This window comes from Gopherus flavomarginatus, chromosome 1, assembly GCF_025201925.1.
Source record: "Gopherus flavomarginatus isolate rGopFla2 chromosome 1, rGopFla2.mat.asm, whole genome shotgun sequence".
NCBI lineage: Eukaryota > Metazoa > Chordata > Testudines > Testudinidae > Gopherus > Gopherus flavomarginatus.
In genome coordinates, this window is record NC_066617.1 from 252,841,065 (window position 1) to 252,985,243 (window position 144,179).

Here is a 144,179-nt window from a genome sequence, read left to right on the forward strand (position 1 = left end):
GTGAGAATAACCTTCCCTGTGAAATACCTTATACTCACCTGATGTATCAAGAGCTAGGGTGAAGCTGTAAACCCAGCACTAAGACTGGAAGTACAGACTCTGTCTCCAGGGCATGAGGTATACACATGCAGGGCCGGTGCAAAGATGTTTCATGCCCTGAGGCGCCCCCCCACAGCAGCTCCCCACCCCCCCTTCCACCCTGAGGCACCCCCCTGCCCCAGCTCACCCCTGCTCCGCCTCCACTCCGAGCACGCCGTGGCTGCTTCACTTCTCCTGCCTACCAGGCTTGTGGGGCCAATCAGCTTAGGAGAAGTGAAGCAGCCACGGCATGCTCGGGGAGGAGGCGGGGCAGGGGTGAGCTGGGGTGGGGAGTTCCCCTGCGTGCTGCTTCCCCCCTTACTTTCTGCAGGCGGCCCTCCCCGAGCCCCCATGCCTAAATGCCGGCGGCGACCGGGGCGGCCGAAGATCCGGCAGCTGTGGTTGCTGCCAAAGAAAATGCTGCCCCCCCAAATCCTAGCGCCCTAGGCGACCACCTAGTTCGCCTAATAGGTTGCACTGGCCCTGTACACATGGACACAAGATTCATACACAGTCAAAACCAGAAACACACACACTATCCATCTTTGTATGAAATAAATTCATTTCAAAAGCTGATGAGTGAATCCCATTTAACAGCCTTTTTACTATTATGTTTTTTTCACTCCTATCTCTGTGTCTTTTTCTGTTCCAATCTTCAAAGCCTAATTAAGGTTAGGCGAGAGTCTTACATTCTCTCATTTTATCTGCTGGAAAAGGAACGCTTTTAGCAAAGAGCAAAAGTGCTACAGTGACCTCTGGTGATGAAAACCAGGCAATGCACTCACATAGTGGTTTGGTTTCAACCACGGAGAAAATGCTGACACCTTCAAGTTCTCCAAATGGGTCTAAATAGGAACAACAGTAACCTTTGTGAGGAATGAATGACTTTCGGGCTGGATTTTTTATTTCCTATCTTCTCACTCTCCCCAATCTGGAACTTTTTAAAAATGATCAAGAGTAGGTGTTGTGAGAGAGGGGAGGAGTTTATATAACTGGATGTAGCACACTACAAAAGATTTTTTTTTCAAAGTGTTCTGCTACATTCCAGTAGGTTATGCTAAACTAAGTAACGTCCTATTACGTTATGTGATTCTGCTTTGGTAGATGGCATGATGTAGCAGCCTCTCACACCATACTCTCAATGTTTTGAAGAGAAGAAACTTTTCACTAGACTGTCTGCCTGTTACAGAGTCAGGCATCTAGGTACTATTGTGCCTTCATGACCAAGAATCCAGGCAATCTCTTTTATCTGCTGAAAAGTCCAATTCAGCAGCGAGGGACTTGTGCTCAGATCCTTAATGGTAGTTAGGCACCTAACTAATCGGTGGGAATAAGGTGCCTAAATACTTCTGAGGAACTGGGCCTTAATGCCTAATTATACTTACTAAAACCAAGGCATTTAGAGACTGATCTTGCACCATTTAAGTTAATGGTAGTTTTAACATTGATTGCAGTAGGAGCAGGAGCAGGGCCTATGTGTCTTAGCCCTCGTCCAGACTAACCCGCGGCATCGGCGGGTTAAAATCGATTGCTCGGGGATCGATATATCGCGTCTAGTCTGGACGCGGTGTATCGATCCCCGAGCGCGCTTACATCGATTCCGGAACTCCATCAATCCGAACGGAGTTCCGGAATCGACGCGGAGAGCCGCGGACATCGATGCCGCCCCGTCCAGACTGGTGAGTACCTCGATTTTAGAAATTCGACTTCAGCTACGTTATTCTCGTAGCTGAAGTTGCGTATCTAAAATCGATTTTAATTCCTAGTCTGGACGTGGCCTTACTGAATCACCACCACAGTATCTGAGCACTCTCCCTTTAAAATCAATTGCAATGGCAAAGTCCTTAGTGGACTTCATGGATTCTAGGTAAAACTCTGGGAGTTTCATTTTAGTTAGTTTTGTTTGTCACAGATGTTTTTTTGGGAGAGGAGGAGGGTGGAGGCATCTGTGTGAAACTCACACAGGCAGGGTGATCAGATCACAGCAGCCACATTTCTCACCATGTTCTTCAGGAAATGGTAAACCTATTCAAATCTTGTTCTGAAGATGCCACATAATGATAATGGGAGGAGAGATCACCCCATTCCCCAATGTCACAGCTATTTTATACAGCATATGACATGTTAATATTGTGGGAGGACATTTAATTTGAATTGATTGCTTTTGTTTTTGTAATGGGACATCTGTAATATTGCATATAAGATTTTGCATTCATTTTCCTTGCTTGTTTTTTAAAAATAAGGAAAAGAAAAGACTAAAAGCCTCTCCAGGATGCTCTGGGGTTCACTTGTGACTCTGCCTGAGTGTGTTCAGATTCTTTCTATATGAAATCTGTCCAACCACATCCAGAGTTAGAACCTAACTTCTCTACTTGAGGCCAGCTTTTAATTGAACCCTGACAGTTATGCTTGTTTTTAAAAGATACCCTTGGAACTTGCGTTTGTGGGGCCACATTCATTCTTGCTAGTGCAATTTGTACATCTTTTTTTCATTCCTGATCTACTGCATTTCAGGAGGGATTTGGCTGTGGGAGGGAAGGTGGTAACACTTACTCATGGATTCTGTCAGGAGATAGAAGTTTTGCTGGAGGCTCTAGAGGATACCCCATATGGCGGCTGCCTAGACCATGTGCAGAGTTGATATATCCCCTCTTAACCCATGCTGGCTTGCTGGGCACGCATCAATAGTGGGGAGGTTTGGGGCACCTTGCAAATCCGCTCCTAGTAGAGGCTAAAACTCAAACACCAGCAAAACCTCATATGACAGTGGTGGGTCAGGGTGTTGTGGGGGAGGGCTGATCCACTCCTTGTGCTCATTGTTTGAGCAATAGCTGAAAGAAGAAGATTATAAATTGAATGCATGAAACCTTTTTCCATCCCGTTCATAGTGTCTGCATGATTTTCCATGGCTGTCACATTCCAGCAGGCCACATCTTTCTGTTTTCTGAGATGTGATCATCATCAGAGCTCTACCCAGGAGTTATCATTAAGATCCTTCCCTAATGTAACAAAATGATGTAGAACAAAAACTTGCTATATTAATCTTTTGATTCTAACCTTGAAGCAGTTTGAAGCATCAAAAGGCTTACCTATTACAGTAAAAAACACAGTTCGGAATAATTGTTTTTTTACCTCACATTAGTTTTCATAGACGGCCAACTACATTTGTTCAATTCAAATTCTTAAAGCTATTGCACTGGTTTTTCCACAGGTATAACGCAACTGATACCAGTACAGTCATTCCTGATTTAGATTGTAATAGCCGAAATCACAATGAAGCTGATTATCTGACAAATCCTGGAACTTAGCCCCTGGAAGAGATAGCTGTCCATTAAAGGCTAGAACCTGCCTCAAGGTACAAACTATCTGGAAAAAGCTGGCCTTGGATAGAAATTAGGATCAGTGTTATCACTTTAACCTTCTAAACTACCTTAAAAATGAGTATTGGATTCATTTATCTATGTATACAGCACACGTCTATAAATCCTTTCCTTCTGGGAGGCAACCATATAGAATGGTAGGAAATGCCCATTATTGAACAGCCTATAGTTCATTTGTGAGGTTTGGTGGCAAGAAAAGGTGTGTGGACATAGGAACCGACTCCGTGGGTGCTCTGGGGCTCAAGCACCCACCAAAAAAAAAAGGAGGTGCTCAGCGCCTGCAGGGCCAGATGAATCTTTTGTAAACCCCGACACTTGGACTGTGGCCCCATCCCCCACTCTCTCCATGCTCTGCCCTGAGGCCTTGCCCCACTCAGTCTCTTCCCCCTCAAGGCTCCACCCGGCGTTCACATGGGAGGGAGGGAGAGGAGAGGAGCACTCACCGACTAGCCAAAACAAAAGTCAGTGCCTGTGCACATGGGGGCTAATTCTTCCTCTTGTCTACTCTTCTTCCACCTCCCTTTTGAAACCTCTTCCATACCACGACAGCTCTACCCAGCAGACCTCTATGTCCCCAGCAAAACACACACAAACTTTTGTAGGTGGGACCAAGACAGTTCTCCTTCTCCAGCCCTTGTTCTAAGAATTTGCATTCATTCAGGTGTTTATGCAGTGCATTCTTTCCTCAGGAGGTACGAGATGCAATGTTGTTAGGGCTGGGTTTGCAAAAATAATGAAAATTGCAGTTAAGGAGCATACCTGCCCCACCTTTTTTCCATTATATGTGCTGTGAAAGACAGTTGTGTAAGAAAGTAATTGGGGCACATCTAGATATGAGGAAATATACATAATCCTCCAACTGCTGTAATAGTATACTGGCTTGGTTTCCTCTGAATAGAGTGAGGCTGTTTTATTTGACAAAGGGCATATTTCCATGTCACCTAACTTCCTTTTACACTAAGTAGAAACATCAGTTGAGGTTGAGATTTTCCCAGCACTGCAGGGGATTTAGACAGACAATATTCCTGAACTCTAGGACAACCTGGAATCTTGAGATCCACAAACAAGCAATGAATGTATTTGCTTTCCAAAATAATATTTTAAAATAGACTATCACAGTGACAAGTTCGTTCAGGGTGTGTACTTGTGTTACTGTCTAATATTACCATGTCTAGGATGATGGAAGACACTCAGACTGCATTCATGTGTTTTCCTAGGTGGAGACAGGACCGGCTCTAGGCACCAACATTCCAAGCATGTGCTCGGGGCGCCACTTTCCAAGGAGCGGCACTCTGGCTCCTTTTTTTTTTTTCACTTGAGGCACAAAAAGCCGGAAGCTGGCCCTGAGCGGAGGTGGGGGACTCGGGGAGGGCTGCAGGAAGTAACCCTGGGGAGGGCGGAGGAACCGGTCCCCCTCAGCTCACCTTCGCTCCACTGCTGCCTGCTCCCCGAAGCGCGCTGCCGCTCCACTTCTCCCCCCTCCCTCCCAGGCTTGCCACATGAATCAGCTGCTTTGCAGCAAGCCTGGGAGGGAGGAGGGAGAAGCAGAGCGGCGGCGGCGTGCTCAGGGGAGCAGGCGGAGTGGAGGTGAGGTGTGTCAGTGGTGGGTGCAGAGAGGGCCGCAGGAAGTAACCCGAGGAAGCAGAGGGACCACTCTGCCCCCAGCTCACCTCCACCTCCTCCCCCAAGCGCTCCACTGCTCCACTTCTCCCAACTCCCTCCCAGGCAAGGGAGGGGTAAGAGGGGAAATGCGGTGTGCCCAGGGGAGAAGGCAGGGCCAGGGATTTGGGGAAGGGGTTGAAATGGGGCGGTGTTGGGGCGGGGATGGGGGGGGGCGGGCATGGGAAATTTTTTTTGCTTGAGGCGGCAAAAAACTTGGAGCTGGCCCTGGGCAGATGGGAAGCATTATCACACCTTGTTCTACATATTTTTTTAATTAACTTCCCTGCTTCTTGTTTCTCCAATTATGGGACAGATTTATACAGAAGCTTCAGTCCAGCCTGGCTTTTCTGTGGAAAACATTTACACCTGCAAAAAGGGCATCTGTATTTTGGTCTGTGCAATTAGTTGTGGGATCAAAGCCACCTACCATCTATAATATGTCTTTTAAATGCTTGATAGGGGGATTAAATTCAGAATTTTGCCATCTAAATTGTAAAATTTGGGTCTATACTAAATTGTATGTTCCAAAATGCAAGTGCACATTTTCTGGGTACTAAGTGAGTATGCATACACCCACACTCTCACACAAAAGAGATGGCAGCCCTTAACAACTTGACTGTATGTAAGAATACTAACTAGGAGTAATTACAAATCAGGATACACAAAATATAACAATTTGTGAAATTCATGATTAGAAGACCATACAAAAGAATTATATATCCTGTACATACAAACTGCATTGAAATAACTAAAACTAATATGCCAGTAGCATCAAACCCAATCTATTGAGACTACACAGGTGGAGGGGGTAAGATATGAGAGTGAACAACAACTTCCAAAAAGGTTCCAATGAGGCTAGTGTGAGGGATAGCTCAGTGGTTTGAGCATTGGCTTGCTAAACCCAGCATTGTGAGGGCCATTTGGGGATTGGTCCTGCTTTGAGCAGGGGATTGGACTAGATGATCTCCTGAGGTCCAACCCTAATAACAAAAAAGATCATTAGTGACCTCTCCTGAAAAACTTTGCCAAATCTTCTAGGCAATCTAACCTATTTTCAGTCTTGAGTGTCCACAGCTGGATACAAAGCCCATTGAGGTCAATGGGGGAATCTTTCTATTGACTTCAAAGACCTTTGGATCAAGTCCACATATTGCTAAACATTATTACCCATCATGTCACTTTCCTTGTGATGTCACTATCTCCAGTTTGGCAATAATCAATCTTTACCTCTTTTGTACAACTTTCCTTTTATCTGTGCACTGTAGAGGTCCTACAGTTGGAGTGTGCCTGGAAGCCTTTGCCCCTCTCTTCCATGTAAATTTAACATTTTGTCCTACAGACAAAATCTGCCACTTCTCATACTAAGCATTTGCTCTATTTATTGTCTTTCACTTTACTCTTTGGGAGAATTCTATTTAACAATTAAAAACTTTTACCTTGACTTTGTTTGAAATAGCTCTGGCAGGTACACTCAGGAGGTGGGTTTCAATCCAGCTCCCACTGAGATCAATGGCAAAACTCTTATTGCTGTTCTCTGGGAGCAGATTCAGGTCCTAATCTGCAATGGTGGCCGTAAGAAACCATCCACCTCAAAATTATTATTTATATATTTGGTTTTGTAGCTGCTGGGTGTCCCATTGTGCTAGACACTGAACAAACACATAGGAAGAGAGAGCTTCTGTCCTGAAGAGCTTACAGTCTAAATAGGCAAGACTGACCAAATATGGGAGAAATTAAGTATTATCCCCATTTTACAGATGGGAAAGTGAGGTACAGAGAGACTAAATTACTTACCCAAGATCACACAGAAATAGAGGGGTAGAGCTGGAAAGAGAATCCAGATCTCCTGAGTCCCAGGGCAGTGCTCTGACTACAAGAGCAACTCCCTTATCTTGACTCCCATTCAGAGAAGCACGTAAGGGTGTGCTTGAATGTAAGCACCTTCTAGTTAATCCCATGTTGAGGAATTTTCCTGAAAAGGGATGTGTTTATAAATATGATCATTATATTTTTCTTAAAATCTGCTTGCTGCTGAAGGGTATGGTTGTGTTTATTTTAAATAAAATGTGGTTTACAGGGTGCTTATGCACAGGGAAGCACGCTGTGGCTCACCGGCCTAGGAACATTCTGGAGAAGGCCACGGGGAGGGGTGTGAGCTAGGCATGTGAACTGGAGCACTATGAGCATGTGATAAACAAACCCATATATGGGTTTGTTTAACTCGGATTGGTTAAAGGTTCATGTTATGTAAGTTGTTATATAACTTGTTATATAAGCACCACATGCTATAAAGTAGCTAGGGGAGGGGCTCCTTGCTGGAGGGACTCTGCCTGATTCTTTGTACCAGGGGCTCTCTTTGTGCACATGTTGAATAAAGCTTTATTGGATTGAATTGGATCGAAGTCCCATGATTTCTACCCAGCATCAGACTCACTGGGAACCACCAAATCCCAACAGCTTCTTGGTGCAGCGAGCAGGGTTTGAAATATCCTTCAGGATCACGACCTACAATCAAATTAGAGGGTGAGATTGTTCATTTTTTATTTGGTTATGTGTCTCTGACCTAACTGGTGACTCTCATACCTTTTGCAGTAAGCAAGTCTAGGTGCTGGGGAATTCAGGGGATTTGTTGCAGTCTTAAGGCATTGTACTTAGTGTGGGGGCTGGCTAAGTTGTAAGTTCCTCTGACTAAGTGCTGTTGAAGTGGGAAATCAAAGAGGCTGTAAGGACCAACAGTTAGTGTAGGGGCAGGTATAGCCATAAGTACCTCTAGCTGATGTGTTGGCAGGCCCAGATCTCCTAATTGGACATTGTAATTGTGCAGACCAAATAAATTGGAAAAAGGATTAATCTGCTGATTGAGCATTGCAGTCTGGTGTGTTTTATTGGAATAAATTGTTGTTAGTCTGTAAACAGAATTGTAGTTATAAATTTGGAAAGATGAAGGGATATAATGATCCACAATATAAAGAGTATATGGTTAGTGCTTTTATAACTATTCTAGTTGTAAAAGCAGCAAAGAATCCTGTGGCACCTTATAGACTAACAGACGTTTTGGAGCATGAGCTTTTGTGGGTGAATACCCACTTCTTCAGATGCATGTGGTGGAAATTTCCAGGGGCAGGTATATATATGCTAGCAAGCAAGCTAGAGATAATGAGGTCAGTTCAATCAGGGAGGATGAGGCCCTGTTCTAGCAGTTGAGGTGTGAAAACCAAGAGAGGAGAAACTGGTTCTGTAGTTGGCAAGCCATTCACAGTCTTTGTTCAATCCTGAGCTGATGGTGTCAAATTTGCAGATGAACTGAAGCTCAGCAGTTTCTCTTTGAAGTCTGGTCCTGAAGTTTTTTTGTTGCAGGATGGCCACCTTAAGGTCTGCAATAGCGTGGCCAGGGAGGTTGAAGTGTTCTCCTACAGGTTTTTGTATATTGCTATTCCTAATGTCTGATTTGTGTCCATTTATCCTTTTCCGTAGAGACTGTCGAGTTTGGCCGATGTACATAGCAGAGGGGCATTGCTGGCATATGATGGCGTATATTACATTGGTGGATGTGCAGGTGAATGAACCAGTGATGATGTGGCTGATCTGGTTAGGTCCTGTGATGGTGTCGCTGGTGTAGATATGTGGGCAGAGTTGGCATCGAGGTTTGTTGCATGGATTGGTTCCTGAGCTAGAGTTATTATGGTGCGGTGTGCAGTTACTGGTGAGAATATGTTTCAGGTTGGCAGGTTGTCTGTGGGCAAGGACTGGCCTGCCACCTAAGGCCTGTGAAAGTGTGGGATCATTGTCCAGGATGGGTTGTAGATCCTTGATGATGCATTGGAGGGGTTTTAGCTGGGGGCTGTATGTGATGGCCAGTGGAGTCCTGTTGGTTTCTTTCTTGGGTTTGTCTTGCAGTAGGAGGCTTCTGGGTACACGTCTGGCTCTGTTGATCTGTTTCCTTATTTCCTCGTGCGGGTATTGTAGTTTTGAGAATGCTTGGTGGAGATTTTGTAGGTGTTGGTCTCTGTCTGAGGGGTTAGAGCAGATGCCGTTGTACCTCAGTGCTTGGCTGTAGACAATGGATCGTATGATGTGTCCAGAATGGAAGCTGGAGGCATGAAGGTAGGCATAGCGGTCGGTAGGTTTTCGATATAGGGTGGTGTTAATGTGACCATCACTTATTTGCACCATGGTGTCAAGAAAGTGGACCTCCCATGTAGATTGGTCCAGGCTGAGGTTGATGGTGGGGTGGAAGCTGTTGAAATCGTGGTGGAATTTTTCCAGAGTCTCCTTCCCATGGGTCCAGATGATGAAGATGTCATCAATGTAGCATAGGTAGAGAAGGGGCGTGAGTGGACGAGAGCTGAGGAAGCGTTGTTCCAGGTCTGCCATAAAGATATTGGCATATTGTGGGGCCATGCGGGTGCCCATAGCAGTGCCACTGATCTGGAGATATATATTGTCATCAAATTTGAAATAGTTGTGTGTAAGTATAAAGGCACAGAGCTCAGCAGCCAGTTGTGCTGTGGCATCGTCAGGGATAGTGTTTCTGACAGCTTGTATTCCATCTGTGTGTGGGATGTTTGTGTAGTGAGCCTCTACATCCATGGTGGCTAGGATGGTGTTTTCTGGGAGGTGACCAATGCATTGTAGTTTCCTCAGGAAATCAGTGGTGTCATGGAGATAGCTGGGAGTGCTGGTGGCATAGGGTCTGAGTAGAGAGTCCATATATCCAGACAGTCCTTCAGTAAGAGTGCCAATGCCCGAGATGATGGGGCGTCCAGGATTTCCGGGTTTGTGGATCTTGGGTAGTAGATAGAATAACCCTGGTCGGGGCTCTAGGGGTATGTTGATTTCTTCTGGTGTTAGTGTAGGGAGTGTCCTGAGTAGATGCTGTAGTTTCTTAGTGTATTCCTCAGTGGGATCTGAGGGAAGTGGCCTGTAGAATTTGGTATTGGAGAGTTGTCTGGCGGCCTCCTTTTGGTAGTCAGACCTGTTCACCATCAACCTCAGCCTAGACCAATCTACACGGGAGATCCACTTTCTTGACACCACGGTGCAAATAAGTGATGGTCACATTAACACCACCTTATATCGAAAACCTACCGACCGCTATGCCTATCTCCATGCCTCCAGCTTCCATCCTGGACACATCACACGATCCATTGTCTACAGCCAAGCACTGAGGTACAACCGCATCTGGGGAAAGGTACAAGAGTGGATGATAGAGGGAGGCTTATATGCTTTTGATGATCACATAGTGTTTTCAGCCTTGGACATTAGCAATGGCTTTTGGTCTGTTCCTGTGCACCCTGACAGTCAATTTTGGTTTGCATTTACTGTTAAAGGAAAGCAATATACCTTTACTCACCTAAGCCAGGGTTTTCATAACTCACCTACTTTGTTTCATAGAGCCTTAGCTGATGTGCTGGCAAAGCTGCCAGACATGGCTTCTTGTGTTGTACAGTATGCTGATGATATTCTTATCTCCTCCCCAGATTGCCAAACGCACGCGAAAGACTTAGAAGTGATCCTGCAACACTTGACAGACAGTGGGGTAAAATGTAATGCTAAAAAGGCTCAGATTGCAAAGGAGGAAGTATCATACCTGGAGTATCTAATATCCAAGGGGTACAAACGTTTAACTGTTGACCGCATTGAGGCTATTAATGCATGTCCATGACCGATTACGGTCAGGGGAGTGAGGAAAGTTTTGGGGCTATTCAATTTCTGCCGAACTCAAATCCCAAATTATTCAAAAATTGTCCAGCCCCTTAATAATCTCCTAAAGGGTGCTGGTGGACCACATGATGCAATTGAATGGACATTTGAATGTGAACAGGCATTTACCACATTGAAACAGAGGCTGAGTACTGCCCCAGGGCTGGGACTTCCTAATCCATTAATGCCTTTTACATTGTACACACATGTCAGTGAGGGACATATGGCAGCAGTGTTAACGCAAAAACATGGGAATAAACAGCGCCCAGTAGCATACTACTCTTCTAAACTAGATGCTGTCGCTCAAGCAATGCCACCATGCCTCCAGGCAGTGGAAGGAGCTTCTATGGCCCTAAATCAGGCCTTACCACTTATTGGTGCACAGGATGTAAATATTGTTGTGCCTCACGCTGTCCTTGCTATTTTATCAGGAAAGAAATCTTCGGCAGTCCATGTGGCAAGATGGACTCGATGGGAAACAAGTTTGCTAATGCCTTCAGTACATCTGCAACGAGCATCATCGCTAAACCTTGCCACTCTCATTCCTAGCCCAGATTAGGGACACTCACATCATGGTTGCCTTAAGGTAGAGCCCATGGACCTTCCATTGGTAAAAGAAACTAAAATACCTGATGCCCCTTGCCTATACGTGGATGGTTCTTCCTTCTATGTCAACGGCAAGCGACACACAGGATGGGCTGTTTGTACTCAAGATAGGCAGCTGGTGGCGCATGGCAGTTTACCTGGAGCATCGGCCCAAGTAGCAGAACTACAGGCATTAATTGCAGCATGTGAAGCTGTGGAAGGTCATGCTATAAACATATATACTGATTCTAGATACGCGTTTGGGGTTGTACATGATTACCTTAACTTGTGGGTAAATCGACGATTCCTGACAAGTACAGGATCCCCAATACAAAATGGGGGGATAGTGCAGAAACTTCATGCAGCCATGCAGAAACCTACTGAAGTAGCAGTAATAAAAGTGAGGGCCCATACAAAAGGGATAGATCCTCATAGCAAGGGGAACCGAAGGGCAGATGAACTAGCTAAACAAGCAGCAGTGGAAAGTAAAGAGACCCAATTAATTGCTGCAACACAGCCTCTCATAAAAACCCCAAACTTTTTTGAATTACAGGACATTCAACACACTGCACCGAGGGCAGAGAAGTGGTTATGGATGGATAATGGGGGCAAACTGTGTGATGATAACACTTAAAAAGGTCCAAGGAACACATTAGTGTTACCAAATGTGCTAATGGGAACTATGATACAAGTGTATCACATATTGGGACAGGATGGAGCACGGAGGGTGATTCACCGTATGTCAAACACCTGGTGGCACCCTAAGCTTAATGCAAACGTGCATGATTATGTGAGAAGGTGTGTAACGTGTGCTCAGTGTAATTCTGCTCCCACAGTAAAAGTGAGAATGTGACATCAGCCAAGACCAACACAGCCCTTCGAGCAGTTACAAATAGATTTCATTGGTCCCCTGCCAAGGTGCAGAGGGAAAGAATATGTTCTGGTGATCATAGATCACTTTACTAAATGGGTAGAAGCTTTCCCAGTGGCCAAGGCCACTGCAGCTGATGTAGCTAAAATATTGATGACTGAAATAATTCCCCGATAGGGACTTCCATGCTTCATTGATAGTGACCAAGGTACTCATTTCACAGGAAAGGTGATGAAAACGGTATGTAGGGCACTAGGAATCAAACAGAAATTCCACTGTCCCTACCATCCCCAAAGTTCGGGATTAGCAGAAAGAGCTATCTGAACCATTAAAAACAAATTAACCAAACAGATGTTTTCTGTTACAGGGAATGACTGGGTCACCAACCTGCAAGTGGTTCTCATGTCTATGAGAGCCAGTCCTACTGATCCACATTCCTTATCTCCTTTTGAAATGCTGACAGGGTGGGTGATGAGGATGCCAGGAAATCTGTGCATTGGAGGGGGGGAATTGTATGTCATGGGTGACCAGCTTGTTGAATATTGCAAATGGTTATTGCAGTGTGTCTCACAGGACCCCCGAACGGAACCAGACTCAAAGGCCGGCGAAGAGGACATATGTGAGGTGCAGCCTGGTGATCAGGTGCTGGTGAAAGCCTATAGGAAACGAACATTTGAACCAGTCTGGACTGGGCCTCACACGGTTCTCTTAGTAACTCCTTCAGCAGCCCGAGTCACTGGAATTCCAGTTTGGGTGCACCTGTCACGTGTAAAAGTATACAAGGGAGAGACCCAATATGGGGCACAATAATCCTTATTTACTCTATGGACTCCTGGAAAGCCATTCTTAATATTGTTAAGTGTTTGCATTTGATATTCCCAGTTTAAAATTAATGTAGGAATTTTGTAGTCTTGTCATAAACAGATAGCTAAGGGTTAATGTTCTTTTACCTGTAAAGGGTTAACAAAGGGAACCAAACACCTGACCAGAGGACCAATCAGGAAACAAGACTTTTTCAAATCTGGGTGGAGGGAAGTTTTGGGTGTGAGTTCTTTGTTCTTTGTCTTGATTCGTTGACCCTCTCGGCTCTGAGAGTGATTTTTCTATCTCCAGGCTTTCTAATCTTCTGTTTCCAAGTTGTAAGTACAAGGATAGTAAGACAATAGGTTTATATTGTTTTTTTTCGTATTTACATGTGTGTAGTTGCTGGAATGTGTTAAACTGTATTCTGTTTGGATAAGGCTGTTTATTCATTTTTTCTTTTAAGCAATTGACCCTGTATATTGTCACTTTGATACAGAGACCAATTTTATGTCTTTTTCTTTCTTTTTATATAAAGCTTTCTTTTTAAGACCTGTTGGATTTTTTTTTTTTTTAGTGGGGGCTCAAGGGGATTGAGTCTGCAGCTCACCAGGGAACTGGTGGGAGGAAGAAGACAGGGGGGAAGAGAGAATCTCTTTGTGTTAGATTTACTAAGCCTGACTTTGCATACCCTCTGGGTGAGGGGAGAGAGAGATTGATCTCTCGGTACTTGTATTTCAAGGACTTGAAGCAGGGAATATCCTAGAGTACCCAGGGTGAAGAAATCTGGGAGGAGGTAAAGAGGGGGAAGGGAAGTGGGTTATTTCCCTTTGTGGTGAGACTCAGGGCATCTGAGTCTTGGGGTTCCCCAGGGAAAGTTTTGGGGAGACCAGAGCGAACCAGACACTGGAATTCTGGCTGGTGGCAGTGATATCAGATCCAAGCTGGTAATTAAGTTTGGAGGTTTCATGCTAGCTTCTCATGTTCTGAACTCTAAGGTTCGGATCTGAGTAGGAGAGTTATGACATGAGTGACAGTGGTGTGGAAAGATAGAATCCAGAAGCCAGTAGGAATATTATTTTCTTTTCCTCTGCTAGGGCTTTTAAGCAGACAGAAAGGCTTTGGTTTTAAAAAGAGCCAGAGAGAATTTTTTTTTCTGTTCTCTAGTTGCAGTTTGGCTTGCATATTAAGCAAGGAACTATTAAGGTTGACAGAGGGTCTTTTGTTAAACTATAGCACTCCCATTGAGAGTCAAGTACCCAGCACAACACACATGCAAGTAAAGTGGTTTTTCTGGTTTACTTTACATTTAAAAGATTAGCTAGAGGAAGAAAAAAAAGGCACTGTTGCTAGGCAAACCCCAGGAGACAACACAGAGCCAGCAGTTCAGACAATAAACACCGGAGGGCACCCCAACACAAGAAAACAGGAACCATGATTTCCAAGGCAACACTGGATGCAGAGGAACAAATCAAAGAGGTAGACCACAGGCGAGATATGGAAAAAAGAACTACAAGAGATGGAGCTGAGAGAAAGAGAAAGAGAGGCAGTCTACAAAAGAGAACAAGAAGACAGAGAGGCAGCCTACAAAAGAGAGCAAGCAGCTAAAGATGCAGACCACCAAAGACAGCTGGAACTCCAGAGGGAAACCTACCAGCAGGCCCTGGAATTAGAAAAGGCTAAGCAACAGAACACAGTCAATCCTAACAACTCTACGCCAATGATTGTTCCACATCATAGGAAATTTCCCACCTACAAGGCAGGTGATGACGCTGAGGCCTTAGAAAATTTTGAAAGGGCCTGTCCTGGATATAGCATTCCTGAAGACCAGTACATGGTAGAGCTGAGGTCACAGCTCAGTGGACCCTTAGCAGAGGTGGCGACTGAAATGCCAAAGGACAGAATGAACGATTATAAACTGTTTCAAACCAAGGCCAGATTCAGAATGGGGATAACCCCGGATCATGCCCGTCGGCGTTTCAGAACCCAAAAGTGAAAACCAGATGTGTCATTTCCCAGACACGCCTACTACGTTGGGAAAAATTCCTGGATATCAGGAAACAATGTTAAATCCTTGGACGAACTGCACCTCCTCATACAAATGGAGCAGTTCTTGGATGGTGTTCCTGAGGACATAACACGGTACATACAAGATGGAAAACCCAAAAATCTCACCGAGGAGGGGGAGATTGGAGCCAAATGGATGGAAGTGGCAGAAAGCAAGAAAGCTACTGTCAAAGTGAATGAATACCCCAGGGGGCACACCGACAATAAACCCTACAACCGAGGGCAACCCAAGATCCCTCCTACAACCCAAGGAAAGCCACAGACACCCTATTCTTCCACCTCACCAGTCTCCAGTAACTCACCTCGACCCAGTGACCAGTCAGCTGGAAGATGCTTTAAGTGTAATGAACTGGGACATATAAAGGCCAACTGCCCAAAGAACCCCAACCGAGTGCAGTTCATTACACCACCCTCACACCAAAGATCCCCAGGCCCAGATGCCTCTCAAATACCCTTGGAGTGAAGGGAAATTTTGAGAGTGGGCGGAAAGAAGGTTACTGCATGGAGAGACATGGGGGCACAAGTGTCAGCTATTCACCAATCCTTCGTAGACCCCAAATTCATCAACCCAAAGGCCCAAGTGACAATTTACCCCTTCATGTCACAAGCTGTAGACTTGTCTACAGCTGAACTGCCTGTCCAGTACAAAAGCTGGTCAGGAATGTGGACTTTTGCAGTCTATGACAATTATTCCATCCCCATGCTACTGGGGGAAGACTTGGTCAACCAGGTGAAGCGGGCCAATGGTTAAACGCAGCCAAACCAGGCAAGCTTCCAGACCCATTCCTGTTCCTGAGCCATCCACAGAGGACCCGTCTGTGTTACAAGAGACCCAGACAGAGGTAGTGGACCCGGATCCCATGCCAACAATGGAAACAGCCACAGTGCTTCCAGTCCCAGACCAGGAACTGGAAAAGCAGCCAGCACCAGAACCGGTGCCAGCACTGACGACAGTGCTTGCAAATCCATCTTCAACCCCAACACCAGAGGGCACCAGCGAGCCTGAACTGGCAGAAGCAGCAGACAACCACACCCAAGAGGCTCAGCCAGAGCCTGAAATAACCCCTGATGCACCAGCGGAGAGCGGTTCACCAGCAATGGAAACAACCCCATCACCTACATCACTTCCAGAGGGACCAAGCCCAAGTCCCCAGTCTAAGGAAGAACTGGTGTCTCCAGCTTCAAGGGACCAGTTCCAGACGGAGCAGGAAGCAGATGACAGCCTTCAGAAAGCTTGGGCGGTGGCAAGGAGCACCCCACCGCCTCTCAGCTCTTCTAATAGATCCCTGTTTGTTGTAGAACAAGGACTTTTATACAAGGAGACTCTTTCTGGGGGACACCAGGAAGACTGGCACCCGCAAAAACAGTTGGTGGTTTCAGCTAAGTACCGGGAAAAGCTCTTAAGCTTAGCCCATGATCATCCCAGTGGCCATGCTGGGGTGAACAGAACCAAAGACCAGTTGGGGAAGTCCTTCCACTGGGAGGGGATGGGCAAGGATGTTGCCAAGTATGTCCGGTCTTGTGAGGTATGCCAAAGGGTGGGAAAGCCCCAAGACCAGGTCAAGGCCCCTCTCCAGCCACTCCCCATAATTGAGGTCCCATTTCAGCGAGTAGCTGTGAATATTCTGGGTCCTTTCCCAAAAAAGACACCCAGAGGAAAGCAGTACGTACTGACTTTCATGAACTTTGCTACCCGATGGCCGGAAGCAGTAGCTCTAGGCAACACCAGGGCTAAAGCTGTGTGCCAGGCACTAACAGACATTTTTGCCAGGGTAGGTTGGCCCTCTGACATCCTTACAGATTCAGGATCTAATTTCCTGGCAGGGACCATGAAGGAACTATGGGAAACTCATGGGGTGAACCACTTGGTTGCCACCCCGTACCAACATCAAACCAATGGCCTAGTGGAAAGGATTAATGGAACTTTGGGGGCCATGATACGTAAATTCGTCCATGAACACTCCAATAATTGGGACCTAGTGTTGCAGCAGTTGCTTTTTGCCTACAGGGCTGTACCACATCCCAGTTTAGGGTTTTCACCGTTTAAACTTGTGTATGGTCACAAGGTTAAGGGGCCATTACAGTTGGTGAAGCAGCAATGGGAGGGGTTTACACCTTCTCCAGGGACTAATATTCTGGACTTTGTAAGCAACCTACAAAACACCCTCTGACACTCTTTAGCCCTTGCTAAAGAGAACCTAAAGGATGCTCAGGAAGAGCAAAAGGCCTGGTATGACAAACATACCAGAGAACGTTCCTTCAAGGTAGGAGACCAGGTTATGGTCTTGAAGGTGCAACAGGCCCATAAGATGGAAGCATCATGGGAAGGGCCATTCACGGTCCAAGAGCACCTGGGAGCTGTTAACTACCTCATAGCATTTCCCAATTCCTCTCTAAAACCCAGAGTGTACGATGTTAATTCTCTCAAGCCTTTCTATTCCAGAGACTTACAGGTTTGTCAGTTTACAGCCCAGGGAGATGATGCTGAGTGGCCTGAAGGTGTCTACTACGAAGAGAAAAAAGACGGTGGCATGGAAAAGGTGAACCTCTTCACAACCCTGGAACGTCTGCAGCGGCAACAAATCAAGGAGCTGTGCACTAGCTTCGCCCCATTGTTCTCAGCCACCCCAGGATGGACTGAAAGGGCATACCACTCCATTGACACAGGTAATGCTCACCCAATTAGAACCCCACCCTACTGGGTGTCTCCTCACACCCAAGCTGCTATAGAATGGGAGATCCAGAACATGTTACAGATGGGTATAATTCGCTCATCTACCAGTGCATGGGCATCTCCAGTGGTTCTGGTACCCAAACCAGATGGGGAAATACGCTTTTGCGTGGACTACCGTAAGCTAAATGCGGTAACTCATCCAGACAACTATCCAATGCCACGCACGCACCTAGGAGCTATTGGAAAAGTTGGGACGTGCCCAATTCATATCTACAATAGATTTAACGAAAGGGTACTGGCAAGTACCACTAGACGAACCTGCCAAGGAAAAGTCAGCATTCGTCACCCATGTGGGGGTGTATGAACTGAATGTCCTTCCTTTCGGGCTGCGAAATGCACCCGCCACCTTCCAGAGGCTGGTAGATGGTCAACTAGCAGGACTGGGAGAATATGCAGTTGCCTACCTCGATGATGTGGCCATTTTTTCTGACTCCTGGACACTCCGAACACCTAGAACACCTGGAAAAGGTCTTTGAGCGCATCAGGCAGGCCGGACTAACTGTTAAGGCCAAAAAGTGTCAAATAGGCCAAAACAGAGTAACTTACCTGGGACACCAGGTGGGTCGAGGAACCATAAACCCCCTACAGGCCAAGGTGGATGCTATCCAAAAGTGGCCTGTCCCAAAGTCAAAGAAACAGGTTCAATCCTTCTTAGGCTTGGCCGGGTAGTACAGGCGATTTGTACCACACTACAGCCAAATCGCTGCCCCACTGACTGACCTGACCAAAAAGACCCAGCCAAATGCAATTAAGTGGACTGATGAGTGTCAAAAGGCCTTTACCCAACTTAAGGCGACGCTCATGTCTGACCCTGTGCTCAGGGCCCCGGACTTTGACCAGCCATTCCTAGTCACCACAGATGCATCTGAGTGTGGTATAGGAGCAGTTCTCATGCAGGAAGCAACGGATCACAACTTCCATCCTGTCGTGTTTCTCAGCAAGAAACTGTCTGAGAGGGAAAGTCACTGGTCAGTCAGTGAAAAGGAATGCTACGCCATTGTGTACGCCCTGGAAAAGCTACGCCCATATGTTTGGGGATGGCGGTTCCAGCTACAAACTGACCATGCAGCGCTAAAGTGGCTTCATACTGCCAAGGGGAACAACAAGAAACTTCTTCGTTGGAGTTTAGCTCTCCAAGATTTTGATTTTGAAATTCAGCACATTTCAGGAGCTTCTAACAAAGTAGCTGATGCACTCTCTCGTGAAAGTTTCCCAGAATCCAGTAGTTAAAAAGTGTTCTTAAAATGTAAAAGTCTGTTAGTTATATACTTAGTGGTATATGTAAAGGTGCATGTGTTGTGTTAATCTGTTTATTTTAAAGTTCTAGGAGGAAACCGCCGCCAGTGAGGTTCCCCACTGTCTGCAATTTGGGGGGCGTGTCATAAACAGATAGCTAAGGGTTAATGTTCTTTTACCTGTAAAGGGTTAACAAAGGGAACCAAACACCTGACCAGAGGACCAATCAGGAAACAAGACTTTTTCAAATCTGGGTGGAGGGAAGTTTTGGGTGTGAGTTCTTTGTCCTTTGTCTTGGTTCAGTGACTCTCTCGGCTCTGAGAGTGATCTTTCTATCTCCAGGCTTTCTAATCTTCTGTTTCCAAGTTGTAAGTACAAGGATAGTAAGACAATAGGTTTATATTGGTTTTTTTTGTATTTACATGTGTGTAGTTGCTGGAATGTGTTAAATTGTATTCTGTTTGGATAAGGCTGTTTATTCATTTTTTCTTTTAAGCAATTGACCCTGTATATTGTCACCTTGATACAGAGACCAATTTTATGTCTTTTTCTTTCTTTTTATATAAAGCTTTCTTTTTAAGACCTGTTGGATTTTTTTTTTTTTTTTAGTGGGAGCTCAAGGGGATTGAGTCTGCAGCTCACCAGGGAATTGGTGGGAGGAAGGAGACAGGGAAGAAGAGAGAATCTCTTTGTGTTAGATTTACTAAGCCTGACTTTGCATACCCTCTGGGTGAGGGGAGAGAGAGATTGATCTCTCGGTACTTGTGTTTCAAGGACTTGAAGCAGGGAATATCCTAGAGTACCCAGGGCGGGAAAATCTGGGAGGAGGTAAAGAGGGGGAAGGGAAGTGGGTTATTTCCCTTTGTGGTGAGACTCAGGGCATCTGAGTCTTGGGGTTCCCCAGGGAAGGTTTTGGGGAGACCAGAGTGAGCCAGACACTGGAATTCTGGCTGGTGGCAGCGATATCAGATCCAAGCTGGTAATTAAGTTTGGAGGTTTCATGCTAGCTTCTCATGTTCTGAACTCTAAGGTTCAGATCTGAGTAGGAGAGTTATGACAAGTCTACTAATTAAGTGGTTTCTGAAACTTGAAAGTTTATTTAAGCAGTCATCTTAATAATGCTGCAGTAGCTCTCAGTGTTTTATTGATGTAATTACCTGGGGAGGAGCCACTGGATCAGTTGTAAATGCCATCACTCAAATCTAATACTAGGGACTGGGTTAAAATTTGTTAGTAGCAGGAATAACAGTTTACTGTGGTAAGGGTGGGGTTCACATCTAATCAAGTTAGATATTACCTTAACTCAGCAACAGTTGGTCAGGTCCTCACTGCTGTACTCAGCTATCTATTAAGAACTACTAAAATGTGTGAGCAAGCATTGGTCTAGGCATGTGGAAAAATTGTGTTATCATACTGGCATGGTAACATCCTGGTGTTCAACATGAAAGGTGCAGCCCTGCTAGGAGACTCACTCGTGCCACAAGTGCCATGTAGGGTAAGAGCTGTGGTTCTCGAAAACTGAATGTCTTCACCTTGGATGGTGGCAGGGGAGTGGTCCCTATCGATAACAGAGATATGTTGAGATGGTCATTGCATCCTTGGAGGGATGTTAATTCCTGAACTGGAGGCTCAGCCAGGGCACTCGCTTCCATTCGCATGTCACAGACACCTGTGTAACATAAGGGCCGGAGATAACTACATGGCTTTCCCACGGGACCAATGTTCCATCCTGGGAGAATGCGTTTTGTGTCTGGGAAACCTGAAGTCAGGACAAGCCTTATCTCAAATGTTGGGACCTGACTTAATGATGCATGTAATGTAAGTTAATGGATGATATAGCAGTGAGAAAGGACTCCACTATCTGGTGTGAATGTGAGTGGTTAACTTTGGCAGGCAAGCCTTGCTTAAATATCTAGTTCTTCCTATTGCATTAAGCCTTTTAAAAGAAATATTGAAAGGAGTGGTAGGGCAGTTACACTAATTCAGTGAATGAAAGGGTTTGCCATTGTAAAAACAAAAACAAATGGAAATGGATTTGGGTTGTGTTCTCGCAATGGCATAAGGACTTAGTATTTTATTGTAAATATTATGTATTAGTTTATTTGTTCCTAAAATTATAGTTAAGTGTTAATAATGCTAATTATTGCTCCTAATAAATACAAGGAAGTGGTGTTAGTGGGGTCTAAGAATTGTTCTTAGCCCCAAAACCAAATGGGGGAGCTGAAGGGTATGGTTGTGTTTATTTTAAATAAAATGTGGTTTACAGGGTGCTTATGCATAGGGAAGCACGCTGTGGCTCACTGGCCTAGCAACATTCTGGAGAAGGCCACGGGGAGGGGTGTGAGCTCGGCATGTGGACTGGAGCACTATGAGCATGTGATAAACAAACCCATATATGGTTTGTTTAACTCTGATTGGTTAAAGGTTCATGTTATGTAAGTTGTTATATAACTTGTTATATAAGCACCATGTGTTATAAAGTAGCGAGGGGAGGGGCTCCTTGCTGGAGGGACTCTGCCTGATTCTTTGTACCAAGGGCTCTCCTTGTGCACGTGTTGAATAAAGCTTTATTGAATTGAATTGAATCGCATTGGATCGAAGTCCCATGATTTCTACCAGCATCAGACTCACTGGGAACCACCAAATCCCAACACTGCATATGGAATTATATGTAATGGACTTATTATACTATCGAGAAATGGAATAGTAAGATATAACCATGGGCTATATATGTATTGGGCTGAATTCTATTGGCTTTTGTTGGGTTTGCTGTTTTTATTGTAATTTGGGCTGGGGCACCTAATGCTTTGGATAGGCACTCTTTTAATTTTTGTGCATAAATAAAATATAAATGACAAATAATTACTTTTATATAAATTTTAGGAAATGTGATTTTTGTTGGAGTAAATTCAGAACTATAGTTATGAATTGAGGGAGAAGATAATTGCCACAGGATGTATTTCTTTATATGTGTCAGTATTTGCCAGGGGAATGGCTTCTATCCATCCAGAAAAAAACATACAGACCCATTAGCCTTGCAAAATCAGAATGGCATAGTTAATAGAGACCTGTAAGCCTTTGAAAAGGGTACACTGGCACTATTCTTGGCACACTCCAATGGGCTTTAAAGAACAATAATAAAAGGATAATGTCAATGCATAGCAGCATGGGACCTGATCCAACTCTCCCATTGATATCAGTGAGTGCGGATCAGGCCTAAGAACAATAACTGGCTAAATCCTGAGGTTCTTACTCAGTGAATCTCCTACTGAATTCCCTTAGTGAGGTCTGAGTACAAACTGAGTAAGGACCTCAGAATGAAAGAAAGTCTTAGTTAGTCAACTTGTCAAACTAGAGATTGCATTACTCTACCATATGTCTGATGGCCCTAAAGAATTACAAGCCAAAATGGTCGTTTTAACCATCAGTACCTAGTTATCCCATAATTCTGAAAATTATCTTTTCCATAGGTTGTGCTTTCCTGACAGATGAGAATGGGTTTGTATCTATATGTGGTTTTGGAACAATACTAAATGGGAACAGTTTCTACTGAAAACAGAATGTACGCAAGATTGAGTAAATATAAGATCAGACTGCCACCAAGGCATATGGAAAACCTATAATATACCTATAATTATCTGTCAGTTCCACCAGTGGCCTGAGATGAACAGTTAAGAGACTCCACAATAGCATAGTAACCCTCAGGAATAAAAACACACAATGTCGTAAGAGTCATACGTAGCAGGTACTTAAATCTGAACATATGGACTAGAAATTTAGTAAATCGAAAGCAAGATAAGGACTTAAAAATCTAGCTGGAATAATAATTAAATGGTGAAGATGCATATTTCAACACCTTAACAGAAAGCTGCATTCACACTCAAAATGGATTCTTGTCATTCAGTTTTCTTGTTTATGTATAAAACACATGGTCACCTCATAATTCCTGAAAGCATATACACTTTTAGCACATAGTCAGTTAACTACTTGATGGCTATGAAAGGCAGCAATTCACAAGCAACCTCTTAATACACGAGTATCATCTTAAACCAAAACTCCTTCCTAATGACAGGCCTAATTCTGCTGCCATTCAGGGCTGGCTCTAGCCATTTCGCTGCCCCAAGCATGGCGGCATGCCGTGGCGGGCACTGTGCCGCTCGCAGGTCCCGTGGCTCCGGTGGATCTCCTGCAGGTGTGCCTGCGGATGCTCCACCGAAGCTGTGGGACCAGCGAACCCTCCGCAGGCATGCCTGCGGGAGGTCCACCGGAGCCACCTGCCGCCCTCCCGCTAACCGGCAGAGCGCCCCCCGCGGCATGCCGCCCCAAGCACGTGCTTGGTGTGCTGGGGCCTGGAGCCGGCCCTGCTGCCATTTAAATCAGTGGGAATTTTCCAGTTGACTTCAATTGGAATAATGTAAAGAACCACTAATGTAGAGGATTAACTAGGGCTTGCTTAGTTTTTAAAATATTAGTGCCAGGGCTGGCGCTTCCATTTAGGCGAGCTAGGTGGTCGCCTAGGGCACCAGGATTTGGGGGGGTGGCATTTTGCCGCTGTCAGCGGCAATTCGGCTGCGGGGGGTCCTTCCGCGCTCCGGGTCTTTGGTGGCAATTCTGCGGCGGGTCCTTCACTCGCTTTGGGACCCGCCACTGAAGTGCCCCGAAGACCAGGAGCACGGAAGGACCCCCCCGCCGCAGAATTGCCGCCGCCAACCGGGAGGCAAAAGGACTTCCACCTAGGGCGCCAAAAACCCTGGCGCCACTCCTGGTTAGTGCTACACATTTACCATTAGGTTAATGATGTCACAGTTGTTTAATTCTGATTGACTGTGAATGTGTATTTATTTGGCAGCTGGGCTATGGTTTGGTCTGCATACAGTACATCAGAGAAAGGAAATGGAATTTCATGTTGCCTCAGCTGAGAATCTTGACTGATAACGTAGATAGATTAATGAAATTACTGTTTCTGTGCACTTCATTAATTATACGACGTATACTGAGCTGTGGGACTTTGCCTTACTTAAACATTGCTATCTTAACTACCATCTACATACTTGTAAGCTTTAGCTACAGTATTATTCTAGAGGACTCTGATGGTTCAATTATTCGATTATAATATACCAGGAAAAGGAACTGCCAGCACAGTAATAAGAATATTTATGTCACTTTTCTTCTTTAAAGGAAAGTGAAAGGTAGTTTTGAAGATAAAATAATTTGGCTTGTCTTGATATGAAACATTAACTATTTACTGTTTGTGCTTTGCAAGGAATCCTTGCAACTTATTTAAAAAAAATAAATTTAAAATACACTAAAACAAAATGTATATAATAAGTAACCACAGAACTGATGTGGAGGAAAAACTCAAGAATGTAATGCAAAAGCCCACTAAAATGATTTTTGTTAGCAATTTTGCTTACAAAAATATAATCCTGTGTTATTTAAAAGTAAACGAAAGATTAGTTTTCATCATAAAAATGAACAGCATCATATGCCACAGCATGCTTTGCTGTACATCCTTCATGCTCAGAAGCACTTCTTACCACATATAAATAGGAAGGGCCCAACTCTACCCTCAGTTATATTGGTGCAGATGAACTCATGCTACTGAAGGTAGAATCAGGCCTTAGACTTGGTTTAACATGTAAAGTTTTTATTAAAATTGGCATTTTTTTACATCTTATTTCTTATTAAGGCTAGATCCGAATTTAGACTATGCACCTGTGCAAGAGAGAAAAAAGAATAACTCCCTGCCCCTTTACATGCCCTATCCTGATCTTGGGTCCAGACACTTAGGAGAAAGCAAGGTTACTACCTGCTCACTTCCTCCCTAAAGCTGGTAGATGGGGAGTGGTTGAGAAGGGCACGGAATTAGTGGGGCGGGGGAACGCATAGAGATTTAGCTCTACCCTCTCTCTTGCGGGTCAGAATAGCTGAGCCAGCATAGGGCTGGCTGGGAATAGGCTGATAGTATAGCTGATTAAATAATAAAAAAGCACTCAAGCATTTTTGTGAAGATTTCTTGAAAATGTTCATAAAATAAAGTTCATCAAATTTTTGAAATGTTTTGTCCGCTCTATTAACCAGTTAAAAAAACAGCAATGTATTTTTTAGAGGGGGTTGTTTGTTCTTTTAAATCTGAAGAGAAAAATCGGTCAAACTTTTAACAAAGAACAAATTTTCAACCAACTCTTGCTATCAGTTATCATCCCACCAACGCGGAGGGGGTGCAGGCAGGGAATCGTGCATTAAAGGGGTGTGACTGACACTGCTCCCTAAGGATAATGCTAGGGTGAGGCAGTTTCACACTACCCCTTGCGTAATAGCAGAACCTTTTAAACACTGCCATGGTTGAAAGAAGGAGCAGAAAACATCCTGTCACAATAATCGCCTGCAAAAGTAATGAGTATGTCCAAAGATTAACTGGAAGATAAACAAGCACATGTTATTAAAATGAGCATCTCTGCTTTTTCTGTAGTGATTGGTCTCATACTGATGAAAAGTGACTGTATTTTTGAGACTAAGATTGGGGACTCCACATCAGAGATCAATAGACCAATAACAATCGTGCTGCAACCTAGCACAAGCCATCAAAGAAGAATTTTGCTGTTTAAACATTAATCATTTTGTTTAAATATTAAACAAGGAGGCTCTTCTGATTGCTAAAACACCATTAAGCAGAATGGAGGCCAGTCTGTAGTTGCTGATTTTGGACCCATACAGCATATTACCAATAATGTCATTTTCCAGTGCTACAGTGATGTAGCTGGGTAGCAAGTACTTAAGGAATGCTGACTGGGAAAAACAACAACAACAAACCTTCTCTCACCTTTGTCAGTGTTGCTACGAGCAGAATGCATGCACTTTTCATTCAAGAAATGTAAAGTATGGACTTAGTTATTGTACCTCCTGCCACAAAAGTGATCTTGTGACGTTTGTAACATTCCTTGAACAGTTCCTACTGTGTAGCAGTTAGAGATGGGTGAATACTGCAAAACAGTTTTTGTTAATACACCTGCACATTTTTACATGAATTGTTGTGCTTCTCCTTTGTGTTCCTCTTCTGGATGAAATTCACTCATGGCACTCTGGAGCCCTGCAAGGTTCTCTATGGCATTTAAAAAGTGTGATGGAAGGGAGTGGTGTCCCAGGGAAAGGAGAAATGGCCTCTGTACCAGACCAGGACAGGATGATGTGAAAAGTTGTGATGGGTGTAGGTCATTGGTGTTGGATCAGTGTTTACCCAGATACAGTTACCCCAACATCTCATTAAACTGTTGCTCAGGAGATGGGATTGCCCATAATTTGGAATTGCAATCACAATCATAGGGATGGCTGCTCAGCAGCGCCAGGCACAAACCTGGGACAAAAATGTTATTGTAGCTCCTGTCATCTCACACTTCAACTGATCAATTATGCATTCTTTGACCGGGCAATGGGACTACTCGTGTACACAAATATTTGCAGGACCAAGGCCTTAGATGTATCAATCTAATAAAGGAAATTCAGCTATAGCTTATAGAAAGAACATGTGAGCAACACTATCCAAAGTAACATATCAAGGTGAATTATAATAAAAAAAAAGGTAAACAAATCTAAACCTTTTCCTCTCAACAATGCATAGTCACATTGTTGAGTGTTCAAAACTATGGAAGAGGTTATTTTTGCCTCTTCTGAAAACCTACATCAGCTATCAATGCCAATTATACCTTACCTCACTAGACATCTCAGTTACGCATACCATGAACACGTTTTCCCAGAATTTCAATCACTTCCTCTTGGCTGCTGACGTGAAATAAGAACCAGACAAGATTGTCCTCTTTACCTGTGGTGACCTGAATGCTTTTGTATTTTGTTCCATTACAGAAACTATTTTTATTATATTTTATCTTATTGGAAACAAAACTTTGATTTTAAGAGTCTTGTGATTGTTTAAAAAAGCAGTGTGAGACAAAGGTTGTGCTGTAACTGTAAATTTATTGCTATATATTATCTTTATAGCAGTAATATTTAGCAATTGCTGTAGTTCTAGTTGCAAAACAGTTTCAATCATATAACACTCTGTTTTCAAATGCTGATAACTTTCAGAATTATCCACCTACTTGGCTGAAATGTTCCAGGTGTAGTCTGTTCAGCTGCCATTTTCTTTTGGATATTTTGAGCAAAATCCTTTAATCTCTTTTTAAGTTAAGGATGAAAGAGGGACAAAACTTATACTTTTACTCTAATAAGGAATGTATGCTTTATTATCTTTTGAAGTGGAGGATATCAGCTGTATGCAATTAAAAATCACCTTTGAATACAGCTGGTCAGAAAACTTTCATGAGAACAAAATTTCAATAGAAAATAGAAAAGAAATCAGAATTTAATGAAAAATGTTTTCCATTCTTTTAATAGTTTTACAGATGGTTGAAAAATTGCTGTCAAAATATTAATGAAAAAGGGGACAAATATTCATTAAAAAGTTCATGAAATTGTTGTCTGTTTTCCAGTTAGCGGCAGCTTGTTGCTTTTTTAAAGCAGGATTATAAATCCTAGCCATATAAATATCAGAGACCATGCAATAATCATTAGAACAGTGAACTTTGGTTTAGAGAAACAAATATACTATAATATAATCAGTTTATCTCATATTTAATGGGGTGCTCCATGTTACAGCTGCATTTTTGATCATATTATCAATGGGCATCTATTAAGATTTTAACAGGGCTTATAAAAATGCCATCTTCTTTGAGACTTGATTGCACATTAGCCTTTTCAAACCTGGCTGACAAAGGGGTGGCTACTGTTAGGTTACTGCTGGGACAATTTACAGGAGGGACCTTGCAAATGTACTACTGAAACATACACAACAATATTGTCCAGAAAAATGCTTTAAGGTCAGGAGAAAATTATACATGGAAATAAAATTGAAGATCATGTGGTTTAGGGTCGCTCTGAAAATATGACTGAATTCTACAGTATTGTGATCATTCTCTCTATTTAAATGTTTATCTTTTGCAGCTGTGAAAAGAGTGAGCACAATGTTAACAAGTGAATATCTTTTTCTAGTTTAAAAAATATAGTCAGCATGATAATAATCCATCCTTTAAAATCAAAACCTTGATCTATACTAAAGAAATGTATTGTTGCAAAGGTATGACTGAACTATCATTACTTGTTCAGAATCTTTCCATTAACCATCCTGGCCAGTGCAAACCTATTAAGCATGCCCAGAACCAGCAGTCTCTCATACTCACCATTGCAATATCAATGCATTGTGTATATCCAGCACAAGTCTCTAAAACTGAGGTAGCAATCAATACTGTAGTTTGTTTTTAAAAAATAAAATGTAGGAATGACTACATATTTTGTAAAATTAAATGCTATTTAGTACTGCATTTTTTTAAACAAGTCTTAAGATTTCTATATTGTACCTTATAAAACAGACAATTTTTATGTATAAAATGACAGCTACTCAAAGCATGAAAATAATCAGGTACACAGGAGATATTGCACAGCGTGGCCAAAGGAGTGTGCGCAGGAGCACTCTGGGAATGTGCTGGAAGGGCCATTTGCAATGCCAGTGCTTTCTGTTTGCAGTAGCAATGGTGCAGAGCTACCCAAAGCAAATACAAATGCAGTGATTGTGCATGGTTACAAGTGCTTTTATGTGTGGACACAAGGACCCTTATGTCTGGAGCCCCATTGACCTCAGGGAGCTCTGAAAGGGTGCAGCGATCCACCCACACAGATCCAGTTACAGGATTGGAGGCAACGTGGGTGACGAGAATAATAGGTAATTACAACAGAGCAAGTCTCTAATGTTCAGAGGCTGTAGGAAGAGAAAAAGCACCATCCCATTTATCTCAGTAAACTGTGAGCATCAAAGCCTAACTGGGATTATCTAAATACCAGCATTATTACACAAAACATGCAATTGCTGTTCCTAAAAAGACAGATCCAGGAAATATTTATATAGAAATGTCAATGTAACACCATAGCCATTTCCATTAATTCCCTTGTCACCAGCTCCAGTTTCAGTGCCTCTCCCCTTGTCTCACCTTTGGCTTGTAGCAATATGTTTCTTCATCACATCCTCTCTTATCAGCAAGGTAAGTCACTGGTCCGAGGATTTATGACAACACTTCACCCCGCATCCACTGTCTTCCTCTCTCCCCTATACCAATTTCCATTCTTATGTGCTCCTTAGTTATATTTACATTAACTCAATATGGAGCCTTTGGGTCCTAATAGATGTGAGAAATAGTTTAACTCACAAGATGATCTTTTTAAAGGGAGAATTCTACCACATTCTGGTAGCTAATCCAGTGGTACATACTTGTAGGCATTTGTATGTTCCTCTCCATATTTTCTTCTCTTTGCTCTGGCACACCAACAGGTGGCTGATATTTTTCCAAATTTTGAAGAAAAGAAAATGTCAACAAAATAGGTCACACACAAATGTGGCCATTTCTTTTAACCAGCTCTACTTGTATCTAAGACAAAGAATGGTCCAGTGCTTAGGGTCTTAGCGTGGTACTCAGAACTAGAGGGTTCCCGACTCTTCTTTGCCACATGTGACCTTGGGAAAGTCATTTAGTTTTTCTGTGCCTCACTTCACCATTGGGAAGTGATAATACTGTACTACCACACAGGGGTGTGCTGAGGATACATTAAAGATTGAAAGTCGCCCCCCCCCCCCCGCAAATGTTATGTGAATAGAGTTACCATTGATAGGTAGGTGTGGACACCATCTCCTTACCACAACTTTTTCAGGGGAGTTTGTTAAGATACTGCTCCAACTGATGTAATTCCTGAAGCCACAGAAACATAGATCCACCTGGCTTGGTAATGTTGCTTTGGTGTGGCAAGCTTCATTTGTAGGCTTTCTTCCAACAAATGGCCAGATGGACAGAGGTATTTCCTGGCACTGCACAATCTTTTCTTTCTGTATCAGCGTCTCCCTCCAGGGAGAATTCCTTAGTATGAACAGTATTCAGCAGTCCCTCTCTTAATTCAGGGAACCTAAGACAAGAAACAAAAGCAACACTAAGGTCTTCTTGCAGAAGCATACCAAATTCAACATATAGTTGGAATGTTTGTAGACTGACTAGACATTCAGACATATTTTTTCATTCCATTTGATTTTCTAGGTGATACATAACTTTCATCTAAAAAAATCTTGGTTTTGATACATCATGGCCAAAAAATTCAAACTTGGCTATCTACTGATATGCTCTGAAATCTATTAGAAACAAGTACAATGGCCAAACTTTGAAAGATGTTGAAGTCATTGAGAGCTGCAAGGATTCAATTCTGCTTTTTATTTAGGATCTTCACTCAATCTCACCCAGAGCCTATGAAAACCAAAGTATTTAAACATGGCAAAAGTAATTTTCCCCATCACTGTTAGGAAGAAAAGAGCAGTTACTGCTGTCTTTGGTGGTATTTGCATTAAACTACTATTAAGACAAAGGGAATATCTGATTGTGCCCGATAAAGTTTCAGTAAAAAGTGTATTCCATACTATTGGGGGAAAACCTGGCTTCTTTGAAGTCAATGGGAAATCTCTTTCAAGTTCATGGCCTTCACTGAGGACCAGATTTCACCTGTGTTCTGTATATGCCTGTATAGGTATTTTTAAATCTTTTAAATATATTGTAGTGAGTTGCAAGACTACATTGGGACTATTTTTGCAACTATCCACCTGTAAAGCCAAATGTCTTAGGTCCCCATTTTGCAAATGGGTGTATGTATGTTCTTTACTTTAAGCACATGAGTAGTCAAGTTATGTTACAAGTTCAGCCCATGCATACATGTCTGCAGGATCAGGCCCAGTTACCATGAGTCAGACTGTACAGGACTCAGACATAGTCATGTAAACCTCTAAAATAGCCACAGGTAGCTTGTTTTTCACGCATAATACATGTATGTCACTGTCTTAAGATCTGTTACCTTGGGACCTTCCAGGGTTAGGATCAAATGTTAGATGTTCTACTAGGAGGCTAGACGTCTGTCCTTTCAAGCATTATGCGGGCCAGGAGACATCACCGGGAGGGTAGATGACTGAATACGTTCTGTCCTGGGCCTTGGGTCAGCATAATTTTTTTGCGGGGGAGGGGTTCCACATTTCCCTGGCTGGTTTCTCACAGCTGACAGATGAGGGACAGTTGGGAGGCGCTGGGAGTGCTGGTATAAATGGGAGGAAGCCTAGTGGGCAGAGTGCAGGTGAGGTGGTTCCAGGAGGAGGAATGAGTGGCAGGATCCTGGGGCAGGTGGCAGAAGGGTGCCCTGGGCTGGGTCTCTGCCATGCGGCGCGCACAGATCGGGCTGTCTGGCGGCTCCCCACTGTCCCCAGACCGAGCTTTTGGGTGCTTGCTTTCCTGCCCAGCTGGAGCCGGGGCTGGCTATTTCCTGGGCCCGGCCGCACCTCGCTCGCTGCCGCGCCGGGGCGGAGCGGGCTGGCTCCCTGGGCGCCGGCGGCAGGTGCGCGGTGGCAGCCAGCGCCCTTGTGCCCGGGGCGGCGGCCGAGGGGCGTTGCCGGGGCGAGCGCGGGGCTGGCCCTGGGCAGAGGCAGGCGGCGGGGGAGGCGGAGGCTGGCGGGGGGAAGGGGTGCGCGGCCCGGGCGGGGGCCCAGGTGAGCAGCAAGGGGCAGAGGGAGCGGGCGCCTCTGCGTAGCCCCGGGGCGGGGCGCATCCGGAGCCCGGGGATCGGGGCGGCAGCAGCGGGTGCCGGCCCGGCAGAGGGGGATCATGCTGGGCGTAGCAGGGGGGACCCAGACAAGCCGCGCCATGGGCTGCCGCTGCCCCCGGCTCCTTGCCGGGCCCCTCGTCCTCCTCCTCGCCGGGCTCCTGGAGCTCGGGGCGGTCTCTGCCTTCTCCGAAGCCGCGATGGGCACCGCCAGCGCCGAGCCCGGCAGCTCAGGGACTCTGCAGCCGCCGAGCGGGACCCCCTTAGAGGAGACCCGGCTCCATGTCTTCACCTTGGACTATCCGCACGTGCAGATCCCCTTCGAGATCACGCTCTGGATCCTGCTGGCTTCCCTGGCCAAGATCGGTGAGTGCCCCCGGCCCGGGGCTGGTACCGATGGGGAGGTTGAGGCTGGACGGCTGCCCCTGGGTCCAGCGGAGCTGTGGGAGCCAAAGGGAGCTTGGGTGGGAGCCCAGTCGGCGGGCGGGTGGGGGCAGTGCCCAGCGCACTTCACCGGCGGGGGAAAGCTGTCTGCAGGAGCTTCACAAGTGTGGCAAAGGGAGAGCCTTGCAAATGCACGCTTTGCTCTTAAAAACAGGGCAAATATATGGGTAGATAATGTGGCGCTCCCTGTCTATTTATACACTGAGGGCTAGTGAGAATGCGGATACATAAGGCTACTTCTACTACTGTTCAGAAATCCCTGAAAAACAGAGGAAGTCCCGCAAGTTATGTCTTCATTTATATATGTACACTCCCTAATTGTTCATTGGGCAAACACCCACCTAGATTCTAGATTTTAACATAACAGTGGCTTTCACTATGCCCCTGCTTGGCTTTTTTTTTTTAAGACAAGCAGTGAATAACACTGATTTACTAAAATAGACGCAAGTCACTAGGAATTACCTTTCAGTGTGATAAGTTCAGTGAAAACTCCTCAGATGAAAGATAAGGTAGGTGAGGTAATATCTTTTATTGAACCAGCTTCTGTTGGTGAGAGAGACAAGCTTTGTAGCTCTTCTTCTGGTATGGGAAAGGGCTCAGAATGTCACAGTTAAATACAAGGTGAAACAGATTGTTTAGCATATTTAAGGAACTTTTCCAAGTGAAATGGCCTTTTTACACCCCTTCATGGGGAGAATGGAAAAGGTAGGAGAGGGCAGCTTGTGGGGTTGTTGCAGTTAACCATAAATCCAGCATCTCTTTCAGTCCTTGACTTGTAGTGTCTAGCCAAATTATGAATTAAGCCCCATCTTTTGAAGGTGTTGGGAAGATTTCCTTTGAAAATGCAGACTGCTAGGTCAGGTACAGAGTGGCAGCTGACTTTTAGAGTAACTGATCATTAGAGGGATTTTCTTCTATTGCTTAGTGATGCAATTTGAAGCCTTTGGCATGATTTGGCAGACAAAATTTTTTTGCTTCTTCAAGAGAAACAGTATGAATGAGAACATTAGATTAAATTACCATTAGAAAATGTCCCTTATATTAGGCCTAAACAAAACATAAAGCTTAAAATAATTGGTTGCAAAATACTTAAAACATAGACCTAAAATCTTATAGTTTCATTCATCCTTCTTTGTATACGTGAAACACATTCCCTAGAGTCTCTAGATACGTATTTACTAGAACAGTCTATGAACACTGTATTCCTTTCCATAAAATATTACAGTACATAATAGTAGGCAATTATATAATTTATATATAATAAAGAATTTCATCTAAAGAAAATTTATGGCAAGGGACTGATGGAAAGCAAACAAAAATGTTAATCAGTGTGGATTAAGCCTCTCCTTAGTATTTTTTTTACCACTCAGCTATGTCCTGAGAATAGTTACTGAAAGATGAGAAACACTGAGTGATTAGAAATGTCATTCATTCTCTGATGTGGGAAAAGTTTGTATTGCATAGTTCCACAGTGTTGTGTTCTCTTTATTAGGGAAATATATTTTTGTGTTTGAATTAACTGTTTTATTTCTTGTTACAATAAAATATGAATTTAAACTAGTAACAGAGTGATCTGGAAAACAAAGGATGTTAGGAACTGTGTAAAAATCAGTGAGACCATGTATAAATAATGAAATTATTTTTAACTAAGTTTCTTTCTAAGCAGACCTTGAGAATTTTAGTCTTGAAGAACCTGCTTTGAGGAATAAATGGGAAAACATACCATTACCATGTTTGTTTGACTTCAAATGCCTTTTTTGGTATTACACATTTCACTGAAAAGTATGAATCCATGTGGATAACTACTTCTTGAGCCAAATTAGCTCATTTACTTGTAAAACTTTAGTCTTTTACATATGCATTCTGCTTAGTAGCCATATAGCTCTGCTCCTGCAAACACTTAAGGCATGTGCTTAACTTTAAGCATAGTCTCCTTGACTTGAACAGAGCTACTGCAATTTACATCAGTTGAGGTTCTGTCCAATGGGACTACTTATGTGGTTAACTTCAAGCATGTACATAAAGGTTTGCAGGTCTGTGGTCTATATATTTAATTTTGATATATAGAGCACCAATGTATTACAACGAATCGCCTGATATAAACATATGCCATTTGTTTTGTATCCATCTCTCCTCATTTAAAAGAGTACTGTAAATTTGATTTAGGCCAAAATTTAGATTTTATAATAAAAAGTCTTGCAGAAGCTAAGACCAATGGAAATATTTCTGTGATTATTTTTTTAATTCCAATGATGCCATTTTAAAAACAAATATTCTGGTGGACTGTTTGCAGTCCAAATATTGCAGCACTTTGTTAATGCTTAAGGCTCCAGAAGGTGAAAAAGACAAGACTAATTTTATTTTCTAAGATGAATGCAATGCAAAAAGTAAACAAACTGCATAAACTGTGAGAAGTAAAGTAGATTTTAAAAACTCTTTCAGATGTAATAATCTAAAGCATTATCAGTAATACACAACATTGCTTTATTAAAAAAATGCACTAAACAATAAGACCCTTTCAAAAATTACTCAAGCTCATAGGATATCAAATTTCATAACTTCTCATTGCATATGAACAGAACTTCATGAACCTAAAGGCCAAATATATTTAAATGTGCTGTTATTATTAGAGCGGATCAGAATATTTTTGACTAAGTGGAGTGTTGTCAAAATATGCAGTTTTGTTGTAGCCAAAATGCTGCACAGAGAACTTGTCAATCTTATCAGTGTTTTCATCTGGAAGGTTTCAGAGGGCCTGGATGTCTTCTGGTCACTGCAGATCTGAAAGAGTAAGAGAACACAGAATCTAAAACCTGAGTTTTCTGAGTGAAAAATGGGCATTGTGACACAATGCTGTTTCACAAAAGGTTTTGTTCCATCGCAGAATGAAAACAATGGCTTTTTTCAAAATATTTTTTTAAACTATTGATATTATCAAAATGTTTCAGTTTTTATGAGCAATTCCATACATTCAAAAAATCAGATTTTATAAATCAAAAATATTATTTAAATGGTTTTCAAAAGTTTTAATTTTAGAGAGTCTGTTTCAATAAGGCATTTGATACTTTTTCTGATAAATGCTTTGAAACATTCCTGAAGAAAATTCATGACAAATTAAAACAAACAAACAAACAAAAAAAAACCCCAGAAAAATGCGTACACTTTGAACATTCTGCAATTAAAACAACTTCAACCTTTCATTTTTTTCTGAAATTAGCTTTTTCATGTCCCACCAGCTTTACTTTGTATTAATAATAACTACAGGGTTGGGCCTAAGGGGTAAAATTTCCAAAAGTGGGCCAGAGAAAGTGTGAGAATGACTCTGTGGCCTAGTGCTCAGTGCATTCACCTGGGAGAGCAGGTTCCAGTCCCTGCTCCAATGAATATTTAAATACTTCATAGAAAGTGGGCCTATGAAGTCATTCTCACTCTCTATGGCCCAAAGAATACTTAATTATTTATACCCAGTGGAACAGCTTCCAGAGGAGAAATTGAGAGAGCACCATCCCAAATAGCTCTATAACTCAGTGATTAAGGCATTTCTGGGGGAGATCTGGCTTCAAATCTCTGCTTCAAATTAGACAGGGTGAAGATTTAAACTCCCACATCTGCCTGAGTATTCTGACCACGAGGGGAACCTCCTTTTGGATGTCTTTTGTGTGATGTAGGTGTGCTCCGAGAATGCCTAATGGATTGGGCCCCACAGGCAGGAGAGACAGGGGAATGCTTAGTCTGAGAATCTGCCAGAGTTTAGCTGCTGAGCAGATTTGCAGTGGCAGGACTTCGATGGCTTTACACATTTGCACTAGCAGAAATTTAGGCATTTCCAGGGTTAATTAGCTGAGCAGAGGTTTTGAAGATCTAAAGTTTGGACTTGGGCATCTGAAGTGGCAGTTAGGCACCTCAGTCCCTTTTTGGATCTAGGCTGTCACTTTTGGAAATGGCTCTGAGGCTCCTAAGTCACTTGGGGCACTTTTGTAAACGTTACCTAAATCTCCTTTAACCAGTTTTCAGTATTTTAAGTGGCAGTAATAGCATTATCACTAAGACTTGGAATTTTCATTAATTAAAGTCTTTCTTTTCAGTGCTGACATACTGAGGTGCAGTTTCTATTGTCTTCTGCTAGTTTCAGTAAACCTAGCCCAATGTCTTTGTATACACAGTACAGTATATTTCCACTTACTGTGCCATCCTGTGAAAATACAGATGCACAATGAAAGGTTATTCATGAAAGCTAGAAGTTGCCGGCTCTCCACCCTGCTGCAATAAAGGCATAGTTGTGCTTTTATATTACCTGTGCAGAATCCAGGTGTCAGAAAGAAAATTTTTGATTCAGTTGATCACGACAAGTACACAGGGCTATAACTAGCAGGAAAAATTGAAATCCTTCTGGCAGGAGCAGCTCCAGAAACTTGTGAAACTTGACTCCAGGGGTCAGGTGAGATTTCACTCTCTTCATTGGAAAGTTTGTTCTTCTGTCATGGCAGAAACCAGTACGAAGCATGACAATTCAACATGGAACTGATTGGAAAGTGCAAAGCACCACCTATGGTCCCCAGTGGCTTGTTCTCATGTCTCTTAAAGCCCTCACCTGTTGTGACCAAGCAGCAAACTGGAGGTGTCTTACTGCAGGTTCTGCTGAGTGGGTTTGACAGCTTCTTCCACATTCACTCAGATTCTTATTCTTGAAATTAAAAAAAGTCTGAGTTTACGTGAGCTAGACATATTTTGGAGGGCCAACTTGCTGTATGGGTACCCTGTAACAGAAAAAAATAATTACGCTTGTGCCCTTTTAGTTTAAAAATATCTTTATGGTGTATAATAAAAAAGGCCTGTAAGGTTTTTGTTTGCAGTTTTTTTCTGTTTGCTTTTTACACGAGAAATTCAGACATGGGGCTTGTCTAGATGCAATTAATGTTGTTTGAAATGGGAGTAGATCAAAGTGCACTATGGAACTTATAGTGCATGGTACCAAGATCCATACAGATAGTTAGTTTGTAGTGTGCTCGCGTGACTTAGATTTACAGCCCAGCTCACCACACATTCACTATTCATCTGCTCACACCCTTTGTCTACCCTGGAAGACTCTCTGAGGACCAGAAAACTAGTGAAATATGTCACAAGATCAAAAGTTGGGAAACTGAGGCCTGGTGTGCACAAAGTTTTTGCACCAAATTAACTGTTTTGTTTGTGGATGTGAGTGGTACTGAAATAGTTAAATCAGTACCATCTGGAGTAGCGATGCAATTATGTCTCTATAAAGGCATCTAAGGCCTGGTGTACAGAAGGAAATTAGGTTGGTATAACTGTGTTGCTCAGGGGTATGAAAATTCCATACCTCGAGCGATGCAGTTAAACCAACCTAACATCTGGTGTAGACAGTGCTAGGTTGACAGGAGAATTCTCCTGTTGACCTAGCTGCCACCTCTTGGAGAGATGGATTCCCTTCGCTGATGGGAGAACTCCCCTGTTAGCATAGGTAGTGTCTTCACTGAAGTCATTAGACAAGTGTAGACGAGCCCTTATACTGGCTTAGCTTATTCTCCTTCCTGTATGGGAATAGCTATAGAAATATAGCCCTTTATCCCAGTGTAACTATACCCACACTAGGGGGATTGTACTGGTTTAACTGTACTAATATAGTGAAATTGGTACAATTTCTGTGTGTAGATAGCTCTGAGACGGGAAGGAATTTAGAGTCAGGCTGTTTAAAAAATTGTGTGTATGTTAACAGCCATTAAACTTCAGTGACTGAAGAACACTTTCTTGATGTATTTGTTAAAGGTTCCACTTCTCCATCCCTTGCGTTAAGAATGAGAGGCGCTACCTAAAGATCCCTCCGTCCCCAACCGATCCTCCAGCGAAGCCAAGTCTGATCAGATTTGACATTCTTGATATTCAGAGGAAAAATGAAGCAGAAGAAACACACTTGCAAGGGGAAAATAAGCTATTTTCTAAATAGAATGAGTCATAAGCACTGACTCCATGGGTGCTCTGGGGCTGGAGCACCCATAGGAAATAAATAGTGGGTGATCAGCACCCACCAGCAGTCCCACGGATCAGCTCCCTCCCCATCACTTCCCACCCACCATGATCAGCAGTTCAGCAGGATGCAGGAGGCACTGGGGGGAGGAGTGGGGCAGAAAGAGGTGGGGCTGGGACAGAGTGAGGGCAGGAAGAGGCAGGGAAGGAGTGGAGGCTTGGGGGAAGGGGTGGAGTGGGTGTGGGGCCTGGAATGGAGTGGGGGTTGGAAGAGGTGGGGTGGGGGCGGGGACTTGGTGGGAGGGGTGGAGTGGGGGCAGGGCCTGGGACACAGTAGGGGTTGAGCACCCCCCTGGGAACTGAGGAAGTTGGCATCTATGGAATGAATTCACAAAATGTAACATGATGTGTCAGAGGCTCATTAAACCGTGATCTAGAGCCCATTGAAGAGAATAGCAGCTCTGCCATTGACTTCAGTGGCTTTCAGTTGGGACCTAAATCAATTTATATTACCATATCTTCTAAGTGTGGGGAGTCAGATAATGTTTACTACCACAGTCAAAGTTTACCATATTTATGAATGGTACCACCCATTTAAAACCACGGGTATTTCAGTTAGCCAGGAATTGTAGATCTTGTGGGTGGGCTTTGTTTGCTCTTGATTTTCAACAAGCCCTATTTTCCATTCATGAATAATTACAAGGGTTAAATATAGCTAAGGGTGGTATGGAAAAGATTGGCATCTGCCGAACCTGAAATGTATCTTTGGTGAGTAGGAGGTACATTCATGTCAAATCCTAAAAGCAAAACAGAACTGTCTGGATGCCTCAGACAGGGCGAATTAACTCTCTTGTGGGCTTGGGGTTATTAGATTTTGTGGGGCCCCTGTGTAAGAGTCTTTTTCTGGGAGAAAGTTTGATGAAGGAGGGGGCTGCGGCAGGGGACTGGGGTGCAGGAGGAGGTGCGGGGTCTGGGAGGCAGTTTGGGTGCAGGCAGGGATTCTGACCTGGGGCAGGAGGTTGGGGTGCAGAAGGAGGTGTGGAGTTTGGATGCAGAAGGGGATTCTGACCTGGGGCAGGGGATTGGGATGCAGGAGGGTGTGTGGGGTCTGGGAGGGAGTTTAGGTGCAGGAGAGGGATTCTGATCTGGGGCAGGAGGTTGGGGTGGACGAGGGGGTGCAAGGTGCAGGTTCCAGCCTGGAGGCGCTTACCACAGGTGACTCCCTGCCGGTGGCGCAGCAGGGTTGAGGCTGCCTGCCTGCCTGTCATACCCCATGCCATTCCCAGAAGCGGCTGGTTGCTAGCACATCTCTATGGCTCCTGAGGGGAGGGGGGTAGCAGGTCTCCATGCGTAGCCTGTGCCTGCAAACACCACCCCTGTAGCTCCCATTGGCTGGTTCTGGGAGTGGCGTGGAGTCACAGCATACAGGCAGCCTGCCTGAGCGCCCCTTTTAGTGGCCCAGAGATTGCTGCCTGTGATTTATTTTTGTGGGGCCCTGGGCTGCAGCCCCTAAAACCCCTACCTTAATCCGGCCCTGGCCTATAGGTTATGGAACCTTTAGGTCACCACTGAAAATCTCTTCCAAAATTTTTTCTATGTATTTGTACAGCAGACAGCACACTGGGTATTCAGTAGAATTGTGAAATAATGAGGCACTAAGGCTCAGATTTTAAGAATTGTGTATGCAAAATGTTAAGTGGCTTCTTGCCTAATTAGAGTGCACAATTTCCACAACCGTGTGCACAGCCATGGTAAACTTGTGCACAAATGTCAAGTCAGATCTCTTACCGCTCATTTACATGTGTATTTACTGCATGGTCTGGATTTGCCTGGTGAACGGGCAGGTTGGGAGATGACTATCAAATCTATATATCTGCCAAACAGGAGCTGTATTCTATCCCCACCTCTTGCTGCACAATGAGATTGTGTGTGTTTGTTTTCTGCTTCTCTGAACGTTTCTTTGAAGTGAAAATAAAGTTATCATATGATTATTATTTCTTTAGTATAAAGAATAAAACAGCATGATTTGCTTGTAGATTCTGGAGAAGTAACTATTTTATTTTCTTGTGTTTTGAACTCCCCTTGAAGGCTTTCATCTCTATTACAAGTTGCCTTCCATCGTGCCTGAGAGCTGCCTCCTTATTCTGGTTGGATTACTACTGGGTGGAATTATTTTTGGAGCCGAGGAAAAGTCCCCACCTGTAATGAAGAGCGATGTTTTTTTCTTGTATCTCCTTCCACCGATTGTACTCGATGCTGGGTATTTCATGCCAACTCGTCTGTTCTTTGAGAACTTTGGTACTATATTCTGGTATGCGGTAGTGGGCACGCTCTGGAATTCTATTGGCATTGGGCTTTCCCTCTTTGCAGTTTGCCAGATTGAAATATTTGGCTTGACCGATATCACTTTGCTGCAGAGCCTGCTCTTTGGCAGCTTAATTTCAGCTGTGGATCCTGTGGCAGTGCTGGCTGTTTTTGAAAATATTCATGTCAATGAACAGCTTTACATCCTAGTGTTTGGAGAGTCTCTGTTGAATGATGCCATAACGGTGGTAAGTTACTATATAAACAATTATTGTTGCTGCTACTTGACTGCATGGCACCATCATGCCATATGTCTTTCTATCTAGTTCTCACTATCTACTGAGAGCCAAAGTCAGTTTATCAAATTCTTTCTTTACACTAGACCTACATGCTAATATTGAATGGAGGCATATAAATATTTAATAGATTTTAACACACCTCTACCCCGATATAATGCTGTCCACGGGAGCCAAAAAAATCTTACCGCGTTATAGGTGAAACTGCGTTGTATTGAACTTGCTTTGATCCACTGGAGTGTGCAGCCCCGCCCCTCCCAGAGCGCTGCTTTACCGTGTTATATCCGAATTCGTGTTATATCAGGTTGTGTTATATCAAGGTATCTGAAGTTTTCAGGTATTTATCATTGAATTCTGTCAGATTTTTAATAAAAATTTAGAGCTTTTCCCCAGATGCAGAAATGTCTGTGGGGGAGAGGAGGAGAGAAGAGATGTTCAGCGTGGATTCCCATGGATACACCCAGAAATAGTTCAAATCACATGGAGACTACAAGCCCAGTTTCCAATTAGTGCTAATTTGATGTGGGCACCTTTCCAGTTGGAGCTGCACTGAGATCACCAACTTATTTCCTATAGGACACCAAGCAGCCATCAGATGTCTAATGATTAACCAGCTGAGCTGAATTTCTTATGCTGACCTACAAATGAAAGTCTGCAGAGCCCATTACCCTTTCCCTGAGCCATCCACCTCCTCACGTGTAAATCCTCTGTCACTATATCTCGACTATTACTGGCATTTATTCTTACCTGGCCTTATCTCTCCTGAAATCCTTACCCATGCATAAATAATCTCCTGTAATCAGTCCTGTAATGTCCTGTTTTATGATCAATGTAACTCCAGTTTTCCACATGTCATAAGGACCAGACAGCTCCATGAATTGGAACCCTCTCTCTCTGTTCTCCATCACTGGCTTCCTATTCATCTCCTAATTCAACAATGAGTTGTCTTCCCGATTTTTAAACTTCTAAAGGATCTTCTCCAGTCTATCTCACTGACATCATATCCCCCATCCACTCTATCTGATCCTTCAGTATTGGCCATTTTTCTTTCCCTTCCAATGATCCTCCACAGTTGGGATATTGTTTTTCCACTTACGCGTCCCAATCTACTTGATGTTGTCTCCTTCCAAGCCACTGAATCACATCCTCTCTTTAAAGCTTATCTTAAAGCCTGACTTTTCTTGTTAGTTTGTAGCTTAATCTCTCTATCATGTCTATGATGGTATTAGGGCTGGCCAAACACAGTACTGCAAAAACAGCACAGGCAAATATTAATTCCAATTCCAAATGGCTGTTTGGTTCAGACATGTCTATGCCTGTCTTAACAATCATTCATGCAAAGGGGTTTCTGTTTGCATCAATATTTGGGGAATGGCTGTTCTTCGTATTTATATGGAGCCTTCTCATTGTGTAATTGTTTTCAACAAAAACGATCACTTTTCAGTCAAACAGCATCTAACCTAAACACAAATGAGCAGATTTTGCTAAAAAGCCCACTGTTTTTGAGGCCTGAAATACGTGTGCCATGATCAAAATGACCTTGGCTCCCACCCGCCATTCTGTACATACACCGCAGTGGTGGTGCTGTAACCAGACTGCAGATCTTTGTTACAGTCTTCATGTTTGCCTACCTGCTTCTAAAGAAATCATTTATCCCAGAGACTTTGTGCCTCCTGGGGTCAGATACAGAGGACACAATTTATGGATCTACCGAATGAGGCCAACTGGCCTCGTTCAGCTGATGAGCTGACCATGCTAACACCTTCACCTTGCAGCTCTTTTGAAGTCTCTTATTGGTCTGTTTTAGACATTGTTTGGGCTTCTATTTTTATCCATAAATGTTCCAGAGTCAGAATATCTGCAGTCAATGGGAGTTTATAATCAATTCAGTTCCGCTTCAGAGGCAGTGAGTGTTTAAAGATATCTGAGTGATTGTTAGAAGGCCCAGTAGATTGGCACTGGACCTTGTAGATGTGTGGACTCACCCCCGCGGCGCCTCCTGCTGGTCGTCCTCAGGAATTAGCTCAAATTCCAGCCCAGAGCACCCTCTGCAGGCCAGTGATCCACCTGTCCACTGCTGGCCCCCGTGTCCCTCCCTGGACCCCAGTGCCACTTTAACTGGGTCTCCCCCCCTCCCAGGGGAACCCTCACCCCACTATCCCCTCTTTGCCTCAGTCATGGCTACTGCCAGTCTCTGTTTAGCCCCCGTGCCCTGGGGCAGACTGCAGTGTATCAGCCGATCATCACAGGCAACAAGGGGTTTGGATTGGCTGCCTTTACCCACCCTCCGGCTGCCCCTCTGCAGGTCCAGTACCTAGGAGGCCTGGAACCAGCTCTGCAGCCTGGGGAGTTGCTGGCCTAGGGCTTCCCAGCTCCTAAGGCCTTTCCCAAGCCCTGCCTTCCTCTTGGTCCCCCGGGTGTGTTCCCAAGCAGCCAGGCCTGTCTCCCTCTCCAGTCAGAGAGAGACTGGCTGCTTTTGGCTTTCCTGGCCTTCTTATTAGGCCCTGTGGCTCAGTTTGGGGCGTGGCCCCAGCTGCAGCCACTTCCCCAATCAGCCCAGCCTAAAGGCTGCTTTCTCCAGCCCCAGCCCCTTCCCAGGGCTGTTTTTATCCCCTTCAGGGCAGGAGCAGAGGTCCACCCTGCTACAGACCTACTCATGGCTTCTGGTTATGATTTTGCACAGCTCTAATCAGTTGATTATATTTAAAATATAACCCAGGTCATCACATTGCATGTTGTTCTAAATGGAACTTGGCAGGAGCAAGAGGCATTGTGGCCATTCAGGGTTTGCATCTGTCACAGTTCGGCTGAGGAGATATGTTTTCAGACCTGTTGTCCCACAGCCTCAAATGTCTAATGGAATTACTTGATTTTACTGGTGATCAAACAAATAGTTCTATTCTTTTCTTCGCATTTTGAGTCTGAAAAATCTTGCCTCGGGCAGGGAAAGTGTGAAGTTAGGAAGTCTGAAAATGATTGGCAGCATAGATGGGACACAGGAATTTGCATCAATCTGGAGAACTTAGTTTTATTCTTGGTGTGGCTGATGACCTGCTGGGTGACTTTGATGGAGTCAGTTTGCCTTTCTGTACCTCAGTGTCTGCAAAATCAATCTGCAAAACAGGAATATTGACATTTATCCCCCTTTGTAAAATACTTTGAGATCTATGGATGAAAAATAGTGTATATATATATATACATATTATAAATATATTAGTAGATTATTAATTATTTAGCATATTTTTAAAGTTAATTCAAAGTAACGACAAAAATACAAAGTCTTCCATTGGAATACAGGACTACAGTGACACTGAGAGGAATTGGGATAATGTGCTTTCTTTTCTCCATAGGTTCTGTACAATTTGTTCAAGACTTTCTGCCAGATGCGCACAATTGAGACCATTGATGTATTTGCTGGAATTGCTAAATTCGTTGTGGTGGGGATCGGTGGAGTGTTGATTGGAATCTTTTTGGGATTTGTGGCAGCATTTACAACCCGTTTCACCCATAAAATCCGAGTGATTGAGCCACTTTTTGTCTTCCTCTACAGTTACTTGTCATACATAACAGCTGAAATGTTTCACCTCTCAGGCATTATGGCGTAAGTACACAAAAAAGGTACTTTAGTAATAATAGCACCAAATGGCAACGCAAAGCCAGACATCAGTGATGGCTAGATTCTGCAGCCTGTACCTCACAATGAGTAGTACTTAGTTGTTTGAATAAGTATTGTTGAATGGAGACAATGCTGTTCCATTAATGTTAAATGAAAAAACTCCCATTTACTAAACTGGGAGTAAGATTAGGACCAATGGGATTAAGAATTTCAGAATCTTGCTGTAAAGTGATCTTATAATAACTGTTGATCTTTGCTTCTTGGGGCTAGATCAGTGGTGGGCAACCTCAAGACATTTTGCTGACATTGACCGTCCACATTGACCCCCTGCAGCTCGCAGTGACTGTGTTTTGTCATTCCCAGCAATTCTCATGCTTGTTCTCTCTCTCTCTCTCTCTGGCCCTGTGACTTTTCAAATTGTTTATTCACCATGGAACAGCTTCAGCAAGAGAGACTGAAGGGACCCCCTTCCCAGCTCAGAATATCCCATAACCCCACAGCTAGGGCATTTACCTGAGTGGTGACAGAGCCCAGTTCAATTTCCTTCTCCCCATCAGGCGGAGTGGGAACTCGCACCAGGGGTTTCACACTTCCTGGGTTTGTATCCTAACTGCTGCTATAAGTTATGCAAAAGATGGTCATCCTCCTTCTCCTTCCCCCTGTGCCCCCGCTGTTTTGTATAAACTTGTCTATAGGGGCCCAGTCTGGCATGCGAACTCTGAGTGTGATTATTGAATTTGGCCGCATAAGAATGCATTTCTTTCCCCAGTTCATGAATTGCTCTGTGGCTTATGTGTTCAGATACCTGGCATGGGGCTGCAATGCACATGCAGAAACATAGGCACCTAGGGAAATTTACTGCAAAAATATTAGGTGCTGAGCTTGTTTAAATGCCTATAGGGCTTGGAGGCAGCTGAGCAGGGGCTTTGTGAATCCCAGCGGGTCTGTTTCTTGAATTTAGGCACCTATAGTGGTAGTTAGGCTCCTATATCATTTTGTGAATCTAACCCTTTGTGTGTGTGTGTGTGTGTGTGTGTGTGTGTGTGTGTGTGTGTGTGTGTAATTACATACAAAAATAATATTTTCTCTGTTATTTTTGACTGATAAAAGTATTATAGTGCTCCCCCATAGCACTTCAATAGGAAGAACTAAGTCACCCTTCCTGTACTGCATAAAATGACCTGTAATGACCTAAGTTTTAGAAAAGACCATCATGACATCAAATAAATTAAAACAGTTTATTGTGATTCAAGCAATATTGTGTAAAGAACAATCTTCTTTCACTTAAGTATTGCATTGTTCTACTGACAAACATAAGGCAGTCAGGTTTTAGAAGCTATAACATTTTATGAAACTTAAAAGTTACTACTTAGTATCTCTAATATTTGGTGAAATTTTTGTTGTTTTTAGAACCTTTTCTAGTATCTGATTGAAGACAGGATTGTTTATTTATCACTGATGTGGTCATTTAAGATTTTCCAGGGCTAAGAAGTAATTAAATGGGGAAAACAACCCTAATTATTTAAGTACTATAAACAGAGAAATATTCTCCCCACCCGCAAAAAGAAGAAGAGAAAGAAGTGGAAGGCATGCTAATGAATGTACGGAACTGAAGGATGCATATGTTTCTTTCTCAGATATGTACCAAAATAAAGTAACATACAAATCCAATTTGACCTAGTTCTGAAATGACCCATCTCTTCCACTGGTTGCTATTCATAGTATTTGTGTGGTTTCCAGTTTCCTCCTGTACTTAGTCAAATGTCATTGGCAGCATATGATCATGTACTTAAAGGGCTCCCATATCAAAAAGGGACGTGAAGCATTATATAAAAAAGTCATAATAGTTTGCATGAAAATGCTGAACTGGACAATGTGAGCCTAATGTAAAACTATTTACACTGCATGTCTCCTAATGTGTAAATGGAATAAGCACGTGGGTGCAGAATAATACTGAAAGTATATAGCTGTATGGATAAATATTCATTACTATGACAGCCTTAGTGTCAACATGTGATTGGCCCCTGCATGAGTATGAAAGATGGAGGAAGTGGTAGGTAGTATTATTACTATTTGATATTCCAACATGACCACAATATATTTATCATTTAATGTGTTTTTACTCTAAACTTGTTTCATGTTTATACTACTTTATACATATTAATTATTATTAAATATTTTACTCTGTCCCACAACATGCCATATCCATAACACTGTGCTTGGTCATTTCTGGAATAGATTAATAATAATCATTTATAGCCTGACCTGTGGGCCCATGTGGGGAGTAAGCTCCCTTCTTCTCCCTTTATTCTTCCGTGGTGTCTACTTGGGCCTTCCAGTTGTGGATAGGATAAGTAGACACTGTACATCTGTTCTTCCTCTCCCCCCCTTGAGCATATGGGCGGAGGGCCCCTCGGGGCAGTGCAGCTGTGCATTGCCTCATACACTGGACAGAGGGCAAAAGCATATTCTACCTCTTAATTTAATAAAGTACAAAAAGCATGTGGTGTGTGGCATTGAAATACAAATTTTAATAACCGGTCCAGGTTTTCCTCTGGCATCTTGAACAGCAAAAACTAGAAGGCCGTGGGTTCAGTCCCACAGCAGGACTTGGGCTCACAGTGAGTGCTGACACTGTAGTGCAGTACTTGGAGAAGACAGCACTACCAGACATCTCATCATTTGTAGAAGACTTTAAACCCCAGCCGCTTTTGTCTAGTGGCTTCCAGACAGAAGTTATGAAATATCAAAACAGTACTGTAATGTACTATTTAGAAAATCAGAGTATTCTCTGTTTTGAAAATGAGGTTGAAAACGGTGTTTACTTTATCATCCTTACATTTTGGGAAAAAGGTTGTTGACATGTCTGAAGCATACGTGATAGCTGCAGGTGCCAGAGATGAGTGAACAGTGAATCATTATACCAATGCAGATGGAAGGCTGTGTACATTTAATTTAAAACATGCTGTTTCAAATATTAATTTCAGATTATTTTCAAATAAATTCTTCCCCCCACCCCTCAGCTCTCGGTTTTCATGTATCACAGCCACTTAGCCCTGAACTTCTAAAATCCAGTTTCCATTTGCCTGAATGAAAGAAACATTGAAGCTGACATATTATAGTTGTGGCACTGGTAAATTACTGGAGAGGAAAATGCAGCATTATCAAATAAATAATGTCTACTGATCCTGTCTCCTCACCTGTGTGCAGCTGGGAAATTGATTGAAGCCAGAGGAGAAGAGGGAAAAAAGGAGTTAATGCCTTTTCCTTTTAGCCAAAATGTCCCATGCAACATACTTGTCATGAGAACAAGTGATTCTTGAAACAGCCATTTATAACTCCTGGCCAGATGACTCATAAAAAATAGTAGGTTGTAATGGATTAATCATCTCCTAGATAGTCCCTATTAGAGTGTTCTCTTCTGAAGGTGAGGAAATGTATTATGATGTAATTAGAGCTGGACCTGAATCAAAACCATGAATTAGAAACAGTAGTAGCGGAGCTGAATTTTTCAGTCTAGTCCCACCTCAAATTATAAAACTACATTTTCTGTTTTATAATTTTTATTAGGGCTGTGAAACAGCAGAATTATTAATATGTGTTTCTCTTTTTGCAACAACGAATGAACATCCTAAAAGAAACATGCACTGAAACTAGAGTTAAGTTTAGTAGGTCAAAGAAACTTGAGGATTGAATTCAGAGCTCTAGTTTATTCCAGCCACAACAGAAACTGCACTGTTTGTGCAAATGGACTTACATTAGTCGAAGGGAGACCAAATACAATTTGATGGTAATCAGTCCTTTATTCTTTTCCTGATTTTAACATAGTAGAGTCAACAGTCTGAGAGCAAAGAATGCAGGAGCTACATGTAAATTGGATGTGAACAGCAAGTACAAAACAAAATGAAGAGAACACCTAGGCTTTCCCACTTGCAGATTATGTTGACAATATTAACCTTCATTGGAAAGAAAATATTAAAATAATATTTGTATTTTGCACCTTTTAGAAGTGTGGTAGCTATCTTGTAATTTCATTTTTCCAAATGAAGAAACTCACATAGGATTTTTTGTTCAAATAGAAGTAACTAATCTAAAGAGCTACCAAATGCAAAATTGTACATTGACTAATTGTAGCATATTCATCATTTGAAGATTAATGAAGATTTATAGCACTACTCAATCTCGGTACATTACTGAATTAAGTCAGTTACTGACATTCAATAAGTGAAAGTAATATTGTATTGAAAAAATATATATCAAAAATTAGGATGCGGTCCCTTTAAATTTTAGTGGTTAAATATATGAGATGCATTAAGTTACAGAGGGACAAATTAATCTGGTGACAGATTATTTTCAGACATCCGGGCACAGTCTCCATTAGCTCAGGATCCAAAAACAAACTGCTCCCAAAACTAGCTGACTCACTCTGGAGCTGCAGGGCTTTCCTACATGTCTGTAATCATGATAAGAATTAAGTTTAAGAGGGGAAGCAATAGAATCTAACATTTAATTTCATTTTCTATTTAGTTTGTACACTGTGATGGTCAGGCTTCCCAATAAATCAGAAAGTCAGAAAGGTGAAATGTTATATTGGTTAGACACCTTGCTTCACACAGCCTTCTGGAAGTGGTTTTGGGCTAATCTTAATGAGTCCTGGCAAAAGACAACGGCTACATTATCATGGACAATATGTTCAGGCCAAACCAAAGGTGTTGAGGGGGGAAGAATGAGATCTTCACCCATTCTTCTCTGACAGGTCCTGGCCTGTCATGCTGAGCTCCTTTTCCCAAAGAGCCCACAACTGCAGGGACCCAGAGACTACATCCTAGTTTCAGTTTTACTCAACATCTGCATAAAAACACTGGGGATACAATAAGGAGATACTGGACACAATCCTCACCAATGTCAAACTCATGCTCAGCACAGATGAGGGCCAGGGGATGCAAAGGTAGCTCTAAACTAAATTTATTCCTCCTCCATCCTCAGGTTGTCCGGGGACAGAGCCAGCCCTCAAAGAGGAGGCAAATGGCTGCTCCAGATTGCACTGACTGGTCTCTGTTTCATTAGCAATAAGTGAGGCTGCAGGAAGACAGCATTGTAGGAAAGAGATTGTTATTAAGCTTGCTGGGGCCAGTATTGCACAATGAGGATCTGCTGTGTGAGTGGTAATGGCCTATCCCTAGCCCCACCCAACCTGCATTTTTGGGCATCCATTTCTACGCTAAGCTCATTCCCTCCTGAAACCTGTTCCTCTTTTTCCAGTTCCGCTCATCATACTGCAGTCTCCTGGGAACCTTCCGCTAGTCAGGGATCAGCAGAGCACAGTATGCTCCAGACTTGCCCCTCCATTCTCCATCGTGCCTGTCATGGGGAGAGGGAAGAGCTGGATTCCCCCTTACTGGGGTAAGACTCATCAGCCACTTACGGCTCTGGCTGTGGCAAGGGATCCTAGAGGAGTCAAGGACTTAATATATTCAGCTATTAGTCTTTCTCATCTAGAGTATGAACACTGTCTCCCAGTATCTGAAGGAAGTTGGAATCTGGACAAAAGATCAAGCTAAATCAGGAAATGATAGAAGCAGTTTTAGTAGGAGAGAGTACCACTTTGAGAAAGTGTCACTAACTACAACCTCAACTTCTCCCATTGTCATCTTCCCACAGCTGCTCAATGTAGTGCATTATTCTGAAGTCATTTGGGACTCACTGCTGATTTTTAATGCACAAATAGCATCTATCACCAGAAATACCTTCTTCCCTCTTTGGTTTTCAAGGACATTTAGTTTGCTCTTTCCACTAGAAGAGGGAAAATCTTCCACTAGAAGACAGTCCTAGTCCTCGTTATCCCATAGTGCCACTTCCAGACTGGATGACTGCAGCATACTATGCCTGAGCTAGAAAGTACAGGCTGTTCAGAAAGTGAAACTGATCTATCTTCCAGCAGCCTCAAACCCAGAGAAATAAAGGGAGCACAAGCTGTCTCATTGTGTTCTGTACCTTGCATTGGCTCTCCTTTCAATTTTGGATGTGTATAAAGATGCTGATTCAGATCTCTAGAGCCCTCAGTGAGTTTGGCCTGATCTCTCGCTATGAGTGCCCCAGTGGGGTGATTATGACTAACAGGGGTGATAAGGCTGTCTCAAAGATGGGACTCTGTGACTAGGGGCTGAATATTCTCAGTTGAGGGCCCTCTCTCCTGAAAGTCTCTCCAACAGGAGAGGCATGATCCTACTGGAGAATAGAAAACAATGTCCCAAATACCAGAAGGATGAAGAGTGTAGGTCCAAGTTTAGCCAGAATTTTCTGTGACTCTGAGTGTTGTAACATGTTAAACATATAAGGAAGTAGATTATGGTCGCATGCTGGAATGTGCAGCTTTAGTGCAGGCTGTTTTTCAGGGGCCACATGCAGAAAGGCAAAATGGATACACATCTTTCCATCTCTATCTGCAAACCACTGGCTTCATGTGCTTTGACCAAAAACTCTTATGCAGGATTATATGAAACCAGTTTTTAACTGGGAAATCAGCAAAGAGCTGTATGGTGACAGCATATCCCTTTAACCACAAACACATAAGATCAAGAGGGACAGTTGTTCGATAGTCTCAGCTAGGGATCATGCTCTCAACACACACACCTGAGGTAAATACTTGGTCACTTTGCTTCTTATTCTTATGGCCATCTATTTGGATGTCACTTTGCCTGCTCATATATTGGTTGCAATATTCCATTATGACATAAGTGCTGAGTGACTAAAAGTTTATTTGAGCAGCTTGCAGAATACTGAAGGGACAGGACCATCTGAGAACTGGAAGACACCAGGGGTACATGTACAAAGCAAACAGTGCCCTGCATCAGCAAGTCTCAGAGCCTGGATCAACTTACTTGGGCTCGTGGGACTTGTGCTGCAGCACTGAAAATAATAGTATAGATGTTTTGGCTTGGGCTGCAGCCCTGGCTCTGAGACTCTCCTCCCACACCAGGTTTCAAAGCCCAGGCTCCAGGCTGTGTCCAAACATATACCCTGCTGTTTGAAGTCCCACAGCATTAGCCCTGCAAGCCCAAGTCAGTTGATCCAGGCTCTGAGACTCACTGCTGATTTGCTGTGTAGACATACCCTAAATCACAAGCATTATTAGCTGGCAATAGTTTTAGTATAGTAAGCTCCATGGAAAACATATTAGCAGCACTCATGTTGTCAAATTAAACCACAGAAAGTATGAGAGTACTGCCCTCAAAATCTCAATGTGATGTTCATCTGATGGCACCTGGGAAAAAGCTAAGCCCTAAAGGAGTGGTCCCCACAAAGTACAAGAAAAAAATTGGACATTTGACCTGTGATACAATAAACCAGCTGTCAGAACATATGAAAAACATAATGAAAGAAATAGGGTATTTTCTACAATGGGATTTCAGTCACAGATATAGCTGTTTACAAGTGTAGGTTACTGTGGTTTTGAGGCTGGAATTAAACCACATTGGTTCCAATCATCCTGTACCAATTGGGGCGGCTCTAGGCACCAGCACGCCAAGTGCGTGCTTGAGGCGGCAAGCCAGGAAGGGCACTCTGCCGGTCGCCATGAGGGCAGCAGGCAGGCTGCCTTCAGCGGCATGCCTGCAGAGGGTCCTCTGGTCCCACGGCTTTGGCGGACCTCCCACAGGCAAGCCACTGAAGGCAGCCTGCCTGCTGTGCTTGGGGTGGCAAAATGCCTAGAGCCGCCCCTGGTGCCAATAAAACATAGCCATGCATTATTAGGGATTTGCCCTGGGGCAGCTACACTGGCAGCTGAAGTCCTTCTGTAGACAAGAGGTAAGATTTTCAAAACTGCCTAAATGACTTAGGCACCTAAGTCCTATTTTCAAAAGTGACTTTCAGCCAGACTTTTAAAGGTATTTAGTTGCCTAAAGATGCAGATAGGTACGAAGTGGGATTTTAAAAAGCTTCTAGGAGCCAAACTCCCATTGAAATCAGAAATCAAAATGTCTCTCCTTCAAAGTCAAAATTGACTTTCAGTGAAATTTAGGTTTCTGAGTGCCTAAGTTACTTTTGAAAATAGAACTTAGGCACCTAAATCACTGAGACCTTTTTGAGCCTTTTACCCTGTCATCTCTTTCCTACTCAGAGTCAGTCCATGACAGAAATAGATCATTATACTGAGTTATGACCATCATGGACAAGGACATAGAAATACTTGTTATCAGAGGACATAGAGGAATAAGGGAGAAATATGAATGTTGTCCTTTAATAGAAAGAAACTGCTAAGTCCTTGGCCCTTGCTGTCTGTATCTGTCTTAGTAAGCCTTGCTTTCTCCCTCCTATGTTGGATGATTGTACCGAACATCCCCATTTCACTCACTCATGCTGGCAACATACGTATGCTGAAGGACATGTGTGATGTCTTGCATTGTGTTTCTTTGAAGGGGTTGTTTTGGAAGCTCAGCATTAGAATCTTGAGTGACCCTGCAGAGGGCCTTTCATTTGGCTGTGTGGATCAGCCTGTGAGAAGAGGTTCTCCGCACTAATAGTTCTTTAGAAAACACACCTCTGGGGAAAACCCCCTACATAAATACATTCTACATATATAATTGAAAATAGGTAGTTGGTAGAATTAATTATGCTTTTTATTTAAGAGACAACCAATATCAAAGGGAGCCCTTCCTAACTGAATATTGCAGTAGTGTTCTTTTTAGATGAATGGGTTTAAAAAATAAACTAAACACTAACTTTTAACTTTGCAGGATAACAGCTTGTGCCATGACCATGAATAAGTATGTGGAGGAGAATGTTTCCCAGAAGTCCTACACAACCATAAAATACTTCATGAAGATGCTGAGCAGTGTCAGTGAGACCCTGATCTTTATTTTCATGGGAGTGTCCACGGTTGGAAAAAACCATGAATGGAATTGGGCCTTTGTTAGCTTCACCCTCCTCTTCTGTTTGATCTGGCGTGCACTGGGTAAGAAAGTCTTGACATCCAACTTTGTTCTTAAACATTCTTTACAAGTGAAACATGCATCTTTAGTGGCACAGGACCTGTGAAAAAGTAATAGCTAATCTGTGTAGGATAGGGGAAAGCTGAATATCTGCTTGTGCTGGATATGAGAGACTAATAACTTCTTCCCTCACTATTAACAGGTGACTTCAGGTCAGAGCTGTAGGGATAGATAAAGCTGAGTTTCAGTAGGTCACAAAGTGGTCTCCTTACATTTAAATGTCCTTTATTTCAAAGAGATTAGTCTGCTTTCAAAAGATTACTTTCAGCTCAGTCTTGTGCTCATGAAAGGTTGAGAGTCCATAAATTCCCATAACCATAAAGCATCATCATTGTCACAAGCATTTTATTTGAAAGTGGTTTAAAAACAAACAAAAAACTAAAGAAAAATTCCCAAAATTATTGGCAGTGTCACAAAAAGGAAACAAATAAGAGTTAGTTAATGTTTTGTATGTTTATCCAAGTCAGTCATGGTCAGAAATACCAATAGCGTTACAATGGGAGATACCATAGTTAAATTTCTGTTTACTGTGTTATATGGTTCTTAAACCCAGAAAAGAAGAAAGTGTCTTCTGTATGTTGAGAAGAAACAAACCCTTCAAAGAGTCGTTTTGGCTTCTCCTGTTCTGGGCCACTATACTGCAAAGATTTATGCACATGCTTAACTTTAGTCATTTGAATAACCCATTGGCTTCATCACTTATTCAGGTAAAGTTAAGCATGTAACTGTTTCCAGGATTTGAGCCTTTGTGTGTTGGAGACAACAGGTAACATTTTTGAAAGTGTCTAAGTCTCCTTTTTACAGTTATTTAGGCACTTAAGGCCAGGTTTACAAAGATATTTAGGCACCTAAAGATTCAGATCAGTGTCTAGTGGGATTTTCAGAAGTGCTTTAGTAATTTAGGACTAGATTCACAAAGGGAGTTAGGTGCTTAGCTGCCTCTTTAGGCACCTAAATCCCAGAATCATGCCCCACTGGGATTCACAAGCCCCACCCCCGTCAGCTGCCACCAACCCTATAGGTGTCAAACTAGCTCAGTGCCTGAGTTTTTGCATTAAGAGTTCTGCAGGCACCTATGTTTCCACCTCTGCACATGCGCACTGCAGCCTCACGTTAGGTGTCCGAATGCCTAAATTTCAGAGCAGTGCATGTACCAGAGGAGGATAGGCGCTTCTCCACCTAACTCGCCTGCAGGCCCAATCCAGTCTGTTTAAACGTGGCGAGGAGGAAGAGCTCCCTCATAACCTTTAGCCCAGTGGCTAGGGTACTCATCTGGGATGTGGGAGATGCCCAGCTTAAGTTTCCTCTGTCCCTGAGAGGAGAAGGAATTAACCACTGGCTACAGGGTATTCTGATCTGAGGCTTAGTCTCTCCTGTTGAAGCTGTTCCACTGTGAATAAATAATTAAAGGGTCATTGGGCCGGAGAGAGTGAAAGCACACAAACTGAGAATGACTCTATAGTCTGGTGTTTAGGACACCTAGTGTTCACCAAGGACGTGGGAGACGCAGAGTCCTGTCCTTCTCCTTCAATGCCTCTTTAATTATATGGAACAGTGGAACAGTTTCAACAGGAAAGTGAGGGAACTCCCGTATCAGAATGTCCATAGCCCAGTGACTAGGACACTCACATGAGAAGTGGCAGATTCCCTTTCCCCCCCTCAGGTGGAGGGAGGACTTGAAACAGGGGTCTTCCACAACCCAGGTGAGTATCGTGCCATTGGACTAAAAGCTACGAGGGAGCGCCTATTTCTTCTCCCCACTGGCTTCTTGCAAAAAACAACATAGGAAGTTAATTTCAAGGGAGTTCACAGCTGAGAATCCAAAGCAGAGGGAGGTGCCTCTGTCGAATGTGGATTTAGGTTCGAACTCCTTGAGCTTGAGAAAGGTGGGGTTTAGGACATAACCCTCTACTTAGCATCTCCCATAGGCTAGCTTGGCTGGGGAACTGACTGTGAATGCAGATGATTTCTAGCTGTCTAACAGTTAGGTGTTGTGACACACAGCACCACTGTGCCTAAATTCCTTTGTGAATCTAGTCCTTAGGAGTTTAACTGAGCTCCCATAGACTTTCAGTGGGAATTAGGCACCTAACCAACTTTGACGCTTATATAAATTTCACCAGGTGCACCTTGGTGCCTAAATACCTTTGTAAATCTAGCCTTTGGGAGCTAAAGTCCATTGATTTTCAGTGAGACTTAGCCACTGGCGTGCTTACATCACTTTTGAAAATAAGACTTGGGATCCTAAGTCTCTTAGGCACTTTTGAAAATGTTACCCAATATTTTAAACTAAAAATCTCTCAATCTGGTAAACAGACATTTCCTTTCTTAAAAAGCAAACAAACAAAAACAAACAAACTCTGTGTCATAAAAATAAACATCAGCAACGATAAGGCTTTCCATGTCACCTCAGTTTTCCCTTTGACTATTGTCTTTCATCCTTTCCTCAGGTGTTTTTGTTTTGACTCAGATCATTAACATGTTCCGGACAATTCCTCTAACTTTTAAGGACCAGTTCATTATTGCCTATGGAGGTCTCCGAGGAGCCATCTGTTTTTCTCTTGTATTTCTGCTTCCTGTTGCTGTGATCCCCAGAAAGAAATTGTTCATTACTGCTACTATTGTGGTGATATTCTTTACCGTTTTCATTCAGGTGAGAACTCTCCTCCTGTCAGGTTTTGCTTCCCAGATGTTTTGTGAAGAAGCATTTGGAAGAAAATCAAAACATTTAATCTGCCTGAATGAGCCTTTTTCAGAGGGTTTTGTCGTATGACCATACCTAAAAATGCAGTGTAGCCAGCAGCCAGGCAGCAAAGGTGTGTCAGGTATTTATTAACAGCTTATGTTAATGTGTAAGTAGCATTAAAATAAAAAGACGACATTTCCTCCATAAGTAAGTGTTAAAAGCCAACATAGCATGTTGGGCAAGCCAGAATTGGTGCCTTCTCTTAAAATAACCAATTGACGATAAATACTAACCAAAAATTCCACGGTCACCTACTCTTCAATATTAATTTCCATTTTTCTATTTAGTCAGCCCTGAGTTTCAATTTCTAAAACAATAGCTGACGGAGAATGTAGCAAATTTGTGTTTGAAATAAGAAAGTTTTCTGGTTTCAAAAGCTGATTGTTTTTCTTCATTATGCAATCCTTGAAAAACTTTTATTGGAAAAAAAATGGTTGCTATTAGCAAGTGGCAAGTCACCAATAGGATTTGTCAGATGAATGCATCCTTTTTTTATGGACATCAATCATAGTCTGGAGATTCCCTTCACTTCTGCTTTGCTTGTGGGGACTGTATTATGTGAGGGAGCACATTGCTGACTAAATGCAACACTTGCTAATTACAGGGATGAATTCATATTTGAAACTACTGTACCATACTTGTCTTTGAGAAGCCATGAAGACCCCCAGGCTGATTGTCACAGTTTTGACTGAAAAAAAAAGAAGGCAAATGACTGAAATGCATATCTCTATTCCTTTATGTCTATAAGTCAACAAAGTTTTTTTTTTTCTGTTTTCTGTACAGGGAATAACAATTCGCCCACTGGTGGAGTTTCTTGATGTTAAAAGATCGAATAAAAAACAGCCAGTAGTCAGTGAAGAAATTTACAATCGGGTATGCCATTGCTTTAGCATTATAGGGTGAAATCCTGGCTCTATTGAAGGCAATTGCAAAACTCCCATTGACTTCAGTAGGACCAGATTTGACCTGTAATGTGCATGTGCCACAAGGAGATAAACTTTATTTTTTATATATATATATATACATATAATTTGCCTTTGGATTGTTCATTTTTTAATTTGTTGATCTGCTGTGATAAAATTACATTCCTTTTACTCTTTATATACAAATTTGCTGCAGTTTTAGAACTTGTCTGTGCTAGAACAGTGGCACATGTTTAACTAAACTGATATTAAATTCAACTAGTGAAACCAGTGCAAACCCTAATGTAGACACACTTAGACCAGTTTAACCCTACCTTACATCAATTTCTCTCTGAATCCAAGATACATACTCCCATAGTTAGATGCCTAAATAGGTTTGTGAATCCCACTCTGGGTGCACCACAATTTGTAACGTATTTACCCACAGAATACCTCTGAGCAGTAGAGAAGTGCTATTATCTCCATTTTACAGATGGAAAACTGAAGCACAGAGCGATGAAGGCTCAGATTCCCAAAGGTGTTCAGGCACTGAACTCCAGTTGATTTCAGTGGAATTTAGGAACCTAAATACCTTTGACGGTCTAACCCTGATGATGTGTACACTGCATCTGGGAGCGAGCCTCTGAGCCAAGTCCAGAGACCCCTGTTTGCGGGGACCACATTAGTACACTAAAAATACTGTGTAGATGTTGCTGCTTGGGCTGGAGCTCAGGCTCTTAAGCCCCTCCCATCCACTGCCGTTTAAGAGCACAAGTTACAACATCAAAGCAATGTCTATACAGCTATTTTTATGCATGCTAGCATGAGTCCTGCTAGCAAAAGTCTGTACACCTGGGCTGTGAGGCTTGCTCCTAGATGCAGTGTAGACGTATCCTAAGTGACTCGCCCGAAGGTCACACAGGAAGTTTGTGGTGGAGTAGGACATTGAAGCCAGGTCTCCTGAGTCCTAGGCTAGTGCTTGAATCACTCGATAATCCTTCCACTCAGTCTGAAGCAATTTAAACATAGACTAAACAGGTTTTAGGGCATCTATTAACCCTTGCAGTCCCTTCTAACCCTGTGGTTCTGTGATTCTACTTTACAGATTTGCACTGGTTTAACTCAATTGACTTTTGAATTGATTGAGTTAAACTTTTCTAATGCAGACAAGACTTTAGTGATTTAACTAAGCTATCATTAAAGAATCACATCTAAGAGCAAGCTAAATGATGTCCATGGGAATTCATAATGAATTTGTATTTTTGCCTTTAGTTCTTTGATCATGTGAAGACTGGAATTGAAGATGTGTGCGGACACTGGGGTCACAACTTTTGGAAAGATAGGTAAGAATGTTATTTAAAACTCTTTACGGTAGATGGGAGACTAAGTTGGCTGAGTGGATGAGCTGGCTCACCAACAGCAAAAGCAGCCAGTCAGGCAGCAGATTTACGCCTCGGGGTTTTACTCCTGTTTGCTTTGGTTTTAGCATGCATGGGTTACACAGTGAGACAAAATAGTTTTATAAAACCACAAGAAAACAGAACAAAAACCTAAGGCTGAGTAAAAACCCAGCCCTCTGACCCCAGCTATGGAATTCCATCACCTCAAACCATTCGTTCCCCATTTCTGGCTGTTTTTGCAATGTTTTTTGCATGGCTTTTGAGAGTTTGTATAAACCTGTAGTCCCCAGCCTGCTTTGCTATTCCAGCCTGTACAGCTTTGTAATGTTGAAGCATAGGTTTAGCTCCTTGCTTGGTGGAAACCAAGTAGAGTCCTTTGGATCTTGTCACAGGAAGACTCAGGAACTAGTTGACTTTGAGGTGCCTGAAGGAGTTGAATATTAGAACAGCAGATTGTCTGTTGCGTGGTTCTTGATGGTTTTATTTCAAACTTAGTAAGGAGGAGGATCAATAGTGGTTCAGTAAGCATCTAGTTGCTACACTAGAGGCGAGAACTTTTAACAAAATTGAATGTTCTTTATCAAGGGGCCATTAAAAGTTCAGAGCATGAAAGGCAGTGAGTTCAAGCCAAGGCCTTTTTGTTGCTATTACAGTAATATTTACTGCTCCCTTTCTCTTTTAGGTAAATTGCTAATTAAAAATAATAATTGTCAATAAGTCAACACAATTAAAAGCTAAAAGTCACCATTAGAGGATGAATGGAAGAGCCCACACAGAGGCCAGTCCCAGCAGAGAAAAATTTACTTGATCCTTGATTACCTCATTCATTGATATTTGATTGACGTGGCCCGAAGTCCATCCCGCAGAGAGTAACCTCCATCCCCATCACTGTAGCTGTGGAATATTTGCTTTCCCAAACTATTTATAACAGAAGCTAACTGGTTGGGTTGGTTTGCCTTCCCCACAGGTTTAAAAAATTTGACAATAAATTCCTGCGGAGACTTCTAATCCGGGAGAACCAGCCCAAATCTAGCATTGTTTCCCTGTACAAGAAGCTGGAAATCAAACACGCCATTGAGATGGCAGAAAGTGGGATGATAAGTACAGTCCCGTCCTCAGCTTCTCTAAAGTGAGTAAACTCAGTGTGTATGAATCTCCGTGTAGGTATGTGGGTTTATTATACTACACCATTTGTGTACAGGCATCATGTCTTCTTTAAGGCTGGTATCCTAGTGTTGCTTGACATTGACTGTGCAATTACCATTTTGCCTACGATGAATCTAAAATGAATGCCATCAGTGGGAGTGGTGGCTGTAGCTTTGGGGTCGCTTGGGCACTGGCCCACTAAGAGAAGTGAAGGGATTCATTGTTGCTCAGTTTCACCTTCAGCCCACAGAGACTGAAGGTGACCTTTGCTCTTTCAGGTGAAGAGCCTGATGGCACAAGTATCCCAGAGTGCAGCACATTCCCATATGGAGCTGAGTCTAAATTGTGAGACAGTGCCTGCCCGTCTGAAAGCAGCTGGTACAGCCATGGCCTGATTTAGGGGCAGGCGACCACCCAGGGTGCTGGGCTTGGGGGCACTGGGCTCAAGTTGCTGTAAGTTAGTCAAAAGGTTAACAAATTGGGAGGGGGGTCCATTTGGTCTAGGGTCAGCCCTGGGTACAGCAGCTGGAAAGAAGGTTTCAGGGGCACTTTGAAAAGTATCTCAATCAAATCTGTAGTTTAATCCAACCTGTACAGAATTTTGAGAGAGCATGACATTTTTGGGTGAGTTTTGAGCTTTGCCATTGATTTGAATGGAGTCAGGATTACACCCTTCATCTTGTAAAAAAAATAAATTCCCGCTATGTAAAATGTTATTTTTATCTCTTAAGGAAGAAAATTGGTAATTTGTATGATCAGGTATTAAGCATTTCTCTCTCTCTCTCTCTCTCTTTTTTTCTACTTTTCAACAGTGACTATCTGGAAGATAAAGTAAGGCCGCTTTCCCCTGCTGAAATGGATAATATGCGAGAAGTATTAACAAAGAATCTCTATCAAATACGACATCGAGTAAGGGTGAAGTTATACTTAATAGAATGTCCCACATCAGTTTTGAATGTAAAGATCATCTGTAAAATCCATTCTCAGACCAGATTCTCAGCTGGTGAAAATCAGTGGAGCTTCATTTGGATGTATGCCGGCTGAGGATCTGTCCCTTTTATGTTCACAATAAGCCATAAGGGCTTTACGGGCGTTTATACCTTTGTATGGGTGCTGAATATTATTGTTACATTACAATCAGCTTATTTACTTTACTTTTGAAGGGTCATGTGCACACAACCCCATGAAACCAAACCTCAGTTTTGTCCCAGTTCTGTCATGCCAGTGTTTTGGTCAGCTCTTGATGTGAGATTGCTCTGCTCATTTTCAGTGGTTGTGTGGTTGTTTCTATTGAGAGTACGGATTGATGAGCTGAGAAAGTCGTGACATAAAAGCAAAAAGGACACTGTTCTTACACCCTCCTGTGGCTAAAATGGTTTGTGTGTCTGTGTTTTTGGAAAGTGTTCAAATGAGAAGCTGGCTTCAGCTCGCTGGAGCTGAAAATATTTCCCCCCCTTTGGTGACTGATCTTATCATCTTCAAACGAGTGTCCTCTATTGATACATTGAATGAGCTAGTGTGAGTCTGGCATCAACAATGTATTAAGCCATTTTTCCCCAGTTCTTTTTCATGATAAATATTGGCAGGTTTAACAAAGGCAGGTGCCGAACAGAACGTCCGTGGAACAGATGGCTAAAGAAACATTGACCTAGTCATTCAGACAGTCCTTAATCAATTTTTAATGTGATTCGGTTTGGAAGATATTTGTGACGCTTAATAAAACTTTAAAGCAAAGAGTGTATTTTGTGCTGTTTGTAAATCGTCAATGCATTTGCTATTGTGCTTTTGAAAATGTTACCACTGCCTTTGTTTTTCAGACGCTGTCATATAACAGACACAGCCTGGCTGCAGATGCAAATGAAAAACAGGCCAAAGAAATTCTTATCCGTCGCCGACACAGCCTGCGGGAGAGTGTAAAGAAAAGCCGCAGCCTGTCTAGGGACAGACCGGTATTTGCATTTTAGTATGTTTGTAGAAAAGAACTCATCATAGCTAAATATCATGCAAAACGTCCCCGGAAACACAGGAAAACTTGAATGTGCAAGGGAACAAGTAAAAATCAGTCATTTGTAATACTGACACTTAGTCTCTGATCTTGCACCTTGTTCTGTTCATGAGCCCTGGAGCTTGTGTGAAGCCCCATTTACCTCCACAGAGCTCCATGCAGTTGCATCTGTGTGGAACATATTGTAGGGTGAGGTTCTGTTGCCACTGTCATCTGAAATGTCCACAGAGAACTTCACAAATTTCATACACATAGCACTACAGACTTCTCTCTTCTCACTGTGAAGGTGCATCTGTATGTTAATAGAGCCTGCTTGGCTGAGATAGACAGTGGTACTGAGGCAGAAAATCTGTCCATAGGATGCTCCGCAACAATGTAAAGAGGTCAAATTTTGACCAAGCTGACCAGACCACCCCCCTCATTTGAAAAGTGCCAGGCGTTCTGCAATATCCACAGAGAGCACATAAGCCCTCCAGCTTTGAGGAGGCACATAAAGGACCTCCTCTGCCCGCCAGGTAAACTGCATGGTATGCTATTTATTCTCCTTCAAATGATGCCATTTGAAGGGCTGAGTCAACCTGTACTACAACAATCACAGGTCATATCTGAAAGACTTAGGGGGAAAGGGTCTTCCAACAGAGGCCACACTGACAGCTGCTTTGAAATCAATCCATCTACCCAGTTTAGGAGAAAGGAAAATTAACCATTCTTTGAATATTTATTTTTGCATTCCATGGTTACGTGGTAATTGCTGTACTCATTGTTACAGCTGAGGTCAGAGTGACATCTGCAAGAATCACTGTATTTGGTTATCATCATTATTGAGGCTATCATGGCATTTAGTGTAACACTGGATCTTGTTCTGGAAGCACAATATTTTCCTGTCACTGCAGCCATGGCTACACATTGCTTTGGTCATGCAAATAACTGATTTACTAGCCAGGGATACCAGGGAGAAATACAGGACAAAGACATTTTGTGGGTGGGAAAAGAAACAGGAGGTCCAAGTCAGATTGTCAAAATGCACAGACAGTAATTTTTTAAATAATTTTTCTTAAATAATGCTGGATTTTTATTTTTATTTTTTACTTAACCTATATGCCTTCAGCTCAGTGCTCATGGGTAGCACTACAGTATCCAGAGGACAAATATCTGCTAGGAAATTATTTCAATTTCAAGTTTCTTTTGGGTACACAATGAGTGGGAAGGGTAGATAGGGAAAGAGGGCAGATTTAAAAAAAAATCTCTTGACAGTGTTACTTTAACTTCCACAAACTGGATTCACCTGAGAAATTGTAGATAAAAAATTAAGAGTCGTATGCTATAAGCTACCTACCACCAGTTGCTGACTGTCTTCAACTCCACCTGATTTTAATGGCTCAGCACTTTGCAGGAGCGAGGCCTTTAGGCTCTGATCTTGCAAACAGTTAAATGTGTTTAACTCTATGCAATGAGTTGCCCCATGACCTCACTGGGATTAGTCACATATCTCAAATTACTCAGCTATATCGGTGATTACAGGATCAGGGCCTAGCTTTGTTCCTGCTCTGAGAGTTTGTAAGCCAACTTTGAGCTAATTTTAATAACTGAGTAATAAAGTTCTAAACAGGGATTGTGTATAGAAAGACTTTAGGTTTTCCTACATTAGCAAAAGTGGTCAAGGAAAGGTTGGGGTTAATGAACATGTAACGAACTCTGACCTATCCAGTCTAGTATAGATGCATATTAACATATTTTATTTTGGTTTAGCCGGCTGACATTAACCTTACCTTCCCATTGGCTAGGGTAGGCCTCAGCCAGCTAAACTGAGGCAAAAGATTAACCTAAGTCTGTGGTGGGAAAAGATCATGATTAACTATTATGTGTTTGCTAACCTCAGCCTAGCCTTCAGCTCTTTTCCTAAGGTAGACAACCCTTTCAGATGTCTCGCTTGTGTTTCTGGTGTTCATTATATGATATTTCACTCTAATATAATTTAACACTTCCTGCATTTATTTATACAGGCTATCACCAAAGCAACACGGTTTCTGTCCCTGCCTAAAGATGCTAGACTGCCAGAGAAATTACGAATAAGGAATAAAACATCTTTTAGAGGTAATGCAACGTGGTCTGATACCAATGGCAGCGCGGCCTACTATATTGTATATTTGGGATGGACAGACTCCCCAATAGGGCCCCATTTACCCATATGAGTAATTCTTACGCGTGCAAGCAATTGCATTCACATTAATCTAATTACTCACATGAATAAGGACTACTTGTTGGGTGAGGTTTTGCAGGATTGTGCCCATATCCTAGCTCCTAAACTATAGATTCAGTAACTTCTTCAGTTGTTTTTAAGACCTCAGCACTGTTCAGTTGAAAAGCGGCTATTGTAAGCATTTTTGTAATGTCATCTTAGGGCAGTGGTGCCCAAACTTTTCCTGTCACACCTGTCCACCCTCTTACCAGTAATGGAATCTGTTTGCACCAAACCCCTCTCCCCTCCATTATGCACAGTTGGCTCAGCAGAGGAGCTTGGGCTGAATAGGGTGACCAGATGTCCCGATTTTATAGGGACAGTCCCAATTTTTGGGTCTTCTTCTTATAGAGGTGCCTATTACCACCCACCCCCATTCCAATTTTTTACATTTGCTGTCTGGTCATCCTAGAGCTGAAGGTAGTGCTGGGGGCTGAACTGGGGATAAGGGAGGGGCTGGCCTGGGGGTGGAGAAGGAATGAGGGCAAAGCTAGGAATGGAGTGGAGCTGCGTCTGGGACCGGAGCCAGGCTGGGGGCGCAGTGGAGTTGCGGCTGGGGGTGGAGCTGGGCTGGGGGCAGAGTGAAGCTGTGGCTAGAGCCAGAGCTGAGCTGGGAGCAGCACGGGGCTGGATGGCACTTCCTCCTTGCGGGAGCTGGCCCAGACCTTGCCGCATGCCCCTTTGAAAGTTCCTCTGTGCCCCCCTTGGTGGAGCGTGCCCCATGGTTTGGGAACAACTGCCAAAGATGGTACTGTGTTATTTTACCATTGCAAATACTGCTTTTATGGGGCTATTAAGATATACCAGCGCTAATTAAAAATTAAGATAAAATAAGTTATTGATAATTAGCAGAATTAGAATTATAATAATTAGAAGTGACTTTTTTGCTCCAATAAAGTTTAGTGGTGGAAGAATATACTTAACTAGGGGCAAGCTAGGGGAAAATGGTGAGAACAAGAGCCTGGACCCTGTGGGTGAAATCTTGGCCCTGTGGAAGCCAATAGGAGTTCTGTCATTGACTGCAATGAGGCCACGATTCCACTCCTAGTATTCTGTAGGTGAGAGTAAGATAAAAGTAGTCACATCATTTGAAAAGGGAGTCAGAAGAAACAACACAAATAAATAAATCAGGGCAACAAAGATTTGGAAAACAAAATATTTAGTCCTTGATTCACATGTCTTCAAAATACACATTTCCACCATGATTCCCTTTTTCTTATTGAAGGGGATATCTGCATTTAAGGACCAATCCTGCAAACCTTTATTCATGAGAGCAGTCCTTATGTAACTACTCCAATAAAAGTCAGTGAGACTTCTCATGGCAGCAGTTCTGTATCACTGAAGTCAATGAGAGATTATGATTTAGTTCAATGGGAACAAGCACATAGGAGTCAAGCCTACTCATGTGAGTGAGGGTTTGCAGGATTGGGTTTCTGTTGTGTTTCAGTGTCTAAGACTTTCTCTGCTTATATGTTCACTAGAGGGATTATCTCCTTTAAAGATTTCCATGGGGTGAGATGCTAACATCCTGCCTGCTTCTCCTTTCCCCCCAAACTTTGATGCTAAAAAATGAGAATCTTCTCTGCATTACTCCCCACACATAGCAGATAAGAGTCATTGTCATGGGTGTTAGAAAGAATGAAATCTTAGATCCACAGACTATTGTCCAAAGAGAACACCTAGTCCAAACCAGGTGAACAGGAGCAATAACCAGTGGATAGGTTATTTGAACATCTGATAGGAGTTAGGACACTCACATTCTACTCCAACTCTGCCACTGACCGTGGGTACATAACTGTGTCTTTTTGTGCCTCAGTTTCTCAAGCTGCAAAAGGGGGATACTACTTACCCTCTTTTACAAAGTGCTTTTTCTGCTATAAATGAAGCACTGTTGACAAGCTGAGTGTTACTATGGCAACTGGCCCAGAACGCTGATCCATGGATGAATTTAACACCCTTTGGGTGATGTGTCTTTCTGGACAGTGTAGTGTATTTCACGCCCCATATATCTCAGTGTTTGCCAAACCAGTGTTTAGGCATTTGGTTTCTCACCAAAAAATTTTTAATATTCCATGAAAAGAAGACAGTCTTTGTGAAAAATTTCATTTTGTTGTAATCTGAGTTTTCTATAGAAAAACGGTTTCAATGGAACATCTCTAGCTTGCCCTGTATATTATTTTTATTATAATTTATAAGTAGATAGAACCTGATCCAGCTGATTCTCTTCCATGTAAAGTAACAATCAAGAGCTACCCCTGGGAAGATGCAATACATTTAGATTCAGTAACATTTCCAGACCATACTGCCCACCATAATTAGTGGAATATGACTCTCCCCACAAGTTTAGCAATGGATCATGTCCTTGTAAGTTGGTAATTATGTCTTTGCTCTCCTGGAGTGTAGTGATGCCTTTTATTCTGTAGCTCTGTCTACAGAGGTCATCCACTGTCACCTAGAATTAAACATTGAAAAGGAAATGTGCCTCAAGATTATTCAATTGTCAAAAAATATATAATTTGACACATTTAGAAAAAAAACAATAAGCCTGCCACCAGAGATGGAAGAAAGTTTTCTTTCTATGAAATTATGTGGGTGGATGGCCAATTATATGAGGATATATTTTGTTGACCTTTTCCTCCTTTGTGCAAGAGAAATGCTGTGAAGAGTACTAATGGGAACCATTCCTATGACAGTCCTACAATGTACTCCTCTTAAATACTATTAAAAATAGATTTAAAGCATCGTAACTGACTTAAATGTAGGAAATACCACAATTCATTTGTAAATGGTAAATGCTATAAAATATGGAAGTATTAAAATTATGGAAAGTATGCAAATATTGCTGAAAATATTAAGAAATTTAAAGGAATGCTGCTAAAGGGAAAATCATTTTGAGCTATATCTGTCTATCTTTAAGAATATTATCAACTTAAACTACCAGACAGTGACCATTCAAGAATATTTGTTTATAGATTACCACAGCTTTCATTGCGACAATTTGTACTCTGCCCTGGGGAGACCAATGAGAAGGGGTTTGAGGGATTGGAAACTAAGATTTCTTGCATGGTGTTTCCTTGACATTGTCTCTTCTGGTGGCATTGAGAGGTAGGAGACATGACCTCCCACCTCCACAGATTCCCAGGGAAGATCCTTTGTCTGGTGGAGGATTGGTCCCTTTGTGCTGCTTCTCTGGAACTCCTCCATCCTGGGCCATGCAGGTCCTTCAGGGAGAAGCATGCATACACCGAGGCTGAGTTAATAGTGATTTGATTACTATTTACTGAGGTAAGGATGCCCAGTGTAATACTGGCTGCACAGAGAGGACAAAACATTGAAAAGAGCAGTTTATCCACCCCGCTTGCCCATACAAACCCTACCAGAATAATATCTGTGGAACATTCCCAGTGGGAGTTCTTCAGGGCTGGGGAGGGAGTAAATGCAGCAGACCTGACACTTTCCAGTATAGACACTGCTACACTTTGAGCTGGAGGTATAAATTCCAGCTTGAGGAGACATACCCTCCAAACCAGCTACTGTGCTAAAAATAGAAGTTTAGCCGTGATGATGCACACCGTGGGGGGGGTCTAGCTGCCCAAGTACATGGCTAGCATTTCAGATGGGATTGTACTGGGGCAGCTAGCTCCCCCGCTGCTCACACTATGGTCGGCTACACTATTTTTAGTGCATTAGCTCAATCAGAGCTAGTGTGGGTATGTCTCCCCGAGTTGGAAATTACACCTCCAGCTTGAAGTGTAGATGTAGCCTATGGGAGCATCTACACTGCAATAAAAAAAAAACGGGTCACTGAGTCTCAGAGCCTGGGACTCTCAGTTGGGCTCTGAGACCCACCCCCGTCACAGGTTTCAGAGCCTGGGTTCCAGTCTGAGCCCGAATGGCCACGCTGTAATATTTAGCCCTATGGTCCAAGCCCTGTGACCCCAAGTGCCCCAGGAGCCCCATCCACATATCTGCATTCTCTTTCCCTCATGTAAGTGGAAGGGAGCAGATAGACTGCTGTCTAGAACAACTGGAAATGTATAAGGAAATGTCACAAATGCTTTTGAAAACATTCAGCCAACTGAGCATATGTGCAAAATTTTATCTGTGCAAATTTCTGGCAAAATGGCTGTGGATTGCAAAATACAGATAAGCATTTTTATTTCTTGTGGTTGATACTGTGCATGGCTCAGTTATTTTGTTTTACAGCACTGTATTGGCAATGATATTCTTCAACTAACATTTTAATATTGTTTTAAATTAACAGTTGGAGGTGCTGACAGCAGTGACTCTGAATTGGAGCTTCCTACCACAGTGCTCAATTTAAAACCCAGAGCACAAAAAATTTTGCAAGACCAGAGCCAGCAGCAGCCACTGCAGCAATTTAGAATGGAGTGGAGGAATGAAGTTAATGGAGACCATGATGGAAGGGTAGATCGCAGAGAAATGGACAATGAAGCTCAAGCATCCAGAGGGTTCAGGCAACCATTGCTATCGAGACCAAGATTTGGAACAGTGAGTGAAGAAAATGTGACTGAAGATGTTAGTTCAACAAGACCAAAGCCACCACCACGAATAGTCAGGTGGGCATCAGAAGCTGAAAGGCATAAAAATAAATCTCAGAATCAGCCATACTGAAAACAGCTGAAGTAGAACTATCAATGATAAACTACAGATTTAAATTAGCATTCTAAACCATCTGACTGGACAATAGGATCTATTTTAAAAACTTGGTCTGGATCCTTTGGGTTGCATGCCCATATCATTAATTAACTGGATGAAATACTACAACAAATACTAAACCCAAGACACAAAAGAAAACATCTTTTATGAATAACTTTTAGCAATGCTGTGACATGTTCTTTTAACCACTAAGGGGAAAATGTGCCTTTTATCACACTATTAGCTCTGGAACCAAGTAACCCAAGTTTGATATTTATTTATCCAACTAATAATGTTTTAAAAACTCTTACAATGAAGAGAACCTTTAAAAATATTCTAGTACATTTCAGATTTTATTTATGATTTAATTTTGCTTGTCTAGATCAGATTTTTAATGTGAATAGCACTTAAAATTGCACTATGCCCCTGTCCCATAGACCTTGCAAGACAAATACATTTATCACTGCAGATTATTGTTAGAATGGCCAGTATAGTAGGATGTGGTTAGGAGTTGGGAAGGCTAGAACAGGGTCAGAAAAGGAAGACCTAGCTGCAGAAGCAGATTCTGAAACACATTCAGTTAATGGAAAATGGGCTGTAAAATCAGGTGAAGGACACTAACTCCTGAGTTGTCCTGATTCATACTACCTGCATTTTTACCTCAGCATATAACCAGTGAAAGGTGCCGAGCACCTTCAGTGCTATGATGATTGCTCTCAACTTTCATTCATGTCTATATGAGTAGATAGCACTCAGCACCTATCAGGATTGGGCTCTCAGAGGAGAAGTTGCAGGCACATCAAAAGAGTTTGTTTGAAGAACTGGCTCCTGTGTCTGTTTGTGGCTGCTGTGGAAATGCAGCAGAATTGTTATAACACTAGTCACAGGCTGAGGGTGGATGGTGTCATGGTGAGACATGGAGTCAGATTCAGGAAATGTGGGTCCAGTTCTGAGTTTTGCTTGTGAATTTGGGTGGCTCATTTGGTCTCTATATCCCCTCAGATATTATTCCTTCATCTGTTTTGTCTTTATCTAGATTGTAAGCTCGGTGGGACAGGGACAATCTCCTATTTTTGTTTGTACCGCATGTTGCACAATGGGGCCTCAATCTCATCTAGAGCCACTAGACACTACAATGAATAAAATAAATAAATACTACTATTACTACTACTAAGACACTTATGTCTTTCTCATTTCAGGTTAGAGCCATTTTAGTTTTATTTATGTTTGAGGATTGGTGGGGTTTTTTGTTGCAGTTACTGTAATACTGTTCAGGTTATGTTGAATTCTTGTATCTGTCAAATGCAAATTCTAAATCATGTGCAGATGGAAACATGATCTTTTTAAAGGCTCACTCAAAGGCCCATGTCAAGATACTTTCTCTGCTGTGAGATGTTGATTTTTGCAAAAAAAATGGCCATTTAGTTACTGTGGGAATCAGTCACCTGTGCATGACTATCTTCTTCTCTTTCGCTTATAATGGAGGGAGGTGATGCTACAATGTTAATTTATATAAAAAATTTTGAATTCATCTTTCAACAGCAACTTTTTTTTTATTGCATTTATTAGAATTATCAGCATATACTCTCACCATATCTGAATTAGAAATGAGCCTGTGCTGGAATTTTCACACTTGAATCCAGGTCCAAATTTCCCCCATAATGAGATTATGTTATGACTTGGGGGGGGGGTTGAATTAAGTTTGAATTGTAACTTTAAAAAACACAGTAAAATTATGCATATAGAAGGTTAGTTTGGTTTACTCACTCTCTTTCCTTTGCTGATAAGGACTAAACAAGCGACTTGTAACTGAGCAAGTCACTTAGAGACAAATTTTCAAAAGTGGCTTCTGATTTCTCACAACTCCTGAGAACTTGCATCTTTCACTGACCTACACTGGAGTAGTAGGTACTCAGTGTGATTGAAAGGCAGCCCCAAATGTTTCAATTGCACACCCAAAAACAGAGGCACCTAAAATTAGGGGCCATTTTCGGAAACTTGGGTCTTAACCTCTTTGTACTTCAATTACAAAACAGGATGCTGCTTATTTTTAAATGCATTTTGAGATACATGAATGAAAAGCAGTAAGTAAATGCACACCATACGCTTACAGACTCATTATATTTTGAAGTATGTCTCCTACTACCTTTTTCCTCTACAAAGTAAATTGGAACATTATCTTTAAGACTTTCTAATCAGCACCTTCAGCTACAGCCTGCAATGTGGATTTTGTCTTTTGTTATCCAATGTCAAAGAAAGTTTGTGGATGTTGGGAAATTAGAAGCCAAATAAATGTATGACTAATCATCTAGCACCATCTATTGGCGGAAATGATGTATTGACTATAGACATGGTTTTCATTCCCTTCAAGAAAAACAAGTCTGCAGTGACAGAATAATTTCCGTCACAGAAGCGAAGGGAGAAATTTAGGGAGACAGAGTTAAACTGAAGTTTGGCCAGGATTATGAAATGGACACACTTGTTCTTGTGAAAAAATATTGTGGGATCATTAGTGACAGACAGTTAGGAAACATCAAGAGGTGAATTGCAAAACTAACCCCCCCCCCAAAAAAAAAAAGACTCAAGGCAGAAGAAAAGTAGTGAGGTGTGACTCATGGGGATGGCAATAGCGAGAATGGCAAGATGCCAAACTTATTTTCCTAGGCACCGGAAATGGTGGCTTTAGACGCCCTGTCTCAGAACTTGCATTCCAACTCTTTCCCTTTTCTGTCTTTGTTTCTCTTGTATCCACTGATGGTCCTGCCTTCCTGGGTGAAGTAGAGAACAAATCCCATTTGCCATTAAGTGAAAGCTGGCATCTCCAAAGATAGCATTTAGCAGCAACTACCTTCCGCAGAGGGGAATCCAAATCTTGCAGATGCAGGGACTGCCAGGAACAGCATGGAAATTGGGAGCAAACGGTAGGAGCAGACCCTAGTACAGGGATCAGCAACCTTTGGCCCGCGGCCCGCTAGGGTAAGTGCCTGATGGGCCGCGGGCCAAAGGTTGCCGATCCCTGCCCTACTAATAGCATCCTGTTCTGTAAGGAGGTGTGGTCAGGGAAGTGCATAGATTGGAGCCAGAAAACAGAGGAGAGCTGGACTGGCAGGGGAAGCTAGCAACAGAGTTGGAGACAGTACATTCATATCTGGGCATTACAGGAATAAAAGAACAAGAAGGTATTACCAGCAGTTCCTAAGGAATGGAGAACCCTCTCGCACTCCCTTCTGCTACCATATGCAACTGAACTGACTTCCGAGCCCCATTCCCCAATTCCTTCTGCTCTTAGGCCCAACTCAGGAAAGCATTTAATCAAATGTTAAACTTTAAGGACATGCAGAAGGCAGTGGGACTTACATATGCGTTTCAAGTTAAGCACATGCTTAAATGATGTCCTAGATAGAGATGTTTTCCTGAATGAGTGCCTAGCTGATCAGGAAGCAAGAGGTCAACTTGACCCAAGAAGTCAATCAGGCAGAGGAAGACTAAAGAATTGAGAGAAGGCAGTAATGAAAACTAAATATACTGCATTGGATGTGCATCCCATCCAACTCCATTGACTTGGCCACCTGTCTTCTGAAATGCATTACAAGGAACAATATATAAAGTTAACAGAAGACAATTACTGAAACATTAATAAAATGGAATGTCATTTCACTTTATTGCATTTTAAAAGAAACAATTTTAGTGCATTTTTTGTAACTAACATTACAGAGAGTAATCTTTTCTAAAATACTTCAAAATCACTTTTTGCTATAAATAAAAGCCACTTTGTCCAGTAGGATCAGCTACAGTATGTCCCTGAGACCACATCTTTTACAGGCTTCTCACTCCAAATATTAATTTTCCATAATACAGATTTAGACAATAAGAAAAATACAATACATCTTCCAAACTAAAAATCATTCATATATTAAAGCAAAATAATAATAAAAAATAATAAAATAAAATTTGGTTGTGGAAAGCAAAAAGTGTTTCAGCTTGTGCATAAACATAAAAAGTGAAGTGTTGAGTCCTGTCACCCCTAAGAGTGGTATGAAGACAATTGTTAAATCTAGTGTAAGCTAATTTCATCATGCATTTGGTCTAAGAAAGCTCCCCACCCTCCTTTTGTTATCAGTGTCACAAGTTAGAATGACTTTCTATTTGTTGGTTGTTGAGTAAGAAGACCAAAGTTATTAAATCCAAATACCAGTCCACTATATTTTATTTCCACTTCATTCCAAGTGGCAGCAGCAAAGCAAAGTTTGCCCTTTTGCCAAGAAGGCTAATAGCATACTGGGCTACATTGGTAGATGCATTGCCAGATCAAGGGAAGTGATTATTCCCCTCTATTTGGCACTGGTGAGGCCACATCTTGAGTACTGCATCCAGTTTTGGGCCTCCAACTACAGAAAGGATGCGGAGAAATTGGAGAGAATCCAGTGGAGGGCAACAAAAATGATTAGGGGGCTGGGGCACATGACTTATGAGCAGAGGCTGAGAGAACTGGGCTTATTTAGTCTGCAGAAGAGAAGAGTGAGGGGGGATTTGATAGCAGCCTTCAACTACCTGAAAGGGTTTTCCAAAGAGGCTGTTCTCAGTGGTGGCAAATGTCAGAACAAGGAGCAATGGTCTCAAGTTGCAGTGGGGGAGGTCTAGGTTGGATATTAGAAAAAAATATTTCTCTAGGAGGGTGGTGAAGCACTGGAATGGGTTACCTACGGAGATGGTGGAATCTCATTCTTAGAGGTTTTTAAGGTCCGGTTTGATAAAGCCCTGGCTGGGATGATTTAGTTGGAGTTGGTCCTGCTTTGAGCAAGGGGTTGGACTAGATGACCTCCTGAGGTCTCTTCCAGCCCTAATCTTCTATGATAAAGATCCCTGTTCTGGGGAATGATGTTTCTTTCCTGAGTGGAGGGGAAAAGGGCAAATGAATTAGTGGGGACGTTTTGAGGCTCTTGCTTAAATGGTCACCAGGGATAAAAATTTCAAAAGTGACTTAGGTGCCTAAGACTCAATAGAAAGTCAATAGGACTTGGGCTCCTAAGCACCTAAGTCATATAGCAAAACTTAATCCCAGGTCACAAAAAAAAAAAAAACGATGAAATCTACAGTACATTAAAAATGAGAAGATTCCATTTTCTGCATGAAGCTTAACTCTCATACAGAAATCAAGGGTATCCCCTGAAAACAAGCACATATATAGACTAGTCTCTTTGTGTCTACCTATAAAATGTCAAGTAATTAAAATATATGCTCCCATTGTGCTCTTACTGGGATTTTTCCAGAGATTTCAAACAAGAACAGGCATTCTGTAAGAAGGAAGGAAAAGTTGATTTAAAAACAAAATTACAAAACACCATCTGTGTTGCATGTGCACATCATATATGCTAAATTCAATTTAAAAAAATCTGCAGAGCGGCTTTGTATACTACATCAAATAATTAATCGGGAAGTGCTATGAAACTTTCAGATAAAAGGCAATACAAGAACAAACTTTTTTTAAAACTAGTGGATAAAATGTATGCTCAGAAAAGTGATAGACTAGTAACACTGACTTGAACTTGGTATAGTATGGGTCAGTGCTATGGAAACCATCCCCATAAGTCTGTCAATGCATTTCAATCTTTACCTGCATCAACCTTCATTAGCTTTGGCTTGCTAAAATGGATGCAGAAGAATGAAGACTAAGCTGCCAAAAAACACATTTTCCCTGGTTACCTAAATTGGGATTTAAATGTATGTCTTCAGAGATGAAGAATAATGGATTAATCCTACATGGAATAAACACTTTAAAACATCACTAGATTTTCCAAAATGTGTCTTAAACAACCATTTAAAGAACAGGAAGGAGCTGTTATTCTTAAAATGAAGATGGAACAAAACTGCACAGGAAGTTCTGGGAGTTCCTTAAAATACTCACTTATGACAGAAGGTTGCCAGATGGAGGTGTTCAATAATGGGGGGAGGGATAGCTCAGTGGTTTGAGCATTGGCCTACTAAACCCAGAGTTGTGGGTGGAATACTTGAGGGGGCCACTTAGGGACCTGGGGCAAAATCAGTACTTGGTTCTGCTAGTGAAGGCAGGAGGCTGGACTCAATGACCTTTCAGGGTCCCTTCCAGTTCTGAGGTATATCTCCATCTATTATATTTATTATAATAGTCCAGGTACCACTAGTGCAAATTCCACTGTAATTTACATCGTCTCATCTTCAATCACCCTTATTCTACATGATGGCATTTTCTCTTAAAATACCTTATATATTATATATAAAAGAAACCCATGTGCTAGAGCATACACAGCTCTGTTTACCAGAAATGCTGGGACAGAGGAGTGAAAGCAGAATGTCAGCCAGCCAGTTGGGAATGGTTAATTATGCTGCATGGGAAAACTTCTAGGCAGAGCATGCATCACAAGTTATATACGGAACCTCCAATTTATCAACAAGCCATTGTCACAGGAGGCCAATGGTTTATCCAGGTCAGCCTTAATTTCTCATATTGGCAAGTGCACATAATAAATTTTACTTCTTTAAATAAAAAATTCATTTGTCCGTCTCTCTCAGTCAAAGAGCTTATCGGTTTTACCATCATGCTTCAATGTGCGGTTGCAAACTGGATTATCCATCAGCCATTTATATATTCAGAGTCAGAAACATTTTTCTTGAAGGGATTTCAACCTTATTAGCACAAAGAAAAAACAATGCTCATTTTACAAAAAGGTTTTAAATGATACCTGCACCTTCGAAAGAGAATTTCTCTCTGAACTACAGCTCTGAGAATTCCTGTCTTGACGTATGATCCTGCAGCAAATAAGTCTGTATGAATCTGAGGGCTCAGTCAGGCTGGCCTCCCCTTGAACTTGTACCATTCCTTTTAGAAAACAGCCTGCTACTGCAATACTGGTTTCTTTAGTGCTCACCATTCTTTAGTATAACGTATCCCCAGTTATTTGAATTACTTTGCATTTTATTGACGATGCATCAGCCTGTCCCAAATAAGCTGCTATTCACTTTTTAATTTAGCATTTCTACCACTGCAATATCGTGGTGTGTTCATGAGCATTATCAGAATAGCCACCAGTGCCAGCCCCACACCAAGACTTGGAGGGCCACAGGGACTGAACTCCTGTGCAATTCCTGAGAGAAGAGGGGCAATTATGCGTCCCACAGATGTCACAGACTGGCCAACTCCTAGCAGCGTGCCACTGGCCTGATTCCCACCCAGGGTCAACTCAAGATCAGTGATGCAAGTGCGTCCTACAGTGGTTGAAAACGCTAAAAATGTTGACGATAAAATGACTGTCCATATGCTGAATGCTGTGGAATATAGCATTATCAATACACAGGTGAAAACAGTGGAATGTAATAAAAGTGCATAAGTGTTATGTTGATAGAGTCTTGTTATTGGTCCAAGTAAAAAACCAGCAAGTGCTCCAAGGGTGCTACTATAGCTTATGAGGTACCCTGTGAGCTTAGGTTTCACCCCAAATCTCTCTTCAATTGCCAGAACAAAATTGCTATAATACAGCATTACAGCTACAGACATTAGTAACCGTACTAAAAATATATCCCACAGATCAGAGCATGCAATGCTTTTAATCCTCTTCAGCACTGACACAACTGGAATCCACAGGGACTGGAGGGGAGTATCATATTTCATTGCTCCATTAGATAGTGATTGAACCTGCAGGTCATAGTTTGCCTTTGCTGTCACTTTGCTGTTACTGGTGGTCTGTTTGTTTTCATTACTATCTGTGTGTTCCTCACTCCATGGTAACATCCAGACCAGGCCTGTAGAAGTAATGCATTACAATTGGTTAATTGTAGACAGTTACACTCTTTACCGCATGCTCAAACATGCAAGTTACTGTTATGTTTTAATGATGTCTCTAACTGTAGAAATCAAAGACATAAATGAAAGTATTTTGCACTTTGTTGACAACAACATTTCATCTTAAAATAATCACAAAACAGTTTATAAAAATTAAGTACAACATAACCCATGTAGTTACTATTGGTTTCTACATATTTAATGGGACTCTACAATAAGAGAGAGAGAAAGGTTAAGTGATTTGCTCATACAGCAGATCTGAGAACTGAACCCAGGATTCCAACTCCCATTCTCCAGCTCTAGACAAAAACAACACTTCATCTACTGTATCTGGATGTAAAAAAGAAATAAAGAGGGGAGGCTGTCTTGAACTATTTTCAAAGTCAGAAGAAGTATACATTCAAAGAGCAGTCTGAATGCACAGAACAGAAGGGGATTACAGTCATATTACTGTACAAATAGCATGAACACATATCGCTTGAAAAAGCCTGAAGCGCAAAATACTTCATACAACTTACCAGCATTCAGAATGAAGATAAAAGAACAGATGAAAGATGTTAGGTAAAAGCCACTCTCTAGCTCTGTGAAGTAGCCACCAACCACAGGACCCAGGATGAAACCAACACTGGAGGCTGCATTGAAATGTCCCAATACAAGAGGGCGCTCTTTCTCAGAAACCAAGTCAGAAAGAAGAGCTTTGGAAATGGAGAGAGTGTGTTTGAAAATACCTGCAAAACATACAGGAAAACTATATCATATTTATTTAGCATGTGATGTAATTTATAAGGTTGTGTTTAATTATTATTTGAAAATTCCAAAAGCTACAAATCATCCAATGCCAGTGCTATAGAGGTTGTGTCATGGGGGTGGTGAGTTGGGCACGTGACGAGTTTGGCAGCAACCACTCCCTCGGCTAGTTGAGGGTTGGGACATAGGAATCATGTTAAACAGAGATCTGTGTCAAGTGAGCAAAACAGCTCAAATAGAATAGAAGCAGCACCTCTGAATGGTGGATACCAGTAGAGGTGAGGCAACTGCCAGACACATCGTGTCTTGTGGTCAGTGCTGGGAAAAGAATGATACGGCTGGCTACGGACACCTGCAATTGGTACAGTACAATCGCAGGCTGTTGAACAGTAGGTGTTGACAGGCCGAGAGAAGCAGTAACTAATATGAATTCTAGGCATTCTAAAAATGCCACACATGCACAGTAAAATATCTTTCTCTGTTCCTTCCCCACAAAAGGATTATCTTACACCACCACAGTCCACAACCATTGGCAATATAAGAGCATTACAAAAACCTCTGAAGAGGTAGTTAAAATTTTAAAGATTTATCAAAACAAACAAACCACTGAAGTTCCTTTATGGTACCAAAAAACCCACTGCCTCCCCTATCGAGGAAACAAAAAAGTTCTCTTTGGAATGAGGCTAGTCAGTCAGAATTTTAAAAACCTATTATCTGAGTTTTATAATACAGGTATGTTGATGGAAACTTAGTGTTAGTGGCACTAACAAATATGCTCTTACACAACATACACATTCCATTACGTAGTAAGCCAAGCTTTTAGAGGATATCCTATTTGGGAATATATGTTCAGCATGACAATATACTGAAGATGTTATATATCATGTTATGTGGTACACACAGACTAATATTTTTAGAAGTTACTAGTGACTTTGGGTGCTCAACTTGAGGAAAATTAAAGTGGCCTGATTTTCAGGAAGTGATAAGCACCCATCCTTTGAAAAAACAGTCCCTGCACTAAGGTGTCTCAGAAGTTGTTCACCCCCTCCCCCACCCTCAAAAAAAAAAAGAAAAGAAAAGAAAAAAACACTGGTCACATTTCTCATAATTAAAAAAAAAAAATTAAATGAAAAATGCAGTAAAAAGATACACTTAAAAGTCTTTTCAAAGCTGGGGTTCCATAGATGCCAAAGAACCATTGCACCTGTGACAAGCAAAACTGTTCAAAGCTGCTATCCAGCTTGTCCCCATATCTAAATACCATGACTTCCCCAGCAATAATTCTCAAACTAACATTGGACTGAATATAAATCCAAGTACCAAGTCAATTACTCACCTACAGGTATCCTTGCAATGGCAAATAAACACACACTGGTGGACATGCCAAGCAGCAAATAACCCAGTGCACTGAACAGGATACAGGCAAGCAGGGAATATTGTCTTCCTACTACATCACTCCAGCAGCCCTGGTAAGACAATAAATGAGTGCTTTTATAGTACTGAACTACCTATTGTAAACAATATGCATGTCTGAATTAAACTGATTACTTCTCTTCTCAAAAGAGAGGTCCCTGAGGGACCATCAGTGGAAACATTCATAAACAGACTAGATAACATTCATAATAGTATTGCGTCTAGATGCCAGAGGCTGGACACGATGGACTAAATTCAACCCTGAAGTCAATGGGAGAAGCACCTGCTTGCACCATGAATTAATTTTACTAGATGAGGTATGAAAGCCAAGCTTAATTTAATGTCTCATCTTAATTTTATGTAAACTCATGACAATTTAGTGAAGTATCATGGGTGACAGCCTAATGAAAATGCCATCACACCAACACTCACCACTATTATTTATTTATGATAGCTACTACTGTGTGCTAGATGCCTGCCAAACACTCAGAGAGGGCAGTCCCGGCTTAAGGGAGATATCACTCTGAGGGCAGACAAACAGAAAGAGGTCATGGGAAGGAGAAAATTAAAAGGTAAGCTATATACAGTAAGTCAGCTTAATTTACTACATGTAGCATGGCAGACGAGAGTCTTTAAGTAGGAAGGGTAGGAGCCTTACACATAAGTTCAGGGAAGCTGCAAGAGACAGAGGAAAAGGTGACTGTGTGCCAAACGGGTGGATGAAACCTAGGAGCACTGGTTCCAAAGTACAGATTTGAATGTTGGCAGGTACAGTATGCATTCCTGACCTATGCTTTGGGGTTGTGTCCTTGTGCATATTTGTTTTGGGAAAAGCATAACCTATGGGAAAAAAATAAAGTTTGAGAGACACTGCATAAATTAAGGCCACCTGGCAAATTACAACAGACTCCATATCTGTGTTTCTCAAACTGGGGTCGCTGCTTGTGTAGGGAAAGTCCCTGGCGGGCCGGGCCGGTTTGTTTACCTGCCCAGACCACAGGTCCGTTCAATCGTGGCTCCCACTGGCTGTGGTTCGCTGCTCCAGGCCAATCGGGGCTGCTGGAAGCGGCGGCCAGTAAGCCTCTCGGACCGCGCCACTTCCAGCAGGTCCCACTGGCCTGGAGCAGCGATTGGCCGGACCTGCGGACGGGGCAGATAAACAAACTGGCCCGGCCCACCAGGGGCTCTCTCTACACAAGTGGCGAACCCAGTTTGAGGAATACTGCTCCATATTAATCACAGAACTGCAAATACGGAAAACAAAATTTCAGAGATCTGGTCCATGATACCATTTCTTGTATTTAGACTTGCGTTAAAGAAAATTGTTTTAATAGCAACACAACATTAAACAGAATGTTGCATGACTGACACTTAGTAATATTTGAATGATAAAACTACTACTTTCAAATCTAAGCAGAGATTTGGTTTTCAGCTAAAAATTTCATCTTGTGTACTAGGATTTAATTAGTCTCTAGAACTGAAACAAAAAGTTCCACAGAGAGCAAGAACAGTTCCTCCAACCTCAAGGGCTTGTGTAAATACTAGTGTAACGCCGAGAGACCTCGGTTATTGGCGTCCAAGATTGAACTCGGGACCTCTGGAGCTTAGTGCATGAGCCTCTATCGCATGAGCTAAAAGCCAACTCACTGTTAGCTGAGGCTGTAGAGCACACTCAACCTCTTTCTCTCTCTAAGTGGTCTCAGTGCTACTAGATAGGACAAAACAGGAGGTGTGTGGGTTACACTAGCAAATGTATGGTTTAACATTCCCCAAAATATTACCATTAATGTTATCAATTTTCCTACAAAGTTAATAGAAACATCAATATATATTTAAGATTCAGTATTCAAAACTTACCACAAACGTGCTGGAAAAGAGCTGCAGTAAACCATAAGAAGATCCTAAAATAAAAACAGTGAAAAAGACACTGAGAATTAAGTATGAACAGGCTAGTGAAACTAGCTTTTAAATGGTTCTGCAAAATGGGAAAATTAACAAAATAATTCATTAGAAGTACAGGAAGAGGCAATAGGGAAAAGCAGGGGCAGGGTCCAGCATGAACAAGAGTTTCACCACTGTGATGGATGAATTTTCCTCTTTTTCTGGGTGTCTCAAAATTGCAACACTATTCAACTGAGAAGTATGGAAGCAGAAGTATGCTGCTTTGCCAGGGGAAATAAATGAAACTGGGACAGTTGGCATCCTACACCAAACATTATGACAGGGCATTGCAGTAGCAGGCCTTGAAGAAATTGCAAATCCTACCCTTCAAAGTGAAGGGTAAGAACCTAGCAGCAATTGGCAGTAGGAGAGAACAAACAGAAAGAAGAAAGCAATTCCAGCATGGAGTCAACAGTACAATATTTGTCAGTCTCTTTTACTGATTAAAGCTCCCTGGCTCTTTGAACACTTAAAGTCGTTGCAGAGCGTAGAGGTGATAATGTACTGTACACTAAAGTTACTGCATAGAAAACATTTCTGTCAACCAAACTCAGAACTGGGATTAGCATCAGAAGGAGCTCTATTCCATGCAAACTGAAAAGGTAGGAAATTAAAAATCTGGATATAAAGAAGACATTTATATCATCCTTACTATTTATAAACAGTGCACTAGACCTGTATTTGTGTTATAAGCCAGCACCCCAGAATCACTTCAATGGACGAGAGGAAGCCACAGAACCCCAAAAGGTCGTAATTTGGAACCCACCACACAGTAGCTTCTGAAGACAACTATGAAGAAATATAATGACTTAATAGTGGGACAATCATGATTATAAGAGGGAAGAATCTTGCTTAGAGCTTGCCATTGTTTTCTACTGTGTGGTTACTGAAGGTTAGTTATGATACACATCTGACTTCTACATCATGTCCTGGGTAATCAGTGCCCACGCTGTACTCACCTACTACTCCTGCAACGGTTGGACTTGCTCCTAGAGACTTGATATGAAGGCTTAACAGAGGCACAACCATACTTACACCAAAGAAGTCCTGAAAGAATAGGGAGAATGGAGTTTCAGTAATTGAGCATATTTACATAGATACAGAAAGTCAAGATTTAGGAATAAGTGATTCTGTATTTTAAAAGGGTATTACATTTTAATTAACTAACAATCTAGGATCAGGTCTACATTTGGAAGGCTCCATCTGTACATATATACCAGCATACTATACTAGTCAAGTGCTGCTAGCGTGGATGCAGCTTATTCTAGCTCTACTGAGTGAAACAAGCTATACTGGTAAAAGCATCTACATGTATGTATGACTGCATCTATACTAGGGGTTCTAGAAGGCGAAGTTATGCTGATCACAAATCACACTTTCATCACACACATGATCAAAAATTTGTAACACAGACCTGGTCTATAAGAAATAAAAAGTTTTGCATGACAGAGAAAGCATTGTGTTGCATTGTATAATCCTTGCAATTTGACTGGTATGTTCACAAACTACAATTTTTTAATCTAAAAACTATGACAGGAACTACTTATCTTCTAAATGGTTCTAAATACCTGAAAAAAAGCAGTGCTACACTCTTTCAGAAGACCTAGTTAAGAAATATTTAATGCTTAAAATATATATATTTGAAGTTGAATAATTAATTCTGAATTTTCAAAATGATAGGTTTGCACTAATAGCATTTTTAATTCAGCAATATAAATAGTCTGATGCATCATGCAAATAAGAAAAAAGCTTCTCTGCGTACAAATAATTACGTTATGAAAACAAACATTTAAAGTACTTTGAAAAATGCATGTAAAGTACAGTCTTTCAGTTGAAAAATATCATCTACAATGGGAAGAGAGGCTTTCAAGACAGCCCACTCCTGTAAGTAGATTGCCATTGTAATGCAAGAAAAATAATGTAAAATGTTATACAGGATACAGTACAGAGGCAAGGCAAAGCATAAGGGAAGCAGGGATTTCCTCAGTAGCATCAGAGGAAGGGGAGACAGCATGTGGGGGTTCTACACTCCTATACTGTACAAGGATCTCCTGGCCTGTCCTTTCACATTTTTATCTTTTGTTAACTTACCACATTGAGCTGCTAATTCTTTACTGTACAATGCTGCTTGCATGCCTCTTCTACATCAGAGTAGTAACAGGGCAAATCCTTATGTCTCTCCTACATGTGCAGATGACTCTCTTTGGCCTGGTCCACACTACAGCATTAAATCGATTTAAACAGCGTTAAATCGATTTAACGCTGTACTCGTCCACACTACAAGGCACTTTAAATCGATTTTAAGGGCTCTTAAAATCGATTTCTGTACTCCTCCCCAACGAGAGGAGTAACCCTAAAATTGATATTACTATATCGATTTAGGGTTAGTGCGGACGGAAATCGAAGTTATTGGTCTCATTCTTTTACTGAGCTACCCAGTGTGCACCGCTCTAGAAATCGATGGTAGCCTAGGACCACGGACGCACACCACCGAATTAATGTGCGGTAGTGTGGACGCGTAAAATTGATTTTATAAAACCAGTTTTATAAAACCGGTTTTAATTATTTCGATTTTATGCTGTAGTGTAGACGTGGCCTTTGCATGAAACCACTGTGGTATCACTGTGCTGAAGGGGACTACTGAAGCAGTATCACCTTTTATGAGAGACTACTGCAGTTGGACTAAACGTTCATAATAGTCTGTCCAAAACTAGAATAGAGATGTCATTATAAATACCATTGAGTCAAATGCTTCAAATACCTCATTAAGCAGTCACGATGGCTAATTTTTATATATACATACACTCACAAAACTATTAAATATTTATTAGCATAAGTCTAATAATATCCATAGCTGATCCCTGGTACTCCTTAAGTAACATAATCTTTAAGCCTAGAAATTGTTACTTGTATTTGCATGTCAGTGAAGAACAGTAATTATTTCTTATTTTAAAGAGAGAAGCGTATGTTATTCTAATCTCTAATTTACTGGCTATGGGAAGGTTATGTAGCAGACAACAGCTCAGTGACATCTTTCAGCTACTATTCACAGCGGTCACCCTTAGAAATGTGCCAATTGCCTTCTACGGCAGAATAAATTTACCTCAGTATTTGAAGGGTTCTAATTATTACCTATCATGAGTATAAGGAAGTTTATGAAACACTGCAAATATAAATGTAAGCATATCTATTTAAAGCAAAACAGACAAGCTCTGTAGAGCACTAGTGCCTGCTGCTTTTTCAGACTTGTAAGGAGAAAGACAGTCAAAGAGGAAGCATGAACAAAGGAAAAGAAGCAAAAACGAGACAGATTTATCAAAGGTGGAAATGATGGAAAACAATACAAAAATATGAAAAAGAAAAATGTCAGTTCTCTTCGGCTAGTTTAAATAAAGTAACTTGCAGAAATACATACACATATAAAAACATTTCCCCTGTTTTATAAATCTTAAATGCTTATTTCTGAATTAAACTATCACACCGGCTAATTGAACTGAAAGCACTCAAGGTCCCAAACATGAATGGTTAGTTTGCCTATGTTAATAGACAGTATAAACACAGTGCTTTAATTTAGTAACAGGGCAAATCCTTGTGTCTCTCCTACATGTGCAGATTGTTCTCTTTGCATGAAACCACTTTCCAAGGGGCTGAACAGGATTTGGTGAGTGCACTCCCTATTCAGAATACTCTGCTCAACAGGGGCATCTTGCATGGTTGCATGCAGGGCGAGATCTGGAAATAGGGCAGGGCTGGAAGTTCTACAGCCAAAGCAGAATCAGACCCAGGCCACACAGCAAGTCAGTGACAGAGCCTGGATTAGAGCTGAAGAGTTCCTGAATGCAGCTCTCTTTCTGAGTCCACAGAACAAATCATTCAATCCCTTAACAAGGGCTGCTAAGAAAGGAAGATTTCACATGATTTAGTTCAATAAAAGTGCCTGGCAAATTGTCTTCAGTAAACTCCAATTAACAATTTTTTTTAATACACTGCAGTATTTAGCAAGCCAACTTGAAAGTGAAAGAGACTCCATTGTCCAAACTGCATTAGGAGTAAACAGCACACCACTGCAATGAATACTTGAGTACTGAACAGAACAGATTGTCTCTGCCCATCCCTAAGCTCAGACATTTGGAGGAATTTTTCCAGTCCCTTAGGACTTCCTCAGGAAGCTCAGGACTTTTTTGGCCAGGTAGTTGCTATTATTGTCAAGGCCAGGGGATCTTCAACCATGACTGTGACGTTAAATACAAACACAGGAGAAATGGGTGGTGTCCAGACAGGCTATAAAAAGGCAGCTCTCAAAGCCAGATGCTCTAGGGTCATTTACAGTATGGCACAGTATCTATTTTATAGGTGGATTACACATATTTAAGGTTATATTTGTTATCTGCACATTCTCCACCCCTACAAACAGCAGAGAAGATCTGCCATGGGCTGCAGGAGTGCCTGGCAATGGAGTTGAGGATCCTGTCTCAGGGTCTGCTGAGCGTTCAAGTGAAGACAAGTTGCAGAGACACACCACCGTGGTAGCCCTGGTTCACTTACAGGCAAGATAGTATTTGCTTTTTTACGTTTACACACACACAGCCCCAAGGCAGGGGGGGGACGGACGGACGGACACACACACACACACACACACACACAAACACACACACGCAGGGCAGGGCGCGCACACACACACACACACACACAGCCCCAGGACACGCGCGCCCGCGCACACACACAGGCCCCAACCCCCGGCAGGCAGGTGACTGACGCTCCCGCACTCACCAGGAAGCCCACCAGGTAGAGGCATCGCACGAAGCGGCTGGGCCCGGCCCCGCACGGAGCAGGAGGAGCCGCCGGGCCCGGCCGCGGGGCTGGCAGCAGCTCCGGGGCCCCCATTCTCCAGCCAGGCCCGGCGCCGGCGGCCGCAGCGGGGGAGGCGCATGCGCAGCGCGGGGAGGGCGGGCTGAGGCCTGGGGCGGGGCTGGGCCGGGAGCCGGCGTGGCTGAGCCAAGGCGGTCAGGGGCAGCTGGTGCGGCCAGACCCTAGAGATCGGGTCGCGCTTGAAGCCTTCGAGGATCATGTGCCTCAGCTTTTCTCTAGTCCCCTGCCCAGCAGCTGGACCCTGGCTAGGGTTGGCACAGGATCAGGGCTGGCTTTAAGCCTATTCAACCAATTCCCCCGAATCGGACCCCACGCCCAGTGAGTATCCCTTCCCTGGCTAGAGGTGCCTTTTTCATTTTTACTCACCTGGAGGTGCTTTCGGTTTTCAGCGGTGGATCTTTCACTCTCTCCAGGTCTTTGACCGCACTTCAGCGACGGGTCCTTTGCTTACTCTGGGTCTTCGGCGACACTTCGGCAGGGGGTCCATCAGTGCCGCTGAAGACCTGGAGCGAATGAAGGACCCACCGCCGAAGTGCCGCAAAAGACTCAAAGCACTGACTGGTGAATACAAGACCCATGTGTTTTTTATGTGTTTTTTTTAAATTATCCCTGCCAGAGCCCTGTCAAAACTGTTTGAATTGGGACCCACTCTTCCTAAAGCCGACCCTGCCCTTAGGAACCCTAACCCTAGGGCGGGAAGCCCAACCCATAGGAACCCTAACCCTAGCTCCAAGTGCCGTACCCTTAGGCACCCAAACCCTAGGGCAGGAAGCCCTACCCATAGGAACCCTAACCCTAGCTCCAAGTGCCCTACACATAGGAACCCTAACCCTAGCTCCAAGCGCCCTACCCATAGGAACCCTAACTCTAGGGCGAGGTGCCCTATCCATAGGAACCCTAACCCTAGGGTAGGAAGCCCTACCCATAGGAACCCTAAACCTAGCTCCAAGTGCCCTACCCTTAGGAACCCTAAGCCTAGCTCCAAGTGCCCTACCCATATGAACCCTGACCCTAGATCCAAGTGCCCTACCCATATGAACCCTAACCCTAGCTCCAAGTGTCCTACCCTTAGATACCCTCACCTTAGGGCAGCAATCTGTATTCATAGAAACTCTAAACTTCACGTCAAGTGCCCTACCCCTAGGAACCCTAAACCTAGCTCCAAGTGCCCTACCCTTAGGAACCCTAATCCTAGCTCCAAGTGCCCTACCCATAGGAACCTAACCCTAGGGTGGGTTTCCCTACCCATAGGAACCCTAAGCCTACCTCCAAGTGCCCTACCCTTAGGAACCCTAACCCTAGCTCCAAGTGCCCTACCCATAGGAACCCTAACTCTAGCTCTAAGTGCCCTACCCATAGAAACCCTAATCCTAGGGTAGGAAGCCCTATCCATAGGAACCCTAAGCCTAACTCCAAGTGTCCTACCCATAGGAACCTGAACCCTAGCTCCAAGTGCCCTACCCAAAGGAACCCTAATCCTAGGGTGGGGTGCCCTACCCATAGGAACCCTAAGCCTAGCTCTAAGTGCCCTCCCATAGGATCCCTGACCCTAGGGTGGGGTGCCCTACCCATAGGATCTCTAAACCTAGCTTCAAGTGCCCTACCCATAGGAACCCTAACCCTAGGGCAGGGCGTCCTACCCGTAGGAACCCTAACCCTAGCTGCAAGTGCCCTACTCTTAGCAACCCTAATCCTAGCTCCAGGTGCCCTACCCTTAGGCCGGACCGGCTTTAGGCCTATTCCACCAATTCCGCCGAATCGGGCCCTGCGCCTAAGAGGGCTCCACGCCCAGTGAGAATCCCTTCCCTGGCTAGAGGCTCCTTTTTAATTTTTGCTCACCTGGCTGCGCTTTGGGTCTTCAGCGGCACTTCAGCAGCGGGTCCTTCACTCTCTCTGGTTCTTCGACGGCACTTCAGCAGCTGGTCCTTTGCTTACTCTGGGTCTTCGGCAACACTTCAGCAGCAGGTCCCTCAGTGCCGCTGAAGACCTGGAGCGAGTGAAGGACCCACCGCCGAAGTGCCACCAAAGACTCAGAGCATCGCCCGGTGAATACAAGCCCCATGTGTTTTTTTACATGTGGTTTTTTTTTAAGACATCCCTGCCAGGGCCCCTTCGAAACTGTTTGAATTGGGCCCCACACTTCCTAAAGCCAGCCCTGCACAGGATTCCAGGAGCTAGGGCTTTAAGAGGTGGGTGATACCAGTCACGGGAGGGGACCAACCTTGTCAGTGCCTTTCTGCAGTGTCCAACGCCAGACTGTACCTGTTAGGCCAGATGAAAGGATGCCATTGTGCGTATCCTTTCTCACTTCCTGCAGTCCCACTTTTGTAGGGTTGGCTCCAGGTTTTTCGCTGCTACAAGCAAAAAAAAAAAAAAAAAGCCAGCATGCCACTCCTTGAAAAGTGCCACTCCAAAGAGCTGGAATGCGGCCCCATGCATATGCTTGGAATGCTGGTGCCTAGAGCTGGCCCTGCTCTTGCACCCATGTCAAACACGGGCTGTGGCTGTGCTGATGGTTCCCAGCATGGGGTGCGGGGATTCTTTGCAGGTCAGTGTAACAGCTCTGGTTTAAGGGTTGTGTTGGAGAAAAGGGCAGGAGTCGATCTTGGTCAGAGCACACTGTGCTACAGCTAGTTTGTAAAGGTGTGAGACAGCACACTCATGGTCCTTAGGAGCACATCTTAGAACAGCCCTGGAGCCAAAACTCAAGGGGTACTAAAGATGGTTTAAAGCCACCTCTCCCTCAACTCAGGCACACTTTTCTGCACCCAGCCCTGAAAAGAAGAATCTGACCACACAAACTATAAACCTCTAAGTCTGGCTCCTTGAGAAATTCATGGAGGAAGGTCCATCAATGGCTATTAGCCAGGATGGGCAGGGATGGTGTCCCTAGCCTCTGTTTGCCAGAAGCTGGGAATGGGTGACAGGGAATGGATCACTTGATTACCTGTTCAGTCCATTCCTTCTGGGGCACCTGTCATTGGCCACTGTCAGAAGACAGGATACTGGGCTAGACGGACCTTTGGTCTGACCCAGTATTGCCATTCTTATAGAGAAAATTTCTCATGCCCTCTCACCCAGTAATCTGAAATGGCTCTCATCTTGTTGACCTGCCCCATACACTGCAAAGCCCCTTTGTTTGATCTGGTGTTTGGAATGGGCTGAGATGGTTGAAGAGGTGGGCACTAAGAGGTTCTGGCTTGTAATACAGAAGCTGTGCTGTTTTGGCTCTGTATTTGTATTTTTGTATTCTTTATTTCTGAATGTCAAGACTTTGGTAGGCATTGTTTTTTGCTGCCTTTCAATTCAAATACATAAAATAACATTTATAAAGCATTTTGAGATCCTCAGATAAAAATTGCTATATAATGCAAAGTAGTATTATTATGTTAAAACCAGAAGAGATTTCCTAATTCAGCAACTTGGTCAGGAATCAACCAGCAAGGCTACACTTTCTGAAAACTTAAGAAATTTGAAGGAACAGCAGCTCAATATTTTTACTTTAAGCATAAACTCTTTATAAAACAAAACCTATTTTAAAATATTAAAGTCTTGGACAATGCTTTGAAGCCTGCAATAATGTCTTAAGAAGAATTAGACTCCACATTAGGCTTGTGCTATAATAACTATGTTTAAAGAGTCTTCTGGACCTGTAGGCATCTTTCAGGATACAATCTGTCCAAACACCTATTACCATCACCTCACTAGCCATAGCATCTCTTATAGAATATGTCCTCCTAAATTAATTGGGTCAGTCCTTATCAGTTTACTGATTTACTCTAGCCACTTGGTAAAACCAAGAATGAAAGTTGATGTTTGACAAAAGAAATGAACAATTGATGTGTACCTGCGAACGCGATACAATATATCTTCATGTGTTTTTAAACAATCAGTTACAGAGTTACGGTCTTGATCAAGAATAGGGTACACAGTAGGAGATGGTATCAGAGGGGTAGCCATATTAGTCTGGATCTGTAAAAGCAGCAAAGAATCCTGTGGCACTTTATAGACTAACAGACGTTTTGGAGCATGAGCTTTTGTGGGTGAATACCCACTTCGTCGGATGCATGTAGTGGAAATTCCCAGGGGCAGATATATATATGCAAGCAAGCTAGCGATAACAAGGTTATTTCAATCAGGGAGGATGAGGCCCTCTTCTAGCAGTTGAGGTGTGAAAACCAAGGGAGGAGAAACTGGTTTTGTAGTTGGCAAGCCATTCACAGTCTTTGTTTAATCCTGAGCTGATGGTGTCAAATTTGCAGATGAATTGAAGCTCAGCAGTTGCTCTTTGAAGTCTGGTCCTGAAGTTTTTTTGCTGCAGAATGGCTACCTTAAGGTCTGCTATAGTGTGGCCAGGGAGGTTGAAGTGCTCTCCTACAGGTTTTTGTATATTGCCATTCCTAATATCTGATTTGTGTCCATTTATCCTTTTCCGTAGCGACTGTCCAGTTTGGCCGATGTACATAGCAGAGGGGCATTGCTGGCATATGATGGCGTATATTACATTGGTGGACATGCAGGTGAATGAACTGGTGATGGTGTGGCTGATCTGGTTAGGTCCTGTGATGGTGTCGCTGGTGTAGATATGTGGGCAGAGTTGGCATTGAGGTTTGTTGCATGGATTGGTTCCTGAGCTAGAGTTACTATGGTGCTGTGTGCAGTTACTGGTGAGAATATGTTTCAAGTTGGCAGGTTGTCTGTGGGTGAGGACTGGCCTGCCACCCAAGGTCTGTGAAAGTGTGGGATCATTGTCCAGGATGGGTTATAGATCTGTGATGATGCGTTGGAGGGGTTTTAGCTGGGAACTGTATGGGATGGCCAGTGGAGTCCTGTTGGTAGGAGATGGAGTTGTGTTTGTCTTCTGAGAACAAGACCTGAAGATAAGAAGAAGACAGTCCAAACTCGCAGATATGTAACCTTAAGGGCCAAGGAGGCCCAGATGTGGGTGGAAAGCTGAAGATTCCCACCGTAAGATCAGGAACTGGTTTCTCTGCTGCCCTGACACAGGCAAAAGGCTGGAAGTCAGGGGCACTAACCAGTGCCTGGCCCTCTGAACTCCCATCACAGTCACATTCTAACATTTAACAAAGTTTTGAGAACATATTCAGTCCCTCAGTAAGAGAGACAAAATTTTAAGCCTTATAAATTTTCAACTAAAGTTCTTATTTATGAGACAGATCTAAGACAACTAATGCAATTTATTGCAGTAAATGGAACATATTCTTGGATTTCAGCATTACAAATAGGCAAGATCAAGACCCCCAAATGTATCATTTATCATCAAACTTTCCAAATCTAACAATGACTTATTTCATTCTGCTTTACAACTTCAGATCATTAGGGTGCATTTAGCAGTGATTTCAACTTTTCCTATACAGATTGAGCCCAGAAGAAAAACTTACAATCCACTGGTCCAGAAAATGTTGAGGCACTGTAAATGTATTGGAATTTTAAAACTGCTGATCATACTAATAGTATCTGAAGAGTAATCTTTTCTAAAAGATCTGGGAATGAGCGACATGGAATGGATCACTTGATGATTACCTGTTCTGTTCTGATCATTCCCTCTGGGACATCTGGCACTAGCCACTGTCAGAAGACAGGATACTGGGCTAGATGGACCTTTGGTCTGACCCAGTAGGGCCATTCTTATGTTCTTATCTACACATCTGAGACATCAAAATTAGTCTTTTTAGTGACTGCAACCTCAAAGCTATACATTTTGGTGAGTATGACAGATAGGGTGACCTCTTTTTCAAAAGGCAAAGTGGGATACACGCAGAAGCTTTGCGCCCCCCCTCATCCCACTGAGGCCCTGCCTCCTGCTCCTCCTCTTCCCCCTGAGGCCTTTCCCCCTGGCCAGGCTGAAAGCTGCAGCTGGGCTGTGGTAAAAGCTGCCTAGGGAGCCCAGGCCACTGTGGGAAGCCCCAGATCCTCCACCTGCCCTGGGTAGCACACCCCAGGGGATGGGGACACCGGCTGGGGGCTACTCACAGGCACCTGGCCCATTGCCCTGGGCAGGTCTGGAGCTCCCCACAGTGGCCCGGGCTTCCTAGGCAGCTTTTACCATGGCCCAGGCCACCTCCAACTTCTGATCTGGCCGGGGACAGGGCCTTGGGGGGAAGAGGAGGAGCAGGGCCAGGGCCTTGTGGTGAGGGGGACTAAGGCTCATCTCAGCATCTCCTCCCTCCACCACCCCTGAGCCTTTGGTAGGCGCAGAGCAGCGCTGCAAGGAATTTGGGATAAATGCTGTCCCGGCATCATTCAGTGTGGCACTGGGACTTGAGCTCTCTGCATTTTGGGACTGTCCCGCCCAGTTCAGGACTGGTGGTCACCCTAGTGACAGAGTAACTTAGAAGGTTTTTTAAAAAAAACTGGTTAATGGAAGGAATTATTTCAAGGTTATAGCCTAGTTCAGCTTTCTCCCCTCTTCAGGTGTTTTCACTGCTAGTGTAACTAGAGTTGAGTATAGTAGTTACCTTTGCCCTCTGTTTCTTTTTCTGTCTATCAAAAATATTAACTGGGGGGAGGGATAGCTCAGTGGTTTGAGCATTGGCCTGCTTAAACCCAGGGTTGTGAGTTCCATCCTTGAGGGGGCCACTTAGGGAGCTGGGGCAAAATCAGTACTTGGTCCTAGTAGCAAAGGCAGGGGTATAGACTCCATGACCTCTCAAGGTCCCTTCCAGTTCTAGGAGATATTTCCATTAATTTATTTAACCAACATGCTTCAGGAGTTCTGCATAAGGAAATAATGGTGCCTCCAGAGAAATGACTGAGTGCCTTTTCAGAGTGAGGCATGGTGAGAATCTTCCCTACATATAAAGAGAAATCCTAGCAGAAGAAGCTTAATTTGGCAGGCTGCAGATGCTGAAGGGATGTAGGCCCAATTAGAGAACCAACTTTTGTCTCTTTATCTATTTTTTTGTTTGTGTTAATAAGTTAGAACTATTTTTTTCAACTACACACCTTGAATCTGTGCATTTTATGCTTGGAGCTCTGGGGATCCTGCTGACTCCATGTCACATATCACCAGGAAATCCTAGAGACCCAAGCATATGGTTAAGACTATGGAATGATGCTACGGTCCTAGAAACACCAAAGGATGTGCTTGTCCTAAAACAAAATTTGAGAACTCTGGCCACTTTTTCTAGGGCAGAGTTGCTGGATGAGCAAAAATAAAATTTAGAAGGTAGCCTAGGAGTACATTTGAAAGAGCAGCGTGGGTCCAAACGATTGGTTCATGATATCAGCATTTCAACAGTTGAGGTATGAGCTGTTGCAGGCCCCGCTTCTCCAACTACAATTCAATGAGATCATTATGATTTCTAGAGGTTGAGGTGTGATACAACCTGGCCTGTTCTCTTGCTTGCTACAGATCTGAGCTAAATTTTGTTACCTCTGAGATTAAAGAACAACAGTAAACCCTCTTTGTCCCAGCAACACAAATCTAATCTAAATAGGCTATGTCATTTTGTTGACACTACTAATTTATTAATCACTTATTTGAACAGAATATAATCCTTCAGGAAGGCAAATAGATTGTGTCACTTTTCAGACTTTCATGAAGCATCTTAAGGACATCTTAGGATAGAGTTGTCATGATTGCAGGGCTAGCTGCACTTTCACCCTTTTTCTGGATGCTATGAGCACACCTCAGGCGTCAGGCCCTATGCCTTTACCTATTTTAGGGTGGAATTCCACAATTTTCCCACTCCTAGGCTGGGCTTGGGCCTACAGTATTCCATGTATCAACTGTGCTTACCAGGCATCTCTGACTGAGTTCAGATACCTGTGATTCTTCTTTGTGGGAATCTTTGTCCAGCAGTATATAGCGATCAGACAGCCTGCTTAAAACCAAAGTATTGTTTGTATTAATAATAGGAAGAAAACATTTAATAAGGACTTTAGAATAACAGTCTACACGTTTTACCTGAAGTATTACTCTTCCTTGATGGGAGCCCAGGCAGACGTCCCAGCAGGTGCCTGTGTCTTAATCTGGTTCCCCCAAACAACTTGCCCTCAACCATTTTGAAACTGCTGTAGTCCTGTTCATCCTACGTTCATCCATTCAATAACCAGGTTATCAGACAGCACTCATAAATTATTACAGAGCAGTTCCACTTCCATCACAGGAGTATTAATGCTTTCACTTTTCAGACACGTTTTGCTAACATCTGCCTTGCATATGACTATAACATGGATTCACACTGGGAAACTTTTCATCTGTCAGATAGCCAGTGCCCACAGTGGCATTTGCTGGGAGCAGTGCCTACATAAAATATTAATCCAATATATGATACCTATCTCATATAAACATATAGGGAAGGGTCCTGAGTCCTACAAAGGTCACTTTGTGCTTCCAGACAGTACCAAGTGACTTTAAAGCTACTGCAAAGAGGCAGCTGACAATTCCCCCAGATCCGAGCCGGAGTGAGGTATACCGGGGTGGAGAGGGGATGTGACAAGGACAGGGCCAAAGTGTGATGTGTTCTGCTGATCTCCTGTTGGTGCATGTTAGAGCAGCTTTAACTTGTATAGGAGGCTGGATTTGTGCCCAGGATTAGGGAAGAATAAAGGAACATCAGGGCAACCTTTATTTCTTCATAAACTGCATCAAGTATGAGTTCAGCATGGCTGAGGATTGAACCACTTGCAAATCCTTATGTGAACGGGTTACATTCACCCTGTTGCAGAGTGCCAGCACACAGCCTATGCACCACTTTAATCTTGTTTAAGCCTTGTTGTAATTACTTATAGCCTAACTCCATAGACATTAAGAGGTCCCTAGGCCAGATGATTTTCACCCAGCGTGCATGCCCAGTATTCTGAATATAATGTAATGGATAACATATAATCCAACTGAGGATGGTTGCTGTGGACTAGTTTCTGTATGAGTAAGCTAGACCTTCCAATGCTATTTAATATGTCTTTCTTTAGCAGTTAATGGGCTATGAGGTCATCGGAGGATGCAACTGCAGGAGCAATTTTCTTAGCAACTGCAATAATAGTTTCTTGGTATATATTGAGGCACAAGCCAATATAAAATGCTGGTTTTAGATCATGGATGTAACTGCCAGCACAGATAAGGAACTGCTTGCCAAATCTAAACATACACACAAAACATTGACTCAATCACACACAAACATAAACAAGCAAACAAACACCCCCTCTGCCCAAATAAACTAATCAAGCTATTTCTCCTAGTGACTGGGAAAGAAAAAAAGAGACAGACTGCTATTGTTATTTCACTTCTAAATTCTCGGAGGTATTCAAATGCTGCACTTACAGCAGTCATAGAAACACATAAATAGATAGAAACATGCAGAGTTAGGAGTCAGTTGTAGGCTTATTCAAAACAGACTGAATCATAAAAATTTTGTAAGTTTTCTTAAATGATATATCTGAATTAATCCTTTCTTTCCGGTCCTTCACTACAGTCTGCCACACTAAAAAGTAACAAAATCAGTTAACAAAGATTAGGCATAATGGGAGAAATTGATCTCTAGAATAAACTCATTTGACTCAGTGGAATTTTGTATAGCAGGGATGAATTTGGCCCAGTTAACTTTTGTTTTTAAATTCCTAGTCTTACTACAGTCACTTATGGGCATTAGAGATTGTGAATCAGTGACTGACCTTACAGTAAGATTCAAAAGAATGATTGTTTTATTTTGATAAGTCTGAGACTCTTTTCTTTGCCTTGATTGATTTTACTTTCTAATGATGAACCTTCAGGGTTTAATGCAAGTATTCAAGTGGTAGACAACATGAATTTTCACTAGGACATACCAAGTCTTAATATGGCTTTTGATTCGTTCCCAATTTAGAAAGGCATAATACCAAAGATGTTAGAGTATTTGGAAGATATGAAGGCCAGAGAACATGCCATAAATAAAAAAGAGAATAATTAAATTAGGGCCTCTCAGAATGAACATTGTAAATTAAGAACCAAAACACAACACATACAGTATTTTAAAAATAAACACTTGAACTGCATAGCGAATGATGTAGCTGTCAATTGAGTTCAACCGAACTATTCATAGGAGTAAAGTTACTCACATGTGGAAGTGCTTGCAGGATCAGAGCCATAGGTATCTCTCCTTTCTGCTATAAGAAGGGCTGGATTTAGGGGCAGGCAACTGAGGTGATCACCTGGGGTGCCAGGCTTGGGGGGTGCCAGGCTTAGGGTTTTGTTTCTATTGTTAGCAACAAAAGGGAAAATAGAATGTTTGAGGTAAAATGTTTCAGGTATTCCATGCATGGATTGATTTTTCACTAACCTCCTAGAATGTTGTGGACCTTTGTGGAACCTTGGGGAATCTTACAGACTTTGTGAGAAGTACATTTTCCTTGAACCTCTTAGAATATTGTCATCCATGCCCTTGCAGGTATATAAGGAGCGTGACGTGGCGTGTCCAGTCAGTCAGTGAGGTATAGGATGAACTAAAGTGAAGTAAGAGCCCAGCTGCAATATTGTGAACCTTATTTTATTGTGTAATTGTGAAAGTGTACTTGTGTTTTAAGAATTGAAGAGTATAAGTAGCGACTAATAAAGGACATATTTAATGAGATGCCAGATATATCTATCAAACCCATTTCTATGCAACAATATAAAAGAAATATGGTTACTTCTTTTGTCATGCTTAACACGTAATGTGTAATGACTTTCTAAGACTGCGGAACATAGACTTTTGCTCTCCCTCATACTGTCTGTTTCCCCCCCAGAAAATAAAAGATACCCCAAAGAAACCTTCAGGAGCTCTGAATAGGAAGTGAAAAGCTCAATTGCAATATAGTTTGCAGCAAGGGGCAAATTTGATGGGAAAATATCTGAAACAGAACAACATAGACTGCATGTTAGGCAGAAGTGATCATCTCATGCAGAAGAAATTGAGGAGTGAAGCGTAAATGATGGAAGTCTTATTACTAAGGAATTAGCAGGTTTACTGAGGCTATGACAGTGGTGTGAACATGAAGGGAAGAAACAGTGGTGCCCAGGCAAGGATCCTTGTGCTGAATCTTTCTTCATGCCTTCTGGTTGCCATTCCCTTACCTGGTTGTGTCAGATGCAGCTTCATCTTCTGTAGATTCAGTATCTCTCTTCGGAATACTGCATAGGATATACACTTTCTGGGAGAGCCGCATTGACAGCATAAGGCCAGTGAGGTACTAAGTGACTGAAATTTATGAAGCCCTGATGGAACTAACACAGTCAAGTAAAGCTGAGGCCAAAATCAGACACAAAGAAGAAAGCCTGGAAAACTAGATCACTAACTTCAAATTTCTGGTCTCAGTTGTGGTTTGGCACGATATCCTGTTCCAAGTAAACGTTGTAAACAAGGCATTACAAACTTAGTCAGTGGACATTGCGACTGCTACTACTTTGATGAGAAGCTGCCTTAATTTTGTTGTGGCCTACAGAGACAATGGATTTGAAGATGCCATCACTGCTGCACAGGAATGATGGGAAACTTGGGAGTTGAGTCTGTCTTCAAGGAAACTCGTATACATTGGAAGAAGAGACAGTTTGGTTACAAGAACAGAGATGAGGTGATGGGAAGTGCGGAAGGAACATGCAAATGGGAGTTTTTTTGCTTGCTCATTGACTCTGCTCAGGTGTCCATCAGAGAAAGGTTCAGACAAATGAAGCACCACAAAAAGACCTGAGAGGTTTGCTATGACCTTAGTAACTTGATGGTGGACAGGAAAACACTCTTGAAGAATTGTACAAACCTTCATTGGATGCTAACACATGGGGAATGTTTGGATGTCAATGACAAAAATCTCTATGTAGAATTGGACGACATTTTGCCACATGGGAAGCACTCTCCACTTCAAGTTCTCCAATTCTTTCATGATGCAGAGCTGAAAGACACGTTTTCTAATGTGTGGATAGCTTTGAGGACTCTGCTCATGCTGCCAGTCACAGTCGCGATTGGTGAGCCTAGCTTTCAGAAGCACAGGCTCATTAAAACATATCTTCGATCAACGATGGCTAATGAGAGACTGACATTGCTTGCTATTTTATTGCTTGAAAATGCCATTGGCCAGTCTTTGGATCTGATGCTGTGCTTCAGTTTGTGAGGGCAAAGGTGAGAAAAGTGACCTTCTGAACAAAAGGACTAGACTGTCACCTACTGTACATTATTCCAAGACTGTTACCTACTGTAACATTATTAAATACTGGTCCACCTAATGCTGGTGCACAGTTAAATTTCTTGATGTTAGACTGTTTTAGTTATTCTTAAAATTAAAAAAAGTTTCTGTAAGCTTAGAGGAAACAGATTTTTTTATTTGTGTATATATGGCATGAATAAATACAGATTTACAGATCCTAGCATGCAAATTTATCTTCTTATATGACAGGGATAAATCATGCTTGCAAATTGTGCATCAGTGTCATGACATGGGCTACAAATGCAATAAAAAATAAGGTATTAAAATTAACAAATGGAGGGGCAGGGGAGGCACTGAAGATGCTCCTAGCCTGTGTCTCTTGCACAGGCTTAAATAACAAGAATTAAACTAAGCATTTTATTACTTTCACAATCTGTAGTCCTGTGGTTATGGTACAAAACGGGGTCAGGAGACCTAAATTCTATTACTTGCTCTAGTATTAACTCACTCTGTAACTTTGGATAAGCAATTACACTTTCCTCAGTTGTAAAAATAGGACTAATTACGCTTATCCATCTTCATAAAATGATTTGAGATGTATGGAAGAAATCAACTATATACCGGGGGTCCCTGTATACGTCTCCCCCTTATCCATCAGTTCACATATATATTGCTCATCAATAGGGGAATGTGTTCCGGTTAACATTGGTCCCAATCTGCATATCGGTCGCTTCACCTTTTGCATGGTTTTTCTGTGGGTGTTTGTCACCCACCAGCAGCCAGCACTCCCCAGCCTCCCAGGGTCTCCTATCTGCCAGCAGCCCTGCAACTCCACCTCTCTCCCAGTGCCTCCTGCGTGCCGTGAAACAGCTGTTCCTTTCTGTGCAGGAGACACTGAGAGGGAGGGGAAGGAGCAGGGATGGGGTGCACTTGGAGGAGAGGGAGGAACTGGGTGGGAAGAGGTGGGGTGGGGGTGAAAATGAGTGAGTGGGAAGACGAAGGGTGAGGCTTTATTTCTTATGGGAAAAATTCCCTGGTATCTGTAATTTGATATCCATCATCCTTTTCAAGAACACAACCTCGAAGTATACCGGGGACCCCCTGTAAGTAATAATATTATTGTTTTTACTTAGAGTAATATCATAAAGAAGACCAAACTCAGGCTTGTTCACCTTCTCAATACAAGCAACAAAGATTCCTGTGGCACCTTATAGACTAACAGACATATTGGAACATAAGCTTTCGTGGGTAAATACTCACTTCATCATACGTCTGTTAGTCTATAAGGTGCCACAGGACTCTTTGTCGCTTTTTACAGATCCAGACTAACATGGCTACCCCTCTGATACTTCTAAATACTGGCACCAGTGTTGTCCAACTGATATGTTTGATGGGATAAATTAATAAAACTGGAAATACATTTATATTTCATAAAATTGGGAAATAATATTCTTTAAGAAAATCTATGATGTACAGCAAATCAAAATGAATTCCAGATCAGCTCACTTTGACTTTTTGTGTCCAGTTATTAAATACAACTTATTATGATGTAAAGCTTTATTACAACACATTTAATCATTCTGAAAAAATAATACAAATAATAGAATATGTGTAAGACAATGTTGGAAAGTTTTACTTATAGTAGGAACTTGCATGACTTTAGATCCACCGTAGTCAATGGCAACACCCCTGTCCCCACTGACTTCAGTGGTAGCAAGATCAAGATTTGTTGAGCTTTGGGCATCAGTGATTTGTAAGTTAATAGTTCCCAAGGTAATAGAATAACTTTGACTTCAAATAACTGTTTCATGATACTTTCCATGGTTCTGTGAGCTGGGGCGGGCTCCCCAGGCTGGGTTAGCTGCTGCGAGTCTCCCCTGGCGGGTTTAGCTGCCACGGGGAGACAGGAGGGGAGTCTCCCTGAGTGACGTTAGCTGCCACGGGGGGATGGGAGGTGAGTCTCCCCAGGTGGAGTTAGCTGCCGCGGGGGGCGGGATTAGCTGGGGGTGGTGGTGCAAGGTGGAAGTTTCGCCTAGGGCACAAAACTTCCTTGCACCGGTCCTGCTGACATAGAATCTGTTTGATTGAAAAATGCATTTACTTTCATGTGTCTAAGTTGTCCAGTGTAAAAGGGCCATTGCCATAAAAGAATATCACACTTACATTTTGCACTATTCTAACTTTATAAATATATATCAGGTTTGCAGTAAATATGTCTTCTAACAGCCTGCAGATGTGGCATTGGTTAGATATACTAATTGTGTAAAATCTTATCCAGACACTGAAAAAACATTTACCACTCAGCTGTGGGTTTTTCTGCTATGGGTTTGATGTTCATTGGCACTGGGAGCCTCTTTCATGTTCTTTCTCCAAACATGCCTGTGTAAGATCCAGAAAGATTGAGGACAGCAGTGATCCTGTGATGAGGTAGGCAGCTTATCCAAAATAAGAAGGTTCTCTGGGGCTGATCCTCTGCTGGGATAAATTGTCATAGCTCCCTTGACTTCACTGCTTCCCAGGATGGGAAATCAATGGAGTTTTGCCTGAGTAAGGATTGGAGGATTTGGTGCATTGTGCCATATCAGCACCTGTTCTTGTACTCATGTTGTGCCATATATTCTTGGGAACACTCACTTGGCATCAAAAAAGAAGGGTGCTGGTAGGCTTTCTGTGTGAGGGACTTGGAATTTAGGGATTCATTCCCTTGTCATATTCAATTGGGCTTCAGGGCGTGTGGCAAAGCTCCTTCTTTTTAGAAGGGTTAACATTTATGCAGCAGGGACTGGGACCTGTGGCTGCAGGGATTTGATTCTCTTTCTGGTTTGGAGACCACTTTCTTTATACAGTGTTGCAGTTTAACATGTATAGGGAGCTGAGTGCCTTGAATAGGTGCTATTAAATATTGTATATAAATCTGAATAAATAAATAAAGCAATTGAAGACTTAATCCAGCATAATTAACTGAAGCTAATCGTAAAATATTCCCTTTTAAAGCAAACTGAATTTACAACAAAAGTTTTCATTCAAGTTGGGATTTTATGTGTGTTCTCTTTCCTGCTAATGGCAGAAGAAATGTTCACTGCCAAATTTACACGTTGGAAGTGCCTGTAACTATGTGCTGTAATCCAGCCCAGGCGGAATGATGAGGGCACTGCAACTTCATCTCCCTTCCACTGTTGTTGATGCACCAACTGCAATAATATTTCAAGTCACTCCCTGTCTCTCTGGATAGTTAGGGGAAGGTCAGCTATTTTTGACTGGCCACAGCCAGATAGAGAAACAGAGTACAGCTCTTCCATCAATGTCCTAAAATAGAAGGGCTTTTCCATCTGTCAGGCTGAAGTCAGCCTTGTGGAACACAAGTCAGGGAACACAAAATCAACCCACCAGGCACAGGGAAAAACAGAAAGGCAAAGAAAGAGAAATTTCTTCAAACACAGGCTGTATACCGCAACCTGCACCTATTGTCCACTTGCCTAATTTTTTACTTTGAGAGGGTTGATTTTTAAAATAATAATAAAAAAAATTCAGATTCATTTGGAATCAAATCAACAATGAAATTGAGTGTGGGGATATTTTTTGGAGGCTTCTTCGGGGCACTGGGAGTTTTGCTCTTTTTGGTGGCCTTTGGGACAGATTACTGGCTTCTTGCTACAGAAGTTGGAAGATGTTCAGAAGGTCCAAACAATACCACGGTTAGTATGTATATTTTTTCTTCAGAATAATAGCTGGCATTAGTTTCACAGATGTGTTAATTTCTTCTTCACGTAGAAAGAACATACTGTATGGGCACTAAGTCTGACTCTGGTGTTTATGGGCCTGATCCAAAGCCTACTGCAGTTAGTGGATTTTTATTTACTTAATTTGGCTTTAATCAGGCCCATTGTGCTCAGAATCACTAGATGCGATCTGAGCTTTTGACAAAGGAGTTATCATTGTACAGGTTTTCTTTAAATAATCTGCATTCAAGTAAGATGCGTTTTCTTATTATTTTCAACTATAAACCTATATTTGATGGGATTTGATTCTGTTAGCTACCTGAAAAATGCCTTGACTCTGCTCATGCATGCAGGCTACAAAGATTGTGTTTGTTTTGCCCAGGAGGAGAAGGTCACTTTCCACCATGAAGGTTTCTTCTGGAGGTGCTGGTTTGTTGATGTAGTAGAAGAGGACACTAACAATATTTGGAAATTTTGGTACAGTAAGTGTAGTTTATATTTTTACATTACCTTTATCATGTTGATGCAAAGGCTGAAATTCTTTTTGTTGGTCATCTGGTGCAATATCTATATCTATATCTATATATGCTATTATCTCATAAATAAGGAGTCTCTCTCTCTGTCTCTCTCTCTCTGTCACACACACACGCACGATTCTGGCCCCCAGAATGATTGCTTTTACTGCTCTGGCAGTGCAAATCACCCTTACAGCTTCCCTAACTGGGCATTCTCCCTGGGTCGAGGAATCCCCAGATGGCATGGAGCTAACAGTGCTGGTATCTCTTACTCAGGCAAAACCCTCACTGAGGTTAATGGAGCTTTTGCCTGAATATGAACTTGGAGGCTGGACCCATAGAATTCAGTCTGCCACTTTAGAGAATGTGTTTAAAAGTGTTCTACTCAGCACAAATACAACTCATGATCATATAAATACTAGACATTAATGTTTAGGTTTTTTTCTCCCTAGCCAACCAATCGCCGTCTAAGAATTGCACACATGCCTATCTTTCTCCATTTCCTTTTATTCGAGATGAACACAACTCAACCTCCTATGACTCTGCAATCAGTAAGTACTTTCTTGGCTTCAAATGTATACAGTGCCTATAGTTTCAGGAGAACAATTTGGATACTTCATTATGAAGTAGCTTTATCATTTCATGCAGTTTAATTAATGGAGCTTTGGAATTCCATAGTCCATATGATTTTAAACTGTGTTTGAAATTAAAAATATAAGTAAAAATTCTATCATTTCATTTCACCAGGACTGGACTGCTCATTTCTGGAAGCTATAATATTTAGGTTACTATTCAGCAAAGACTTAAGCACATCCTTAACATTAACCATGTGAATAGTCCCATAGAAGTCAATGGGACTATTCACAACCTTAAAGCTAAGCATGGGCTTAAGGCCTTTGCTGGATAGGGGGCATAGTTTGCAAATGTAAAATTTCCCTTTTAAGTATGTATTTTTCTGTTTTCCCAATAAAAAAAAATCTTCCGCCAAAAATTTTAAAATTGAATATAGTATAAGAATATAAAAGAACCATTTGGTGTCTTCAAAGAGCAGATTTATCTTAAACTCCTCTAAATTAAAAGTCATTCTCATAGAACTAGGTTGTCCATGTGATGAATTATTCTACTGCAATTATTTGTGCTTTTCTCTGATTGGTTGAGTTAGAGGTTCCCTCCAGAACGATGTTTTTTGTTCCTGTGTCTTTGCATTGGGGTTGTAATGGGGTTTGATCACTGCTGGGATGCCTCCTTGTGGCTAGGTCTAGAGATCAGCTCTTGCTTGGTCTGGCACTCCCTTCCATTGGTTCCTACACCATGTCCCCCACCCCCCTGGGATTTGGAGTGCTCCATCTCCGTGACTCGACTTTCCAGCCAGATCACTATTTAGTCCTCCACTTCCAGGGTATTAGCGTCCCACTGGACAAGCTGTCCATGTGCCATGTCAGACAGTCTTCTGGTCCAAGTCCAGGTCCACTGGCTGGTAGGGGAACCCTGGCTCCCCACCATCTCCAGATTCCATTTCAGGGACCTGATGCCTAGCAACCACCATTTGCTCAATTTCAGACCCTGTTGCTATTTCCCTGGGCACCTTCCTACCTCACTTTTTTGTCTTCTGCCCCACTCAGGATTTACCAATGCGAGCTTCTATTTGCAGTGGCAACCCCACCCCTCTCGGCTTCTTGCCATTCTATAGTCTAGAGTTTACTCTCCCCATACACCTCCTTGTCTCTCTGGAGTGGCTGTAGAGCTTCTCCCTGTAGCTCCCTCCTGCTCTCAGCTTCCTGGCTTTATTTAAGCCCCAGCCTGCTCCTGTCCAGCTGGGCTTCATCTTCAATTAAATTTTGTTCCTGGTTCTCCTCCAGGTGCAGCCTATAAGGTCAATTGGCCATATTTAACCAGCTCATACCTTGTGTGGGATGGTGGACATATACCAACTTGTGGGGGAGGGTCTGAGTACCTTCTATCCTGGAGTTGCTGAAGTTGGACCTGCAAGTCATCTTGCTCCATCTCTGGGTCACCCACCATAAGAAGCAGTTTATTCTTCTCTTCCGTGATGTTCTGGTACTTCTGCTAACACCGTAAGGCTTGTGAAGCCACTTCCATGGCTTGCTCTAAGCTACCAACTTCTCTTGTAACTCCTGCCCTGGGTCTGCTCTCCCTCAGCACCCTTTCCCTCAGGGTCTGAGTTCCCCATTGTATATTGATTAATCTCTGTATTTGTCCCACTATCATTCAGTTTTATCTTCATGGGACCATTTCTTCTTTCCAGTTCCTTCCCACTTTTCATCATTACAGACCTGTTGGCTTTCTCTACTACTGCTACTACACCCCTATTGAGGGCAACTGTCTCTTCCTTTCTTGAAACCTTGTCCTTTACCTGGCTATGTTTTACCTTCTTGTGAGGATTATGCCTCCTCACATGTCCCAATTCCCCACAGGAAAAAACAGGTACCTCTGCTTCCTGCTCTCGCAACAGGTGGGACTTTTAGTCTGTCCTGCGTACCTCACTTCAGGACAAGCCCTCTTGTCATGAACTAGGTAAGGGGATTCCCTTTTTTTAAGTGCCCCCCCCCCCCCCCCGCCCACAGGCATAACATTCTCTTGCCAGGCCTCTGGCCTCCTGGCCCTGAGATCTCTTTTCTGTTCCCTTCTGCAGCTTCTGAAAATTTCTTCTCGGAGGATCTTAAATAAATATTGCTGCTGTTCTGCCAGCATTGCCAAATAGTTCTGCGGGTATAACTGTACTTCCCACTGACTATATTGGTTCTCCAGGACCTGTGTAAGTAGTACCTGGATCCCCTTTGGTTGTTTTTTTGTCTCCCTTAACCAGAAACAGAAACTCAAGGGTCCAACTTGGGAGAGTGTATCTGCCTTCTGCAGAAAAGGTCTCTGCACACTGCTGCTACAGTGTCTCTTTCTAGTATGGCGTCTCACCCTACCCTTCTATTGGAGGTGACTGCCACGCCCATATGCTTCACCAGATTTATAACAGAGTACAATTCACTGCTGGGGGCATCTCCTCATGGCTGGATCTGGGGACTGACTCTTGCCTGGTCTGGAAACCCCTTCCTTTGGTTCCTCACACCATGGCCCCTCTCTCTATCTCTCGGACTTCGAGTGTTCCTCTTTGTGCCTCCATTCTCTGGCCAGTCGCTATTTAGTCCTCCCCTTCTGCAGTGTCAGACAGTCTTCCGGTCAAAGTCCAGGTCCAGTGCCACTTTCCCAGTGACTGCTAGGGGAACCTAGGTCTGCCCTCTGTCTTCAGGTTCCAGCCCAGGGACACTATGCCTAGCAACCATGGTCTGCTCAGCCTCAGACCCTATTGTCGTTTCCCTGTGTGCCTTCCCACCTCACTTCTCTATCTCCTGGTCCCCTCAGGATTTGCCAGCCTGAGCTTTCTCTGATCCCAGTAGCCACTTCTCTTGGCTTCTTGTCAGACTCTAGTTCAGTGCAGGATCCCAGCGCTTACTCTCCTCCTAGAACTCCTCCCTAGCCAACTGCCTTTCTGTCTAGGGAGTGACTGCAGAGTCCCTCTCTGCAGCTTCCTCCTGCTCACCACTTCCTAGCTTTATACTACCCCCAACCTGCCCCTGCCCAGATGGACTTCATCTTCAGTTAGACTTTATCAGTCCTTGGCTCTCCTCCAGATGTAGCCTACCAGGTTAATTGGCCCTTTTTAACCTTGTGTGAGGTGGACACCCCATCAGAGTCTTACTGATATGTTTGTCATGTGTACAGTGTAAGATTTCAAAACATATACTCTCCTAAAGTGAGATATATGAAATAATAACATCGGGATATTCTACTAGAGTAACTCTAACATACTGTAGAAAGGACATAATTTTCTGCACTATGATTGGAAAACTGAGTTTGTACAAGTGCCATTTAAAACAAATTGGGTCAATTGTTGTGACGTTGCTGTCAAAGGTCAAATCATAGATTTTATGGAATCTAGGGGAAATTATTTTTCAAATGATATATGCTGGATGTCTTTCAGTCTCATAATGTATAGATACATGACTGCTGTATGTCCTTGAACCTGCTCTATCCCTATTAGTAAGTGTTTTCAGGATTTGATTCTTGTTGCATATACTGCTTACATAAGAAAATAACTTGTACTGTCAACAGTTCTGTTGACCTTTTAAAAATATTAACTAGTAGTCCAGGAGAAGGTCAAATGTGGCCAATCAAGGTCATAGGTCCAACCCATGACTTTGCAGCACACCAGAGAAATTTGTCTTTCCAGTGACATATTGTGGAACCTTCCTCTCCTAATAATCTAGGAGGAGTTTACATCCATCCAATCATTCATAAATTCATAAGGAATCCCCAAATTACATTATGTGATTACACAGAAGTGGACAAACAAAGAATAAGAATGGGAGGAAGGAACATCATCAACATTTCTTATTAATTTTAGTTAATATTTGCCAATAGATCCATTGCTCAAATATAATTTACCTAGCAATATTTCATATTAGGAGATTAAAAACAGAAAATTGTACTATAGGTGATGTCCCAGGAACTCTATATTCAGAGCCATCCCTACTATACAAATAGAAACAGTTGGATGGCTTTGGAGTTCATTAAAATTCTGGTAAGAAAGAGATTGTTTCTGCATCCAGTTCATGCCACACAAGTTCATTTTCAGCATCTGAGTCTAATTTTTTATTAGAGCAGATATTTACATTCAAGAATATTTTATCATGATCATAATAACTCCCTTTGCTATTTAATGCCTTTTTACATTATCATCATTTTTGCTAGTACAGAAATTTACCCATTTTTAGTCTAGCACTGTCCTATCCACAGTATTTTAGTAGAACAAGCTTTTGACAACTTGCAGGATCAGCATTTGTTAAATTAAGAAATACTAGAAGTGTATCCTTTTATTCTTAACATACTCTGGGTGAAATCTTAGCTCTGACGAAGTGAATAGCAAAACTCCTGTTGATTTCAGTCAATCCAGGATTTCACCTATTACTTTTTGTATGCATTTGGCAGTGTCCAATATTGTATCTCAACTAACCATACAATACAAGGAAACTGTTAAAATATTGATATTACTGCTTCCCTTTATCTGTTCTTCTACTGTTTGTTGATGGTCCCAGCTTACCTTAACCTCAACCTCAATGTTGCAAAACAAATTGTATTATAGCCCCCATTTTCACATGCTTATAACTTTCTCAAACATTCACCCTTGGAGGTAAAATCTTCCACAGTTTGTCTCTTCCTGAAGGTGACCTGTTTTTTTTTAATGAATCCTGCAAGCCATATTTTAACTGTGAAACTGTGCGGGATAAAAAATAGAACCACTTTTCCTTCTGAAAAAAATTCTAGCCACCCTTTTTGTAACATGCGTATTGCAAAAGAGATGCCCTAAGCTCAAACAAAAGTTATGGGATTGATGCAGGAATTACTGGGTGAAGTTCTATGGCCTGTGTTATGTAGGAGGTCAGAATAGATTATTTCAGTGGTCCCTTCTGGCCTTAAAATCTATGAATCTGAATAAAAACAACAACTGAAGTTTTAAAGCTAAAACGTGTGAAAAAGTATATGTATGCAATTTTCACAGGTGCCTAAGTTTTTCTCTAAACTATTTATTTTTCAAACCGAATAAAGGCAAAGTATTTGGCCCTGTATATGCTATTTGACCTTAATGGGCTTTGCATCATATCAGAACAATTCGGCGCTAGCTGCAGGCTATAGCAGAAACACTAATATTCATGCTTTTCTGGTCCCACACTGAGATCAGTTATTTGTGAAAATCATTTGTAGTTTGCCCAGCTAAAGCAGCTCAGGCAGAGGAAAGAAAACAGTCTCCCAAGGCCAAGGAGTTCCTAAACCTAGATTTAAGTAGCACACACAAGGCCAAATTCCCTGATGGGTTAACTCTGATAACTTCAATGAAAATTTGGCCCAAAGCATTTAGGGGCAACAGTTCAAATGGGCCTCAATCCACCCTCCATTTGTTTGCTTATTCCTTTGCATGCTCGGTTTTCAAGCTGCAATGCTTGTATGCTCAGATGACAGTGATCAAAATTGCACATGCGGATGGAGGCCTTAGAGTTTGTGGCTGTCTTTAAACACTGCTAGATACATTTAAAATACAAGTTTACAAAACATCAGGCACAGAGCCCAATTCATTCTACTGCTGAAACTCAGGCTGCAATGCCCTCAGTGGGCAACTCCGGTAGAGAGGTGGTGACACAAGCCACCCAGAATCCTGGCTTTTTCGGAGAATTAAATAGACTTTGTAGTGTTCCTGGTTTTCTTGCATTGTTGCCCCCCCACACATGATCAGCTTTTACCAGTTAGAGTCACAGCTTCAAAACTGTAACTTGTTACACTTTATACAGTCACTATTATTTTGTGTTATTTTACATGTTCACTTTTGTAAACACCATATGTCTCTTGGTGATAGAATGACAGTTTACAATGACAGCGTGCAGATAATAGGCAAACACCTACAGACTCTAGCTGTGCTGCAATTGGCTCCACTTACACTGAATTTCATAAAATAATAAAAGTTACAAACGAACAATGAAAGAAAACCAAAATTATTCTGTGCATAAATAAATGAATAAATCATCAAAATACATTAATCAGAAACATGCACACCCATCTGTAGCCACATAATTCCCATGATATTAGTGGGAACTGCACAGATAACACTGCACACTACTTTGAAAAAGTAGGGATATGGTATTAAAATAGTAATGTATTGATGTCATTATTAATGTATTGTATCTCATTACTTGTACTAGATCACTTAACACCAACGTTCAAGTAGTATCTACTATGTTGTCGAATAACTTTTGCTACAATGTGTTTTTTGAATTAAAGAAATATTATTATTATTATTCTTTTAAATCTGGAACTGATTGTGCAGGTCTTGCAATGCAAATAGTCCTGATTTGCACATGTAATCGCATTGGCCTCCTTGGGACTATTCCCAAGAATGAGGATTGCAAGTTTTGGTCCCTAGTCAAGACATTAATTTGATTTTAAAATTGATGTTTTCAAATTGATTTGCAAATAAAGAGCCATTCCTCAACTCTTGTAAATCGGCATAGCTCCTTTGAAGCCAACTCAGAAAGCCACTGAATTTCATGAATTTACACTGATTTATACCAGCTGAATAATCTGACCTGTAGTTTTTTTCCTGATCCCATCTGACCATTTATATTTTGTGTTTTGTACAGTACTGAGCACACACTGTCAACACTTAACATATAATACATAATTATATGGATGCAGAATGTCCATAAGGATGAGGAGAATTTCAGTTTTTTCAACTATTATGTTTTAATGACTGAATCAAATTTTTGGCAGGTATGTTGCTGTTTTGAGACCAACCTAATAGAGCTAGCATATGTTTCTAGTTGGTTAGTCTGTGAAATATTAGCCATGGCATTTGAAAATAATAATTTCATATGTTACCTCTAGGGTTTCTGTCTCCAGAGCAAGAATTGATAGTACAGGCACATATTTGAGCCCAATAGCTTGCAGTGTAATACGTTAATAAAGGAAACCTTCCAGCTATACATTTCCAGGGAGAAACATTTAACAGAGAAATGTATCAGCAGCATGAAAATTGTGTGTGTTTTACTGTTAAGATTTAGTGAGTTTTTTGGTGTTTTTTTAAAGAAGTAATTATTACTCAGGGGTAATTGCTGATAATGGAAATCTTATGGGAAAAAACTGTCTGGCAAGATTTATGGTGTTTCCAGCTGGGTCTCAGATAGGATGGGCCCAATACTCATAGGATGGGCCCAACTAATCTCCCTTACATTGATTTGACTTCAGAGGAGCCACTCCTGATTTACACTGCTGTATCAGGCCCTCTACCTCTAGCTTTTATTTTATTTTATATTTTTTGGGGGGGACATCTTGATACTTCTGTCCCTGGCAGAACACAAGAAGGTAAAGAAAAAAAGTTTTAGTTCAGGGTTGGAGTTTGTGGGTTAATGTTCAGGTCAATTCTTATCCAAATCAGTTAGCATTCCTTTATCATGATTACATACACCTGTACTCACACACGTCAAAAAGGCTTTTGGCTTTACATTATTTTAATAAATGTATTTTTTGCTTTAAATTGTTGCTTTCCATAGAAATGTATTTGGTATGTTCTCTGAATGGACCAAATTTTAAGGCATTTGCAGCTAGAGTTGTAGGTGTTGCGGAAAGAAAAATACATTAATTGGTATGGTTTCATGAATTTGGTATTAACATCTCTAGCTAGAGATCTGTGCACACTCTCCTTACAGTTGTGTCCTCAGCTAGCCTATGCCTGAATATCTTATTTTATAGTTTCTGGGGTATGTATCACCCTTGCACATGCTGTGTGTACTGTGGACTATATAAGTCCTGATTCTCAGCTACATAACATTTCACAATATATTTGTCACCAGTGATACTTTGGATGCCCTCTTTCTTTGGAAAATCCTCTCACATCCCTTGATGTAAGCTTTAAAACATGTGAGAGTACTGCTTAATGAAACCAATATGATCATGTTCTGTCATGTTTCTCTACATCATTGACACTGTTGTACTGCTGTAGTTACATTAGGCACCCTTTAAGTCTTTCTAGATCAAACATACCACTAATTTTCTTCTCTGTCTATAGCACAGGTACATAATACATTAAAACACCAGATCATAAATTCCTTTGCTAGCAGGGGTAGGGAGCTATTTCTCCCAACTACCATGGGAACCATTTCTCAACATTCAGTTCACTGCTGAAGACCAGCCACTTCAGCTAATTAATAAATGATGAAGAGATGCTCAGAAGGGAATCCCCTTAATCCTCAGTTGGAAGGATGATGGTCAGGGTTTTGTAAATAAAGAAGGCTAATAAGGGAACCAGAGAATCAACCTGAGTGCTTCACTTGTGACTGAAGATGTTCTTCTTCAGGAAAAATAAATAAAAAGACAAAATTACATGCCAAGCAATTTGGAAAATCGGTAACACATGAAAATGTTAATGTTCCTGTGCTCTATTCTGAATGGAGCAGAGCAGACAGCCTATTCTCTTGTTTTGTTCCAAGCACTATTATATTTCAGGCTTGCCTGACACTCCCAAGGGAAGTTGTGTGTTGAGATGAAGGGAAAGTTTGCTGAGCTGATTTATGGAACTGTTCAGTTTTAAATTATTGCACCATAAAGCAGTGGTATCTAAGATAAATACTGTTGATAGGGTTACCTCAGAATGTGCAGTATTCCCTTGCACGTTCTTACTTTGACAGTAGGAAATGCCTTAAATACTACAAGTACAGTACTGAAGTTAACTAACTCAGTACATCTGGGAAATTAATTTACTTAGGATCTGATTCTTCCACCCTGGCTACCGTTGAGTAATACCTTACTCTGAGCCAGAACGTAGCCTATCCTAAGCACTCTCTCAAGGGAGCAGAAGGAGTGTAAGGCTCCCTTTTAATACCTTGCACAAGTGCACAATACCATTGCTTCTTGCAAGCAGTCTCCTCAGAACGACTATGTCCCTCCTTACATAGATGTAGAGAGGCAGGGCATGGAGAAAGCTTTGACTCTGTTCCCTTCCCTGCAACGTGCCCGGCAGCACACTGGCACGTAGAGGAGTGCATGCTGCAACATTTATAGACCTGTTGCAGTTTACTCACTCTCCAAAGCAGCAGGGAGACAGAGAGAGAGTGATTTGGGGAATTATAATCTCCCCATCCCAGGCTACTTCAGGCACCACAACAACATACTGTCCCTTTCTATGGGCTGTATTGTAAACTTATGAGTAGCAGTGGTTTGACTTGTGGAGTAAGGTATTATTCAGTGTGAGTAAAGACTGCATAATTTGACCCTTAGTTTTCCCAGGTTGTTGGCAAGTTTTTACATATCACTCGTGTGCAGTTTGGGAATATTTTGTACTTTCATTTTGGGCACTTGTGGGAGCCCATGTTGATGGCTAAGAATGCATTAATGCATAGTACTCACTATATACACAATCAGTCTAAAATAAAATGGCATTGTTACATGTAAATCAGGTTTTGAAACATTTAAGTCTTGGTTCTTAGACAGGCCTCGTCACTTTGGTTTCTAAACATCTTCCAGAGTTTAAAATAATGACAGAAATGTGTGTTACATAATCAGATAAAGATACTCCCTATTCTGCCCCCAAAGGGAGTGAGTTAGGTGGGATTTGGTGTATTTATTCCTGAGATGCCAATAGATTAAGTGTTACTGTGTCGGAAAGCAAGGTCAAAGAAGTGGGATATGCATTTGGATCTGAAGGTAGTGAGGTTCTTGGTCATTCATAGTTCCCATTGGAATGTATTCTAAAGTCAGTGGTCCACCACCAAGAATGACCTGTGTCCTGCACACACAAGCCCTTAGACAGCTCCAGAGTTATTAAGAAACGGAGTTGGTGAGATCTTGGAGAATGAGGGAGTCCTTTAGTTATCCTGGGTCTAAGTGCTTAAGGACCTGGAAAATGGATACTGGGATCCTAAAGTTGACTCATTGTTCAATAGGAACCCAGCAGAGTGGAGAAGTACTGGGGTACTGTTGCTGACATGGCAAGCTGCTCCATTTTGACCTGTTACAGCCTTTTCAAAGGATGATGGTTTCAAGCCACCATATATGGAATTGCAATATTCCAGTCTGGAAGTAATGAAGGAGTTCATGGACACCTGGCCAAGTTGGCATGTTGTTTCCTAGCTAGTGATAGATGAATGGAGACATTTTTTTGTGGCTAATGCTATGTGGGAGGCCAGTTTCAGTGGACAGTACAGAAGGACTCCTAGACTTCTGACTACCTTAAAGTCTGGGGCAAATTTCCTTGACTAGTGGAGACATCACATAGTGACAAGCACTGTAAAGTCTTTCCCTTTGACTACCAGAATAAATTCATTCTTGCTTGAGTTTAGCTTCAGCCAACTCTTTCACAGCCATATGCTGATCTTGGCTGGACATTAGGATAGCTGAATGACAGAGCGCTTCATGGATGTTATGAAAGATAAACCGTTGAGTATCATCTAAAAATTGTTGGCATTTCAGTCTATAGAGACTCACAGTTTGTCCCCATGCCACTTGTAAATACTGAATAGGCTAGGAGAGTGGTCTGAATCCTATAAAATGCCACAGTTGAGAGCTCTGGTACCAGGAGAGAAGTTGCATGTTACCACCTTCTGGATGCTGCTCTTCAGGAAGGAGGCACACCATTTTAGAGTTCTCCCAGTCTAGTACTACAAATGTCATTGACAACTGAGCATTTCATTACTGGTAGTGCTTCCCTCCATGTCTTTTACCATGACTTCTCCTTTTTCCCTTTTAGGAGACAATGGTTAGGATAATTTTTGGCAAATAAATAGTGGATTTGAAAAATCCCAGTTTTTGGTTTTGCAGAGTTATATACTCTTGCTTGTCCACTTTGCTTCACTTTCTAGTGTGCAAAATTGGCAAATAATGTGTGGTTGGCTGCAAGAACAGAGATTGGGATCATCATAGCAGTTGGCCACTGTTTTTACAGGAGTCATAGGTAAGTATTTTAAACAAAAAACCTGGAGCCATACATACAAATGTATATATACATATGAACCACCTGCCACATGTAGATGTTAGCAGGATTTTGTTTATAACTAATAAGATAGTTATATTATTAGAACTGGGAAAGCTTTCTTTATTCATGTGAAGGTTTTAATGAATCTGAATTAGTTACATTTGTACCCCCTTTGTGTTCATTTTCCATGAACATTTGAGTAAATCAAGGTCTGCTAGTAGAATTTTCACGGAAAGCAAATTTCAAAGCTGTCTGTATGAGTAGTTCCAGAAAGTAAATATTCCGATTACATACCAAAATTTTTATGCTGAAGGTGCTTGTGTTCTTGTCCGCTCAAAAAATAGAAACAATTCCATGTGACTTTTCTGACCAACCATAAAGATACAGAGGAAAGCTTTTGCCAGGTCTGTTTTTGCCAATATGTCCTTTTCTATATGTGACTTTCAAGTCTCCTGAGCCATCAACACAAAAAAGTTGGGTGATTATAGACTAGTTTAGCAGCTTAGGTTTTAAATGGGGAAGTAATGTCCAATGGGCCTGCAGATTGTGATGAAACTTCCTGAACTACCCATGTGAATATCACAATAGGACACTTCTTCAAAGGCCCAAGACTGAAGGCCTTGAGAGATTTATTCCTTCACCCCTGTTTCACTGTCCATTAAGTAAGTCATGTAAGTATGTGTTTACCTTTAAATATGTGCTTAAATGCTTTACTGAACTTTGGCCCTAGTTCCCAGGAGGTATCTTTGTCAGTGTTCATCTGTGAAGGAAGAACCCTTTGCACTGGATGTGAACCTAAAAATAGAGTTAACTGCTCTGATAGCCACTCTAGGACAGATGATGGAAGGTCAGTCCTTCCTACCCCTGAGCTGGCCCATGGATGCTAGAGGCATATGATTACCTCTCTGAAGCTTTGACTGATTAATATTTAAAGCTCAGTTAACAAGAAGGCATTAGTTAACATATTATAACTAACACATTCTAAAAGGCAGTGTATTCTTCAACACAAGCTAAGTTGGTCAAGTTAAAGCCTGTAGACTTTTAGAACACATTACTTAGATGGTGTTAACTAACATTGTACAGTGTACCTTAAAATCCTAGTCTAGACAAAATCTGAGTGACTGCAGAGTGGCTGCTTCTGAAGAGCTGTAAAATTGAAAATTTCAGTTTACAAATCCAAATGTAAAAGCTGCTTAGTTGTGTCATGCCAACAACAGTAGTACCCCTTTTTCTTAGATGCTATCGGGTTTGCATGCTTTTCCTTAGCCAGGTAGAAATATTTTTACTGACTGAATTTCCAGAACTCTGCAGTTTTCAGATCCAGAGTTAGAGATTGTAACAACTCCTAATTTGGCTAATCGTTGCATTAGTGCACCCCTTCTTAAATTTACAAGAGGAATTAATTTTGCTATATTAGCCTTTGTCAAATGATGACTTAGCTTAAGAGATGTGCAATTAACCAGTTAAAAATTATTGTTAGAAACATTTTTTTGGCCAGTGTATTACAAAACTCTTAGCCCATTTATCACCAGCTCCATCCATTAATTCAGCGTGGCTTGTCCTTGACTAACAGGGTTTTGTGAAACTTTACATTTTGAATTTAATAAAGTACAAAGAGCTTTACTGACAGAATGGGTCTGATTAAAAGCACTTAGTTGTTCTTCAGAAACATCATTTACGTTTTTCTTTCCATTTTTGCTGCGTTAGGTTTTCTTAAAAACTATTCAGGACAGGATCTTAGATTGCTAGTGGTGATATTGGCCCAGCACTAAGAATATCAATATGTTACTTACTATTTTTCATCTCCCTTCAACTTTGGTAAAACAATTCTATCCAGTCAAGTTGAGCAGTGATCCAAACGTTTCCTGGCTATCATTTTGGTGCACTATTTTTTAAATTACTTAAATTTGGTCAGTAAATGAACCTATTAAGCATACATACCTACACTGTGTAAATACAGAGCTCCAGGGTTTCATATCCCTCTATTATCTATTTCATGATCACCAAATAAAATCTAGGGTTCAAAACTAATTCAGTCCATATGGTAAAATATATACTCAATGGAAGCAGTCCTGGAATGACTGTTTGGTTTGATAATAAGAAAAAATGAAAAGAGAAAAAAATCTTTACTACAAAACTGTATTTGAGTTCTAAGGATGTTTGTGTTCTTTCCTTCTTTTCTGGTTTCCAGTTTATCGTGGTATCTGGACTGTGCTCATGCTCCTAGGGGTGATCACTGTTCTGGTGGCCAGCTTCTTCATCATCTGTGCAGCTCCCTTTGCCAGCCATATTCTGTACAAAGCAGGAGGAGGCATTTTCATCACTGCAGGTGGGTGTCATGTACACTCAGTCAATGGTAGTTGTCAACACAGTGGGGCTGTTTTTCCTGCTTTTAAATATTTACCTGATTAGCCCCCATAGTAAAAAAAAATCCTATACTTCAGTGCTCTGGGTATGTCAAGGGCCTCACTTGGAGATGCTATTTCCAATGTTTCTTGGGCATAAATCTGTACAAAAGTTACATTTTGATTAAGATAAAGACCCCCAAGATTTATGTTAAATCACACAATTACATTTCAGTTTTAGACTAATTTTCACAAACAAAATGAAATCATATTTACTAGCGGTGCCTGTGGTAACATGATTTCCGAGTGCTTGATTTAAGGTGATATTTTTGCAAGAAAAATGATCATAATGGACTTTATTGAAGTTGCAAGACACAGTACATTCATATGAGCATTATATCAGAAAGATTTTGATTGAGATTGGAGTGCATGGGATTCTTAGTATTGTTTGTAAAGTGAAACTTGAATAAATAGTATCTCTAAAAAAATTATCAACAAAGGATGGCTTATTGCTGAGTACCCATCTCCTTGTGAAATTGTAACCTTAAAGACTCTTCTGACTCTCAGGTGTCCTAAATATGTCCCCTAGTTAAAGTTCATGTGTTGGTTTAGATTTCATTTGTTACACACTTAGCATATTTTCCTTTTTTTACATTTTCTTTATTGAAAATGCTAATTATTATTCAGGAAATATGATGAAGAGCAAAATATGACTTGTATAGGAATAGTAACAGTCCAGTTAAATTGAGCGGAACAATACAAAACTGGAGAAGTTTTTGTGTGTTTCCTTTGGTTCTTGCACATCAGAGTACAGAAGGAAATTTTCTAAAGCAATAGTGTCCAGATGCATAATATACATTAAAATAAACACTAACAACATATATTCAAACATGCTGAGGCAAAGGCCATTTAGGCCTATTAAACTAGGGACTGATGTGCATTCAGAAATTTCAAAACTATTGGGCAAATTGCAGGTGAAAGCGTACACTGCAATGTAAGCCCAGGGTTAGTTGGGACTTGAATCAGATGACCTGTGTTAGAGAATCTGGGCCTTGAGTGTCTACACTCATTCTTAACCCTATGTTAAGACTTTTCTAACTGGGGCTTGGACTTGGGGCTCTGGCATCCACACTACACTATGCAGACTTGAGTCAAACCAACAATATCCCAGACTCCCTAATGTCCTGAAATATGGCTACTAAGGTCCTTTGAATGTGGTTCACTGTGGGAAATCTTTACTGCCCACCCTTCACATTACAGGAAGTTTGAACAGCCTGCCAATGCAGCCTGTCAAGCAATATGGAGACCCCCCTTCAAAAAGTTCTCTTGTTTGGGCTTTCACTCTTGTGTCAGGAAACAGGGAGAGGTGCTGGTGGACATTTTGGCAGCCTTTTCTGACCCACCAAAGGCACCCAATAGAACTTAGGATGGAGGAGGAAGTGGAGAAGGCAGAGGAGGAAGAGTATGGCATGGCAGACTAGCACGGGCAGATGCTGCTCAGTACCCTCAGTATAGCCACTGATGCCCGCTGCTTAGACCAGTGCTTCTGGCACAGGGTTACAAGCACAGACTGGTGGGAGCACATTGTCATGCAGACCTGGGATGACTAGCAGTGGGTCCAGAACTTTTGCATGAAGAAAGCTACATTTCTGGAGCTTTGAGAGCAGCTTGTCCCAAGCCTCCAGCATAAAGATACATGCATGAGGCCTCCCTTGCCTGTCCAGAAGCGGGTTGCTACAGCCATCTAGAAGCTGGCCAGCTGTAGGTTCATTGCCAACCAGTTTGGTGTTGGAAAGTCGACTGTGGGTAAAGTGGGGGCAGAGGTTTCTGAGGCAATCAGGCAAGTGATTTACCCCAAGATAATGGGCATAAAAGAATGTCAGTGTGAGGTGGCCGTGGAAAATACACCCTTGTCCAGAGGGTGCCTACCTATCTGGAGTTCCTGCTTCAGGAAAAGTTTGCAGCTATCAGCTCCCAGGATTGGGTCAGAATTCATGAAGGAATCAACAGGACACTGCATTGGCTTTCCACCTGGCTTATCCTGTTATGGCTGCATGCAAACACGCAGAACTCCACAGCCTTCCTCCAGCCCACAGCCAGCACATTTCTGGATAAAAATTCAAACCGCAGTTATATTTGGGACACAGGATTTTGTCACTTATGGTTGGTATGGACCATGTCTAATTGAAATGGACTAGTTCTGGAAATGGAAAACATTTCCCCAAACACATGCACACAGTTTACTGTTTCCAGGCAGCTTCAAAGAGCGTTGAGGATTAGAGCAGCAAGCTTAAATGCATGGCAATATGATGTTATTACTTTTAAGAAACAGGAATGGCCCTTGCAAAAATCTGTGTCTTTCCAGTAAAAAATACACTTTAAAGGTGTACTTTACTGTTTGCATTTCCCAGGCACCCCTTTGAACTCCATGTGGTGGGGGCGGGGGAAAAGGAGGACAACAAGGCACTAGCCATTAGCAGATGCCCTGGCTAGCAGCATGTTTCTCATAACTTTTGCATTGGTTCTTAGAGTAGAAATATCTCCCATTAGTGTAGCAATTAACATTAAATTGGAGCCAGGAACTTACTGGGATCAGGGGTGGCTTCTGTCCCTTCCATGTCTGCTGCAGACTCATCAGCAGGAGGTTCCTTGTGGGAGTATCAAACAGCTCCTCCAAGTGTGGACCCAGAATTTGCTGCTGATCCTGTTCCAAAGCCTGCTCTGGGACCAGTTTCAGCAACGGAATGACTTCCTGGTCCTCAGTCGGTGCCTGCTGCTGTCTCTCATTAGCCCCCAGGCTGAATTCTGGGGCCAGCAGGGTACCATTCTGGCTGATCAGGTCATCATGGATCATGATTGGCTCTGTGCTGGGTGCAGTGCCCAGCACCTGGTCAAACTTCTCATAAAATGAGCAGGTTTTTGGTGAGTTGCCTGAGGTTTTGTTCTGATCACTGGTCTTCCAGTACTCACTTTTGAGCTGCTTAATCCACTCCCTGCACTGGTTATCAGTCTGGTAAATGTGCAAAGTTGCCAGCTACTTCACTATCTGCTGGTATGCATGATCATTCCTGGTACTTTTACTAAAGGCCACAGTTGCGCTATCCACAGACCAGAGAGTCACCAAAATCTGGCTGTGCTCCCATGACCATGAAACAACACGCTTTGCAAGAGGCTTGTTCTGCTCACTCTCCATTGCAAACACAGAAGGCTCTCTGATGGTGTTTGCAGCTCAGTGGTCAGAAGACAATGGAAGGGTTAATGCTGTTTTAACTTGAGTTGATTGGAGATTGTTGGGATAGAGAGGACAAAGGAAGTTGGCCCATGGTATTATAAGATAGTTTTGGTGGACTCCCAGCATCTGAGTCAAGCAGGACTCCATTTATACTGCACAGCAATAGGACTTGAACCCTGACTCCTGGCTTGATATGGGCTCAGACCTTCCACCCCCACAGGATCCTAGTTCCAAGCCTGAGTCTGAGAGATGTGTGCAGATGGAATTGGGGTTTAGTGGCCCCCCAGAGACTCTAAGCTGCTATGAAAATACATGAAGGGTGCCGAAAAAAGGCATAAGTTTTAACCAACTTAGAGTCCCTCTAAACTTATCTCTGAATTTGCCCTAAATATACTCTCCTATATTCCTGCTTCCTTTTGTACTGGTGCTTACATTTTACATAAAAGAATAAGCAGTGTTATGCTATTCCCTCACTTATTGACTCCCATAGCTCATTGGAACTAGTTGCCATTTTCCATCAAAGTAAAACTTTCTCAACAATAACACTATATTGGCAGGTTATTAAGTTGCAAGGGTATTACCTCCTACCCCCACTACACTTCATCTGCTCCTCTTTGATGGTATAATGTAAATATTACAAAAGCAAAAACACTCGGAGCTGAAATTGAAACTTTTACTCTTAACTCACATATTACACAATATATAGTCGCCCGGTGTACAAGTGCACAACTGATATGGGAAAGCCCTGCATAAGTACTAAGTATTTTATATTATTATTATTACTGATTATTTAAAACCCCCCAAACATTTGCATTTGTTCCTCTAGCTCCCACTTCTTCATTTCTTTTTTAAAAGTTAAGAATTTATAGGAAATCATAGGGTATCGTTCCTAGCTTTAAATGCTTTATAAATCTTTATGCTGTGGTGTTGTTGCCATGTCAGTCCTGTGATATTAGAGAATCAAGGTGGAGGAGGTAATGTCTTTTACTATCCAATAAAAGGTATCACCTCACCCACCTTGTCTCTCTTGTACAACTTTATTCTTTTACAGGCTAACAATCCTTGGAAGTCCTTTTTTCTTTCTCTCTCTCAGAGCTCTTATTCAGAAGACATTAATCTGGACTTGTGAGATAGCAGAATATTTGCATTTGTGATGAGGCAGTAGGAAAGCAGTATAAACTAGTGGATAGGGCACTGAATACACTTGAGTTGTATCCTTGACTGACACTGGTCTGGTGAGTGACCTCGGACAAGTCACTTCACATCTCTCCATTTCTTCTCCCACCTTTTGTCTATTTTAATTGTAAAAGTGTCCGGAAAGGCACTACCTCTCATTACTGGTTTGTACAGTACCTAGGTCACTAGGGCCCTAGTCTAGGCACTACTGAAATATCAATAATAATGAAGAAAAGCTGAGAAATTGGACAAAATCCGACTCTGATTTACCAGGAGTGATACCAAAGAGAATGACTTGTGACATTATCTGGACTAGTACATTTTGAACCAAAATATGGCTGCTAGAACCAGTGGAGAACAAGTGTAAGTGTGTATGAGAGCAATGTGGATGGAGGCAGTATGCCTGTGTAAGGAATAATGCCTGCTGGATGCTTGAGGAGGTGTATTGAGAATGCTGGCCTTGCAGCCAGAGCTCCTCCTCCAGTGCATGCAACAACAGTGGCTTTCATAGTGCAGGCAGTAAGTAGAATTATGGCTGTCTCTGGTGTGAATATATTACAGAAGGGGAATGGGTGCATTCCAGAACATACTCACTGACAGCAGTAAAGCCTATGATTACCATTTGCCTAATCCTGCAAGGTATTGTGCATCTTCTGGGATGAATTTAGAGTCTTGATGGGATTCACTATCCCCTGTGAAACGCACAGCACATTGCAGGATCAGGCCCTTATGGGCACTTAAGATCAGGAATGTATTGAGGATTATTTCATTTTTTTACAGATAGAGATAGAATATGTGAAGAGAATGATGGCTTCTTTTTAGCTGCCCAATTACGGCTAAAATCTACCCTCAGATGTAACATGCCAACACCATTATTATTCTATGTGAGATCTGGTGCGCATATCTCAGATCTCACTATCTCCTATTAAGGTCCCAGGAGTGATCATGACAGTGGCTAGAGTATGAGGGAAGTCTGAAGTAAACCTGAGGACAAAAAGGGATTATAAAAAGTTGCCTGCAAATTAGAGGAGTTCTAATCTCCTAGGCACAAGCAAAAGGCTCACATCATTCTGTCTAGCACCTGTTGTCTTCACGTCTATGTCGTGAAAGATTTGTGCTATAAACAGCCACTCTACACTGACAAGTGAAAGGCATTTCTATGAGGGAAGAATGAGTATTAAAGGCCAAGAAACTGCCTCTTGAATTCATAGACATTTCTAAAGGTTTTGTATTCTTTTTCTTCTGCAATATGCAAAAGTATTTGTTTGAAAGAAATTCAAAAGAACAAATGCTAACAACAGAAAAGAGTGACCTCAGAGAAGTCCATGTCTTATCACACTGCACAGTGCTGTGTATCAAACGTGTGTTCTTAAAAAAATTAAATGCAAAATGGAAAGAAAAGCGGGGAGTGGGAGGGGGAGAAGAGTATTTATTTATCCTAATCTCTCTCAGACATATTTCATGTTCTAGAAATAATTTCGCCCATCATTCCTGATTCATCCAACTGCTGTTTTATTCTATGCTTTGCAAGGGCAAATGGACACCCACACCATTTGCAAAAGGTCTAGAAGCTCAAAAATGTAGAAATATACCACAGTCTGAAATGTTGCTAAAAATATCTGTTTCATAAAATTGTGAGGTTTTTTGTTTTTTTTTAATCTCAGTCATTTTGGCTGGAAGCTTGACCAAGAAAGTTCATGACAGATTGTCAGCATAAGATTTCCCCAATAAAGATATTCGTTTTGCTACATTCTGCTTTGTAATGAACTGAGATTCTAATTACACTTGGAATGCATGCTTGCTAGATTTTTATTGGCATGACTAATATTTAGAAGGAGAGAGATGAGCTAGTTTATGACTATAAAAATAAGATGGAGCAACCACAGCAAATTATTTAACAGTAAATTTTTTCCTGCAACCTTCCACAAGTGATGTAAACTTTATCTAAATAAATACTCATTGCAAATGAAGCACATACTTTTGATCTCAGTCATATAAGGTTTACACTGACTTTGTTATTTCTCGTGATTTACACTAGTGAAATAGCTTGAAAGTGAGGCCCAAAGCTTGTACATATCGGGGAATATACAGCATTATGCTGATTTAGCTTGTTGTCTCAAAGCTTCAAACACCAAAACTAGTTGTGTTTTTCTTATTACCTTGTAGAGAAACTTCCTTAAAAAATTATTATATCGCCTGTATATAAAATGAAGTACTTACATATTATGGTAATAGTTGCCAGTTTAAAAACCCTTAAACAGATAAACACAGAATAAAATAAAAAAATCACTGTTGCTTGGTAAGCTTTTGAATAGTCTCGGATCTCTATGATTCCCATTTAGTTAAAATCCTTGCTTGTAGTATTGACACCTACCTGTGTGTGTGATAGGGAGCTCTACTTACTGCTGGAAGGCGCATCCTCCTGGCTGTTCTGGAGATTAGCTCCACCAAGCAGACACGCCTTCCTGTGATTGCACTCCATCTCTCTCTCTCTCTCTCTTTCTCTCTGTGCAGCCCCTCTCATCCCAGGAGCTGCTGCTTTCTTTCTGTATGTTGGCCCTCCAGCCAGGTCACGCAGCAGTTTTCCCTTTCCATGGTGTTCATTCAAGGTCTGTCTCCATAGGCAGTGTGAGGCATAGGGTGAGCAGACAGCAAATGTGAAAAATCGGGATTGAGGTGGGGGGTAATTGGAGCCTATATAAGAAAAAAAACCCAACATCAGGACTGTCCCTATAAAATCAGGACATCTGGTCACCCTAGTCAGGCAGTCCTCACACTGTGTCTCTTCAGCAGTATTCATATCCACTGCCCTTAGCTTTTCCAGTCAGCAGTGGTTGGTAGAGGAACCCAGGCCCACCCTCTACTATGGGTTCCAGTCCAGGATCCTGTAGTGAACAGTTAAGATCTGTATCTACATCAGCTTTACTGCTCTTACCCATGGACTCCTTCCTACCATGCTGCTTCTTCTCTTCCTTTCCCCTTACCTCAGGGAGCGGCAAGGGGGATGCGAGCGAGGGGACCGCAGGCTTCCTCCCTACTGTTCCCCACATTGTTGCTAGCCTTCTGGCTATATAGAATCTCTGTCTATTCCCTCACAGATTAGCTTCCTTCTAACTAGTGTCCCACACAGAACCTAAATCTCCCCCTTTGCAGCCTAATTGGCTGATTGGACCCACCTGCCCTAATTCAGCTCTCTCAGGGCCAATGTGGTGAATACACACCATTGCACTGTGATATGTGCTTCACCAACCAGTTATAATTGATACAACAAGTTGACAGCTTGAATATGCCAGAAGGCACCATGGTCTTTTGCACAGGTTGCAGGACTAGAAGTCAGAAGAAGTACCTGAGTTTTATTATTGGTTCTGCCACTGATTTCCTATGAGACTTTGAGCAAATCACTTATGACCTGGTTTTTAGAGGAGTTGAGTTGTCAAGAGTAATGGATGTATGCTCAGAACCTCTGAAAATCAGATTAATCTCTCTGCCTCATTTATCTTTCTGTAAAATGGAGATAATTATATTAATTCATGCTTATATAGTGCTTTTTATCTGAAGATCTTTAAGCACTATATAAGTGCTGAGTGCTGTTTATGTGATTCTGTTAATAATTCTGATATTGCATGTTTCAGAAAAATGCTCTTACATGTTGTACATAAGGTAATGCCTAACTATGTCAGTCCACAGGATTATTGTTTTTACTTTCTGTTTGGTGCTAATTTTGGAATATTTAGCTCTTGACTCTTTCACACCTTTCTGTTTTGCTAAAAAGATGTGTTGCAACCGCACATTAAATTGTCTCAAATGAAACTGGGAAATTCTTATTTAAGAGTCAGTACCTTACTACTAGATAAATGTTTAGGGCTCTAGTTCCCATTCAGTAAGCAAACAGCTTCTCTTTGAATCAATATCACTATGTGTTAAGTATAGGAGGAAAGTCCCATTAAAGACAATGAAATTTAAACGTGCTTAAAGTTTAGCACACATGTGTGGTTTACTCAATAGGGATGGTTTACTAAAAGGAAGCCTTCAACCCTAATATCAGACATTTCCAAGCAGATGATTTAGAAATAAAGCAAACACTGTATGCTGATGATTTGCTGCTCAGTTCCTGACATTGCTATTAGTAGGGTGTTTTTCTCAAATATCTTGAAATCAGAATGAAATGGACAAAAAAATGGAGTTTTACCTCGTACTAAATTCTGCTTCCCAACCTATTTTTTATGTTTTCTTTTGTGATAGAATGCACAAGGATTTAAGTTCTGAGTTGTCCAATTTTTGCCTGACTTTAATTCATCAATAAACACGAAGTTTCCCAAACTTGGGACGCCGCTTGTGTAGGGAAAGCCACTGGCGGGCCGGGCCGGTTTGTTTACCTGCTTTGTGGGCAGATCTGGCTGATCGCGGCTTTGCGTCCCAAGTTTGGGAAACACTGAACTAAAAGATAGAAAACTTAGTAGTCCTTATTACCTGGTGGAGGCACTTAGAAACAATAAAAATGGTCTTAGTGCCTCAGTTAACAAATTTATATATGGTCCCTTTCATTTCCATCTCACTTTTCCAGAAGTATTTTTCTCTCTGCTTAGGTTACATTTTCTTAAGCAAGTTTCCCTACATTACAATTTGGCATACATAAGTCTCAATGCCCTGCTGTGAAATCACATGATGATATCTGGCTTAGTCTATGTTGCTTTACTCTCCTTTTGCAGTTTTTGCTCCCATCTCTGCAGCTATTCAAGGTTGGGCCCTTACTTAAGAATTCATAAGGGTTGCTCACTATTGCTGTCAGTATGAAGGGTGATGATAGTAAGATATCAGGTTTTAGGAATCAGTCATTTTTAATGCCAGAAGCTCTAACCACATTATCTAGTACATAGCTGCACGGTGCACTGGAGATTGAAAGTGCTAGAGGTCTATAAGGACTAGTTATTTTTAGCTGTTATTACAATAAAAGCACCTATGTCACCTCTTTATCTTATTATTTACTCTGTGTGAAATACATCCCTGTGGAGAGAGCCAGCACAAGGCCCATGTGCCACTGAATTCCCATTGCACCCTCTTTTGAGGGACTTAAAATGATCTGTAGATATGGTGTTGATATGACGTGTAGGCCCCTTGGTAAAGGTCCCCTGTTCTTTGCAAACAAATCTTGTTTCTGACTTAACAAACTCACTACACCAAACACATCTCTTCCAGGTTATTTATCCAGAAGAGATAACATAAGGTATCCACAGAAAGCTCATAACTTATCGAAACTCATCACCATTGTGAGATGCATGTATGGGTAATACGTAAGGAATAATGTAACTATAGTGAAAGTATGCTTTGTGGACTTTGAGTAAAATTCAGTCACCAAGGGATAATGTCGCAGTGCAGAGGGGAGTTGTCGCTTCTGCCTGGTTAGCTGGTGACGTAATGCAAAGCTCAGTTGTCTAGCCTTGCTCCACCCCAGGACTGTCAACGGAAAACCATCAGAGTTAACTGCAAGTAATCAAAAACACTTAGAGGTAAAAAAAGACACATTACAATAGACAGAGGATCGCCCTGTCTGTGAGTAAAGACAAAAGACTTTCAGTATAACACACGGTGGGGAGGGGCACTCTGTATCCATTAACAGAGGCGACATTTTGGAGTAGGGGTGTTTTCATTGAAGTTTTCATCCTGGTTCCTGTAAAACCAGTCAGCTCTCCAATAGACTGAAAATTGCAGGGAACACCTACTTTACTACATAGGAAACATGATTATTAATAAGTGTAGGCATTTTATGATTTTGTTTTGTTTCATAACCACTTGTTTCTACCACTCATTTGTTTCTAGTGGAATCACTATTCCTTCTTGAATAAACCATCTCTTGTTTTATTACAAGTGCTGTGTGTTATACAGGCGCAGTGATTTAAGGTAAAACTAGTAGACTAGAGTGAAGTGCTTCTTTGGGGGCAGAGGATCTGGGATTTCTGTGAGAAGCCAGTGTCGGGCTGGATATCAGAGGGGAACGCTTCAAAGGGATGTGGGGCACACCTATTGTTAACCCGCAAGGCAAAGACAGAGCTGGCATAGCTCAGGCTAGTGCTTGAATGGCAGACAGGCGGGTGGTGTTAGGGAGATAACATCCAGCCACTATGGGCAAGGCCACCTTTCACTAGAGGCAGGAGGTAACAAGGTGACTCTGGTCCCAGGTACCCCAAAAACAGTCACAGTTGACCATCTGCAGAGATAATCTCATCCTCTGTATGGGTTTCGTCACATAATTATTAAGGCATCTTTCAATATTTAGGTACTATCTTGGGCTAACGCCGTCTCTGCTATACTCCATTAATGTATTTGGCCCTGAGACTTTAATCCCGTTACACAGAAAAATACTAGAATGTGTCCTTTATAATTCTGTTTGGTTCCAATTTTGTGCTAGTCCTCTACAGTATCTGTTATTGTTAGGTGTTCTGTTACAACAGTGGTTCCCAAACTGGGGTTTGTGAACCCCTGGGAGTTCGCTAAATGTTATGGGGGGTCTCGGGAAAAATTCCCTAATGGTGGATAGAGCTGTCCCTAGGGTCCCCGGGCAGCACGGGGCCAGCAGCCCGGAGCCCCTGGACTTCGCCCCCAAGAGCTAAGCAGATCAAAGCAAACATATCTATCACACTCAGGAGATTTAAACTTCAAGACTCCTTATAAGAAATGGAAAGGGAGGTGGCTATTTTTTACTGTTGTTTTTTAAATTAAATAGGCAGCTAGTATTGTTTTTAAAATGATTATGGAGATCAAGTTTAAGCTTTCTTGTAACATGCATTGTTTGCCTGGACTGCTCAAGCTAATGCTTGTGTGGGAGGAACTCTTTGAGTTGGCTTGTTCAATATCTTCATCCATGGGACCCTTGTCTTATAACAGGCTTATTCAAAGTGATACAAGCTACGAAAGTGAGATCTATGAAGAGTGTTGCCATTTTCATAATGAAATAAAATACTGTAATGATAAATAATAATAAATAGTGTGTAATAGGCATGTCATAAAAACAAGTTTTATATTTCCAAGATAGCTGCTTTTATAATTTATACTCAGGTAAAGAAGAAAATCCCTGGAAATATTCATTTTTAGGAGGAGATTCACGAGACTTGACATTTTAGTGAAAGGGGTTCACGGGTTGTTAAAGTTTGGGAACCACTGTTACAAGATTCTCTTACTCAATTTCACGTTTATTCAGAGAATCTGCAATTTGATTTCTTCTTGTGCATGTTTTGCCCTGAGGTTATCCCTCTATCTCAGATTGTTTCACTAATACCAGTTGTATGTCTAATAGAACATCAGTACTACATTTAATCAAGATTGAGGTTTTTTTGCTTAAAAAATTTTCAAAATTTAATTTATACCTTGTAGAGTTGGGTTTTTGACTCTGTCATGAAATCAAACACTTGGAAAATAAGTAATCCCGAATGTGTATTTCATCGATGGGCAGTGTGTATAGAGGCCTGCCTCACTCTTTATATAGCAGTTCTGCTTGCCTTCAGTCTCATTAAAATTGCAGATCCTTTGGGAATTTAAGTCATGGTTTGATTATGCCTCAGGTTAACCACTTTAGCTCTTTTTTGGTAGTCTTCAAAATTTAGTTTTCTTAAACTTTAAACAGTTGTCTGTCTCCTGTCAGATGTTCATGAGGCAGTGTAGATGTATTTTGTTTTGACAATAAAGTACCATGTCAGGGCACTCAACTCTCTCATTTTGGGTTGACTAATGATTCAGCTGGTTTTAGGCCTTTTATATTTAACTACTTGATGGCAATTGACTTCACAGTTGGAAACCTGGAAAACCAAGCTCCTGGTAGAAAATAATTGACCTCCAGTTTTCACAAATGTGCTACCACATTCCAGAAATGAGTGTCTGGTTGGAAACCCCTTTATTTATTTAATAACACGTAGCACTTGTCTTTTCAAGGGTCACACCAACAGTAAGTCTCTCAATAAACCTCTGAAGTAGGTAAATATTATTCCCATTTTACAGACAATGCACAGAGAAATTCAGGTTAAAATTTTACAAAAAAATTTGGGTGCCCATCCTTGGTCTGATTTTTCAGAAGTGTCGGGATATGCCATGCCAATTGAAATCAAAGAGAGCTGTGAAAATTAGTACCAAGGTTGCTCAAATTGAACAGACAACATCTCAATATATTTTAGCTTATGTTCTTCAGCAGAGTTCAGAGTAAACACAGAAGAAGCCTTTGACTCCCACTCCCCTGCTCTTTCCTGTGCAATCTATTGACTGTCACTTTTTCTGCAAAGTGCCCAATGAATGAGTATTTTTTTAATATTACTGAACAGTGGACTCTTCATATAAGCATCATAGAATGGAGATTTAACAAGTAGGTGTGACAATGTGCAATTCAACCCCTGCGGCGCCTCCTGCTGGTCGTTTCAGGGCATTAGCATTTCCAGTCTCCGGAGCGCCCTCTGCAGGCCGGTGTCCACTACCCCCCATGTCCCTCCCAGGACCCGGTGCCCCTTTCCACTGGGGTGCTGCCCCCTGACAGTAACCCCACAGTCTCTGGGTCTCCCCCTTCCAGGGGAACCCCCACCCACTATCCCCACCTCACCTCAGCATATGGCTACTGCCCAGTCCCCATCTAGCCCCCATTCACTGGGCAGACTGCGGTGTGTTCACCACTCATCACGGGCAAAGGGGTTTGGACCTGCTGCCTCTGCTTACCCTTGGGCTGCCCCCTGCAACCTCAGTACCTATTCAGCCTTATACTAGGCCTGCAGCCTGGGGGGTTTCCAGGCCAGAGCTCACCAGCTCCTCTGGCCTTCCTCCAGCCCTGCTCCTACTCAAGTACACTTCCTAGCAACTAGGCCCCTCCCTCGCAAATGCTAGAGAGAGAGTGTCTGTCTGCTCCTGGCCCGCTGCTCTTTTATAAGGGCCAGCTTCCGTCTGATTGGGACATGGCCGCAGCTGTGGCTGTTTCCCCAATCAGCCGAGGCTTGCTGCTTTCTTAGCAGCAGCCCTCTTGCAGTCTCAGCCCTCTCCCAGGGCTGATTTCAAGCCCTTCATGGCAGGAGCAGGTGACCACCCTGCTACAGTAGGACATCCCTCTAACATTTTAACATTTGAATGACTGTAAGGCAGCAAACTGAGGGCTTGATCCTGTAATCTCCGTATACCCAGAACTCCCATTGTCATAAATGGGAGTCTTGGAGTGTGCAAAAAATTCAGGATCAGGCCCTTACCTTAACAGATGATCCCCAACTCCGGTCCGGCATCCATGCTGCAAGGTCGTATTTTTGAAATACTAATATTCCATTGGAATACAATGTAGTAGTGGGCATGTAACTAATACCTCAGCCAGGCACTGGGGGTGCATTTGGCTCCATCTACCTGGTTCCGGTACATAAAGTAGTAGCAAAGTGATTAATAAAGTTTACGGGAAGTGTGTTCCTGTTTTTCCATTTGTAAGCAATCCACGGGGTCTCCAGAATGGTGACAGGGAAAAGGCCATTTGTATTATGGTGGATTCCTTTTAGGATGCTATTTTAAATCTGATGTAAATATTAACATACTATTTCATTTTTATTACTAACATTTTAATTTTTTTCATATTGCAGTCCTAATCTAGAGGGAAATTTGGCGAACTTTTTCAGTGTGATGCAGAAGGATTTGCCCGTAAAATGATTGAGTGGAATATCCCAACTGAATACATTCTAAATGATGCCATTGACATTAGGCACCATCATGAAGTGCCTTGGCTTGGACATATCAAAGAGGTGAAGGGATTGCAGGAATCTCCCTCCCACCCTTCCTTCCCCACCTTCTTGACATCCTGCACAAGATCTAGACTCAGAAGCAATTCCTGAACTTGGGGAGTAGAGAGAGATCTCTAGACCTCTCACGGGTTCAGGTACAATGCAGTGGATACCCAGCCAAATCCAAGACATAAACATATTTCTGTTTTGCTTCATTGTGGCTTTGAACTGCATACAAGAACCAGCAGTGTCTTGCAATTGGCTCCCTTTGGGCTGATGCTTCCCTATCTATGCCCCTCTGGTGCAGCCCAGAAACAAAAAAGGGGAAGTTAATACTGCTCAGAGCAGCAGTAGGCAACAAATATGTGAAGATAGCTAATAGTACCTAGCAAACCGGACTTGATCATTGACTGGTTCCGAGGTGATACTATAATCGGGAAATATAATAATTATTTATTTCATATCCCTTAACAGTAAAATTCTGATGTTTCTTTTTCAGGCATCTTGTTTTCACTGGTGGTCGTGATATATGTCATCTGGGTCCAAGCAATGGCTGATCTGGAAAATTACACGAATATGAAAAAAATTGATTGCCCAGACTTTGTTGCTTATGTGCACTATGGCTGGTCTTTCATACTGGCTCCTATAGGAATATTTTTTGCTTTGTTTGCAGGAATGCTCTTCCTATTAGTAGGGCGTACTATTCAACTGCACTCTGACTTATCACACATCTAATAATGGATATACTGGGATTGTGATAAAATTTTTAAACTGGAACACAAATTATGTACATTATTGCCACTACTATTATATAGCATTTGTAGAGGCACTTCTAGAATTGCTTAAGTTACTTGTTTAATTGAAATGTTCCTATGGGACATAAAACTCACTATAGGAAAAAAAATAACTTTCATTCCTATCCAATTTCTTTAAGTTCTTTAAGTTCTACATGGAATGGTTCTTCACATAACATTAGATCTCCCTGCAAACACAGGAGGGCAAAAAACCACCAACATAAAAATGGGTCAAATCAGGATTTTCTACGTTTGTCTTAGCCATTTACTTTGTGCCACTGTCAAAAAAGTCCTTGTGGAGAATGGTAAAGACAGAGGAAAACAAGTGTTCAACAGAGTAATTTAATCCACCTCCTCTCCCCCTTTCCAAAACTTTCCTTTGCTTTAATATGAACAAACACTTCTGCACTTAAAAATAGAGTACAATTATTCATGCAGAATCCACATGAACTGGGCAGTAGAGAAGATGATTCCAGTGAATAATGATTTGGAGCTAGTATCTACATGTGATAGCTTAACTGTTAACATGATATGTTTTACTGCTATGTAAACATTTGAAAGCTGTATTCTATATTCTGAAATCTGTGTTCATTTGTTGCATGGTTCTGTAAGCCAAAATAATATAGTTAAACTACTAACTAAAGGTATGCCAAAATTATATAATAAAACATATGGTGTCGATTTTTTATATCAAGTTTTTATCTGGACATTTTGTAGGTATGTTTGTTGATTGGCTTTTTCAAACATTATCTGTGATTTACATACTTTAAATAGTGAAAAATTGCTGTATAATGAGATTTTTAATTAAAAAAGTTTATAATGAACACAATATAAAGTGCATGAACATGAAGAAACTTGCACAAATACAGACAGATATCATCTTCCTTTCCAAATGCAAATAGATGGACATTATACCCAATAGACTAAAGGTAAAAAATCCACTGCTGTCTACATACTACACAGACCACAGTGAGAGATTATGCCATACTCTATCAAAGAAACAGGAACCACCTGATCAGCATCCTATACAGCAAACAGGAAAACATCAAAAAAGAGCTCTCCTACCTGGAGAATCTCATAAATAACCAAACTTCCATACAAATGGACTTCACTAAAATAAGACAAGAGATCTACATTACTCACTTCACCTCTCTACAAAGGAAAAAGGACTGTAAGCTGTCTAAACTCCTACCTGCCACATGGGGCCACAACCGTGGTACCCCTAATCCACCCAACAATATCGTCAATCTATCCAACCACACACTCAGCCCGGAAGAAAAGCTGTTTTATCTCGGGGACTCTCTTTCTGCCCTGCCACCCTCACTAACATGATAGAGTTCTGCAGCGATCTGGAAGCCTACTTTTGCCATCTCTAACTCAAAGAATACTTTCAGGACAACACTGAACAGCGCACTGATACACAGGTACCCTCCCACCAACAGCACAAGAAGAAAAACTCCACATGGACTCCTGAGGGTCGAAATGACAGTCTGGACCTATACATAGAGTGCTTCCGCCGACGTGCACAGGCAGAAATTGTGGAAAAACAACATCACTTGCCTCATAACCTAAGTCGTGCAGAACGCAATGCCATCCGCAGCCTCAGAAACCACCCTGACATTATAATCAAAGAGGCTGATAAAGGAGGTGCTGTTGTCATTATGAACAGGTCTGACTACCAAAAGGAGGCCGCCAGACAACTCTCTGATACCAATTTCTACAGGCCACTTTCCTCAGATCCCACTGAGGAATACACTAAGAAACTGCACCATCTACTCAGGACACTCTCTACACCAGTGGTCCCCAACCTTTTTGTGGCCAGTAGCACATTCATGTTTTCAGAAGAGTGTGGCGGGCGCCAACAATTTTTCAAGGCTTATTTTGTATTTGTACATTAATAATACAAAAAACATCATATTTAATATTACATAATATATGAATCCATAAGATAAAAAGGGTAATTTTACATGTAAAAGGTATTAATTAAATTATTTGGCAATTACTCTTTCACCTTACCATGTGAATTTGCTCTTTTTTACCTACCTGTAAGAAAAAATAAGGAGTTTTTACAAAATAAATATCATAAACAGTTTTCATCTTATTTATTTTAAAAAAGTAAAACATTGTTGAACTGCTGGTCCAAATATATTTATTTATTCTTACTTTAACATAGAATGAAGCCTGCAGCCCTGGAGTTCTCTGTCCCTGGCGGGCATGGGGCCCCGCCTTCTCTCTGGCTTAAGCCATGGCCCTGTGCCTGCCAGCCCTGGAGTTCTCTGTCCCTGGCAGGGGCGGGGCCACGGCTTCTCTCCGGCTTCAAAGAGAGAACAGGGAACAGAGAGCACCGGTGCCCACATCCTGCAGCCCCAGAGAAGACGGAGAGAAACAGCAGCCCCGCGCCTGCCAGGGTCAGAGAATGCCGGTGCCCACAACCTGCAGCCCCGGAATTCTCTGTCCTCGGCAAGCGTGGGGCCCCAGCTTCTCTCCCCTGCTGGGCACGAGGCGGGCGCACATAAATGCCCCAGCGGGTGCCATGGTGCCCACGGGCACTGTGTTGGGGACCACTGCTCTACACTAACACTGGAACAAATCAACATACCCTTAGAGCCCCGACCAGTGTTATTCTGTCTACTACCCAAGATCCACAAACCCGGAAATCCTGGACGCCCCATCATCTCGGGCATTGGCACTCTCACTGAAGGACTGTCTGGATATGTGGACTCTCTACTCAGACCCTATGCCACCAGCACTCCCAGCTGTCTCCGTGACACCACTGATTTCCTGAGGAAACTACAATGCATTGGTGACCTTCCAGAAAACACCATCCTAGCCACCATGGATGTAGAGGCTCTCTGCACAAACATCCCACACACAGATGGAGTACAAGCTGTCAGGAACAGTATCCCTGATGATGACACAGCACAACTGATTGCTGAGCTCTGTGCCTTTATCCTCACACACAACTATTTCAAATTTGATGACAATATATACCTCCAGATCAGTGGCACCGCTATGGGCACCTGCATGGCCCCACAATATGCCAACATTTTTATGGTCGACCTGGAACAACGCATCCTCAGCTCTCGTCCACTCACAGCCCTTCTCTACCTATGCTACATTGATGACATCTTCATCATCTGGACCCATGGGAAGGAGAGTCTTTAAGAATTCCACCACGATTTCAACAGCTTCCACCCCACCATCAACCTCAGCCTGGACCAATCTACATGGGAGATCCACTTCCTTGACACCACGGTGCAAATAAGTGATGGTCACATTAACACCACCCTATACCGAAAACTTACCGATCGCTATGCCTACCTTCATGCCTCCAGCTTCCATCCCAAGCACACCACACAATCCATTGTCTACAGCCAAGCACTGAGGTACAACCACATCTGCTCTAAACCCTCAGACAGAGACCAACACCTACAAAATCTCCACCAAGCATTCTCAAAACTACAATACCCGCACGAGGAAATAAGAAAACAGATCAACAGAGCCATATGTGTACCCAGAAGCCTCCTACTGCAAGACAAACCCAAGAAAGAAACCAACAGGACTCCACTGGCCATCACATACAGTACCCAGCTAAAACCCCTCCCACGCTTCATCAGGGATCTACAACCTATCCTGGACAATGATCCCACACTTTCACAGGCCTTGGGTGGCAGGCCAGTCCTCGCCCACAGACAACCTGCCAACCTGAAGCATATTCTCACAGGTAACCGCACACTGCACCATAGTAACTCTAACCCAGGAACCAATTCATGCATCAAACCTCAGTGCCAACTCTGCCCACATATCTACATCAGCGACACCATCACAGGACCTAACCAGATCAGCCACACCATCACCGGTTCATTCACCTGCACATCCACCAATGTAATATACGAGATCGTATGCCAGCAATGCCTCCCTGCTATGTACATTGGCCAAACCGGACAGTCTCTACAGAAAAGGATACATGGACACAAATCAGATATTAGGAATGGCAATATACAAAAACCTGCAGGAGAACACTTCAACCTCCCTGGCCACACCATAGCAGATCTTAAGGTGGCCATCCTGCAATAAAAAAACTTCAGGACCAGACTTCAAAGAGAAACTACTGAGCTTCAGTTCATCTGCAAATTTGACACCATCAGCTCAGGATTAAACAAAGACTGTGAATGGCTTGCCAACTACAGAACCAGTTTCTCCTCCCTTGGTTTTCACACCTCAGCTGCTAGAAGAGGTTCTCATCCTCCCTGATTGAACTAACCTCGTTATCTCTAGCTTGCTTCTTGCTTGCATATATATACCTGCCCCTGGAAATTTCCACTACATGCATCTGACAAAGTGGGTATTCACTAACGAAAGCTCATGCTCCAAAACGTCTGTTAGTCTATAAGGTGCCACAGGACTCTTTGCTGCTTTTACAGATCCAGACTAACACAGCTACCCCTCTGATACATGTAATTCTTCTGCAGCCCTCAATTTTCTAAATATTTGTATCTGAAATCTAGAACATGATAGACCAAATCCTGCTTGCCTGCAAATAGTCCCAATGAAAGCAATGAGACTACTCACTGAAGAGGGAAGCAGGATTTGGACCTACATTATGTAACTGGAGATAACTGGCTGTGTGTGTTTGTGCCTGCGTGCATGAGTGTAGGTGCTTGTATTCCTAGAGTGGAGGGGTAGAGTTCTAATATTAGGCAAAGTTCTTTTGCCTGGTATTAGTTCTGGTTGAAATTCAATCCGAGAGCATGGGTAGAGTTTGCACTTTGTAACTCAGTGCAAAGTAGTCTTGGGTGATGGAGAAACATAAAGATTATATGTTGGTTTCTTCTAGTACCCAGTGCTTCCTTCCACAGCTGTTATGAGTACTAATGGCATCTCTAACTGGCAGGAAAGCAGTGACCTCTTAGAAGATGTGGTGGGATAGATTGTCTGTTGCTTCCAGTTCAGCAGCACTCCAGATTAACTCCCCACCCCTTGCAGATGTATTATGATCCTGTCCGGAATTATATGATCATATGCTGTTTCTCAAATAGTGCATTACGTCCTCTTTTTTTCCTCTATAACCTTAGATATTCAATGGCAATTGTGTGAGTCAATCTGATGATCAAGAACTATTTGACTAGAAAACATTGGCAAGCCCTGTCCAATGCTCCTCAGGAGGGAATCCTTCTCCACAAGCCTTTAGGAGGTCAGCAGGGGGTGACACACTTCCCTGAAATCCTTAGAAGCTGTGGAGTGCTGAGAAGCCTCAGAGCTGGGCTCCTTCCTGCAAACCTTACAATGTGTGCAACAGCAGCTAATAGATTCTTCAAGGAATGAGCCAAAGGCTCCTGTGGAGCCCTTAATTCAGCCTATGTGCATTTTCAGAACTCTTTCTATTATGTAGCTAAATTGGCTAGCTACCTACGTGCAATTCAGCTTTCCTTAATGGTGCACTTTGGGCCAGATTGTGGCATAAACTAAATAGGAGGATAAAGGAGCTATGTACAATATGTTGTTCCCATACCTTTCACTTGGAAATTCAGTGATGCCTTTTTACTGAACTTTGAAATCTTGCCTTTCTTTGAATGGATTATGTCACTCACATCTCAGCAGCATGCTAACTTTTAGTAAAGGCTTGAATATTCCATTTAGCTGGTTACCCTCACTTTCTAGCCTGTACTAAATGGCTGAGACTCGGGACATTTTCACTCAAATTCACACTTTGGAATTATTCTACCATTGTGATGTAGCAATTACTTTAATTTCCATCATCTTTTCTGCTCTTTTGTCAGAACTCAGGTGGCACAGAGCAGAATGGTGCCTTTTTTTGTTAAACCCATTTTTCTCATTTATTCGAAGTCCAGTAGTCAGATTATGGGATATTTTGTTTAGACATCATGGGTTAGATCCTCATCTAGTGTAAAACAGCATAGCTCTATTAAGGTCAGCGAAGCTCTGCTGATTTACACCACCTGAGGATCTGATTTGGTTGTTTGGTTCTACTGTCGGTTGGGTAGTCTCTCCAATTTCCATAAAAAAGCATCAGGGCCAGATTGTCACTACAAGCATAAGAACATAAGAACAGCCGTACCGGGTCAGACCAAAGGTCTATCTAGCCCAGTATCTGTCTGCTGACAGTGGCCAATGCCAGGTGCCCCAGAGGGAGTGAAGCCCATGCAGAGGCTAGACCCTGCCTTACACCTGTCATGCAGGCTATTTGGACTAGTTGGGTTGAGAGGGGCTATGTTTACACACACTCACAATATGGCAGCAGGTGGAGCTGAGCGATTGGGCAGAATGTTATAATATGCTGCTGTTGTAGACCAGCAGTAAAGTGGGGGAAGAAGGGTGGGAATGGTGCTCAGAGGTGCTGTTTCCTGATGCGTCAAGCTGTGCCTAAAAGCCTTTGGTACTTTGGTTTTCAATACATTTAATTACAGAGAAACGGCCTTTTAAGTACTCCAGGAAGGGCAGGCTAGCTAGAGAGTCTTGCTCTGCGGTATTCTTCAGATTTAATTTTTCTCTAGAAACACGGGTGGTGACACCAGTATTTTCGTGATCAGAGCACAGTAAAAGATTTTTAAAAGTGGTTAAATGCTTTAATCTAAATATCTGGTGAAATTTATCAAATTAATTTTTCCCAACTGTATCTCTATTTTAATTGACCTTGCAGCTGACCAGTTTGTGGGAAATAGTAAGAAAAAAATGTTTATCAATTAATTTATCTGGAAAAAGATTGTGAAAAGAGACAAATAAATAATAAAAAATATTTTGATCCCAGTCCTTATCACAGTACTATGTTGGAGGCTGGCAGTGTTACTAGGAATCTTGGTCCCCAGCAAAAAGGAGGCTACAAGGGGCATTCACTTTGTAGAGAACAATGCAGAGGTGACACTATGGAGCAGTGCCCTCTGGCAGCCATTTGATGCAGTGTTATTGGTTCCAGAGGAAGGGACTGATACAAAATGGCAAATGCTGCTGTAGCTGAGATTACAATGAAAGATTCTTCCTAGTTTATTCTAGTTTCTAGGCGGGTTGCCTGAGTTCCTGCTGAGCATGATCTTCATTAGGTTCCTGGTAATTTATTAATATTTAAATTAGTGAGATAAAGGAATTATATCCTTTGTGGAAACAAAGAAAGAATCTGGCTTTATTACTCTGCAGGGTGTTTAGCTATTAGTCACAAACTCCAAAAAAAGCCCCGCAATGTGTTAGTAAACTGTTAATAACAGAACATGTGAGTAGTATCCGTGCTGCTTTCCACATCCTTGAACAGCTGCTTATTCTCTTTTAATAGGTGATTCCAAGTGTTAAACCTCAGACAGGTGTTAGGTGGTAAGTTGTCACAGCCCTTACTCAGTCATGCAAGGAAGTGATTCAAAATTAAAAAAACTGGGCATGCTTGAGAAAAGAAGACTGAGCAGGGACCAGTTGACAGTCTTCAAATATGTTAAGTGCTGTTATAAAGAGGATCATGATCAGTTGTTCTCCACGTCCACTGAAGGCAGGGCAAGAAGTAATGGGCTTAATCTGCAGCAAGGGAGATTTAGGTTAAATATTAGGAAAAACTTTGTAACTACATAGATAGTTAAGTTCTAGAATAGGCTTCCAAGGGAAGTAGTGGAATCCCCATCACTGGAGGTTTTTAAGAACAGTTTGGACAAACACCTATGAGAGATGGTCAAGGACAGTCGTCTCCAATTTTTTTATGCCCATGATCACTTTTTGAATTTAAAGGCAACCCAGTATCTACCTTGCCCCTTCCATGAGGCCCTGCCCCTTCCTCAAAGCCCTGCCCCACTCACTTCATCTCCCCTCTCTCCGTCACTCACTCTCCCACAACCTCACTCACTTTCACCGGGCTGGGGCAAAGAGTTTGGGTTTGGGAGGGGGTGCAGGCTCTGGGCTGGGACTGGGGCTGGGGTTTGGCGTGCAGGAGGAGGTGAGTGCAAGCTCTGGGAGGGTGTTTGTATCCAGGAGAGGGCTCTGGGCTGTGGCAGAGTGTTGGGGTGGAGCGTGCTGGCTCTGGGAGGGGGCTCAGGGTGCAGGAGGGGGTTCGGAGTGCAGGAGGGGTATGGGGTTCTGGCTCTGGGAGGGGGCTTAGGGCTGGGGGTTGGGGTGCAGCCTCCCGCTAGGCGGCACTTACTGCGTGTGGCTCCCTATTAGGGTCACAGTGAGGCCAAGGCAGGCTCCCTGCCTGCCCCGGCCCCACGCTGCTCCTGGAAGGGGCCAAGGTGTCTCTGTGGCCCTTGAGAGAGAGGACTGGTGACATGTGGCTCTGCGCACTGCCCCTCTCTGCAGGCACCACCCCCAAAGCTCCTATTGGCCAAAGTTCCCCATCCTGGCCAGTGGGAGCTGCGGGGGCAGTGCTTGCAGAACGAGCAGCACACAGAGACCCCTGCCTCCTAGGGGTCACGGGGGCATGCTGGCCGCTTCTGGGAGTGGCGTGGGGCCATGGCAGGCAGGGAGCCTGCCTTAGTGGCAGCCCTGCTACACCGCTGGAGATCGCAATCAACTGGGAGAGTCCCCAGGATCGACCAGTCGATTGCGATTGATGGGTTGGTGACCACTGGCTTAGGAGGTTTGCCTGGTCCTGCCTCAGTGCAGGGAGCTGGACTACATGACCTCTTGAGGTGCCTACCGGCCCTACATCTCTATGATTCTAAGCAAGAAGAAGTAAGCTGCCCCTCACCCTTACTGCCCTGCATGGCCCTGCCCAGATAGTGTCCCCAGCTGAGGAGTAGGGAAGACGAAGAGCTATATCTGCAACACTCTCCTCTGTAGGGGGGCAGGGAGGGGATGGAGCCAGAGTCTCCATGAAGTCCACCAGGGTCTTTGATATTTCTAATTGATTTTACAGGAATGATACTACACTGATGGGCAGCGGCATAAAACCTTGAAGTAGGTAGAGTGGAAAGAGCCCTGCTTCTGTGCTCCCCTCTCCCGCTCCCACTTGTCAACCAGAGTAGCTGGCCAGGTGCACAGAAAGTGTAAACTGCTCCATTAAAAGGATGAAGTAATTAACTCTTCCCCATAGCAAGGGGGAACTGTGATCATCTGAGTCATAATTCAGTTCTTAGTCTGCCCCTGAGGCAGTGCAGCTATGTGTTGCTCCTTACTCAGGGCAGACTGTAAAGTCACAATCTTAGCCCCTATGAGTAACTGCTCACCAGTAAGAATAGGGGGTTCACAATCTGGCCCTAAAGGGCTACAAAATATTCTCACAGCACAAAGCAGAAATTCACTGTCCTCTTAAATGGGAATAGCTCTACTTAGCCCCACCCTGAGGCTGGAATTTGAGCTAGTAACAGCTGAATTCAGAAGGCTGAGGCGCTAAAGCCCAGTAATTTATGAATCAGACACTAAGCCACAGTCTTGCCATAGAGGATTGTAATGTCTTGAGCATGCTATAGCTTGAATCAAATGTACCATTCTGCGGGTACAATTAAGAATTCTTTCAAATTGAAACAAGGTACATATGTTGGGATGCCGACTTACACAAACTAGCTTGCTTGCACTGTTCAAAAAATGTACTGTTTATATATGTTCAAGAGAGACAAAACCCTGCCTCAGTATACCAATTAGAACAGTAACTTATTCATAGATTCATAGATTTTAAGGCCAGAAGGGACCACTGTAATCAGCTTGTCTGACCTCCTGTATATATCAAAGGCCATAGTATTTCCCTGTGTTAATTCCTGCTTCATGACCAATAGCTGTAGTTGAAATAGATAATAATTTTTAGAAAGACATCCATGATTTAAAAATTACCAGTGATGTAGAATCCACCACAGCCCTTGGTACGTTGTTCCAATGATTAATTACTCTCACATTTTTTAAAAAAATGCACTTTATTTCTAGTCTGAATTTGCCTAGCTTCAACTTCCAGCCACCAGTTCTTGTTATCCTTGGGACTGCTAGATTGAAGAGCCCTCTATTATCCAATTTCAGTTTCCCATGCAGGTATTTATTGTCATCAAGTTACCCCTTAACTTTCTCTTTGATAAACTAAGTAGATTGAATCTATCACTGTAAGGTATATTTTCCAATCCTTCTTATTGGTCTTCTATGAACCATCTTCAGTTTATCAACATCCTCCTTGAAGTGTGGACACCAGAACTGGTTGCACTTGTGCCAGTTACAGAGGTAATACAGTCTTCCTACTCCTACCTGAGATTCCCATTTATACGTCCAAGGAGTGCATTAGCCCTTTAGACCAGAGCATTGCACTGGGAGCTCATAGTTGCTGATTATCTGCCATGACCCCCAAGTCTTTTTCAGAGTCACTGCTTCCCAGGATAAGAGTCCCACATCCTGGAAGTGTGGCCTACATTCTTTGTTCCTAGATTTATGACCTTACATTTGGTGAAATCCAATATTTCAGGGTTCACGTGGAAAAGTCCCGACTGCTGAAATTCACTATATTAGAATCAAAATACACTCCCAGGTACACTGGAGTAAATCTGGTGTAGCTCAATTGAAGTAAAAAAGGAGTTAAGACAAAACAGAAGTTGGTACTTATTGATTAATGGTGTCAGAAGAGATGAAATATGCAAGTATAATTGTATCATATTGTCCTTCAGCCCTCCCCTATCCACTATATCCCGTTTAAGTGGGGCAGAATTTCCCTCTCCTCATCAACTTGAAACTTCATCACAGGACCTACCTATCTAAGAGACTCCTTCTCTCTCCCATGACATGCTGCTAAATAGTGGTTAGTAGAGGCACCTGAGCAAGAGCCCAATTGTTATAAAAGATATTGGGGGGCTGGCAAGATGTTTTCCATTAGTGCTGCTCAGCTTTGGATCTTGTTTCTTACCCAGGTCTGTAACAATCTCAGTTGGTTAGTCTTGGGCCTTGGGCAGTGTTTCTCAAACTGAGGTCGCCACTTGAGGTCGGGCCGGTTTGTTTACCTGTCCTGTGGGCAGCTCCGGCCGATCGCAGCTCCCACTGGCCGCGGTTTGCTGCTCCAGGCCAATGGAATCTGCTGGAGGCGGTGCGGTCCGAGGGACTTACTGGCCGCCGCTTCTAGCAGCCCCCATTGGCCTGCATAGGCAAACCGTGGCCAGTGGGAGCCGTGATTGGCCGGACCTGTGGATGGGGCAGGGAAACAAACTGGTCCAGCCCGCCAGGGGCTTTCCCTACACAAGCAGCGACCCCAGATTGAGAAACACTGGCCTTGGGACATACTGCCAGGCCCATCTTTCTCCCTTGGTTGTGGGGAGATGTGTGTTGTGCAGAACTGAGTAGTGGTGGTGTGGGATGTGTGGGAAGGTTGATTAGTTTGTTACTGTTATTGGTTATTTGAACTGGGGTAATTGACAGGTCATTTATTATTCAAGTATTTCTAAAAGGTGCTCAAGGGTGGGCAGAGATCTGGCTGGGTCCTCCTGTATTGTAGTTTGTACAAATCAAAACAAATAAATAAAGCACAAGGTGCTGTGATGGGATTACAGACCCCACATGAAGGCAAAAGGAGTGACATATCAGTATTGGGCCAAGAAGACCCTGTCTCTCAGCAGCTGTCAGGCATGCTCCCTTTGGAGGCCCTGCTTAAAAGGGAGCTCTGCCAGTCTGGCAAGATAGAGCATGGAGGAGAGACTGGCTGAAAGAAGGCAGACAGGCTGCAGCCACTGAGGCAGAGCAAGCTACAGGTCAAGCACTGTGACTGAGTAAGACTTGACTGGGATCACCCTTCCCACTGACTAAGGGCTAGGAGGGAACAACTGAACTGTGAGGATGAGCTGGGAAGTATCCACTTTCTCCCCACAGCTGAATCCCTGAATTACTGATACTGTGTAAGCAGAAGGCTAGGGCCATGCTCCACATGGAAGGGAAAATAGGGAATATAGGAAGCAGCCCAGGGGAGGCTGATTATGAGTGACCGTCAGAAGGAAATGAGCCACCTCCCAGCTCTCTCCCCTTGGGCACTGCACTGGGACCCAGTGAAGAGGAAGGGCCTATGTCCCCCTAGACTTCCCCGAGCCTTCTGAGAGATCCTGGAGGGCCCTGGGTGGGGGACAACAAACTGTGGCTTGGTTTCTGGGCCCCTAAACTATCTGGAAGAGCTGCCTCAAGGCTTAGAGAGACTGTCTGGTTGTAGCCTGACTACAAGGCCTTCTGGTCCCTGACCGAAGCCTGCTACAAATTGGTAGAGAACGTGGGCACACTACAGCAGAAGAGGAACAAGCGAAAGATGGATTTTGACAACCCATTGAAATGGGGTTATGCACCAGCAACAACAACAGCAGCAGTCCTAATTATATTATTTCCCTATGAAATGGGAAATAAGGATAACCTGGGAAATTACAGACCAGTCATCTTAACTTCAGTAGCCGGATCAGTTCTGGGTCTAGTTCTGTTCAATATCTTCATCAGTGATTTAGATAATGGCAGAGAGTACACTTATAAAGTTTGTGGATGATACCAAGCTGGGAAGGGTTGCAAGTGCTTTGAGGATACAATTAAAATTCAAAATGATCTGGACAAACTGGAGCCATGGTCTGAAATAAATAGGATGAAATTTAATAAGGACAAATGCAAAGTACTCCACTTAGGAAGGAACAATCAGTCGCACACATACAAAATGGAAAATGACTGCCTAGGAGGGAGTACTGCAGAAAGGGATCTAGGGGTCACAGTAGATCACAAGCTAAATATGAGTGAACAGTGTAACACTTACGAAACCCCAAATATCATTCTGGGATGTATTAGCGGGAGTGTTATAAGCAAGACATGAGAAGTAACTCTTCCACTCCACTCCACACTGATTAGGCCTCAGCTGGAGTATTGTTTCCAGTTCTGGGCACCACATTTCAGGAAAGATGTGGACAAACTGAAGAATGTCCAGAGAAGAGCATAAAAAATGATTAAAGGTAGAAAACATGACCTATGAGGGGAGATTGAAAAAACTGGGTTTGTTTAGTTTGGAGAAGAGAAGACTGAGAGGGGGTATGATAACAGTTTTCAAGTGTATAAAAGGTTGTTACAAGGAGGACGGAGACAAATTGTTTTCCATAGTCTCTGCGGATAGAACAAGCAGCAATGCTTAAATTTCAGCAAAGGAGGTTTAGGTTGGATATTAGGAAAAACTTCCTAACAGTCAGGGTGGTTAAGCACTGGAATAAATTGCCAAGGGTGGTTGTGGAATCTTCACCATTGAAGGTTTTTAAGAGCTGGTTAGACAAACACCTGTCAGAGATGGTCTAGATCAGTGCTTCTCAAAACCGGTCCACCACTTGTGCAGGGAAAGCCCCCGGTGGTCTGGGCCAGTTTGTTTACCAGCTGCGTCCACAGGTTCTGCTGATCACGGCTCCCACTGGCCACTGTTCGCTACTCCAGGCCAATGGAGGCAGCAGGAAGCGGTGTGGGCTGAGGGACTTGCTGGCCACCCTTCCCGCAGCCCCCATTGGCCAGGAGCAGCAAACCGCGGCCAGTGGGAGCCGTGATCGGCCGAACCTGTGGGCATGGCAGGTAAACAAACCAGTCTGGCCTGCCAGGGGCTTTCCCTGCATAAGTGGCGGACCGGCTTTGAGAAGCACTGATCTAGATAATACTTAGTCCTGTCATGAGTGCAGGGAACCGGACTAGATGACCTCTCAAGGTTGCTTCCAGTCCTACAATTCTGATTCTATGAATTAATCTAGCAACTGGCCGTCCAATAACAGCACTTTCAGCAGCAAACAACTCATCAGGGAATTAGCGGCCCAGCAAAGAGACCAACAACAACAACTGGTGCAGCAGATG

The 144,179-nt window shown here is 42.4% G+C and overlaps 3 protein-coding genes across 5 annotated transcripts; 2 read left to right on the forward strand and 1 right to left on the reverse strand.

Moving 5' to 3' along the window:
• The first annotated feature begins 31,854 nt into the window (after nt 1–31,854).
• SLC9A2 (solute carrier family 9 member A2) lies at nt 31,855–69,998 on the forward strand. 2 transcript variants are annotated; one of them, XM_050921798.1, is made up of 13 exons: nt 31,855–32,149; nt 40,298–40,761; nt 44,160–44,410; nt 49,688–49,828; nt 53,161–53,378; nt 55,866–56,068; nt 56,945–57,034; nt 58,336–58,406; nt 59,431–59,592; nt 60,422–60,518; nt 61,427–61,558; nt 63,618–63,708; nt 68,118–69,998. In XM_050921798.1, exons 1-13 carry the CDS (start codon nt 31,885–31,887, stop codon nt 68,486–68,488), a joined length of 2,556 nt encoding a protein of 851 aa, XP_050777755.1. In that variant the 5' UTR covers nt 31,855–31,884; the 3' UTR covers nt 68,489–69,998. The 2 variants fall into 2 exon arrangements, with proteins under 2 accessions (XP_050777755.1, XP_050777766.1); XM_050921809.1 differs by lacking the exon at nt 49,688–49,828.
• Nucleotides 69,999–72,149: 2,151 nt separating this feature from the next.
• On the reverse strand, nt 72,150–85,307 carry MFSD9 (major facilitator superfamily domain containing 9). Of its 2 annotated transcripts, none has more exons than XM_050922478.1 (6): nt 85,200–85,307; nt 81,389–81,476; nt 80,346–80,389; nt 78,412–78,541; nt 76,847–77,056; nt 72,150–76,288 (listed from the first exon to the last, which is right to left on the reverse strand). In XM_050922478.1, exons 2-6 carry the CDS (start codon nt 81,456–81,458, stop codon nt 75,501–75,503), a joined length of 1,242 nt encoding a protein of 413 aa, XP_050778435.1. In that variant the 5' UTR covers nt 81,459–81,476; nt 85,200–85,307; the 3' UTR covers nt 72,150–75,500. The 2 variants fall into 2 exon arrangements, with proteins under 2 accessions (XP_050778435.1, XP_050778426.1); XM_050922469.1 differs by having other exon boundaries at nt 76,847–77,023; nt 85,200–85,280.
• A 15,435-nt stretch (nt 85,308–100,742) lies between these two features.
• Nucleotides 100,743–131,133, forward strand: TMEM182 (transmembrane protein 182). Its single transcript, XM_050922760.1, has 5 exons — nt 100,743–101,110; nt 101,517–101,616; nt 102,102–102,200; nt 115,368–115,505; nt 130,151–131,133. The coding sequence occupies exons 1-5, from the start codon at nt 100,970–100,972 to the stop codon at nt 130,384–130,386; spliced, it is 714 nt and encodes a 237-aa protein (XP_050778717.1). The 5' UTR covers nt 100,743–100,969; the 3' UTR covers nt 130,387–131,133.
• The last annotated feature ends 13,046 nt before the right edge of the window (nt 131,134–144,179 follow it).

Coding starts and splice junctions, on each gene's coding strand:
- MFSD9 (XM_050922478.1), bottom strand. CDS start 81,458: ATGGTTGTGCCTCTGTTAAGCCTTCATATCAAGTCTCTAGGAGCAAGT. Junction 78,542..80,345: donor TCTTTTCCAGCACGTTTGTG/GTAAGTTTTGAA, acceptor TTGTCTTACCAG/GGCTGCTGGAGTGATGTAGT. Junction 76,289..76,846: donor TATCTTCATTCTGAATGCTG/GTAAGTTGTATG, acceptor TTACTTCTACAG/GCCTGGTCTGGATGTTACCA.
- SLC9A2 (XM_050921798.1), top strand. CDS start 31,885: ATGGGCTGCCGCTGCCCCCGGCTCCTTGCCGGGCCCCTCGTCCTCCTC. Junction 53,379..55,865: donor TTTGATCTGGCGTGCACTGG/GTAAGAAAGTCT, acceptor TCCTTTCCTCAG/GTGTTTTTGTTTTGACTCAG. Junction 63,709..68,117: donor GAATAAAACATCTTTTAGAG/GTAATGCAACGT, acceptor TTAAATTAACAG/TTGGAGGTGCTGACAGCAGT.
- TMEM182 (XM_050922760.1), top strand. CDS start 100,970: ATGAAATTGAGTGTGGGGATATTTTTTGGAGGCTTCTTCGGGGCACTG. Junction 101,617..102,101: donor TATTTGGAAATTTTGGTACA/GTAAGTGTAGTT, acceptor TTTTCTCCCTAG/CCAACCAATCGCCGTCTAAG. Junction 102,201..115,367: donor CTCCTATGACTCTGCAATCA/GTAAGTACTTTC, acceptor TCTGGTTTCCAG/TTTATCGTGGTATCTGGACT.